The following is a 144,179-nucleotide window of genomic DNA, read 5'->3' as shown; positions in this document are numbered from 1 at the left end:
CTGATACCAATTGATGAATACTAAGAGGGGGGGTGAATTAGTATGCCAAAAACTACTACACTAAAACACTTACACAGTCTAAAGATAAACCAGTAAAGCAGTCTAACAATCAAACTGGTTACCACACATGCAAACCAAAATGCGAATAAAGCATTCACCCACAAAAGCAATACAACCATAACACAGGATATTTGACGTGGAAACCCAACTAGGAAAAACCATGGTGAGATGGAACTTACAAGTCACTATCTGCAGAATAGAAACTAGACCGGTTAAGGTCTTACAACGTTCTTCACCAGAACAGATCCTGTTAGGAATCTCAATCTCTGTTAGGAGATAAGTCCAATTAAAGACTACCTTGTTAGAGGATTTTAGATTCACATGTGTGAACCACCTTGTTAGAGGATTTTACAAAGGCTTTGAGGCCTACCCGGTTAAGGGCTACAGACTTGTCAAAGATGTGAGTAATCAACAAATGTTTGATCTATCTAATAGCACAAACTGCTTGGTTAGATCCAGTATTTCTCACAGCTAATGCATTCCTGCATTACTTCAGTCTTCTCTCTCTCTCACAATTATAGCTTGATCTTCTCAAATAAGATCATTCTCACAACAGCTCAACTTCCACCTCAAACCCTAGCTCAACATTAACCCTTTCAACAACAACTTAAAACCCTAGACATGATGTCCTTTTAAAGGAATCTGATTTCATGTCAGTCCAATAGGATTACATTACAATTTCCTAGGTTCAATGAATCTAGACATACTTAGTAACACGACACAAGAATCACCGTCAATGTGTCGGCACCGTCAAACAATCGGTGGATTGGTAACTCATCACAAAATGTCAGTTGGTAACTCATCACAAAATGTCAGTTGGTAACTCATCACAAAGTATTACTGGTTCATACAAAATACAATTGCCGGTTTGTCACAAATGAAGACTGGTAAGAATGTGTTGTGTCGCTTTGCTCCCTCATACCACTTGTGATCTACGAACCGCTTGGGGTCGACATGCCGCTTCAGACCAGGAAACACACTCTGCAAAATCACTAGTCTAGAGACTAGTATACAACATACTGGTTGCAACAAATACCGGTTGAGCACAAGCTCATACATATAAATGGGATCTCAATACAAGTGTGTGTCCATCAATGACAATCACAACATAATCATCAAAAATGCCAACAGAATAAACATGCAAGTTTCTTAGAAATAGAGAAAAGGAAAAAACCCTGAATGGGAACAAAACTCCTCTCCAAATGAGAAACAAAAAGACAAGCATGAAGAAGCTGCAAACACTATCGTAGAAAGACAATTATGATGCTAAAAAAAGAACCTCTAGAAACATGAATGCAAGAGTATCTATATGGTAAGTATTTGATCTCACCGACAATGCATGGGTAAATGGTCGCGATGTATCTCATAGTATATAGGAATAAATACGTAAGTAATCCATCTCATAGACAATGCATGGGTAAATGGCCTTGCATCTCCTAGTACATAGGAACAATTAGTGAATAAAAATAACACTCCAACATGAAACCAAGGAAGCATTAACAATAACATTAGAAAACCCCTCATAATGTTGGCAAGGAAGAGTAAGACAGGTACACTAAATTTGAATGCTATTCTCCATGATGCTAAAAAAATAGAGATGTGTGCCAAAAATATGGAGCTTCGATCATACGAGGATAAAATAAGTTCAGGAAGTCACTTATTACTTTGGCAACAAGAATTAGTGGGATGGAAAGCTATCTGAAAAAATGGACCTGTGAACTAGATATCATGTTGAATCACCTTTTCGACGATATCTCATTTATGACAAACAAAGTCTTGATGCACAAGATATGCCCCCGAGAGTGCAAACTACAACTTCTGATTTCAACGAGAATTTTTTTTTACAAAATAAAAAAATCAGAAAAATATATCTCCATCTTTGGTTTGGGCTCAGAAGAAGCTTTCCAATGGTATATGTTTTTTTCAAAAAATGACTTCGTATGCTCAAGTTATGAGCAAAAAGCAAACTACTGCTTTTTTGAACTTTGAAGGGCTAAAAATAGAAAATATCAAACTAATTTAGAAGAGCTCCAAATTTAGTGGGTCCGTACCGATGACGTTAGGATGACATCATAATGGTGTTAGGATGATGGCACAATGGCGTCAACTTTGATGCAATGTATTTTTGATCCAAAGGGTTGACTTTCTTTTTTTTTAATTAAAAAAAAAACGTTTCAAAAAACATGCACCCACTTGATTTTTTTATTTTTATTTTTTAATTTAAAAAATTGAACTATCAATTTTATTTTTTTTTACCAGTTAGTTTTTTTTTTTGGAAATTTTTTTGACATGTACAGTACGGCCATATGGATTTTCGTGCCTCGAAAAATGTGCTAATGAAAAGTTTTGCCCTTGATGCTCCCGTCACCAAAAATAAGCAAATTATATATCAAAATTCATGGAATTAGCCTTCTGAATCCAACCATGAGGTCCCTTTGGGCCCCAAAAACCTCAAACTTTGAACCCTTACAAAATGATCTCTGTGTATCAAATTTCAACGAAACGAAGTACAATTCTAACTTTCTTGAGCCTTCTAGCACTGATGGTGAGCTCCAAAATAACCCAAGATAAACAATTTTCCATGTAAATGTAAATAATCTCCAAAAAAATGAACAAGAATATTCAAATCTAGAGCTATGGTACCATGTTAGAATTCATCAAATGTGAATCCCACAAGCCCAGTTATCTTCTACAAGAATACCTGTCACACAATAAGAGAAAATTGAACAACAAAGAGAATTGAAGACAATTAACAATAATTGAATGTATTGCTTTGAAATTGCTTAATTACAAATAAGGATACGACATCTTTATAAAGAAATCTAACTCTAAAGATGGAAACCTTAAATGGTGGAGACTACAAGATAGACTGAGAGTTAATAGAATGCATGAATTACTCATGTATGCACATAAATCATAATAGACTAATTAATGCATGATACTCTCCAAATTCTAAACATAGTTTATTTTTTCCTAATTTGCATTATGCATGGAGATAAATATTAATTAATTATTTATAGTTAATTAACTAGCTAAATAATAAATTATTTAGTGAATTAATGCAATTAAGTGAATAATTGATATATGAATTATTTATTCCAACACCCCCTTTGAATGCACAACTTAGAGAGAGGCAAAGATATAAGAAAAAACATGCAAAGATGAATGCATGATGGGTCCCAGCCTAAATCCTGATGAGGTACCCATGAGCAAACATACAAGTTTTTGAGAAAAAGAGAAAAGGAGAAAACCCTGAATGGGAACAAAACTCCTCTCCAAAAGAAAAATTAAAAGACAAGCATGAAGAAATATGAAGCATGAAAATGCTACAAACACTGTTGTAGAAAGACTGTTATGATGCTAAAAAAAGAACCTCCAGAAAGAGGAATGCACGAGTGTCGATATGGTAAGTATTCCATTTCACCGACAATGCATGGGTAAATAGCTATGATGCATCTCATAGTACATAGGAATAAATGCATAAGTGATCCATCTCACTGACAATGCATGGATAAATGGCCCTGCATCTCCTAGTACATAGGAACATGTTCTGAATACAAAGAACAATCCAATGCATAACCGAGGAAGTATTAGTAATAAAAGTAGAAACCCCCTCATAATGTTGACAATAGAGAGTAAGACATGTACATTGAATTTGAATACTATTTTCCATGATGCTAAAAAAATAGAGACGTGTGCCAAAAAGATGGAGCTCTGATCACATGAGGACAAAATAAGGTTAGGAAGTCACTAATTACTTTGACAACAAGAATTAGTGGACTGGAAAGCTATCTGCATAAATGGAAATGAGATCTAGATAGAGCATTGAATCACCTTTTCTAGGATATCTCGTTTATGACAAATGGAGTCTTGATGCACAAGATATGCCCCTAGGAGTGCAAACTACAACTTTTGATTTCAACTAGCAAAAATTTTTGCAAAATAAAAAATAAAAAAGAAAAATATAGCTCCGTCTCTAGTTCGAGCTTGGAAAGAGCTTTCCAATGGTATATGGTTTTTCAAAAAATGACTTCGTATGCTCAAGTTATGAGCAAAAAACCAACCACTGCTGTTTTGAACTTTGAAGGGCTAAAAATAGATAAAATCAAACTAAATTTAGAAGATCTCCAACTTTAGTGGGTCTGTACTGATGATGTTAGCATGATATCCTGATGACGTCAGTGCTGATGCAATGTATTTTCTTTGCAAAGGGTTGGCTTTCTTTATTTCTAATTAAAAAAAACTTTTTGAAAAACATGCACCCACTTGATTTTTTTATTTTTATTTTTTAAATTAAAAAACCAAGCTATTAATTTTCTTTTTTTCTACTTGTTTATGGTGAAAATGGATAACAATAATAACAAGATTGAAAGGCTAAATGAATTCAACCACCAAACCCTAGCCTAAAAACAACAAAGATCCACCATAACATATGAAGATTACCTAAGACAATGTAAATAAAACAAAATCACAAAGATTATACCATCACATGTCCAATAGGGTTTTGATCTCCATTCTTCTTATCTCCATTGATCTTGCTTGATATATTTACTCTTAGATTTTATGTGCACAAGAGCTCAACAAAGAACGGAATGTGGTTGCAAGTAGGATCGTAATGTCGTCAATTGATCAAGTTGTTAGGGTTAGGTCATTAGGGTATTAGGGTTTGATAATGAAGGAAGCATCTCCTTAAATAGAAGACACTATATGAAATGGAGGGATAAGATTGAGAGGTGTAAAAAGGAGGTTGACTAGGATTAGAGGGTAGGTAGGAGAAATAATAAAATAATAAAAGGGGTAGGTAGTGTAGGAATTAAGAGATGAATGACATGTGTCATGGGTAGAAAAAGATAATGAATTAATTAAATAAATAAAGATTTATTTAATTAATAGAAGAAATGAGATAATTAAATAAATAAGATATTTATTTAATTTAGGAAAGGGATAATTTAAATAAATAAATGTATTTATTTAAATGAGAAATAAGGCTAGAAGAGGATAAATGAATTAATTAAATAAATAAAGATTTATTTAATTAATAGAAGAATTAGGCTTAGATAATTAAATAAATAAAATATTTATTTAATTAAACATGACAATTTTGGGTGTCTACATTTTGCCCCTCTTTGAGACAATGCGGCTTGTCGCGTTGTTTCAAAGAAGATAATATGAACTGATACAGAGTTACCCCAAGATGGGAATGATATGCCCCCTCGACAGATTGGATGAAAATGTCTGGAAAGATCACAGGCAATCTCTCGATAAGAAAGACGGGATAGAATGGACTGACTGGATAAAGTGACAAAGTCACGGGATAAAGAAGACTGACTCAGGAAACGAGGGCAAGGGCAAGGGTAGGCTATAAGATAGACCATGGGGGAAAATACATCCTCATTGTCATCTACACCTTCACGAGATCAAAGTGCAGAGCGAGAAAAGAACAGGAGCAGTCAGTAGCGATGGCTTTCGTGCATAGATTCGACCGTGTTAGCCGATTCCAGAGGCCAGCAGAGGCAGGAGAGCCGGTAAGTACCACCAAACCTCCTTGTACTTTGACGCATTTAATTTTGTCATTAATGCATGCTAGTTAGAGAAATAAATGCACTTAGAAGTAGAGTTGAAAAATGTCAAAAACCATTTAACCGCGTCTGCGTCGGTGCCAAGCGCGTCTGTGTCCACCAGGCGCGTCTGTGTCGGTGCCAGGCATGTCTGTGTCTGGAACCGCATTTGAGTCAAATGCGGACGCGTCTGTGATGCGCAGGGGCATCTGCCATGTCGAGTCGCGTTTATGAGCAGCATAGGTGCGTTTGTGTCATACAGGCGCGTCTGTGTTGTACAGGTGCGCTTGTGCAGTCTTTAGGCGTGTTTATGTCATGTAAGTGCATTTGCGTTCGAAAAGTGTGAATTTACATCTTCAAGGTCAAATCGGCAGTTCTGTGATGAACATACACTGTCAATTGGATAAGCTGCTAAGAGGATACACTCAAACAGGTCCTCTAGAGAAGACTAGGATAGATCAAGGGACTATGTGATGAACAGTGAGTACCAAGAGAGAGTACTTTGTGATGAATAGGGAGTACCCAAAGTATGATCAGCACTTTGTGATGAACAGGGAGTGCAAATGTGAGGAACACTTTGTGATGAACAGGGAGTGCAACACACGTAGTACTTTGTGATGAATAGGGAGTACCACTAGGATAAATAGCAACACTTTGTGATGAACAGTGAGTGTCACTAGAGTAGATAGCCATATGCATTTAGATAGCGAGTAGCATTTTGTGATAAACAGTGAATGCCACCATGACTGACATGATTGATTTGTTTGACTGCAGGAGTATTTGCCTATGCTAGAGTCACAGGAGAGATTCCCATCGACATAGAGGTTGCGACCTGAGCTGTCAGTTGGAGACAGAGCTGCCATCGAGGAGATGGGTCTGAGACATGTATTGTATGTGCCTGAGTTTCGGGCAAACATGGGTTTGCTGACTGCGCTTGCTGAGAGATGGTACTCTGAGACGTGCACTTTCCATTTGCCGATGGGTGAGATGACCGTCACGCTGGAGGATGTTTACAGGATTCTGCGGATACTGATTGATGGAGATTTGATTCCATATGATCGCGATGGAGATAGGGAGGCATTGAGATGGGTGTTTCAGGATCTCAGATTAGAGATGAGGGCAGGACATGTGGCATGGGACACCATGACAGCCACAGGGTTAGCATTGTCGGTCGTGATCGAAGGAGCTATCAGTGGATTTCTATGTCCAGATAAGGCGACACGGGGATTGGCTGTGGGCAAAGGGGGAGCACTGGAGACACTGGTGACATAGCATGCCAGATATGCCTGGGGACCATGTGTGCTAGCCCATTTATATTACGAGCTTCACCAGTTTGTTTATCATGGGTCAGTGGGATTGGGCTGTGGAGTGACATTACTGCAGGTATGGGCCTATGAGCATCTGCCGATTACCCAACCGATACACTTTAGGGGTAGAGGTCACGGACGCAAAGCACTAGAGACACTGGTGACGTAGCACACCAGATATGCCTAGGGACCATGTGTGCTGGCCCATTTATATTATGAGCTTCACCAGTTTGTTTATCATGGGTCAGTGGGATTGGGCTGTGGAGTGACACTGCTGCAGGTATGGGCCTATGAGCATCTGCCGATTACCTGACTGATACACTTCAGGGGTAGGGGTCACAGACGTAGCTTTGTACACTTATATGATATGATCACATCACAGCTACGGATTGGCAGGTTGGAGCATTGGCGGCGGATGATTGATGACATTGATGTGGTCATATGGAGACAATATCTAGGCTGTGAGGACTGGGAGGATGATGCAATGGAGCTGCCCTACACCTTTCGAAGCAGGTACCTAATTAGGCAGACGCCCTATGTGCTAGAGAGGCAGCTGGTGGATAGGGTGTGCAGGCAGTATGGCAGGATCCAGAGGATGCCACGAGGCTCAGGCATGTATGCCCGCACAGTTAGGGATCAGGCGCAGTTTGGGCCCTTACTGTCATATGATCAGGCAGTCACATAGTTGGCAGAGATGGTGCCCCTACCCTGGGATATGTGGTCGAAGATCGAGGATGCTGGGATGGATGCTGAGTATACAGCATATTGGGCAGAGCATCCATTCCCCCGATTGACAGATCCAGGAGAGCTACTGGAGGGAGATGGAGGTGGGGATGATGATGATGATGGTGGAGGTGATGGGGGCAGAGGCCGACGGAGGCAGAGGGGAGTAGTTGAGGAGAGGAGGGTTGCACCTCGGAGGGAGGGTGGATAGGAGAGATAGGCTTAGGTGGTGAGGGGTCGCGGTGGATTGCCCCTACAGGTGCCAGCAGCATAGGGTCCTAGAGCACAGGTACAGAGATAGGGACAAGTGCCAGTACAGGCACAGGAGCAGGGACAGAGATAGGTATAGGCATCGAGGCATGTACAGAGACAGGTACCCATACAGGCACCAGTACAGGTATAGGGGCAGGCACCCACAGAGGGGGAGCCACAAGTAGAGGCAGAGGGGGCTGACCCAGAGGAGGATGAGCTGATTGAGCTCAGGGAGATCTGCCAGGGCCAAGCAGATGAGATATAGGATTTGGAGAGGGAGAGAGATCGGCTCAGGATGAGACTCAGGGATACTGAGCGAGAGAGAGATCAGGTGATTCAGTGCTACACAGAGGCTGAGACAGCGCTGAGGGTAGGGAGACAAGCGGCGGAGGACACAGGGGTAGGCTATGCATATGTTTAGTGGGCAGGAGAGGAGATTGCCTACTGGCGGGACCTCTATTATGGTGCAGTGCCAGCAGATTAGCAAGCGAGGAGCTTCCATAGACCATCACGGATAGCGACAGCTATGGGAGAGAGCCGGAGGAGACAGGCATCAAGTGGTGGGGTTATGGGTCCTCCACCACCACCAGATAGAGGGGACAGGAGGGATGATCTTGGGGCAGGTCCTTCGAGGGCTCAGATTCTATCGAGGCCAGGCGGCTCCAAGGGAGGGAGTTCATCATAGCCTTAGAGGGCTCCCATTGTATCAGTTTTGTACCATTTTTTGTATGATGATGTAGACACCTTCGGGTGATTTTGTAGCCATATGATTTTTTTGACATCATTGTATCATGACACTTTTGATTATATATATGAGATGATTCAGTTTTGTGGCATCTATATGCATGCATACCTATGTGATGAGATGTTCTTATAATGTATGTTTTGATATGGATGCAAATACATGTACATGATGCAATGCAATATTTTTGTTCTTTTATGTTGTATATGTGATGCATGATGCAAATGTGAATGTATGTAATGCAGATGAATATAATAATGTAAATGTAAATTGTGCTAACAGATGTTGTGTGCAGGATGTGATGCAGTTGTGATATCTATATATATGTATGAAATGCTTATATGTGGTAATGCAAGTGCAAACTTCATGAAATGCAAATGTTTTTGGTGTGTCATTATACTCAGTCATGTGATAGTAGGCTACGCGGACTCAAGTAGGACGATGGAAGTCAATCAAGAAAGGGGGATGAAAGATAGAAGATATGAATGTGAAAGAGCTTCTTGTGCGTTATCATCATTGAGCTTTATTATGGCAAGTAGGTTATGACAATCGAGGCATATGTTCGACCCAGAAAGTCATTGTACCCATTTGCATGGAGATAAGACAGTCACAAACAAGGAATGCCCCATTCATACTAGACTCACAGTGTCCTCATATCCTTGGACTAGTCATAGCATTACTAAAAGACAATCCACAAACAACAAATACAAATAGGTGACGATACCCCATCCTCGCCTTTCTAGTCAAAGACATCCTGGAGATAGAATCTCTAGTCAGAGACATCCCGGAAAAGCTAAAAGACATGTCACCAAAAAGATGAAATCAAAAGAAAACCACGACTCGACACCAACATCCACTATAGTCCTCAAGTTTAGTGTCTCTTGTCACTTGTATAAGTCTTATTTGATTGTGGTCACAATGTTTACTTTCACAAAAAGGATAGATAGCATTGAACCATAATGTTGTCTGAGTCTGTTGAAAGATTTGATTTTGTTGAAGCTCATTTTTGTTGTTGTGTCTCATCTGAAACTGACTGAATCCATGAAGCTGATACTTTATTGCGGAGAAGATGAAACTTTATTGCGGATCTGTGATGCAAATGTTGTTTTATTGCAGATTGTGCGCGGATAGATTGAAGGAAGCTGGAAGAAACTGTACTCCTCGAAACATGTGATGTTCTTAGTTCCACACCCATCACTAGACGTAGGATTTGCCTTAGCCACAGATAGGATTTTATTTATTATGGGGGGAAAGTGAGGTTTATGATGAATGGCTAACCAATCTTGGGTAGATCAATAACAAGTCATGATGGGAATGGGTAAGTTTATTATGAATGAATTGGTTGTGAGTGTGTGCAAAGTGAAAGGATGAAAGTGAATCCTGAAGGAGGGAGGAGCAATGTCTCTACGCATGGCGTTGGTGACCCAGTTTTCACCATGGTACTTGCCCAGGGTGCCACCGAAGTGGTTTTCACCGTTGGACGAAATTATTTCTCTTTACTTTTTTCGATTTTTTCAATTTTTTTGTTGTCACAAGGTGCCTGTTTGCCAGGTTTTCACCAAGTAACGATTTTTTTGTTTTTATAATTTTTTTATATTTTTGAATTTTTTTGATTTTTTTGTATTTTTGAATTAGGATATTCCGAAGAGCTATGTGTAGAACCTGCGAAGGTGCATGTTGTTGATAGGATCCTCCAAAGGTTCACCTTCTATAGTTGAGAGCTGATATGCCCCAGATCCATATGCTGTTGTACCGATGTAAGGACCAAGCCAATTTGGTTCGAACTTGCCCTTCTTCTCTCTATCTTGTTGATTTTTAGGATTTTCTCTGAGAACCAAGACACCTACCTCAAATGTGCGAGGCTTGACCTTGTGATTGTAGCTGCGACTCATTCGTTGTTGGTAAGCCTTGAGATGATTAAAAGCAGTTTGTCTCTGTTCATCTAGCAGTTCTAGTTCTTGTAAGCGAGAGACCCTGTAATCTTCATCAGTGATGATGTTTTGCAAAGAGACCCATAAAGAGGGTAACTCGACCTCAATAGGCAAGATGGCTTCAGTGCCATAAACAAGTGAATAGGGTGTAGCTCCTGTAGGTGTGCGGACACTTGTGCGGTAGGCCCAAAGTGCAGGATTGAGTTGGATATGCCAATTACGGCCAGCGTCGTCGACTGTCTTCTTGAGAATTTTAAGGATTGTTTTATTAGATGCCTCAGCTTGGCCATTACCTTGGGGGTAATATGGTGTGGAGAAATGATGGGAAATATGAAAGTGGTCACAGAGTTCACGAACATCCTGATTTTTGAAGGGATGCCCGTTATCAGTAATAATGGAAACAGGAATACCATATCGGCAAATGATATAGTTAAGGATGAAGGTAGCGATCTGTTTTTCAGTGACTTGTGTGAGAGGCATGGCTTCAATCCATTTTTGTGAAATACTCTATGGCTATGATGATGAATTTATGACCATTAGAAGAAGGAGGGTGAATCTTGCCTATGAGATTGAGTCCCCACTGACAAAAGGGCCAAGGAGATGCAAGTGGTTGTAGTTCTTGTGTTGGCGCATGTATGAGGTCTCCATGAATTTGATATTGCTTACATTTCTTGACAAACTGATATGAGTCTTTTTCCATATTGGGCCAGTAATATCCAGTCCTAATGAGTTTCTTGGCCAAGGTAGGACCACTAGCTCGTGGACCACATATCCCTTCATGTACTTCACGTAACGCAATCTGAGCTTCGTCACTTTCTAAAAATCTAAGAAGAGTGCCATCTAGACCTCGCCGGTATAGGATATCAGCTAAAATGACATATCGAGAGGATTGGCGAATGAAGGTGCGATGTTGGTTATTTGATAGATCAGGAGGTAGGGTATTGTCGCGAAGGTATGTGAAGATGGAACCATATAACTAGGATTCAGGACCAACAACGCATATCATTTTTGTAGGAGTGATCTCATATGAAGGAACCAAAAGGTTGTCCACCAAGAACTCATAGCGGGTCTCATTTTGAGGTAGATCAATCAGTGAAGCAATTGTAGCCATGGCATCCGCGACACGATTTTGCTCTCTTGGTATCTGCTCAAAATCTATCTTTGTGAAATGTTGTTTCAAATCATCCACCATTTTCTTGTAAGGCATTAATTTTTCATCTTTTGTTTGGTAATCATTAGTTGCTTGACGGATGACAAGTTGGGAATCCCCAAAAACACGAAGTTCCTGGATCTTCCACTGAACTGCAATTCGTAATCCAGTTGTTAATGCCTCATATTCTGCTATATTGTTAGTGCAAGGAAATGATAAGCGGTATGATTTTGGTATAGAATCTCCTTGAGGAGTTATAAAGAGAATACCAGCTCCTGCCCCATGCTGTGTGTATGAGCCGTCAAAGTATAGTTGCCATTGCTTTGCATGTGATATTGTTAAAATGGATTCGTCTGGAAATTCTGAATTTAGAGGAACATCATCAATCATGGGGGCATCTGCTAATTGATCCGTGATGGCTTGTCCTTTTATTGCTTTTCTGTCCACATACTCGATGTCAAATTCACTAAGGATCATTACCCATTTGGCCAGCCGCCCAGTAAGTGTTGCTTTATTGAAGAGGTATTTCAATGGATCTATCCTTGCAACTAACTTAGTCTTATGAGTAAGCATGTAATGTCGTAATTTTTGTGAAGCAAAGACCACAACGAGATATGCACGCTCGATTGGTGTGTATTTTAGCTCATATCCCACCAATGTGCGACTGATATAGTATACGACTTTTTCCTTGCCCCCAACAATTTGTTGTGCTAGGAGTGCCCCCAATGTTGTTGGAGTAGCTGATATGTATAGTAGAAAAGGTTGATTTGGAACTGGTGGCATCAAAACTGGCGGATTCAAAAGATAATCTTTGAGCATCTGAAAAGCCTATTGACAGTTATCATCCCATTTGAATTTGATATTTTTATGTAGTAGGTGTTGAAAAGGATTACACTTATCTGCAAGTTGTGCTATGAATCTTCATATAGACTGGAGTCTCCCTTGTAAGGATCAAAGTTGACTGATATTCTTGGGTGGCGACATGTCCAAGATAGCCTTGACTTTTGCTGGATCGGCTTCGATTCCTCTTTTGGACACAATGAATCCTAGGAGTTTCCTGGAGGTTACTCCAAAGACACACTTCTTGGGGTTTAATCTTACTTTGTATTTTTCCAACCGATCAAAGACGACTGAAAGTATGTCCAAATGTGTATCTCTGTCTACTGATTTACCCAAGAGATCATCAACATAATCTTCCACGGTTATGTGCATGAGATCATGAAAGATAGTGGTCATTGCTCTTTGATATGTAGCACCTGCATTTTTTAGCCCAAAGGGCATGACATTCCAACAGAAAGTTCCCCAAGGACAAGTGAATGATGTTTTGTGTTGATCTTCGGGTGCGATCCTTATTTGATTATAACTAGAAAATCCATCCATTAATGATAACATTTCATGACCTGCTATGAGATCAACGATCAAGTCGATATTTGGTAATGGGAAGTCATCTTTTGGGCAAGCTTTGTTGATGTCTCTGAAATCTATACATATTCTGATACTGCGATCTGGTTTACTGACAGGTACTAAATTGGAGATCCACTCAGGATAATCAATTGGGCATATGAATTCGACATCCAATAATTTCTCCAGCTCTGCTTTGACTAGTAATGCCACTTGTGGATGCATTTTTCTTAATTTCTATTTCACTGGCTTTGCCCCCAGTTTGACTGTCAAATGATGCATTACCAGATCCGGATCTAGTCCAGGCATATCAGCGTATGACCATGCAAAGTTGATTTGTCGTTCCTTGAAGAAACTTATGAACTATGACCTTTCGGATTCTGTCAATGATTTAGCTAGGAATATATTGTGTGGAACCTCTTCCATACCAATGTTTGTTTTGATAGTCTCCTCTACCAACATGGATGACTTTTCCTCATACGAAGCTAGGAGAATGTCAACCCTTCCATCTTCAGGTGCCTCAGAGAGGTTTTCGCCCTCAGATACATCCTTTCTTTTTACTTTTTTGGAATCAGATAGCGCCACAGTGTGGTTTTCACCATAAGACCCTTGATTTGTTCTTATTTTCACATTTTTGCAACTGGAAGGTCCAACACCCTCACCAAAATATGCCATGTTGTTGAGTTCTATAGTGTATCCTGCTTTGTGGTCCCCAGGGGGAAGATCATCTCGTATGCCAAGATAGTCAATAATAGCTTCATAATTTTGGAAGGTGTCAAATTGTGCTGGTCCTTCATGATCCTAGTCAATGAGTTGGTGGTGAACAAGGGGAAGGCCTTGAATGTTTTCAAAATTTGCGGGGCTAAGAGTGAAGATGTGGTTATATTCGGGTATGTCGAGGTAATTATCAAGGTCATTGATGGCACTCTCCTCATCAATCTCGATCGCAAGCAAATCCAAATTATCATCACTAGTAGCGCATTCTGGGATAGGTGTTCTCATCCTATGTGATTTCGACCTAGAACCTTGAGACAAAGACTGTGTGGCCTCCCTATGGGTTGTTTCTTGACCAACTCTGAACTTTTTATAAAATTCCTCTTCTTCTGTGGGTTCATCTGGCTCTTTGAATATCTCGGTGAGCTCATAGTCACTGGAGGATTTGTCTGAACCCCATTCCCATTCGTTGGAGTCTGTGGAATAGCGATCCTCTTGTTGAACTTTGGCAACTTTGATTTGTGATGCCTTTTCTCTCCTTTTAGTGTGGATCTTGGAAGTCAAAAAACCAAGTCCCTTCGAGAGTTCCCTTTTTACAGTCAATTCAGGTTGTAAGGGCTCCATAACGCCTTCTTTTCGTAACCCAAGAGGGCTTTTTCCATCATACCTGAATTTTTGTAGAATCTTGAAGCCTTTGCCATATTTCTCACAGGGTATATTGATCTGATCTTGTGTGTCATCTTCAATGTTTTTGTAGAGCATTTTGTATAAACCTTCCTCTTCCAATTCACCCCATCTTTGAAAGGTAGTAGGATCCCATTTGAATACTATGATGGATATTTGCTTGTTAGGATGTGGCCTTCCATATTCTTTTGGAGAGCTCATGACTTGTCGTAAATACATGGTCTGATTTAAAGTGTATTCTCCCATGCCTTTGTCCTGAAATTTGCCTTTAAGTTCACCTTGTTTTGATGTTGAAGGTTTCAATGACTCAGGGTCAATGTATGCCGAAGAAGGAACAACTTCACAATTACTGGGAATAATGGTCTCAGTATGTGATCTCAGGTTATTGCAATATATGAACGGATTAGGATCACTGTTAACTGTTACCTCGACTCCGTTGTGAGGAAACTTAATGCATTGGTGATATGTCAATGGGACTGCCCTCATTTCATGAATCCAAGGACATCCTAGCAATATATTATAAGTGAGATCTAGATCTAGGACCTGACAAACCACATCCTTTGTAACTGGCCCAATTCTTAGAGGTAAGGTGACTGTGCCCTTGGATGAGCGTTCTTCATCATCATATGACTTGATGGTGATTTTTTTTTTTTGAATTCACAGCTTTATCGGAATATCCCAATTGTTTAATGGTGCTCAATGTACAAATGTTTACACTAGCTCCTCCATCTATCAGGACTCGCTTTATTCGATGTTTGTGTATGAAGGCTTCAATGTGTAAAGGTGCATTATGTGGCTGACTTAAGGAGGCGTCATCGACTTCTGTGAATGTAAGGGAATGTGGAATGGAAAGGTATCCCACCATGGCTTGAAACTAGTCCACGTTCAGATCAGTAGGAATGGTAGTGTCTCTCAAGATTTTGTCCAGAATAGCTTTATGAGCGGGGGATATGCATAAGAGCTCAAGTATGGAGATGAGCGCGGGTGTCTTCCCTAACTGTTCTACAAGGTCATACTCAGGTTTGGTTGATGAAGAAGTGGTATTTTTAGTGGAGGCACCTGGCAATGTAATTTTACCTCGACGGGTTGTAGCATGACATTCAGAGGTAGGTTTGGAAGAAGATCCAACGCCTCTTAGGACAATCTTGGGTCTCTGAGTAGAATTCTCAGGTTTTTTGTCCTTGATGATAATAGTAGAGACATAATTGTCGATTGAGATGTGATTGATAGTTGAATCATAGTTGTAAGATGCTCTGGTATAGTTGGTTTGATCATTTGTGGCTTTAGCTTTTTCGTTGTCATGTTTTGGGAATGGCTCCTTAAACATCTCATGTTCTTGATTGGATGAGTGTCCCTCAATCTCAATGTCACCTCTATCAATGAGATCTTGTACAATGTTCTTCAGTCGATGACAATTTCCTGTCTCATGACTCTTGCTCTTATGAAATTCACAATACTCATCATCATTCCACCAATTTGGTTTAACCTTTGGTTCATATGGAGGAAAATCTGGAACTGTGATCACTTTGTTTGTCACAAGCTTTTTGAAGACTGATTCAAGTGGTTCTCCCAATGGATTGTACTTCCTTCGTGATCTAGAAGTTGTTTGAGTATTCACTTGATTGTTTGTAGAACTTGATCCCGAAAAGATGAATTTGGGTCGCACTGTATTGGCATCAACAACACCATCATTGACTGTGTTCTTGTTTTTATTCCAAAATCTTGGCTTGTCTTTTCCTTTAAAGTCATCTTTGTTCTCCTTGAATATCTTAATGACTCCTTGTTCAATTAGGACCTTTTCTGTTGCTAAGCCCTTTTCAATGACATCCTTGAAGGTGGAAAAACAAGCTTTCCTTAGATCATAGCCAATGTCCTTGTTAACGTTTTGTGTGAACATTTCTACCATTTGTTTCTGTGGAATTTCACAAGAGCATCTGCTGGCTAGATTTCTCCATCTTTGTAAGAATGATGCAAAAGACTCTCCCTCTTTTTGCTTGGTGTTGCATAAAGTAGTGACTAATATGTCTGTCTTTATATTGTAGGAGAAATGTTGAATAAATGCCTCTGCTAAGTCACCCCATGACTTAATACCAGGTGAGAGTTGGGAGAACCATTCCATAGCTTGATCACCTAAGCTTTGTGGGAATAATCTCATCAAATATGTCTCTTCTGATGCTACCTCAATGCAAGCTGTGAAAAACTATCTTATGTGTGCCTTAGGATCCCCTTTTCCTCTATACTTATCAAATTTAGGCGTCACAAAGTGTGTAGGAAATGGAGGCATTGGAATGCTCTTGTCAAATGGATAAGGACATATGTCTCTCATTGTGTATGTTGGCTTTGGTGCATTTATGTCCTTCATTTTCTTTTGTAAGTCCCTGATTTGTTGCTCCAAATTGCTCTTAGGTGGAGATCGACTTCTTGGACCATACCCCATGTTTGAGGCACCAATTTGAGGAGGAGCTTGTTGCATACATGGATGATATTGATCATACACATGTTCATATGGAGGAGGTCTATAATGATGCTACCTATATGGACCACTTGGTATAGATTCATGTTGAGGAACACCATATTTATTTTGTGCATGTATGCCATACTCTACAGGTATGTCATGTTCCATTGTGTTGCCCCCAAATTTGACATGAGGTTTCCTTGTGTCCAAATTTTGAACATGCCTTTGAACATCCAAGTGTTTTGGTTGATCCATAGCTTGAGCATATCTATCTGCATAAGACCTCCATAATGGTCTGCGAAGGTGAGTATCATATACTTGACCATGTGTATGTGGGACCTCTAGTTTTTTGAAGCAAAGCTGATGGTGATTTAGGTACCATATGTGGTCCTCTATTTCCTCCACTATTAGGTCTCCTTTGATCCATGTTGGAGTGAGTTTGTTACAAAGGTCGATTTTCCATTATTTGAGACATGTCAAAATCATGAGGTATCTTGGCTCCACTTTGTGGCATCATGTGTAAGAAATATTGTTTGTCCCTCCTCATTATTTCCTCAACCAATCGATTGAAATGGGGATTCATAATGGATTCTTCGACATCTGCTGAATGTATTGATAAGTTGTCCAAATTGTCATTGTGTGTAGCATTGTTGTTTATAGTGTCTGCGTTTTCCACATGTGGAATGTTTCTATAGACATCCATGTCAGGCAATGTAGTGTGCTCAGGATTGAAAAAGATATCATTGTCATATTCATAAGAACTCATATTTGCAGACTCTTGAGCCTCTTTAGTTTCTCTCCTAGATTTTTGAAGACTAGGTATTGACCAAGATGTGTAAGACTAGATGAAAATGGAAAAAGTATGGAAGACCAAGAGTTGGATGGAATGTAAATGAGTCTGAAGTGTACTTGCAATGTCCAAAGTGTAAGACCAAGTATGTATGTAGTAGAGTAGGTGTGACTTCCAAAGAGAGGATAGTTTCTCTTGATGAGGTAAGTTGACCTTGACTCTAAGTAAGACCAAATGAGACCCAAAGGTAAGAAACCTTGATGAGGGACCACTTAGCAAAGTGTTGTTGTATGTAGTGTGTTGACAAAGTATGATGAGGACAAGCAAGTGACCTTTTGACCCAAGTTTAGACAAGTATGAATGTAATGTAAGGTGTGAAGCAATGATGGACTATGTGAGACCCAAAGACAGGTTGAATGCTAGATGAAACCTGAAGAAACAACCTAGGAAGCTCAAGAATTCTGAAACTGACTGTGTTTGCTTGCTAGACTGTAAAATTTTTCAATTCTGGACACAGACGCGCCTGTATACTTCACAGACATTGTTCCCTGACACAAACGCAGCTCTGTTTAACACAGACGTTGTTAGACACATAGACGCGATTCTGCCCTTCATAGATGCGTTTAGATGACTCAGACGCGGTTAAAACAGACACAGACGCGTTTCTGTAAACTTTGTGCAATTTTTTCCAATCTGTGAAGTCGTTTTGTTGTGACCAAATCTGACTGTTTTTCATGACAAGAGGACACAATGTTGATGAGGACTTAATGTTTGCAAGTGTTTAGACTCAAAATGACTCCAAGAAAAGTGTGTTGTTTGATGTAAAATTGTTTTGCATACACTTGAAGACACAAAAGACACAATGTTTTGTTGTTTGGTCTTGAATGTTTGAATGTTTAAAAGAAGTCAAGCACAATTCTTATGGCTGGCCAAGACAATAGTTGTTGATCCCACATAGGGTTTTACCCCCGAGGCTATGCTATTCAGAGTGGATACTTAGATGCTTGACCTCACTGGCTCCACCCTCAGCACTCACTTCTCGGGTCAGCCAAGCATCAGTCCCCATGAAAACTCCCCATGGCAAACTTTGTATCTCTACTAAGAACCGTATGTGTGTGGGCCGCTACCAGAGGTCCGACCTCCTGCCCCAACAACTAGAAGGATTTGGGCTTCTAAAACAAAAAGGTGCTAGTAAGGGCATCCGTTCGTGTGGCCATACATGCGACACTTTCAGCTCTGTAAATACAGAAGGCTCCCAGCTGGTAGGGGTTACGCCCTACAAATGATCAAATAAATTTGATCAAACAGGTTTATGGGGAGACATAGTGTCGGTATGAACTAATCAGCACACGTTATTCATAGTTTTCACCATGAATACATTTGATAATAGTGGTTCGGAAGAGGTGGGTTTTCCTCGCTACCACTTGGGTCGTTCTCTTCTCACTAGTAGTCCTAATGACCACACGGGAAGACAGGCCCTCTAAAGATTAAACAAAAAGAGCCTATTGCTCAAGACACAAAAGACAATGATTCAATTTTAGTGCACCAATGGAAGTGTTTGCTAGTCTATGAAAACAAGGCACACAATAAAAATAAAAAACTCTTGCCAAGGACCTGCAACAAAAAGTTGTTAGTAGTTTAGTTTGTTTGAAATAATCACCCCTTCCTACAAACACACAAGTTAGGTAAATTTTAAAACCCAAAAGACTTTGTGAAAATAGGGGCCTTCAACCAAACGATTTAGCTTCCAAGGCAAGCTGCACCAATTGTGTTAGCTAGATCCGAAAATGTTAATCCAAAAATAAACCAGATCTGAAACCCTAAATACAAAATCCGAAAATTGAATCAATGAAAACTTCAAAACTTTGAAACAGGAGATACACAGACGTTGTTACCCTTAACACAGATGTGTCTGGATAACACAGACGCAGTTCTGTGATGCATAGACGCGATTAAAAACCACAGATGCACCTTCCAGCCATAGACGCAGATAGAAATGACACAGACGCGTTTCTGCAACACAGACGCTCTTTTCTGAAACCTACAAAATAAAATTTATCGAGAACACAGATGCGATTCCAGATTTTGCAGACGCGCCAGAAAATCAAAAACGCGATCTGAAAGTGCGCAGACGCGGAAAAACCTAAAATGCTGTCGAAAATGTCCAACCTGCAACTTCAAAAATGCAAAATCTGCAATAAGGAGGTTAAATGCAAAGGGACAAGAGTCCCACCGGGCGTGCCAAAATGTTTATGGTGAAAATGGATAACAATAATAACAAGATTGAAAGGCTAAATGAATTCAACCACCAAACCCTAGCCTAACAACAACAAAGATCCACCATAACATATGAAGATTACCTAAGACAATGTAAATAAAACAAAATCACAAAGATTATACCATCACATGTCCAATAGGGTTTTGATCTCCATTCTTCCTATCTCCATTGATCTTGCTTGATATATTTGCTCTCAGATTTTATGTGCACAAGAGCTCAACAAAGAACGGAATGTGGTTGCAAGTAGGATCGTAATGTCGTCAATTGATCAAGTTGTTAGGGTTAGGTCATTAGGGTATTAGGGTTTGATAATGAAGGAAGCATCTCCTTAAATAGAAGACACTATATGAAATGGAGGGATAAAATTGAGAGGTGTAAAAAGGAGGTCGACTAGGATTAGAGGGTAGGTAGGAGAAATAATAAAATAATAAAAGGGGTAGGTAGTGTAGGAATTAAGAGATGAATGACATGTGTCATGGGTAGAAAAAGATAATGAATTAATTAAATAAATAAAGATTTATTTAATTAATAGAAGAAATGAGATAATTAAATAAATAAGATATTTATTTAATTTAGGAAAGGGATAATTTAAATAAATAAATGTATTTATTTAAATGAGAAATAAGGCTAGAAGAGGATAAATGAATTAATTAAATAAATAAAGATTTATTTAATTAATAGAAGAATTAGGCTTAGATAATTAAATAAATAAAATATTTATTTAATTAAACATGACAATTTTGGGTGTCTACAGTACTAGATTGTTGTTTTTTTTTTTGGGAAAATTTATGACGCATGTGCAATACAGTCGTATAGATTTTTGTGCCTCAAAAAATGTGCCAATGAAAAGTTTTGCCCCCGATGCTCCCGTCACCAAAAATAAGAAAATTATATATCAAAATTCATGGAATAAGCCTTTTGAATCCATCTATGAGGTCCTTTTGGGCCAAAAAACCCTCGATCTTAGAACCCTTGAAAAATAGACTCTGTATATCAAATTTCAATGAAATGAAAGGCAATTCTGACTTTGTCAAGCCTTCTACAACTGATGGTGAGCTCCAAAATAACCCAAGATGAATAATTTGTAGTGTAAATGTAAATAATCCCCCCAAAAATGAACAAGAATATTCAAATATGGAACTCTAATACCATGTTAGAATTCATGAAATGTGAATCCCACAAGCCTAGTTTTCTTCTACAATAATACTTGTCACACAATAAGAGAAAATTGAACAACAAAGAGAATTGAAGACAATTAACAATAATTGAATGTATTGCTTTGAAATTGCTTAATTACAAAGAAGGATACATCTTTATAAAGAAATCTAACTCTAAAGATAGAAACCTTAAATGGTGGAGTCTACAAGATAGACTCAAAGTTAAAATAGAATGCATGAATTAGTCATCTATGCACAAAAAACATAATAGACTAATTAATGCATGATACTCTCTAAATTCTAAACATAACTTGTTTTTTCCTAATTTGTATTATGCATGAAGATAAATATTAATTAATTATTCATAATTAATTAATTAACAAAATAATAAATTATTTAGTGAATTAATGCAATTAAGTGAATAATTAATATATGAATTATTTATTCCAACACCCCCCTTGAATGCAAAACTGGGAGAGAGGCAAAGATATAAGAAAAAACATGCAAAGATGAATGCATGATGGGTCCCAGCTAAAAGCCTCATGAGGTACCCATGAACAAACATGCAACTTTTTCAGGAACAAAGAAAAGGAGAAAACCCTGAATGAGAAAAAAACTCTATTAGGTCCCGGAGACAACTGAGAGGGGGGGTGTGAATCAGTTGTCTAATAAATTCAAACCAAAAACCAACTAACCAACTAACCAACTTAATGTTTAATATCGATAAATTAGTTGAATATGCCGGTAGATAGTGTTAACAGTAAATTGCTATACCGGTAAAGATTAATGCATGAAACATAAACATAAAGTCATCCACAATACATAACACCAATATTTGTACGTGGAAACCCTGCAAGGGAGAAAACTACAGTGGGAAACCTTACCCACAATCAGATTATACTACTGCAGATAGTAAGTGTACATAAATGGGGTCTACACATGCAGAAAGGCCAACAGCCTAGAGCTCACTGATCAATCACAAAATGGGAGTCACAATGACTACTGTTGGATGGTTAAATCCAATAAGAATGTACTGCACAAAATAGCATCTTCATATGCTAGATTCAGTACCGGTGTAATGCTGATATGCTTATACAAAAACCTAACTTCACCTTCAAATGATGTTTTTGTGTATACCTTTTCTTAATCTCACATATACCTTCACTTAATTCTTTTTTGCATTCCACAATTGATCTTACAAATAAGATCTTACATTTATACCATACCCTAAGACCAATTTTAGTAGGTCGGCTCTACAAGATATTACAATAAAATCATTTTACAAATAATATAATATCCGATGCAATAACCGATTAAACATGTCGGCTTAATGCATTTACATCAATAATAAATCATCTCCATAGTGTGCCATGTTGATCTGGAAAAGATAAACTTGTTGGTGTAACCCTAGATAACCTGGACCTATTTGTTGGTAAAAGTAAATATGCAAATATGAATATAACAATGATCAATTCTTCAAAACAAAGTGTCCTCATGATGTATTCGACATTACCAAGTGTCTTCCATATCATTCTAGGTACCAATGAACAATATATCCTGCTGGTGAACCATATACCAGTAACTGTGCAATAGTTACTTGCTTGCCGGTGAATGTTGCTAGATCTCCAAAGTGCTTGTTTTCAGTAGGTGTTGACATCAATGATAAAACCATACCAAAATACCAACAATCTCCCCCTTTGGCATTGATGGCAACACAAGATGGAAAAACCGTCAAAGTGCCAAAACAGAAATGCCAAATACCAAAAACCAACAATCTTAATTTCTCCCCCTGGGAGAAACATGAGTTTATCCAAAGATTTATTTTCAATACCAATCTCTCCTTAAAAGATAATGTGTTTTTCCATAGATATCTCTCCCCCTTTGACATCAAATGCCAAATTCACAAAAATCAAGTTCATACAAAATACCAACTACTCCCCCTAAGAAGTAGCTTCCTCATCAAAGACCGGAATAAAAATTTGTTCTTTTAATTATGTCGGTTGATGACAATCATCAACTATCTAAGTCTCTACTAGTGGTGGTATGACTCCAAGCTGATCTCTGAGATATTCAAAAGTCTCCTTAGGCAAAGGTTTTGTGAAAATGTCTGCAAGCTGTTCTTTAGTATTCACATAAACCAGTTTTATTTCTTTTTCTTCAACTTTTTCCCTTAGAAAATTTAGTTTGATAGAAACATGTTTTGTTTTAGAATGTAATACCGGATTCTTAGATATATCAATTGCTGCACTGTTATCACAATATATAGTAATAGGTTCCTTGCATTTTACCTTTATGTCTTTCAACATTTGCTTAAGCCATAGTACCTGTGTACAGTTAGTTGCTGCTGCAACATATTCTGATTCTACTATTGATAAAGATGTACAACTCTGTTTCTTACTCAACCAAGAAACTAATCTCTTTCCAAGAAATAATGCTCCTCCAGTGGTTCTCTTTCTATCATCCACATCTCCTGCCCAATTTGCATCTGTGTATGCACATAGATCAAAATTTTCATCTCTAGGATACCATAATCTAAGTTTTGTTGTGCCTTGTAAGTACTGGAAAATCCTTTTTACTATTGATTCATGATTTTCCTTAGGATTACTTTGAAATCTAGAAACAATACATACTGCATTCATAATATCAGGCCTAGTTTGTGTCAAATATAGTAAACCTCCTATCATATATTTGTATCTAGTTGGATTAATAGGTGTAGATTCATCCCTTTGAGATAATTTATCATTTGTAGTCATAGGTGTGCTTACCAGTTTAGAGTTCTTCATCCCAAATTTCTTTATCAATTCTTTCAAGTACTTGGATTGACTAAAAAATATACCTTTATCAGTTTGTGAAATCTGTAACCCTAAAAAGAATTTTATCTCTCCAATCATAGACATTTCAAATTCTTGCTGCATTTTAATAGAAAATTCCTTACATAATCCATCTTCTCCTCCAAAAATTATATCATCAACAAATACTTCAATAATCAAGATGTCATCATTAGTTATTTTGTAATATAAATTGCTATCTGCATTTCCTTTAGTAAAACCAATATTTAAAAGATACTTATCCAACCTTGCATACAAAGCTCTTGGGGCTTGTTTTAATCCATACAGAGCTTTTCTTAACTTGCAAACCATATCATTGTCATCTGTCAAGGAAAATCCATCAGGTTGTTTAATATATACTTCCTCTTCAAGATCTCCATTCAAAAATGCATGTTTAATATCCATTTGATAAACTTTGTAGTCCTTGTGAGCTGCAAAAGCCAAGAATAATCTAATTGCCTCAATTCTAGCTACTGGTGCAAAGGTTTCATTGTAATCAACTCCTTCTTTCTGAGAATATCCCTTACACACTAGTCTTTTTTTATTTCTAAAAACCTTACCATCTTCATTAAGTTTGTTTCTAAATACCCATTTGGTTCCAATTACATTTTTATCTTTAGGTCGGGGAACTAATGTCCAAGTATTATTTTTCTCAATTTGTCCTAACTCTTCTTCCATAGCTTTAATCCAAAATTTATCTTCACATGCCTCATTGATAGATGATGGTTCAATTTGAGAAATAAGACATACCTCTTCATTTTCCAATCTTCCTCTTGTCATAACTCCTTTAAATTTGTTTCCAATTATCTGATCTTCAGAATGATTCAATCTTACATACTAGGGTGTCTTAGTTTGTTGTTGTTCTTCAATTACTGTGGAATATTCTAATGATACCAGGGTAACTGGATCTTCATTCTGTACCAGTGGATTCAGTGTAGGTTCATTTGTCACAATTTCTGTTGCCGGTTCAGAGTCTATATACCTTGAAGTTCCTCTGAATTGTTCATCAATCTTTACATTTTTACTCTCAACAATTTTCTGCAATCTCTTATTAAAACATCTATATGCCTTGCTCTTAGATGAATAACCAAGAAATATTCCTTCATCACTTCTAGGATCAAATTTGCCAATATACTCATCTCCTCTAATATAACATTTACTCCCAAAAATTCTGAAATACTTAAGAGTAGGAGTATTACCAAACCATAGTTCATGAGGGGTCTTACCGGTTTCTCCTTTGATGTGAACTTTGTTGAATGTATAGATAGCAGTGCTAACTGCCTCCCTCCAATACACATGTGGTAGATTTGCTTCTGATAACATACTTCTTGCTGCATCCAAGATAGTTCTATTTTTCCTTTCAACAATTCCATTCTGCTATGGTGTCCGAGGTGCTGATAATTGTCTTCTGATTCCATTCACTTCATAGAATGTATTAAAGTCCTTAGATGTGAATTCTCCTCCTTGGTCTGATTTTAAACATTTGATTTTCTTACCGGTTTCATTTTCAACCATTGCTTTGAACAATTTGAACTTTCCAAGTGCTTCTGATTTTTCTCTGAGAAAAGTAACCCAACACATTCTAGAACAATCATCAATAATTAGCATGAAATATCTATCACCTTGTAAGCTTCTAGTTCTAGCTGGACCACATAAATCAGTGTGAATTAAATCAAGAGCATTATTGGATTTTTCTGGAATACTTTTGAAACTAGCTCTAACTTGTTTTCCAAATTGACATTCCTTACAAATTGTGTTATGAGGTTTCACAATTTTAGGTAGATCTCTAACTGCCTTAGAAGTAGTGATTTTTACCATGCAATCAAAGTTTACATGACATAGTCTCTTATGCCATAACCAACTTTCATCTATATGTGCAATCAAGCATGCCTTTTCACTGTTATTCAAATGAAAGATATTGCCTCTAGTCTGATTACCAGTTGCAATTTCTAAACCAATTCTATTCATGATTTTGCATTTTCCATTTTAAAATTGTAACTAAAATCCCTTCTCAACTAATTGACCAACACTTAAAAGATTATACTTTAATCCTTCAACATAGTAGACATTGTTAGTGTTATTTTTACCATCAAGAGATATTGAACCCTTACCTTTGATTGAATAGGCTTTGTCATCTCCAAATCTTACTAAACCTCCATTGTATTCTTGAAAGTTCAAGAATTTACCTTTGTCTCCAGTCATGTGATGTGAGCATCCCGAGTCAATGATCCATTCATCCTTTGCTTCAACTTTAGCTGCTAGGGCTTGTTCTACCGGTTGAGCAGTAGGTGCTGGTTGATCCTCTATTATAGCAACAAAAACCCATCCATTGTCTATTGGATCCTCATCAGAATCATCAGTCACACCTTCATCAGTAATGTAACAAGATTTGTCTTTGTTTTTCTTAAATATGTATCTCTGATATTCAAGATTAGGCTTGTATGTTCTTCTAGCTTCTTCTCTTAGTCTAGCATGTCTATCAGGGCATCTCAAAGCCACATGACCAATATTATTGTAGTTAAAACATTTAAAGGGTGCTTTACCTTCATACTTACTTCCAATTGGACCTTTTGTCATTTTTCTTGGAAATAGTGCTTCAAGTTCTTCAAGCTCTTCATTCTCCTTCCTGGTTTCTTCAAGTTCTCTTGCATAAAAGGCTCTCCAATCTGATTTGTCAAATGATGGAGTAGATGATGTTGATGCTTTAAAGGCCAAATCAGTTTTTATAGTAGCAACAGGACCAAATTCCTCAATTTCAAAGTTTGAAAGTTTTCCAATCAATGTATCCCTAGTTATTGATGTATTAGGCATTGTTCTTAACTCATTTATAGCAGTAACCTTCATTTTATATGTTGGTGGCAATCCTCTTAAGATTTTTGAAACAATTTCATCCTCACTCAAAGTTCCTCCACAACATTTAATACCCAAAACAATTTCATTTACTCTTTCCATAAAAGCAGAAATCCTTTCATCTTCTTCCATTTTCAAATGTTCATACCTGACTCGGAAGCTTTCAAGTTTTGCAATCTTGACTGTGGAATCTCCTTCATTCAGTGTTTCCAAATGATCCCAAATAGCTTTAGCAGTAGACCTATCTGACAATCCCATGATTTATTGATCTGATAATGCACTCAAAAGTGCTTCTCTTGCTTTGCAATCATTCTCTTCATCTTTAGCTAAGGTAGTTGGAGCAATCTGACCAACTACAACAACATTATAACCATTCTTTGTAACTTCCCAGATGTCTTTACCAATGCAATTCAGATGTGTCTCCATCCCGATCTTCCATATCCCATAATTGGTTCCATCAAGTTTAGGACTGTCCTTCCTGAAGTAATTAGTAGACATTGGACTTCCTTAAGTTGTTAAACTTCTGCAAAAGAGGACTAAGCTTTGATACCAATTGTTAGGTCCTAGAGACAACTGAGAGGGGGGGGGGGGGTGAATCAGTTGTCTAATAAATTCAAACCAAAAACCAATTAACCAACTTAATTCTTAATACTGGTAAACCAGTTGAGTATGTCGGTAGATAGTGTTAATAGTAAATTTCTATACCGGTAAATATTAATGCATGAAACATAAACATAAAGTTATCCACAACACATAACACCAATATTTGTACGTGGAAACCCTGTAAGGGGAAAAATCACGGTGAGAAACCTTAGCCACAATTAGATGATACTACTGCAGATAGTAAGTGTACATAAATGGGATCTGCACATATAGAAAGGCCAATAGCCTACAGCTCACTACTCAATCACAAAATGGGAGTCACACTGACTACAGTTGGATGGTTAAATCCAATAAGAATGTACTGCACAAAATAGCATCTTCATATGCTGGATTCAGTACCAGTGTAATGTTGATATTCTTATACAAAAACCTATCTTCACCTTCAAATGATGTCTTTGTGTATACCTCTACTTAATCTCGCATATGCCTTCACTTAATTCTTTTTCGCATTCCATAATTGATCTTATAAATAAGATCTTACATTTATACCATACCCTAAGACCAATTTTAGTAGGTTGGCTCTACAAGATATTACAATAAAATCATTTTACAAATAATATAATATTTGATGCAATAACCAATTAAACACGTTGGCTTAATGCATTTACATCAATAATAAATCATCTCCATAGCGTGCCATGCTGATCTGGAAAAGATAAACCTGTCGGTGTAACCCTAGATAACCTGGACCTATTTGCCGGTAAAAGAAAATATGCAAATATGAATATACCAATGATCAATTCTTCAAAACAAAGTGTCCACATGATGTCTTCGACATTACCAAGTGTCTTCCATATCATTCCAGGTACCGGTGAACAATATATCCTGCTGGTGAACCATATACCAGTAACTGTGCAATAGTTACTTGCTTGTCGGTGAATGTTGCTAGATCTCCAAAGTGCTTGTTTTCAGTAGGTGTTGACATCAATGACAAAACCATGACAAAATACCAACAAACTCATCTCCAAAAGAGAAACAAAAAGACAAGCATGAAGAGATATGAAGCATAAAGAAGTTGCAAACACTGTCATAGAAAGACTATTATGATGCTGAAAAAAGAACCTCCTGAAACATGAATGCAAGAGTGACGATATGGTAAGTATTCCATCTCACCAACAATGTATGGGTAAATGGTCATGTTGCATCTCATAGTACATATGAATAAATATGTAAGTGATCCATCTCACAAACAATGCATGGGTAAATGGCCCTGGGTCAACTAGTACATAGGAACAAGTACTGAATACAAAAAACACTCCAATGCGAAACCAAGGAAGCATTAGCACAACAATAGAAACCCCCTCATAATGCTGACAATGAAGAGTAAGATAGGTACACTAAATTTGAATGCTATTCTCCATGATGCTAAAAAAAATAGAGATGTGTGACAAAATGATGGAGATTTGATCACAGGAGGACAAAATAAGGCCATGAAGTCAATGATTACTTTGGCAAGAAGAGTTAATGAGCTGGAAAGCTATTTGCAAAAATGGACCTGAGATCTAGATAGATCACTGAATCACCTTTTTGATGATATCTCATTTGCGAAAAATGGACTCTCAATGCATAAGATATGCCCCCGGGAGTACAAACTGTAACTTCTAATTTCAACTAGCAAGAAAACTTGCAAAATGAAAAAATGAGAAAATATACCTCCATCTCTGGTTCGGGCTTAGAAAAAGATTTCCAATAGTATATGTTAGTGGGCTAGAAAGCTATCTACAAAAATGGACTCGGGATATGGATAAAGCGCTGAATCACCTTTTCGATGATACCTTGTTTGTGAAAAAATGGAGTCTCGATGCACAAGATATGCCCCCGAGAGTGCAAATTGCAAAATCTGATTTCAACTGGCAAGAAAACTTGCAAACTAAAAAAATGAGAAAATATACCTCCTTCTCTGGTTCGGACTCAAAAAGAGCTTTCCAACAGTATATGGCTTTTCAAAAAATGACTTTGTATGCTCAAGTTATGAGCAAAAAACCATCCACTACTTTTTTGAACTTTGAAGGGCTAAAAATAGAGAAAGTCAAACTAAATTTAGAAGAGCTCCAAATTGAGTGGGTCTATACCAATGACGTCAACACTGATGTCATGATGATGCCAGCATTGATGCAATGTATTTTTGCTGCAAAGGGTTGAATTTCTTTTTTTAAAATTAAAATAAAACTTTTTGAAAAACATGCACCCACTTGATTTTTTTATTTTTATTTTTTAAATTAAAAAACTGAGCTATCAATTTTTATGTTTTTTACCAGTCGGTTGTTTTTTTTTTGGAAAAATTTCTTATGCATGTGTACGTACGGCCATACAGATTTTCATGCCTTGAAAAGTGTGCCAATGAAAAGTTTTGCCCCCTATGTTACCGTCACAAAAAGTAGACAAATTATATATCAAAATTCATGGAATCAACCTTATGAATCTAACTATGAGGTCCTTTTGAGCCCAAAACCCTCAAATCTTGAACCCTTCAAGAATGGACTCTGTATATCAGATTCCAGGAAAATGAAAGACAATCCTGACTTTCTCGAGCCTACTAAAACTGATGGTGAGCTCCAAAATAACCCAAGATGAAAAATTTGTCATGTAAATGTAAATAATCTCCAAAAAAGAGAACAAGGATATTTAGATCTGGAGCTCTGATACCATGTTAGAATTCATGAAATGTGAATCCCACAAGCCCAATTATCTTCTGCAAGAATACCTATCACACAATAAGAGAAAATTGAACAACAAAGAGAATTGAAGACAATTAACAATAATTGAATGTATTTCTTTGAAATTACTTAATTACAAAGAAGGATAAAACATCTTTATAAAGAAATCTAACTCTAAAGATAGAAACCCTAAATGGTGGAGTCTGCAAGATAGACTGAGAGTTAAAATAGAATGCATGCATTAGTCCTGTATGAAGAAAAAACATAATAGACTAATTAATGCATGATACTCTCCAAATTATAAACATAGTTCTCATTTCCCAGTTTGCATTATGCATGGAGATAAATATTAATTAATTATTCGTTATTAATTAATTAACTAAATAATTAATTATTTAGTGAATTAATGTAATTAAGTGAATAATTAATATATGAATTATTTATTCCAACACTCCCCCTAAATGCACAATTGGGAGAGAGGCAAAGATATAGGAAAAAAATATGCAAAGATGAATGTATGATGGGTCCCCGCCTAAAGCTCGATGAGGTACCCATGAACAAACATGCAATTTTCTCAGAAATAGAGAAACAGAGAAAACCCTGAATGGGAACAAAACTCCTCTCCAAAAGAGAAACAAAAAGACAAGCATGAAGAAATATTAAGAATGAAGAAGCTACAAACACTGTCATAGAAAGACTGTTATGATGCTGAAAAAAGAACCTCCAGAAAAAGGAATGCAAGAGTGTTGATATCGTAAGTGGTAGAGTTATCATGTATTAGCTAATAATTATTTATTTAATTATTAGTCTATTATCCTTTATGCTTAAGCTAAACTTAGGCATTTAATAATATTGTAGGTATTTAATAATTATTAAATACACATTATCCTTTTAAGGTTTTTTAAGGGTTGCACACCTTTAGGGTTGCTAATATCCTTTTATAAGGATTGTATTATACTTTTTCATAAATTCCCTCTCTGAATGATATTCTTCTTCTTCAGAGCCATTATTATTTTTTCCTTCCATTATTCTCTTGTGACATGTATTTTTCTTGTAGGTGTTCTTGGGATCTTTAAAGTTATATTTCTCAGCTTCTTCATGGTCTCAGAGCCTACATCTACTACTTCTTATTCTTGATTTTTCAGAAGATTTTTTGGAGGAGGGTTTCAAGCTTTTTCATAGTTTTTTTATTTGGATCTACGATGCTTCTTTGTTTTTGGGCATTTTGAGCTCAAATAGACCTCACCATTGAGCTTAGAACACCCAAAAACCCCCATTTTCATATAAAATTTGTCTAATTTGGACAACTTCAGCTCTGACAAAAAAAAATTACTCTTTTTTGGGGACGAATTTAACAATTTTTTAAAGCACAAAAAGTGGAGGGGCGGGGGGGGGGGGGGGGGGGGGGGTGGTGTATGGCCTGCAACAGGATGTAGACCCTCCCCTCTAGCCCTCATGTCATGGTGCCTCTCGGCCACTGACGATACCTCTTCCACCTCCTGCTGTGGCCCTACCTCCTTCCCGTTGCTACCACCTAGGCCCGAGCCACTCCCATCTCCTAACCACCTCCTGTTGTGGCCCCACTGCCGCTGAGGCCCGAGCCACTCCCATCTCTCTACCGCCTCCATGCTCCTGATTGCCCTGCCACCATCGTTCACCAACTGTCGGCCCACATTCGGCCTTTGTCCGACCCTTTCTTGGCACCAACAATTATTTTCTAGCGCCTAGGATTATATTTTTCCGGCTCTAGAGATGTTTTCCAACAGTCAGCATCATTTTCTAGAAAGGGCAATTTTTTCGGTAGGGTATTTTTTTGACAATCGGATTTTTTTCAATCACTTTTTTCAGGCAACCTCTTTTTTTTCGACAGGTAGGGAATATTCTGCTGACATCAGCATGACATCATGTTGACGTCAGTGGTACAAACAACTTTGCATGACCCCTGAGACCCTCTTTGTGCCCTAAAAGAGGGTTTTTTGTTTGTTTTGGGCATACAATATCGTTTTTGGGCAAACAAGATACCATTAGAAAGTTGGTTTCATCTACTTTCTAGATTTGTGAATTTCATCACTTGATTTTTTTGCTGGTACATTCTATAGCCATTTCAAGTCAGAGGTGTTGTTTTCAGTCCCGAGCACAACTTTTTGTCAGTTTCTTCATTTTTCGCGATTCTTGCGGCGTTGGGATGGTGTTTCAGATCTCTTCACATCCATTCATGCACTTTTTCTATATTTTACTCTAGGTACATTTTATTCAGTTTTTTAAGTTTTCACACTTTGGTGAATTACTTGGACATTTGAGCTCCTAGAAACTTCTTGTTTGGGTGGAATAACTTGTTGTTGATTGTTCTTCATGTATTTCCATCCTTTTATCTTTTTTGAGCATTGTATACATCATTTTGTAAGCATTTCATTTTTTGCAAACACACTGAGATAAAGTGCCACTATGCCTTGCATGTTTGAGATCTTGCACATCTTGTGCCTTATTGTACTTGCACTACATTATAAAGTGTCATGAGGGGGTTTGATGTTTGCCTTGTTTTCTATCTACCTTGTCAAGTGAGTGTTCCTTCTACGACATTAGCCTCATGATGTGTGTCAAATGAGTGTTCCTTTCATGACACTAGCCTTTATATGTGTTTGTCCTTTTCATTGCACTCTCGATGTTCTTGTTCTTTGTCATACAATTTTTCTTGGCATTCAATTTTAGTGTACATGTCGCCTCTCCCTTGTCACTATTGGTTATTGGTTCTAATGCTTCCTTGGTTTGTTGGAGTACACTCTTTCATTCCTATTTTTGGAGGCAACATTTCATCTTCGATTGATCAGCTCTTTAGACTTTGGTGTTTTTTTCCATCTGTATCTTTGAGTTCAGTTGTTTGCCTTTGTTTGCCATCTGATTCGAGTAGTGTTATTTGAGGGCACTCATGCAGATTATAGTCTTCTCTACATTATCATCTTCTATTTCAATGGAGGTTCTTTAGATCAACAGTTATTCTTCGATAGTGTTTGTAGGTTCTTCATGCTTTAGTGATTCTTCCGCTCTTCTTTTGTTCCTATCTTTTCAAACATTCTTGTTTGGAGGCTTCTTCATTCCTTCACTTGCTTTTTTCATCTCTTTTTGGAGTAGAGTTTCTTCCCACATGGTTTTCTCTATTTCTCTGCTTTACAAAGATCTTTTGTACTTGGGTACATCATCAGGCTTTGTTGTTGGGACCCAAATTTGTCTTCCTCGGGTAGTTGCATTTTTTTCTTCATGCATTTAGTTTGTTAGTTACTCCCTGAGTTCATCTTAAGGGGGGGTGTTCATGCACTATCTAATAATTATTTATTTAATTATTAGTCTATTATCCTCTACACTTAAGCTAAACTAAGGCATTTAATGATATTGTAGGTATTTAATAATTATTTTAATTATTAAATACACATTATCCCTTTAGGGTTTCTTTAGGGTTCCACAACTTTATGGTTGCTAATATCCTTTTATAAGGATTGTATTGTACTTTTTCATAAATTCCCTCTTTGAATGATATTCTTCTTATTTGGAGCCATTATTGTTTTTTGCCTCCATTCTTCTCTTGTGACAAGTATTTTGCTTACAGGTGTTCTTGGGATCTTTGAAGTTATATTTCTTAACTTCTTCAGTAAGAATTCCATCTCACCGACAAAGAATGGGTAAATGGTTGTGATGCGTCTCATAGTATATAGGAATAAATACGTAAGTGATCCATCTCACAAACAATGCATGGGTAAATGATCCTGCATCTCCTAGTACATAGGAACAAGTACTGAATACAAAGAACACTCCAATGAAAACCATGGAAGAATTAGCAACAATAGTAGAAACCCCCTCATAATGTTGATAAGGGAGAGTAAGACATGTACATTGAATCTGAATGCTATTCTCCATGATGCTAAAAAAAATAGAGATGTGTGCCAAAAACATGGAACTCCGATCACAGGAGGATAGAATAAGGCCAAGAAGTCACTGATTACTTCAGAAAGAAGAGTTAGTTAGATGGAAAGCTATCTGCAAAAATGGACCTGAGATCTGGATAGAGCGTTGAATCACCTTTCCAATGATATCTTGTTTGCGAAAAATAGAGTCTGGATGCACAAGTGCAAACTGCAAATTTTGATTTCATCTAGCAAAAAAACTTGCAAAATGAAAAAATCAGAAAAATATACATCCATCTCTGCTTCAGGCTTGAAAAGAGCTTTCCAATGGTATATGGTTTTTCAAAAACTGACAATGTATGCTCAAGTTATGTGCAAAGAACAAACCACTATTTTTTTGAACTTTTAAGGGCTAAAAATAGAGACAATCAAACTAAATTTAGAAGAGCTCCAAATTTAGTGGGTCCGTACTGATGACGTCAGCATGATTTTCAGCGCTGATGCAATGTATTTTTTCTGCAAATGGCACACTTTCTACTTTTTTAATTTAAAAAAACTTTTTGAAAAACATGCACCCACTTGATTTTTTAATTTTTCTTTTTTAAATTAAAAAACCGAGCTATCTAATTTTTTTGGAAACATTTCTAAAGCATATGTAGGTATGGCTGTACAGATTTTCATGCGTTGAAAAGTGTGTGAATAATTTTTTTTGCCCTCAATGCTCCCATCACAAAAATAGGCAAATTATATATCAAATATCATGGAATAAGCCTTCTGAATCCAACCATGAGGTCCTTTTGGGCCCAAAAATCCTCAAACTTTGAACCCTTGCAAAATGGACTCTTTATAACGGATTTCAAAAAAATGAAAGATAATTCCAACTTTCACAAGCCTTCTAGAACTAATGGTGAGCTCGAAAATAACCCAAGATGAACAATTTTCCATGTAAATGTAAATAATCTAAAAAAAAAAGACCAAGAATATCAAATTTGGAGCTCTAATACCATCTTCGAATTTGTGAAATGCGAATCCCACAAGCCCAATTATCTTCTGCAAGAATACTTGTCACACAATAAAAGAAAATTAAACAGCAAAGAGAATTGAAGACAACTAACAATAATTGAATGTATTGCTTTGAAATTGCTTAATTACAAAGAAGGATACAACATCCTTATAAAGAAATCTAACTCTAAAGATAGAAACCCTAAATGGCAGAGTCTACAAGATAGACTGAGAGTTAAAATAGAATGCATGAATTAGTCATCTATGCACAAAAATAATAATAAACTAATTACTGCATGATACTCTCCAAATTCTAAACATAGTTTACTTTTCCTAGTTTGCATTTTGCATGGAGATAAATATTAATTAATTATTCATAATTAATTAATTAACTAAATAATAAATTATTTAGTGAATTAATACAATTAAGTGAATAATTAATATATGAATTATTTATTCTGACACCCCCTTGAATGCACAACTGGGAGAGAGACAAATATATATGAAAAAACATACAAAGATGAATGCATGATGGGTCCCAGCCTAAAGATTGATGAGGTACCCATGAACAAACATGCAAGTTTCTCAAAAATAGAGAAAAGGAGAAAACCTTGAATGGGAACAAATATCCTCTCCAAAAGACAAATAAAAAGACAAGCATGAAGAAATATGAAGTATGAAGAAGTTCCAAACACTGTCGTAGAAAGACTGTTATGATGCTGAAAAAATAAACTCCAGGAAAAAGAATGCAAGAGTGTCAGTATGGTAAGTACTCCATCTCATTGACAATGCATGGGTAAATGGTCGTGATGCATCTCATAGTACATAGGAATAAATACGTAAGTGATCAATCTCATAGACAATGCATGGGTAAATGGCCTTGCATCTCCTAGTACATAGGAACAAGTACTGAATACAAAGAACACTCCAACACAAAACCAAGGAAGTGTTAGCAACAATAGTAGAAACCCCTTCATAATGATGACAAGGGAGAGTAAGACAGGTACACTGAATCTGAATGCTATTCTCCATGATGCTAAAAAAAATAGAGAGGTGTGCCAAAAAGATGGAGCTCCAATCATAGGAGGACAAAATAAGGCCAGGAAGTCACTGATTACTTTGGCAAGAAGAGTTAGTGGGATGGAAAGCTATCTGCAAAAATGGACTTGAGATCTAGATAGAGCACTAAATCACTTTTCCAACGATATCTCATTTGCAAAAAACGAAGTCTGGATGCACAAGATATGCCCTGAGAGTGCAAATTGCAACTTCTGATTTCAACTGGCAAAAAAAATTGCAAAATGAAAAAAATCAGAAAACTATACCTCCATCTCTAGTTTGATCTCGGAAAGAGATTTTCAATGGTATATGGTTTTTCAAAAAATGACTCTGTATGCTCAAGTTATGAGCAAAATAACAACCATTGCTTTTTTGAACTTTGAAGGGCTAAAACTAGAGAAAATCAAACTAAATTTAGAAGAGCTCCAAATTTAGTGGGTCCATACCGATGACGTCAGCGCTGATACAATGTATTTTTGTGGCAAAGGGTTGACTTTTTTTTTTTTAATTAAAAAAAACTTTTTGAAAAACACGCACCCACTTGATTTTTTTATTTTTTATTTTTTAAATTAAAAAACCAAGCTATCAATTTTATTTTTTTGACTAGCTAGTTGTTTTTTTTTGGAAAATTTTCTGACGCAGGTGCAGCAACAGCCTTATGGATTTTTGTGCCTCAAAAAGCATGCTAATGAAAATTTTTGCCCCCAATGCTCCTGTAAAAAAAATAGGCAAATTATATATCAAAATTCATGGAATCCGCCTTCTGAATCCAATCGTGATGTCTTTTTGGGCCTAAAAGCCCTTGAACTTTGAACCCTTGGAAAATGGACTCTGAATATCAGATTTCAACGAAACAAAAGGCAATCCTAACTTTCTCAGGCCTTATAGATTTAATGGTGAGCTCCAAAATAATCCAAGATAAATAATTTTTCGTTTAAATGTAAATAATATTCAAAAAAGTGAACAAGAATATTCAGATTTGGAGCTCTGATACCATGTTAGAAGTCGTGAAATGTGAATCCCACAAACCCAGTTATCTTCTGCAATAATACCTGTCACACAATAAGAGAAATTTGAACAAGAAAGAGAATTGAAGACAATTAACAGTAATTGAATGTATTTCTTTGAATTGATTAATTAGAAAGAAGGATACAAAATCCTTATAAAGAAATCTAACTCTAAATATAGAAACCCTAAATGGTGGAGTCTACAAGATAGCCTAAGAGTTAAAATAGAATGCATTAATTAGTCTTGTATGCACAAAAAACATAATAGACTAATTAATGCATGATACTCTCCAAATTCTAAACATAGTTTGCTTTTCCTAGTTTGCATTATGCATGGAGATAAATATTAATTAATTATTCGTAATTAATTATTTAGTGAATTAATGCAATTAAGTGAATAATTAATATATGAATTATTTATTCCAACATTAACTAGAAGTGAAAATGAATTAAATTAATTTATATTTGATTTAAGGTAAATCAAAATATAATGTTAACAAAAAATGAAAGTTCAAACAAAAAATAATCATATACGAGATGCAAAGCTCCCAGTCTTAGATATCAATACATAGTATGGATGTCTTTGTGTTGTCTTGTTGGCCCTATACAGTTAATTTGTAAACTTCAAGAATCTTTGTCTTCAGTAATTAAAACATGTCTAATCTATACACACAAAAATAGAAAAAATATTGGGGCTTGTTTAGGGGCTTTCCTCAATCAAATCCCCATTTGGGTGTTTCCACCTCCATAGATAACTAGTGATAAAGATAAAATTATAAAATTATAAACGATAACTTTTGAAACTTGGTTATATTAGGAGTTCAAAAGAAAATATACAATGATAAAATAAATATATGATGTCAATTATGGTCTATAAGGAAAATCAGCATAAGATTTCATAGCTTTGATAAATGATAAATTGATCTATCAAGATTTAAAGATAAAAAGGATAAACAAAGAGTATTCCCATAACTTGGTCTTCCCTCCCAATATTTTCAATGGATTTTATGATATGAATCAAATTGAGGAAGCTCAAGTTGTAGTATTCTTGAAATGATAAAAGAAATTAAATACTTTCTATGAGAATAGAAAAGATGAGAAGATTTCAATAGAGTTTTTCCTTAGAGAGTGAGAGTTTTTCTTGCTTAAAAGGGTGTAAGATCACCTCACAAAATGAGAAGAGAAAGTTTTGTTTACATAAATGGGTAGGAGAAGGCATTGCCATCTCATTTGGGTATTATGACATGGATCATAAATGACCCTTATGGTGTGCACACTAAAAAATACATGGGCTTTTGATCACACATGCATGTGATCTAGTGGATATCCAATATAGATCTAGATCTCACAAGATACAGTGAGGTCACAAGCGCACCTACTTGTTTGACATCAAATATTTAGTAACTCATTTTTTGGAGATAGATTTCTTATTAGCTACACAATAGAGACATATTATGGTAGCCTTATAGAGCCATGAGAGTATGACCAAGAATAGAAAGATAGATGGATCACATGTAGCAAGATCACCTCTTACTCACAACTACATCATCATCTCATTTTACTACAAAAATATCATCAAATAGTTTTGCATAGTTCAATAGGTGCCTCCAACCATAGCCACATATATTCATTTGTATTAGAGCATGGTCAAGGAATGAGATATCTCTCATCCCACTATCATCAAGGTATCACGTAGTGACATAAAAATTAAGGGAAAGAATGAGCATCCATCATTAGATGTGGATGATGTTGGAGTTACCTAGGGGTTTATTTTCTAATGGTGAGATTTTTTTTCTTAACCCATTTTTCAAGAGGATGCCCCCAAAGGGGATCCTGATATTTAGGTCTTAGAGGAGGAGACCATTAGTGAAGAGGAGGAATAAGATAAGATGAGATAAGGAGAAGGAGAGGTCCCACATATGGTGGAGGCTGGCCCCTTCTAGAAACAACACCTTTAGTTATATTTCTTTGATTGCAACATCCTTGAGGTAGATACAGTGAGGTGAGTCAAGTGGTACAAATAACATAGTGAGACTACTGTCTAAAACTACCACCAACCCTAGCATCACATCCAAAAGAGAACCTACACCTTAAGATCCACATTGGTAGCTTCGATACCCAAGTGACTTTATGCTTAGAATTTTCATATATCTATCATAGAATAAAATATAATGAATTGATGCTATTGTATATGATTTAATTTGTATGTTGTGTTACTTGTGTATGTTGTTTCAATTTTTTAGTGTGGACATTAGATTGGCTCAAATTTATTAATTGAGTCATTGAAAATATAATATCAATTGCATAGCTTGAGGGCCCTATGCAAAACTCTTACAAACCTCAATTAATTTTCAATAAATATGTTCCTCTCTAAAATTTGTAATACAAAGTGTAACAAATTAGAAGAGAGGAAAAAGAGTCCATGAAAAATTAGTGTAATCTAGGAAGATGTAAGTGTGTAATTATGTAAACAATATGAAATGATGTTGATTAAATACCATTTATAGTATTTTATGACAAAAAAATAGAAAAATTGAATGAAAAGAATGAAAAATATTAGACTATTTAGATAATCATCAAGGAATAGATGGTTTCTCATGGTATGAGAAAATTCTAAAATAAAAATAGCCCCAATAGTGCACTATTGGTAGATATGGGAAGTTATGTTGACCCTAATCTAATAGTTAGATACATGATAAGGAATGCAAATACACAATTAGTTGGGCAAAGTGTTATTCCACCAATATATGGATATGAATCCCTAATATTCCACTCCAATTTTGATTTGAAATATATTTTGAAGTGATTGGCAATACATTGGGATTTTTTTTGGCTAAAGATGAAGAATCCTCTAATTTATTTAACATCACATTCACCTAAATTCTACTTAATCTAGATACCTCCAAATTTTACTTAAAACTATTGATCATATTAGGAGTTAAACTTTGAACTATGAGGGATTTTCTTTTCATTGTTATAGGTGTTTTAGCAGTAGCCACATTGCTATAAATTTCTCCAAATGAAAACTAGTTGGATAGGTCACATTATGGAAAGATGATTTCCTTCACTAGTATTGAAATTTTCATCTTCCCAAGATAGTATACCAAAAAAGAAAATTCCAAAGGAATGCCCTAAAAGGATGATGAATCTTGAGATTAGGAATAAAGAAAATTCATGTATTGGATTGTAATACTTACCTATAGAAATCAAAGAGTTACCTCCTCTTGGCGTGGGAAGTGTTAACCCTTCAAAAATAATAGTTTATGAGCCAAACAAGTTTGATACCACAAATAGAGGTTCCAAAAGAGACAAACAATGAATCAAAATCTCTAAAGGAAGGACATGCCATTACATTAGCTACTAATGTTGCATCCATGGATATTGGCATTGCAAATGAAGGTTGGATAATTGTACAAAGGAAAATAAAAGACTTATCTGCCCACAACATGATTCTTTATTCTCACTCCAAATGTAGCACTAACACTTTCATTTTTGTGATATATTTTAATGAGATCTTTTTGGACACTATTGGTTAATGTAATGTATTCCTATTTATGAGTCTGATGCACTTGTTCCTTTTGGTTAATTTTATAGTAATGTATTGACATAAATATTCCCAAACTTGTAGCCTAGTAGTGGCATAAAGCTTGCAAGCACACTTGTTGAACAAGAGCTTGGAGCATGAAGACATGAGCATGAATGCCAATATCTTCAATACAAAGGTTCAAGTCTTCGAATGCATTGGATCCACAAGATCACAATATGTGTGATCACAATGGCCCAATAGAAGTTTGAACCTAGGTGGCTATAACAATGCTATGATTTAACCATCACACTATGACATAAATGATTATTCACATTGTTTGTTTTATTTTTATCTTATTTTGATATTTTTTGTCAACACCCTCATACTACTAGCATATGTATTTGATAATATATATAAATTATGCTGAGAGATATCCTTCTTGAGGTGACTGTTCTATTTTTATGTAAAAAAATTGATTAAAAAATACACTTTAAGAAGAATATCTCTCAGTATATTCTATATATATTAAAATTATTCTATCATTGTTGTCATTATAATTATTCTATCACTATAATTATCCCACTTGACATACCAACTCTCTAAGATATTTTAAATAAGTTTATTTTATTTTTATCTTATTTTCATATTTTTTGTCAACACCCTCATACTAGTAGCATATGTATTTGATAATATATATAAATTATGCTAAGAGATATCCTTCTTAGGTGACTATTATATTTTCATGTTAAAAGTTGATTAAAAAACACACCTCAAGAAGAATATCTCTCAGTATAGTCTATATATATTAAAATGATTTGATTAAAAAATACACCTCAAGAAGGATATCTCTCAGCATATTCTACATATATTAAAATGATTCTATCATTGTTGTCATTATAATTATTCTATCACTATAATTATTCCACTTGACACACTAACTCTCTAAGATATCTTAAATAAGTCTAATTAAACCTATTTAAAATATTTATACTTATTATAAAACTATAGTGTACATATTAAATTGTATCATATTTTATACTATTTTAAATTATCTATTCAAAACATCCATAATCATTTAAACCTAACTAAACTATCTATATCTATTATAAAACTATATTTTACATATTAGATTGTATCATGTTTTATATTATTTTAAACAAATTTACTTAAAACATGTATAAAAGTAGAATTACATGTCATTTTTTAAACATTTATATACTATGGAGACAATTTATTGGTCTGTTATGAAATTTATTTATAAAATATTATTTCTAATCATCCATAATAAATACCGCAATTCATGGCTTCAAAGAATCACGAATGCTCTCTACCATGCTCTAGCACATGAGAGATTAGAAAAACAATGTATATATCCTGTAGTTTGGTTTTTCATGACGTACTTTTCTTATTCGGAACATTTTGTTTGCCTCTTTGCCGATGGTATGGTTGGAAATTGTTGTACGGTTGTTTGCCTACTCCCTATTTTAATGCAATCTTGAACTGCATTGATTTGTGAGAGAAGGATCAAGCAAATTCATCCAAGTAGAGAGATGGATTTCTTGGGTGCGCGTTCATCCTACACTTACAGTAAGAGTAGATGGTGTGCACCCAAGTTACAGATCTCTATTAGGGCATTGAAGTTTAGGGCTATGGCGGTCAAGGAGGAGAGCAACGCCAAATCCACTCAAGCCCAAACTATAAAACTAAAGATTGGTATGCTTGGATTTGGAAGTTTTGGGCAGTTTTTGGCAAACACCATGATCAAACAGGGGCATTCTATCATTGCAACTTCACGCTCTGACTACACCCATATTTGTGAAAACATGGGGATTCAATTCTTCAGGTAACTTGTAACTATCTTATCATAACCCTCTTTTTATGGATTAATAGTTAACGATGATGTTATTAGAATTCATTCATTCATTTTTCTTTGCAATCGTTAGTTTTCAAGTGTACGTAGATTAAAGCTACGTGTAATATTACATGGATCGTCATTAAAACTCATTCATTCATTCTTCTTTGCACCTGCTGTTTTCGTGCAAGTATATTTAGATTAAAGCTAAGTGCATTATTACAGGGATCATGATGACTTTTGTGAGGAGCATCCCGAAGTTATTGTGCTAAGCACATCAATTCTATCTGCGGAAGAAACTATGCGGTCATTGCCGCTACATCGCCTTAAAAGAAACACGTTGTTTGTTGACGTCCTCTCCGTCAAAGAGTTTCCACGGCAGCTCTTACTTCAAGTACATACAATTTTCTCTTCAATTAATCATTCAATGGTGCATTTTGATCTCTGGATAGAAATTGCGCCCAATGTCTTATATTTATGTTTTAGATGGTGGTGTAGGTTTTGCCTCAAGAATGTAGAATTTTGTGCACTCATCCCATGTTTGTGCCTAATGTTTCATATTTATGGTTTCGATGGTGGTGTAGGTTTTGCCTCAAGAATGTGGAATTTTGTGCACTCATCCCATGTTTGGGCCAGAAAGTGGCAAACATGGCTGGGCTAGCCTACCCTTGGTTTATGACAAAGTTCGTCCAGGACTTTCTCCACAAAAATGTGATAACTTCTTAAACATATTTAGAGCGGAGGTGATAAGACTATTCTTAAAAATCAAATAATTCAATAGTGATCCTTCATAATAATAATTAGGACAATAGAGTTTTAAAGACTGATAACATTGTCATATGTTTCATCTACATGTTATTATCAGGGATGTAGAATGGTAGAGATGTCGTGTGCAGAACATGACCGTCATGCTGCTGAAAGCCAATTCATAACTCATACAGTGGGAAGGTAAACATGATGACTTTTAGATGGTTTATTTGAAATAGCACTAGATTCTCTAATAGAATTGATCCATTAATAAAAATTTAAATAAACCACATAAACAAATCAAAACTTAAAAATATGTTATCTAAAAAAATGATATTGATCGCAGGATTTTGTCACAACTGAACTTGGAATCCACCCCTATCAATACAAAGGGCTATGAAACACTCCTCAACTTGGTAAGGAATAACCATGGCATTCAAGTTCCATTAATTTACATTTATTAATATCATGTATTGACGTAATCTTAATGTGTTTGTAGACAAACAACACCGTGAGTGACAGTTTTGATCTTTACTATGGATTATTCATGTACAACATCAACTCTACTGATCAAATTGAGAAGCTAGATTGTGCCTTTGAAGCCATCAAAAAAGAATTGCATGGTCAGTTGCACCACGTTTTGTGGAAGAAAATGCTACAAAAATTACCCGAGCAATTATCGAAACCTAGCTTCGATAGTTTGGCCGCAAAAAGTTATCTGCCTTCAAATTATATGTTTTAGTGTTGATGATCTACTTTTAATAAAAATATTAAATATAAAAAACTAATTAAAATATTAAAACATATATATTTTGGAAAGTTCATTTATAGATCTATAAAAGAGTATTTTTATATTTCAAAAAAAATATTATTTATAAGGCGTAAGTGCACAAAGATGGTGGTCAAAATGGGGGTATAAGTGGAAAAGTTTTTTCAGAAATCAAGTGAACCTGAACTTTGAGGCAAAATTTGAAAGTTATCCACTCAAGATATGAAGATAATCAAAGAACAAATATTGTATTACTCTGAATTTAGTCTCCAAACTATTAAACTTTTTCAAAATTGGATAAGATTAAGGGGGTCAAATCCTTCGCGCACGAAAAATAGACCTTGATTTTTTCTTAAAAACATAACATAGCATCTGACGTGGGGATAAAAAAAGTAATAGTTAGATGTAGTATTTTGACAAATCCATTGGCCGAAAGATATTTAAGAGTGAGCACTAGAAGTTGTGTATTTTTTTGTTGAGTATTTTTTTTTATGATTTTTCCAATCGAGCACATCTTGAAAATTAGGTACTTGTTCGTGCGCAAAGCATAACTTGCACTAAAAAAATTGAAAATACATTTTTTTGTTTTAAATTGTAAAGAATCAAGTGCACTACAATAATATATTAAGTTTTTTAAATTTGGATAAGTAGATCCAAATTTATTAAAAAAATGGTACACGTATATCTGTGAGAACTATGGAGACACTCGTAAAAGAAATTCAATAATAATATGTTATTGTTGTTCAAATTTTAAAAAAATTATATGGTTACAAATCTCAGAAGATGAGTGATAATATGGTGGCAATTTTAGAAATACCCACTTGATGAAATGTAAACCTGATGATGACAAAGTCGAGAAACCAAGTTGATAAAATAAAACAGTCAAAAATGAGGGAAATGGAGGGAAATCAAACTTCCAACCCGTAGATTTGTCATCCAGGCCTATTTTCAAGCCTAAACAGTCAAAAGCGCGTACAGGGTACCTATGGTATAAGAAGTGCATACGAGTTGTCTTTACTATAAACAGTGCATATGCTTTACTTTTGTTTAAAATTTGGGAGTGTGTATAATATGATATTGTATATATAATATATATATATATGTATATAATAATATATAATATATTAAGTATATATATACACACATATGTGTGTATGTCTGTGTACTCTCTCTCTCTCTCTCTCTCTCTCTCTCTCTCTCTCTCTCTCTGGGTATGTGCAGGATCATGGTGTGCCAAAACAAGCCCTTAAGTGGCAATGAAATTTAAAAAAATCAGAGTTATGCAACTTGACATGAAAATTTGAATAAGTTGTGAACATTATTTTGAAAATATGTAAGAAGAGAATATATAGAAAATTGAATGTAGTTTCTAAGCTACTAGTTGTTTTTTGGAAAAAAATAATCCTATTTGATGAAAATTTCAAATTTCAATGCAATGGTACCAAAATTTCAGGAAAAAAAAAAGAAGTACACGTAAGTCTGACCACCCTAATCACAATAAAATCATAATATTTTTTTATAATATTTATAATAAAAGTATTAGACTCATGTCCGAATGTGACACATATTTTTTTTTAATTTTTTATAAAGCAAATAATTATTTGTGAATTTTTTACTACAACTTTTCAGAAATTCAGAAACTCCTACGTCTGACCACCTTAACTTGGTCAAAACCTTATGAAATTTAATTTTTTTTAATTTTTCCCTATAGTAGACAAAGCATAGGATGTGATGCATGTTTCAGATTCAAAAAATGTTATACCGTTTGAAAGTTATGAGTGTTTTTCAATCAGTATATCAATCAGGACTATTGTCAGAATTCAATTAGAAAATAAATAATAATTATTTATTAAATTTGAAATAAGACAATCCTTATATTGTTGGAAAGTTGGGAACGTCCTTTAAAAACCCTTTTCATTTTATCAATTTTGGCTACAAAAAAAAGTCGTCAGCCACCAGTGTAAAGTCTGGAAAATCAAGGAATACTAAAAAACACGTTTTTTCAGTTGACTTTCCAGGCTTGTCACTTCCAAGCCAAATACCAAAGCATTCCCGAGCCGAAATTTGAAATTTGAAAATTTGACTGCAAAAATTGGATATCCGATTATATCGGATATCCGATTTTAATCAATAAATTCTCTAATTAGATTTGTTTATTAATATATTACTATATTAATTTATAAATAAATTAGTATATGATATTAGGGAGAGGGAGAGGGAGAGGGGGGAGGGGGGGAAGAGAGAGAGAGAGAGAGAGAGAGAGAGAGAGAGAGAGAGGGATAGAGAGAGCTTAGGGGGGGAGAGAGAGAGAGAGAGAGAGAGAGAGAGAGAGAGAGAGAGATATGGAGAGAATAGGGGAGAGGGGTAGAGAGAGATTAGGGGAGAGAGAGAGAGGGAGAGAGGGGGGGAGGGGATGGAAGGTATAGAGAGATAAAGAGATTAGCGGAGAGAGAGAGAGAGAGATTAGGTGAGAGGGATAGAGAGAGATTAGTGGAGAGATTAGGGGAGAGACAAACAGATAGACAGAGGGAGAGAGATGGGGAGGGGGAAGGGAGAGATAGAGAGAGAGATAGATGGAGAGATTAGGAAAGAGGGATAGAGAGAGATTAGGGGAGAGAGAGAGAGAGAGAAGGAGGGGGAGAGAGAGATTAGGGGAGAGAGAGAGATTAAGACACCATAGGACCCAAAGTGACCCAATATGATGTCATAACAGGTCGTATGGCATCCTAAGGGGTCATAAGGGTTCATGGGACACCATATGACCCCTAAGGACAACATACGACCCCTTATGACACCATATGGTGTCATTAGGGGTCATATGGTATCCATAGGCATCATATGTTGTCCTAGGACACCATATGACCCCTTAAGACACCAAATTGTGTGTTATGGGTCATATGTTGTCCTAAGGGGTTGTAAGACACCATATGACCCAAAGCGAATCAATATGGTGTTATTAGGGGTCATATGGTGTCCTAAGGGGTCATATGATGTCTTAAAGAGGTCATATGACACAATATGACCCACTAGGACACAATATGACCCATAACGACCAAATATGGTGTCTTAAGGGGTCATATGGTGTCCTAAGGGGTTGTAGGACACCATATGACCCCTTAGGACACCATATGACCCAAAGCGATCCAATATAGTGTCATAATGAGTCGTATGGTGTCCCAAGACACCGTATGACCCCTATGGACACCATAGGGCCCCTTAAGACACCAAAACATGTCATGCCAAAACAAGCCCTTAAGTGGCAATGAAATTTAAGAAAAATAGAGTTATGCAACTTGACATGAAAATTTGAATAAGTTGTGAACATTATTTTTAAAATATGTAAGAAGAGAATATATAGAAATATGAATGTAGTTTCTAAGCTACTAGTTGTTTTTTGGAAAAAAAAAATCCTATTTGATGAAAATTTCAAATTTCAATGCAATGGTATCAAAATTTCAGGAGAAAAAAAAGAAGTACACGTATGTCTGACCACCCTAATCACAATAAAATCATAATATTTTTTTATTATATTTATAGTAAAAGTATTAGACTCATGTCCGAATGTGACACGTATTTTTTTTTAATTTTTTATAAAGCAAATAATTATTTGTGAATTTTTTACTACAACTTTTCAGAAATTCAGAAACTCCTACATCTGACCACCTTAACTTGGTCAAAACCTTATGAAATTTTTTTTTTTTTAATTTTTCCCTATAGTAGACAAAGCATAGGATGTGATGCATGTTTTAGATTCAAAAAATGTTATACCGTTTGAAAGTTATGAGTGTTTTTCAATCAGTATATCAATGAGGACTATTGTTAGAATTCAATTAGAAAATAAATAATAATAATTTATTAAATTCGAAATAAGACAATCCTTATATTGTTGGAAAGCTGGGAACGTCCTTAAAAAACCCTTTTCATTTTATCAATTTTGGCTACAAAAAAAAGTCATCAGCCACCAGTGTAAAGTCTGGAAAAGCAAGGAATACTAAAAAACACGTTTTTTTAGTTGACTTTCCAGGCTTGTCACTTCCAAGCCAAATACCAAAGCATTCCCGAGCCGAAATTTGAAATTTGAAAATTTGACTGCAAAAATTGGATATTAGATTATATCGGATATTCGATTATATCGGATATCCGATTTTAATCAGTAAATTCTCTAATTAGATTTGTTTATTAATATATTACTATATTAATTTATAAATAAATTAGTATATGATATTAGGGAGAGGGACAGGGAGAGGGGGGAGTGGGGGAAGAGAGAGAGAGAGAGAGAGAGAGAGAGAGAGGGAGGGGAGAGGGATAGAGAGAGCTTAGGGGGGGAGAGAGAGAGAGAGAGAGAGAGAGAGAGAGAGAGAGAGAGAGAGAGAGAGAGAGAGAGATGGGGAGGGGGAAGGGAGAGATAGATAGATAGATAGATAGATAGAGAGAGAGAGAGAGAGAGAGAGAGAGAGAGAGAGAGAGAGAGAGAGAATAGGGGAGAGGGGTAGAGAGAGATTAGGGGAGAGAGAGAGAGAGAGGGAGAGAGGGGGGAGGGGACGGAAGGTATAGAGAGATAAAGAGATTAGCAGAGAGAGAGAGAGATTAGGGGAGAGGGATAGGGGGAGATTAGTGGAGAGATTAGGGGAGAGACAAACAGACAGACAGAGGGAGAGAGATGGGGAGGGGGAAGGGAGAGATAGAGAAAGAGATAGATGGAGAGATTAGGGGAGAGGGACAGAGAGAGATTAGGGGAGAGGGATAGAGAGAGAGAAGGAGAGGGAGAGAGAGAGATTATGGGAGAGGGGGAGAGAGAGAGATTAAGACACCATAGGACCCAAAGTGACCCAATATGGTGTCATAATGGGTCGTATGGCATCTTAAGGGGTCATAAGGGTTCATGGGACACCATATGACCCCTAAGGACAACATACGACCCCTTATGACACCATATGGTGTCATTAGGGGTCATATGGTATCCATAGGCATCATATGGTGTCCTAGGACACCATATGACCCCTTAAGACACCAAATTGTGTGTTATGGGTCATATGTTGTCCTAAGGGGTCATAAGACACCATATGACCCAAAACGACTCAATATGGTGTCATTAGGGGTCATATGGTGTCCTAAGGGGTCATATGATGTCTTAAAGAGGTCATATGACACAATATGACCCACTAGGACACAATATGACCCATAACGACCAAATATGGTGTCTTAAGGGGTCATATGGTGTCCTAAGGGGTTGTAGGACACCATATGACCCCTTAGGACACCATATGACCCAAAGCGATCCAATATGGTGTCATAACAAGTCGTATGGTGTCCCAAGACATCATATGACCCCTATGGACACCATAGGACCCCTTAAGACACCAAATCATGTCGTGCCAAAACAAGCCCTTAAGTGGCAATGAAATTTAAGAAAATCAGAGTTATGCAACTTGACATGAAAATTTGAATAAGTTGTGAACATTATTTTGAAAATATGTAAGAAGAGAATATATAGAAAATTGAATGTAGTTTCTAAGCTACTAGTTGTTTTTTGGAAAAAAAAAATCCTATTTGATGAAAATTTCAAATTTCAATGCAATGGTACAAAAATTTCAGAAAAAAAAAAGAAGTACACGTATGTCTGACCACCCTAATCACAATAAAATCATAATATTTTTTTATAATATTTATAATAAAAGTATTAGACTTATGTCCGAATGTGACACATATTTTTTTTTAATTTTTTATAAAGCAAATAATTATTTGTGAATTTTTTACTACAACTTTTCAGAAATTCAGAAACTCCTACGTCTGACCACCTTAACTTGGTCAAAACCTTATGAAATTTAATTTTTTTTAATTTTTCCCTATAGTAGACAAAGCATAGGATGTGATGCATGTTTCAGATTCAGAAAATGTTATACCGTTTGAAAGTTATGAGTGTTTTTCAATCAGTATATCAATCAGGACTATTGTCATAATTCAATTAGAAAATAAATAATAATTATTTATTAAATTTGAAATAAGACAATCCTTATATTTTTGGAAAGTTGGGAACGTCCTTAAAAAACCCTTTTCATTTTATCAATTTTGTGTACCAAAAAAGTCATCAGCCACCAGTGTAAAGTTTGGAAAATCAAGGAACACTAAAAAACACGTTTTTTCAGTTGACTTTCCAGGCTTGTCACTTCCAAGCCAAATACCAAAGCATTCCCGAGCCGAAATTTGAAATTTGAAAATTTGACTGCAAAAATTGGATATCCGATTTCAATCAGTAAATTCTCTAATTAGATTTGTTTATTAATATATTACTATATTAATTTATAAATAAATTAGTATATGATATTAGGGAGAGGGAGAGGGAGAGGGGGGAGTGGGGGAAGAGAGAGAGAGAGAGAGAGAGAGAGAGAGAGAGAGAGAGGGGAGACGGATAGAGAGAGCTTAGGGGGGGAGAGAGAGAGAGAGAGAGAGAGAGAGAGAGAGAGAGAGAGAGAGAGAGAGAGAGAGAGATGGGGACGGGGAAGGGAGAGATGGGTAGGGGGAAGGGAGAGATAGATATATATATAGAGAGAGAGAGAGATGGAGAGAATAGGGGAGAGGGGTAGAGAGAGATTAGGGGAGAGAGAGAGAGGGAGAGAGGGGGGGAGGGGACAGAAGGTACAGAGAGATAAAGAGATTAGCGGAGAGAGAGAGAGAGAGAGAGAGAGAGATTAGGGGAGAGGGATAGAGAGAGATTAGTGGAGAGATTAGGGGAGAGACAAATAGATAGACAAACAGAGGGAGAGAGATGGGGAGGGGGAAGGGAGAGATAGAGAAAGAGATAGATGGAGAGATTAGGGGAGAGGGATAGAGAGAGATTAGGGGAGAGAGAGAGAGAGAAGGAAAGGGAGAGAGAGAGATTATGGGAGAGGGGGAGAGAGAGAGATTAAGACACCATAAGACTCAAAGTGACCCAATATGGTGTCATAACGGGTCGTATGGCATCTTAAGGGGTCATAAGGGTTCATGGGACACCATATGACCCCTAAGGACAACATACGACCCCTTATGACACCATATGGTGTCATTAGGGGTCATATGGTATCCATAGGTGTCATATGGTGTCCTAGGACACCATATGACCCCTTAAGACACCAAATTGTGTGTTATGGGTCATATGTTGTCCTAAGGGGTCATAAGACACCATATGACCCAAAGCAACTCAATATGGTGTCATTAGGAGTCATATGGTGTCCTAAGGGGTCATATGATGTCTTAAAGAGGTCATATGACACAATATGACCCACTAGGACACAATATGACCCCTTAGGACACCATATGACCCCTTAGGACACCATATGACCCAAAGCGATCCAATATGGTGTCATAACGAGTTGTATGGTGTCCCATGACATCGTATGACCCCTATGGACACCATAGGATCCCTTAAGACACCAAATCATGTCATTAGGAGTCATATGGTGTCCTAAGGGGTCATATGGTGTCCCATGAACCCATATGACCTCTTAGGACACCATATGACCCCTAATGACACCATATTGGGTCACTTTGGGTCATATTGTGTCCTACGACCCCTTAGGACACCATATGACCCCTAACAACATGATTTGGTTTCTTAAGGGGTCCTATGGTGTTATTAGGGGTCATATGGTGTCCATAGGTGTCATATGGTGTCCATAGGGGTCATATGGTACACCATATGACCCCTAATGACACCATATTGGGTCGCTCTGGGTCATATTGTGTCCTAAGGGGTCGTAATATTGTTGTTGCTTTGCTTAGATAAACCCTTTACCCTATATTTCACATAATAGGTCTGCCTTAATATTTTGCATATATTATTTACATGACCTTATTCATTGCTTCATTAAAAAATGTCTACAGTGATCTCTTTTATATATAAGAGTCATTTTACAACATGCCAAGTCGGCTTACAAAGTTTTTACAATAATAAACAAAATATAATATAACAAAATCTTGTCGGCCTCTGCGCCGGTATACTTCCTTTCTCTATGTCGGTGTCGGTGTCCTGAGTGCCGATGTAGAGTCTAATCATTGATGTCGGTGCACTAACTTGCTGGTATAATGCCTTGCCGGTGCCATAGGATTGTAAGGTTGCCATCAATGACAAAACCTTCAATCACATACAATGTCTCATTAGAGTGTGCATATGCCAACAATCTCCCCCTTTGGCATTGATGGCAACACTCATGAGAAATTTAAAAAGTGTATCCAAAAATGTGAGTCCAAACAATGTTACCAAAAATGTGTGTCTTCCCCTTGAGCATATGATTCCTGTGATGTTGAATTTTCTCATCCCACTACTCCCCCTTTGGCATCAATGACAAAGGTTTTCAAGATGTCAGTAGAGTTTGTAGTTTCAACCATGTAACTGGGTAGTTACAATTTGAAATAGATCCACCAAAATCAAGTTTATACTCTCCATAAACTTTTTACTATCTCTTATTGTTGTCTCTGTTCTTTTAACTGTACCAGTGAGATACTGCAAATGCTCTGCCGGTGTTTTCTGTCCTTGTATTAGTGCCTCAGATACTTCCTTCTGTAATGATGCTAAATAGTCCAATCTTGGACTCAATTTTAATCTCAGATACTTTGCCATATTCACTATTCTCTCTTTTTCTCTTTCCAATTTAAGTAATTCTTCCTCAAAATTTGTTATCTTCTATTCAAAAACTTATAATGTATCAGGTGAGTTAACAAAATTATCTGCAAGCTTATTGATTTCATCTTGTACCTTTCTCATCTTCTTATCTATATCTACAATTAAAAGGTTTGTCTTACAGGTGTCTTTGTATAGAGTTTTGTACTCTTTTAATAAATTACATAGTTCTGGTAGAAGTGTGTCAAAATCTCTAGTACACTTCTTTATCTGCTCATCAAAGAATCTTTGTTTTTCAATTTCTACTTTGTCCTTCAATGTCTCTTCCTTTATTTTCTCAATGTTCTCTGTGATATATTTACACAAGGTATCAAGTTGTCCTAAAGAATCTTTATTGTCTATATTACAGTTAGGAGCAATTACCTTCAAAATTGGTATGGTGTCATCAATTGCCTTATAAGCTTGTGAGCTGCAATCTGTTATCTTTTTAATTGAATCCAAGAGTACCTCAGACACATTAGTTGATTTGTAGCTTGATGATGAACCAACATTCTGAGTACCGCCAGTGGAAGTAACCAAGCTTGTATTGACCTCTAGTAGGTTTGTTTGTGTTTGCATTTCCTTAAGCAATGGTTTTTCTACTTTTCCAGTAGCCGGTGGCACTGTTTCCTTATGAACCTATTCCTGTTCTTGTTGCTATTCCTGTTCAGGAGCCTTTTGCTCTATTTGTTGCATCGTCTCAGTCTGAGTCTGTGTTTCTACCTTTTTCTCTTTGTCATCTGCTAGTTTCTCCTATGTGTTATCAGTTTGCTCAGCTACCGGAGGCTCACTAGCCATGTCAGTCTTATCACCTGTATCTTTGTCTACCACAATGTTGATCTTTTGAGTATCAACATCCACTGTGTATAAGACTTCAGGATTAGGATTGACATTCTCTACATCCATACTTTCAACTATCGGTTGATCTTTTGTAGCTGTTGTTTTTACCGGTGGAGTAATAAAAGGAAGTGGGGTAAGTTGTCTTTAACCTTGATACTGGGTGGTCCACCAACATTACCTTTACCCTTGTCTCTTTCTTTCTAATATACCTTTATAGGTTTGTGACTCATGTATTTTTCTTGTTTTTCTTTTTCCACTAGGAAAATTTCCCATGCATTTTCTGTCTCCTCAGTCACCTCATTAACTCTTCCAACCATTAAAGCAATGTGTCGGTGTGCAGTAGAAAATACTAACTGGTTGGCTTCAGCAGTTAAGTCATCAATTTCTTTGGGTGAATTCACTGGATATACAACAAGTAGCTTTTCTATCTTTATTTTCTTGTCAAGTTCTACTACTGCTTGTCTTCTTGCTTCCAGTCTTTTAAATAGTTCATCTGGTACCTCATATACTACTTCCATAAAAAATTTCTTATACATATCCATATGCAATATAACATTGTTTTCTATTTGTTCTTTTTCATTAGCTGTCAGAGTGTCATATAGTTTCTCTATATTCTTCAGCTTCCCTTCCTCTGTAATTTCATTCAACAGTATGTCAAGAGGGGCCAAGTCCTTATTTATCCTCTTCTTCTTCTTGGGTGTTAGTTTCTTCTTCTTTGGTGTAGCCTTTCTTGCCAGAGATCTCACTGCTTGTTGTTTTTGTCTTGTCCTCCTAGGTGAGGGTGTGGTTGTCAGTGAGGGATCTCTTTTTCTTAAAACTCTCTTGAAAGTTGCAGGCATGTCATTCTTTGAAGATGTGCCTACTGGTGATAGGTGAGTTTTAGGTTGTGGAGCTGCTAACTCATCCTTTGTTATACCAGTTTGTTCCATTACTTTATCCTTGATCTCCTTTGCTTGCCTAGAACCTTTCCTTACAACTGCCTCAACCTTTTTTACTCTTTTCTTTGATTGTATTTGGCTTTCAATAGTTTCTGCACTATCAAATATTTATTCCTTAGGTTCTTTAGGGGCTTCCAGAAGTGCTTTAGCATATGTTTCAATTATATGATCATCTGTTTCGTAGCCCATCTCTGTTACCCAAACAATCCTAGGGATGACTGCTTCCATCCAGATCTCATCCTTCTTGATTACAAAGCATATTTCATCCTTATATTTGTCAACAATCTTTTGTGATAATCTGATTCTTTTCTTCATTTTGGCCTTTAGTGCTTGAAAGAAATCATGGATATTGTTTTCCTTATCTTCTCCCATATTGTTGAATAGTTCTGTTAGTTGTTTACCTACTGATATATCATATCCAAGTTCTTTGTAGCCTATACCGAGAACCTGTTTGGTTATATGTAGCATCAGACATACTAACAGATTACCAAATTTAAAAGTTCCTTTCTTGTCCTTCTTAATCTTGCCTAAGTTGTCAATTAATTCATCCTTCAACCACTCACATACATCAATCTTTGCATTATCCGTCACCATATCATAAGCACTCTTAATGCATAAACTTGAAACTGAATTAAGCCTATTTGCATGAGTAGCTTTATATCCTAATATCATGCCGATAAATCTCACATTAATATCTATTACATCATTTAGTCTTAAGGACCTTCTGTCGGATGTGGCACCAGTTAACTGAGTAACTAGGTCATTGGAAACCTTCTTGGTTTTGTCTGGCCTTTTACCGGTGGTTGGTAACCCTGTGACAGCTTTCACAGCTTCCTTAGTGATTTTGTGAATTGCATCTAACCAGAAAAATTCACCATGTACCCTGCTTAAGACTATCCTAATCACATCCTTGGGAAATCTAGGAATGCTAAGGATCTCTGTAAATCCTAGGGTTTCAATGATCTTGTGTTCATCTTTTACATTTCCGGATTCATCATATATGACAGTTTTAAACATGGTTTTAATCTCTTCATCTCCTAGTTCCTCAATGTTACAATGAATATAAATTCTGGGGTCTTTAGCATAAATAACTCCCTTAGGAATTTGAGAAAAAGCACCTAAGGTATCATCTTTATTTGCTATCTTGGGAACTAATTGAAATATGGGCCTAGGTCTTTTTATAACTTCAACAACAGTAGGGTTTGCTATATATTCAATTGCAGTCATTCTAATCAGTTCATTGGAGTCATTCTGAGTGTGCATCAGATCTGTCTTCAACATGTCATTTTCATAGCTAAGTCTTGTGTTCTCATTTGCTGCATCACTTAGTCTTCTGGTCAATTCCTCTTCATTCTTCTTCCTATCCTCAATCTTTTTACAAAATCTCATAGTCATATCCTGCATCTCATTCTTTGTTGTCATGTTCTCTTGTTTCAGCTTGCTTATCTGATCATTAAGTGATTCCTTTTCATCATTCTCATTTTGCATCTTTTCACAAAGTTCTCTTCTCTTATTTCTTGCAACAGTAAGATTCTCTTGAAGAGCCTGAATGATATCCAGAGCTACCTTTAAATCATCTTCTAGTTTGATATTTTTCAATTTCTCTGCATCATAGTCTGAAAGAGCTCCTTCAAGTTGCTTCATCAGATTTTCCATCTTTACCGGTGTCAAGATCTTCCTCAACCTGTTAGGCTTCTGAAAATAGAGGACCAAGCTCTGATACCAATTGTTAGGATTCCCACAGATATTGAGAGGGGGGGTGAATTAGTATCTAACCGGTGTACAAAATTTCTTATCTTAAAACATGCAGAATATATTATAACAGTGTACCGGTATGCAAGAATAATGCAATAAATAGAATTAAAAACATCCACATGAAAAGCACACCATGACACAAGGATTTATTGAGGAAACCCGGTGTGGGAAAAACCTCGATGGGATTTGTGACCCACAATATCCACTTATTGGCCAATAAGAGAATATTACTTACAATAGGGGCCTGCACATGTAGGAAGGCCAACTGCCTAGAGCTCACTGCTCAATGGGAAGTCTCACTGACTTACAATGTGGATTGTACAAATCCAATATCTTGTACTACTTTACAATAGCATCTATAATGCTTGATTCAGTACCAGTTGCTGCTCCGCTTCTTACATAAACCCTTTACCCTATATTTCGCATAATAGGTCTGCCTTAATATTTCACATATATTACTTACATGACCTTATTCATTGCTTCATTAAAAAATGTCTACAATGATCTCTTTTATATATAAGAGTCATTTTACAACATGCCAAGTCGGCTTACAAAGTTTTTACAATAATAAACAAAATATAATATAATAAAATCTTGTCGGCCTCTATGCTGGTATACTTCCTTTCTCTGTGTCGGTGCCGATGACCTGAGTGTCAGTGTAGAGTCTGATTGTTGATGTCGGTGCACTAACTTGTTGGTATAATGCCTTGCCAGTGCCATAGGATTGTAAGGTTGCCATCAATGACAAAACCTTCAATCACATACAATGTCTCATTGGAGTGTGCATATGCCAACAACAATTTGGTGTCTTAAGGGGTCCTCTGATGTCCCAAGACACCATATGACCCCTATGGACACCATATGACCCCTAATGACAACATAGGAACCCTTAAGACACCAAATCATGTCGTTAGGGGTCATATGGTGTCCTAAGGGGTTATAGGACACAATATGACCCCTTAGGACACAATATGACCCGAAGCGACCCAATATGGTGTCATTAGGAGTCATATGGTGTCCCAAGGCATCATATGACCCTTTTGGATACCATATGACCCCTAACAACACCATAGGACCCCTTAAGACACCAAATCATGTCATTAGGGGTCATATGGTGTCCTAAGGGGTCATATGGTGTCCCATGAACCCTTATGACCACTTAGGACACCATATGACCCCTAATGACACCATATTGGGTCGCTTTGGGTCATATTGTGGCTTAAGGGGTCATAGTGTGTCTTACGACCCCTTAGGACACAATATGACCCAAAGCGACCCAATATGGTATTATTAGGGGTCATATGGTGTCCCAAGACACTATATGACCCCTATGGACACCATATGACACCTAATGACACCATAGGACCCCTCAAGACACCAAATCCTATTGTTAGGGGTCATATGGTTTCCTAAGGGGTCGTAAGACACAATATGATCCCTTAGGACACAATATGACCCAAAGCGACCTAATATGGTGTCATTAGGGGTCATATGGTGTCCTAAGAGGTCATAAGGGTTCATGGGACACCATATGACCCCTTAGGACACCATATGACCCCTAACGACATGATTTGGTGTCTTAAGGGGTCCTATGGTGTCCATAGGGGTCATATGGTGTCTTGGGACACCATACGACCCGTTATGACACCATATGGTGTCATAAGGGGTCGTATGTTGTCCATAGGGGTCATATGGTGTCCTAAGAGGTCATAAGGGTTCATGGGACACCATATGACCCTCTCCTGTCCTCTCTCTCTCTCCCTCTCCCCTAATCCCTCTCCCCTAATCTCTCTCTCTCTCTCTAAAATATGACTAATAAAATCCGATATCGGATATCGGATTTCTGCCATGTGGTAGTTTAGTAAATAAAACGTGGCAATGAAAAAAATTTTGGGGACCATAATTTTTTGTACTAAAATTGGATATCCGATTTTAGTACCAAAAAAAAGAAAAAATAGCCTTGTGGGCCATTTTGTAGATTCCAACGGCCCACAGTATGCATATTCTATTTTCTATCGAGGATCACGGGTTTTCAGACAAGTAGAGACAAATTTATGCTTTTGGGAGATTCTTAAAGTGAAAAATTACATTGTCAATCACGTAGGAGCATATGTGTGGAGGGAAATGGGGAGTAGTAGTCGTCGGAAGTCTAAATGCAAAAGAAAACTTTCAAATGACCAAATTGAAGTGTATAGAGAAAGAGATAGAGAATGCCATAGGAGGAGAAGACAAGGTATTTTAAATATTGCTAATTTTACTTCAACTGAAGAGGAAATTGAATTTGAAAATGTGCCACAAGTTATTGAAAATGAAAATGTAGATTTTGAAAGTAAAAATATTGACAATTTTGAAAATGTTGAAAGTGATAATGAAAATGCTCAGCATGTGGAAAATTTTGACATAGGAGGTGAAAATGTGGAAAACTTTAGCATTGAAGGTGGAATTGCTCAACCAAGTGAACCATATGTAACACCTAATTACTTTAGAAATGAAGACCCTATCATGGATGAAAGACAAATTCCAAATCCAAGACCTTCAAGAACCCCAAAATGGTTATTCAAAATCGATGAGAACATTATTGCGAATCTTGAAGGCAAGAGGTCAACAAGAACCGTTCGGTTGTGGGCTACACAACTTTTCAACCAAAATTTTAGCAATAAGACATTGACTGAGCAATGCCAACTCTTTGTTCAATTGCTAAAGATGATAAAGATGAGACCATTGCTAAGCAAATTGAAGATTCGCATGAACAAGAAGATGGAGAGAAATTCTATTATTGCAAAAAATCTATTTGACGCTCTCAATTCTATTGGAAAGAATACCAAAGAAATAGATAAGAGAGTCATTTGAAGAGTGATTACAACCTCCTTAGTAAGCCATCAATTGAGGAAGGCTCATCAAATGAGACAAACTTGTGTTTATTTTAACATAAACCATAAAACTTTGGATAGAGCACTTGCACGAAGACAAAGACTTGATGATTCACTTCAACAAGATACATTGGCATTTGGTGGGAGGCTTCCATGTGTTGATAGAAAGTTGATTGACAATGTGAAGGAAGAGATTCAACAATTTTGGCACTCTAATTCTAGAGTGTCACCCAATGTAAAGGACGTTTTGAAATTAAGAATCAGCAACCGACACCGCACACCGCATCCCAAACATTTCTTGGAATCAAGCCAAACAATGTTGTACAATTTTTTTTCTGAATTACATCCAACTTTACAAATATCACAAAGGGCCTTTGAATCTTTGAAACCATTTTATTGTGTTCCTCTTAAGATTCGCAATACCTGTTGTTGCAAGTACCATGTGGAGTTTTCAATGTACCATGAACTTTTATGTCATATTCGTTCTACGGTACATACTAATGAGATGTTGCAAGAGTGTGGTGCAATGCTATTTCCGAGATCATCAAGAGACTTGCAAGATCTATTTTTATGCCCTAGAGATGATGACTACTATTTCTATAGAAATGATTGTTTGAATGAGAAGTGCTCAGAATGCGGTGGGTTGTCAAAGTTTGTTTCATGTTTTCATGAGGGCAGCGAACATGAGCTTGGAAAGAATTATGTTGAGAAAAAAAGATATGAGACAGTGAAATATACTTTGAAGAGTGGAGGTGAAGATTCTAGATGTAAATTAGTCTCAAGAGAAGTGAGTATTGCTGATTTTAATTTGGATTTTAAGGAAAATCTTTTCTACAAGTATGCAAGGCACACCCATAGGTCTCAGTGGTTGGATCAATAGTTCAGGATGTGTAAGAGCTCTTTCCCGATTGGCACTATTGTATCAGTGGTTAATTTTGCAGAGAACTATACATTGCAACCACAAAATGAGGTACAGTCTCAGTACTACAATTTAGTCTAGATTGCTATTTTTGTTCACATTACATATAGACATTGTCCTGATAGTATAGAAGAGGACAGGAAGATAATCAGGGAGTATCATTTTTATATGAGTGATGATAGATCACACTCCTCCAAGTATGTGCAACATTCTTTCAAAAAAAAATTTGAGTTCTTGCATGAGAAAGATATTGCAATTGACCGACATATAACATGGTCAGATAACTGTATGGGTCAATTCAAGAATGCCTGTATGTTTTATTGGTTGAGTAGAATGCATGTAGAGAGGCGTATATCTCATATTTGGTGTTTTCTTCAAGCAGGGCATGGGAAGGGAGAGCATGATGGAGCAGGTGCATGTTTGAAGAGAGCTCTAGTTAAGGAGCAATTGACGATTTCAAGTGCAAATTTCTCTGATGCACATTCTATTGTTGATTGGTGTAGTTCAGCATTGTCACATGGAGGTACTCTTGATTCAGAAGTGAGAAGATTCTTTTGGTTGGTTGAGGAGGGAACAATGGGAGATAGATTGGATTGTCAAACAATTAAAGATTCTTCAAAGATGCATTCATTTCTCAGCTCAGATGCAAGTACATGGACCATTTAGACATGCGAGTTGGCTTTTTTTTGTCAGATTTGTGTTTGGTGTGATTGGGATCAGTGTGAATCAAGTGAGTGGGTTGATACGTGGGTTCCCCACTATCTAACTCCTTTATCTCAAACAATATCCTTGTCAAATGATGACATGGAAAGTTCACTTGAGTATGATCATCTATCAGATCTTGTATAGCCAGGACTTGTTTTTGCAGTTGTTGAACTGCAAGGGAATGAAGAGAGATCACAATATTGGTTGGCACGATGTGTACAGGGAAACTAAAAGCTAACACAAGCAGTGACAGATGATGATAGGTTCACATATCCTACACGTTCAGTTGTTGTTGGAACTTGGTTGCGAACATACATGATTAGAAAGAATGGCATACCTACATTTGAAGACTATGAGAGACACAAAACCATTATAATGTATTCACACCTTATTATAGCTACAAATGTCAAGTTGTTGAAGCATCAAGCAAAACCGAAGACCAAAGAGCTATGGACAGTTACTACTACTGATCATGAAGCAATACTAGATGCTCTTAAACAAAGAGATGACCCTTCAAGCACACTTGAGTAGTAGGTCTTTAATGGTGCCTTTTTTTTTTTATCATGCATTTCATTTCAAACAATGATCATTAAACGTTAACGATCAAGTTTGTTACGTGTATATTAAGGATGTGTTGAAAATGCAGGTCTATTGATGAACGTTTTTTTTTGGCAACACGGTTTTTGCATGCACATAGCGAGTACACGATATAATTGGAAGGGACGTATTTTTGCAACATGACTTATTATCATGCATTTGATGAGCTTTACAATTTAATTATTAGAGAACACTATCTGACAATTTTTGATGATATAATTATCACAAAACCTTTATGCTCATCCATGTCTTTTTTGATGATATACAATAGTATCACATTATGATTTTTGATGATATATAGGTTCATGCTAGATCATTCACCGTTGATAAGACCCTCTCTTGGTGATGGTACATATTGCTTTGTGCATTAATGAGATAAAATTTTGTGCATAAACATTAAGTCAAGTGAATGTATTGCTATTTAGAAACGACCATATCTACCATCGTCTTCAATCATGCAGAGAAATGCAGTGAGAAGGGCTTTAATCAACATGCATCTTTCTTCAAAGTTATGCTTGTATACTTTGCAGAGAAACTGGTAAGTTTCATAATTATACAATCTTGTGCATCTTAAAAATGTTTGAAATGATCTATTTATAATTTGCCAGACTAATTTTTCTTAAGTGTTATAATTTGTTTCTTGTAGCACATTCATTTTGTATAAAAAGGTTACTTATTTTGGTCTTCATTTATATGTAGGTATTGCTATACGTAAGCTTTTCTCTTAGGACATGAGGATGTCTGATGTAGATGAAGTGGGATGTTGTATTTGTATATGGATTTGAATTGATGTAACATTGTTATAATGATATACAATGTCCATGAGCAAATTGGTTTAGTTATATTGATGATAATGTCCATGTATCTGTACATGAGTACATTGGTGTAGTTGTATTGATAATGAACAAAAATCATGTTTGCATATCCCTTCATGGATGTCACATGGAAGTGTAATGGTAATTATGTGTATACAATACATGGAAATATTGATGATCATTATGTGTCTACAGTGTAATGCTTGTTTATATATAATTTTAGCACTTAGGGCGCTCAAGGGACGACGCCGGTAGGGTATGACCCCGAGCATTCGATCGAGTGGGGGGAAAAATAGGAGCATACGTAGGGTAATAATGCCTAACTGGACATGTCAAAGGCGACGGTTCATCATCGCAACAAGCAGGAATGAGAAATCGGCCACGCGACAACATTCGATTGAGTGAGACTAACGATTTTTTCGCCAACAGAAAAATTGCTGCCCTAATAAAACCATAGGGCAACTTGAAAAACCGAGATAGGATTTTGTAGGAACCCCTCTCATGGCCCCATAGGTTCAAATGGATTGTTTGTAGGTGCCATGGATTTCAAGTTAGGGCCCGTCAAAGTTTGACAATTTTGAGCACTTAGGGCACTCAAGGGATGACACCGGTAGGGTGTGACCCCGAGCGTTCGATCGAGTGGGGGGAAAAAATAGGAGCATGCATAGGGTAATAATTCCTAACTGGACATGTCGGAGCTAACGGTTTGTCATCGCAACGAGCAAAACTAGAAATCGGCCACGCGACAACATTTGATTGAGTGAGACTGACGATTTTTTTGCCAACAAAAAAATTGCTGCCCTAATAAAACCATATGGCAACTTGAAAAACCAAGATAGTATTTTTTAGGGACCCCTCTCATGGCCCCATAGGTTCAAACGGATCATTCGTAGGTGCCACAGATTCCGAGTTAGGGCCCGTCAAAGTTTGACAATTTTGAGCAATTAGGGCGCTCAAGGGACGATGTCGGTAGGGTATGACCCCGAATGTTCGATTGAGTGGGGGGGGGGGAATAGGAGCATGCGTAGGGTAATAATGCCTAACTAGACATTTCAGAGCCGACGGTTCATCATCATGAAGAGAAGAATGAGAAATCGGCCACGCGACAACATTCAATTGAGTGAGACTGACGATTTTTTTTGCCAAAAGAAAAATTGCTGCCCTAATAAAAGCATAGGGAAACTTGAAAAACCGAGATAGGATTTTGTAGGGACCCCTCTCATGGCCTCGTAGGTTCAAATGGATCATTCGTAGGTGCCACAGATTCCGAGTTAGGGCCCATCAAATTTTGACAATTTTGAGCACTTAGGGCAATCAAGGGATGACGTCGGTAGGGTATCACCCCGAGCGTTCGATCGAGTTTGGGGGGGGGGGGGTAAATAGGAGCATGCGTAGGGTAATAATGCCTAACTGGACATGTCAGAGTTGACGGTTTGTCATCGTGACAAGCAGAATGAGAAATCGGCCACGCGACAACATTCGATTGAGTGAGACTGACGATTATTTTGCCAACGGAAAAATTGCTGCCCTAATAAATCCGTAGAGAAAATTGAAAAACTGAGATAGGCTTTTATAGGGACCCCTCTCATGGCCCCGTAGGTTCAAACAGATCATTCGCAGGTTCCATTGATTCTGAGTTAGGGCCCATCAAAGTTTGACAATTTTGAGCACTTAGGGTGCTCAAGGGATGATGCCGGTAGGGTATGACCCTGAGCGTTCGATCAAGTGGGGGGGAAAAATAGGAGCATGCATAGGGTAATAATGCCTAAATGGACATGTCAGAGTTGACAGTTCGTCATCGCGACGAGAAGAATGAGAAATTGACCGCGCGACAACATTCAATTGAGGGAGACTGACAATTTTTTTGCCAATCGAAAAATTGCTGCCCTAATAAAACCCTGAGCGTTCGACCAAGGTGGGGGGAAAAATAGGACCATGCATAGGGTAATAATGAATTGTATCAAGTATTGTTCATTAAATGAATTGTATTGTATTGTTCATTAAATGAATTGTATTGTTCACGAGTTGTATTGTTCATTGAATGAATTGTATTGTATTGTTGATTAAATGAATTATATTGTTCATTAAATGAATTGTATTACATTTGTGTGAGCTTGAATTTCATCCTTAGAATATTACTTGTAATAAGTTAGTTTCACAAAATACAATGGAAATGCATACAGGAAATCCAAAATCCACCAATGAAACTGCATGAAATAAATATTAAAATAAAACACTATTTTACCTTCATGGCTTATGTCTCATTGTGTCCTAACTCCATTGTTCCTGGTAGCAGATGGTGTGCTCTCAGACAATGCACCGTTGGCTTCCAAGATGGCATATGAAGAATGGACTGATAACTTGTAGTTAACTGATAGTATGATATGCAAAGGGATGCATAAGATTGTCTTGAAGACTATTTTTGAAGACTAACTTGAAGATTTTCTTGCTCAACTGAAGCTCTTGATTTTATATACTTTGAGAGGATAAGATGATGTGGCCTGGATCAATGTTCATGATCAGATCTGCAAATTTGGATGGTTGTGAGCAAAGGTGAAGGTTGAGAGAAAGGGGGAAGGAGAAAACAAGTGTCACTCATCTCACCTTGACTAGGTTGCTAACTGAGGGAATCTAGGGATGGTTGGAGGAAATTTAGGCATGATAGGACAAGTGGAATCAAGTCCTTCCCAAGATGTAGGGGTGTTGGAGAGAATATAGGAAATGATTATGAAATATGTGTACGTAAATTTTCATTAAGTTTGGAGGTTGAGGATAATTCATGAATTAATATTTAAGAAATATTAATTTCCTTCGCCACATGTTTGATGAGTTGGCAAAGGGAAGATGAAGTGGAGATGGAGGGTGAGTTGGATAAAGGGATTAAATAATTTAAGAATTATTTAATATTTGAGACTATAGGATAGGAGAATAACTATTAATTATTAGATATTTAATTGTTTGGAGGAGATAATTAAATATTAGATATTTAATTAATTAGAGGAATAAGATAGATGAATTAATTAATAAAATATTAATTAATAGAAAGACATGAAATGAATTAAATAGATTAATCTTTTCAAATTAACTATTTAATAGAAGAATAAATTAAATATTAAATAAATATAGAATATTTATTTAATTGCTCATAGCCATTTTTAGGTGTATATAGTATTGTTCATTAAATGAATTATATTGTTCATTATAAAAACAACACTTACGATGAAATGAAATGAATTGTATTGTTCATTAAATAGCCATTATTAACCATTGTTAATTATTGGAATGAAGATTAAAGATTTCCATGATAACACCACGCATAGATGAGCAACAATTTATATGATCGAATATCAACTTCTGTATATATAAAAATGTCAAATGATTACAAATGTATGTCCATACACAAATATGGCATAAACGCCAACTGAAACAAAAAGTATGTCTAAATACGTGAATGTATGTCCATATACAAAATATACATGCCAACTAGACATGTAAGCATCCCAAAACTATCTATAATATCCTAAGCTGCTGATGGATCATCAAAATCAATCCTCTTCGTCGCACTGCTCGGCTTTGAAGGATCCTGCACAAGAAAAACAAACCATGATTAATATTAGTTATATTATATAATTCACATTCGAAAAGTTAACATAAAAATGAACTATAATTGAACTATTCATGTTTACCTCATCTCCACATTTTCTCTTCAGCTTTGCAAGACTCTTGATGTATGTCTTCAGTAGAGGAGGTATGTTTTGAATATTTTCACACACAACCTACATATGTTCAGAAACATGACATTGATACAAGTTAGCATATAATTGTCACTGATAATAACAAATTATATCTACTAATCAAAAAATAAAATAAACACACATCTACTCAAGGCATCTCTTCTTCTTCTTCTTCAGGAATAATGGGTGTAGTCATCAAGGATGTGAAGCCAAGAATTCTTTGTATATATATACACAACAAGTATATGAAACTATCAATCTATGTCTAGACATGTATAATCACTATAAGTTATTTAAACTATTCATTCAATCATATTTGCATTCAATTACCTTTCCCCTATCTCCAACTGTACTACTAGATCCTAAATCACACTACCCCACACTCATGTTGCTTGTGCCCTACAAGAGTAAAATAAGATATGTTAGGCCCAATATGGAAAGCTAATGTACTGAGAGGGGAGGGGTGAATCAGTACTGCAAAACTTTTCTTGAATAATAACTTTACTGTTATGCATAAATAGAATAGTGCAGTAACATACAATAAAGTTAAAGCAAATAGATAACAATCATACATGATTCACTCCATAACACATATATTTTGGTTACGTAGAAACTCTTGGTTAGGGAGAAAAATAGCGGTGGGGATGGCACCCACAACTTCACTACTACAATAATAAAGAGTGCTCGGTTAGAGCTACATTTTAGCTATTTTTGGTAGCTTACCCTGTTAGGAGTAACAAGATCTATTAGATCTACCTTGCTAAAGGATTTTACAAAATTTATTCTGAATGTTGCACCTGGTTAGAGGCTTTACAATTTATAGACTTGATTAGAGTCTTTTACCCTGTTAAAGGTTTCTCTTTCAACTTCACAATATTACAATAAAATCATTACAAATATCTGCAACTTTACATCTGAAATGTTATAGCAAATTCTATGTGCTCAAAATAGATTACCTTGCTTATAGCATACCTTGGTAACCCATATAGCAACTTGGTAAACCCTTCTGTTTACTCTATTCTTCGATTGTTCTCTGAAAACCTTCTCGGTGACCTTTGTGTCTCTGTAACAGTCTTCTTACACACATATATACACCCTTAACTCATGCTGTATAAATAGATCTCTTAAGATGGTGATCTAATTCATTGCTTCGATCTTACAAACAAGATTCCTTGAATGAATAACTATACAAAATATTTCATTGGTTAGATTGATCTCAAAATCATACACAATCTTCTAGTGCAATTTCCAATGTAATAATGGTTAGATGTGCCTTCATCTTGTAACACGTTTTCATATGCATGTCCAAGTTCAATGTATCTGGTAACACATTTCACTCGGTGTATATCAACTCGGTGTGTCATCTTTACTGCTCGGTAGACATAAAAAGATACTCGATAGACGGCTTGGTGTATACTATGTTATGTGTCTGTTTTCCTCTGTAACCGACTAGACTATGCATATCGACTTCTCTATGTATACCGACTGCATGATTCAGTAGTGTTAACCGACTAGAGTATATAATATGACTTTGAATATAAAAACTAATGGCAACTTGATAAGTAGTAACAATCTCCCCTTTTGACATTAGTTGAGATGTTTGACAAAACTAATTTCAAAGTCATAACTCAAAAATCTATATACTTTGCAAAATGACTATACTTGACAGTATATACAATAGTCAATGAAATAGTATAATCAGATATACTCCCCTTATCATTATACTATACATAACTCTGATTTTGCATGCTCAGTTCTGTGCTTGTGTGCTCTGCTTACTATCCTTGGATACTCTGCATATGCTGCTCGGTATACTCCCCATGTATACAATACTTTGAATACTATATCAAAACTGTATCACTCCCCAAATATATATAGTATCACTCCCCCTTTTTGACAAACATCAAAAACTTAATTTCCATCCGGGGGTGGTAACTAATCAAAAATGGATTTATACTTTGTTCGGGCGTCAGTGAGTGCGACAGAGAGTGCATCCTTTACACTTTCCATTAAAGAAATTTGTGCTTGAATATCAGCCAATAGGGATAGTAAGCCATCAAGAGTGCTTCCCTCTTGTGTAGTAGATAGGCGTGTAGCTTGGTTAATCTGTTCTTGAACTGATGAAAGATGAGGAAGGAATAATGTCTGGAGTGTCATTATATCCATCCTGATCTCATGTTCTTCATTTCTTAGTTCCAATTGTTGAACCATGAGCTATTGAAGCTTTGTATAAAAATTTTGAACTAAATTGGGCTCTGTGGTCAACTTATTTGAGAGATCGGTGATCTCTTTCTCAATTGCATCAGTTTTATTCTTGATATATTTAATGAATATAGAAAATGTACAAAGTTTCTGAAATAAATAAAGAATATGCTTGAGTTGCGGGGACAACTTAGCAATGAATTTGACAAGTTTGACTTTCCCAATAGCTAGAGCTTTTTGTACCTCTTCAATCATTTTTGCAGTAAGCTCCTTGTCTTTTAGCTTGCTCAAGTACTTGGATGCATGAACTCTGGATGTTTCTATCTAATTAAGGAGTTCATCCAGTTGAATGTGGATGGCTGCATTGGTTGACACTGTAGTTGTAGGTAGCATATCGGATAGCAGTGTCTTCACCTTCCGAAGTACTTTATTCTTCTTTTGTATGACCATCTATTTTTCTTGTTTGGCCTTTGCTTTGCATAGTTCACCAAAATCAATGAGTGCTTGCCCCTTTAATTTTGATATATCCACATTGGGCAACACTATTGGTTTAGATAAATCAACTTTGAAGATTTTCTTTTTCACCTTCTTCTCTTTACCTTTGGTTGGTTGGACCAAGACAATAGCTTGAGAGGCTTGTTGACCCTCGGTAGGTTGCCCTTAGGCAATTCAGTGCTCAATGTTATTGCCACCTCTTGAGCTTTTGATTCCTCTTCGGTGATGGCAGGAGTGAATTTGACAGGTGAGGAGGAAGAATCTTCTCCGAATTTCTCCGTTAAAACCTTTATCATCTTTGTTTCTTTTCTTGTAGCTTTGGGTACTACAATGCTCATTTTTACTTTTCCCTTCACCTCTTCATAGGTTCCATACCTTAGCTCAGTAGCATGCCTTGGTAATGTAAGATATGCATCACTTTGTTGTTGTGTGATATCAAAATCAATCTCGTAACCTATAGGTGGCAAAGATTGAGTTCTTGGTTCCACAACATTCACATAATAGTAATCAGTATCTACCTCAAAGCATATATCATCCTTATATTTCTCCACTAGCTAGGGTGGAATCCGGTACCTGTTGTGCATTTTCTCCCAAAATTTACTTAAATAATCATCCATTATATCATTGAAATTATCACCTAGCTTCTTGATAAAGTCATTAATTTGATGGGTGATTGGTTGGTGTAGCTCCCAAACTATTTTACTAACTGATGGAAAGAAGTGAACCAAACTTTAGTGTATTTGCCGAGTTGTTTTTCTTTGGCTTCCTTATTGTGTTCAAATTCTCAAACAAGTTCTTCAGTAACACTTCACATAAGTCAATTTTCATTCCCTTTTTCACAATTTTATAAGCTATATCAACTACGACACAGGGTACACTATTTTCCCTTGCAGATTGGAAGAAATAGTAACTGATTACTCTAATGGCAAACTTAAGTTCTGCATCAATGACATTGTTCAATTTCAATCCTCTGTAATCAAATTCTACTCCAGTTAAACTGATTAATTCCTTCTGTGATATCATCTTTTGAGCTCGTGCATGATCATAGATAGGATAACCGGTGATCACATGAATGCTTTCCTTGGTGATTTTGAATGGTTTCTCTTCTAGCCACATGAAATCATCATGAACTCTGCTTAGAACAAACTTGACCCATTGGGGCTTGAACACATGAGGGTAGGTTAGGGCTTTAATCAATCCCTTGATTCTGATGTGTTCATGCTTGCTGTTTAATACACCATCGATACATAACTCATCATAGGTGTCTCTAATCTCAACATGACCGAGTTCTTCAACACGACATTTGGTCAAGAATCTCACATCTTCGATTAACAAGACTCGATCTGGGACGAGTGAAAAGGCGGTTTTGTCATCCAGTTCAGAGTAGACTTTAGGAGTCAAAGTGTATTTCAGTGAGGGCTTCTCTACATTCTTGACAATAATGGGATCATGGATCTTGGGCGCCATTGTAGATTTCAGGTAAAACTTAGCAAACTATCCTTAGGGTTTGACGGTTTACAAATGGCAGACGCTTCACACTCAGCAGATAATAACAATTTGATAACATCGGTAAACTAGCTTAATAGTGTGATGAGATTTGATGTAAATACCTTGAATTCACTTAGAATGAGGTTTGATCGCCTTGGAATCGCTCTGCTCTACTCTTTCAAAAACTTGGTAAGTGTAAATGACCACAAAAATGCTTTTAAGTAGACAAAATACCTTATCGGGCTCCATGCGGGTTAGGTCAAAAATATTAAATGCACTCGGTTCACCTTTTAACCGATTTCTTTTTTGTTTTAACCAAGTAACCAAATTTCCTTCATTTACCAACTTGACAGGCTTCCTGTATTCACCGACTTGACGGGTTTTCTGTAAAGTACTTTTAATAGAATTTCAAACTTACTAATGTAAAGTGACCATATTTATTGCAATTGTAACAATAACCATTGGACTTAGTGATATTCAGTTGCTTACCTTTTCTGATTTGACACATGTTGGTAGTATGACCTTTATTTCCACAGTAGTAGCAAATAGGCTTCTTTCTTTTGATGTTATTCCTGTTTCCAGCTTACTTTGATGATTCTCCTCTCTCGGTAGTATGAATTCCTTTCTCGATTGAGTCTTTTCCTTTGTAACCAAGTCCTGCATCTTTGTTGGGTCTTCTTGTATTCAATTGTTCATCCAACATCTTTGATGCTTCATAACTCTTCTTCAGTGTTTCTTTGGATTTCTTCTCTATTTCAAGTTCATCGGTCAACCTTGATACTTCGAGTTTCAATGCTTGATTTTCATCATTCTTCAGAATTGCTTCATGATGTGCATAACCTAGTTGATCTGTCATATTTTATTGAATCCCAGTCAACCTTATGATTTCATCATTTTTATCAGATACTAAGACTTCAAGTTGTTGTTTCTCTCTTTCTAGATTTCTTATTTTGTCCTCAACTGTCCTTAATGCATCTAGATTTTCAGTCATTTGTGTGCTGAAATGTTCATGTTCTCTTTTCATTGCTTTTAGTTGATCAGCCAATGCTTTGTTCTTTTCTTTCAATACCCCAATCATTTCTTCAGTCTCTTAAGATATACTATTCTTAGATGATGTCTCAATTTGTTCCACTAACTCTTGAGAATTGTACAAGTCATAAAATAATCTTCTTCTTACTTTCAAAGATTTTTGCATTTGCCTTTGCATGTCTGCAATCACTTGACTAGCATGATCCAACTCTTCTTTTAGATACACAATCCTCCGAGATTGTTTGTAGCCTTCCATTGATAGGATCTTTCTCTTTAGGTAGTTAAACCCTTTTCCAAGATTCAAGCTCTGATACCAATTGTTAGGCCCAATATGGAAAGCTAATGTACTGAGAGGGGAGGGGTGAATCAGTACTGCAAAACTTTTCTTTAATAATAACTTTCCTATTATGCATAAACAAAATAGTGCAGTAACATAAAATAAAGTTAAAGCAAATAGATAACAATCATACATAATTCACTCCATAACACATATATTTTGGTTACGCAGAAACTCTTGGTTAGGGAGAAAAACTGTGGTGGGGATGGCACCCACAACTTCACTACTACAACAATAAAGAGTGCTCGGTTAAAGCTACATTTTAGCTATTTCTGATAGCTTAACCTGTTAGGAGTAACAAGATCTGTTAGATCCACCTTGCTAAAGGATTTTACAACATTTATTCTGAATGTTGCACCTAGTTAGAGGCTTTACAATTTATAGACTTGATTAGAGTCTTTTACCCTATTAAAGGTTTCTCTTTCAACTTCACAATATTACAATAAAATCATTACACATATCTGCAACTTTACATCTGAAATGTTATAGCAGATTCTACGTGCTTAGAATAGATTACCTTGCTTATAGCATACCTTGGTAACCCATATAGTAACTCGGTAAACCCTTCTGTTTACTTTGTTCTTCGATTGTTCTTTGAAAACCTTCTCGGTGACCTCTGTGTCTCTGTAACAGTCTTCTTACACACATATATACACCCTTAACTCATGCTGTATAAATAGATCTCTTAATATGGTGATCTAATTCATTGCTTCGATCTTACAAACAAGATTCCTCAAATGAATAACTATACAAAATATTTCATTGGTTAGATTGATCTCAAAATCATACACAATCTTCTGGTGCAATTTCCAATATAATAACGGTTAGATGTGCCTCGATCTTATAACACGTTTTCATATGCATGTCCAGGTTCAATGTATCTGGTAACACATTTCACTCGGTGTGTCATCTTTGTTGCTCGGTAGTCATAAAAAGATACTCGGTAGATGGCTCGGTGTATACTATGTTCTGTGACTACTTTCCTCTATAACTGACTATACTGTACATACCGACTTCTCTGTGTATAAAAATTAGTACTTAATATTATCTAATTTATAAATATTTTATTAAAATATAACATGAACTCTGAAAATATAGATCTTACCACTACATCATCAATGTATGATGACGGTGCCTCCTCGCCTCTAGCATGTGAGGACTCCCTAGGGTATCCTCTAGTCTGTGTAATAATATCTGGTGCATCATGCATCTCATGCACCTCATAATCTGCACTATCCATAGGAGGATCAACGAGCTATCCAACTGGACCCAAGCATACATGCCCACACATGACACAACTATAGGGCACACATACGTGTGGAGCCGAGGATGACGTGTCAACGCCACCGAATGCACCGCTACCATCAAGAGTAGCCTGAGCTACTGATGTAGCCTGAGAAACCAAAAGGCTACTTAAAGAGTGAATAGTTGATATGATCCATGAAGCTGCCTCACAAATGATATCAGGATGTTGCACTGTAGGTGGGGGATCAATAGGAGGAGGGGGAACATATGGGCCCTGGACTACTTTGACTGCCCCAGGTCTATTTTGGGGCATACCTAAACCTACACCCTGGAAAGGTTGGATGTCAAAGTAGTTCACATGTTTGCATAAAACAAACTCAGCAAACAAATTTTTTATTGGAATAGAAGGGGATATCAAGATTGTTGTTGGGTGGTTTGTCGAAAACCATCCACCAACGATCCCAAAAAATTTTCACAATCCCATCATTTGTGCACCATTTAATAGAAAGTTTTGTTTTTTTGGGATCTAAGGGTTGACCAGTGTGGGGATTAACAAACAATGAGGCAATTTCAGCTTTGGATATCTCGAGATCCTTGATATCCTTATATGACAAGCCATTTGCATATTTTTCCCTCATAGAATCTCACCACAAAAGGGTGGCATTGTGCTCCTCAGTCATGGTTTCCATACTCTTTATGATCGACGCGAGAGGATCAAACATTGAGTTTAGACGAGGGATCCTACGATATACTTCTGCAATCCCCCTCAATTCATTCAAATTTTGTGCAATCAAATCCTGAATTGAGGGGGGGTTTGGCAAATGAGGGTTTGGTTGTTGCAGTTGTGGTTGGTCAGTGTTTTCATTGTTATCCCCCATTTTTAACCTAATTTAATGTAAATAATTAAATTTAGTTAACAAATTTAAACAATTAGGTATTTGATTTTAAAAACCTAGTTTTCATGAAAAAAACCATATTTTCAATGAAAAATCAAATAAACATTAACAAAAAATGAATGAAAATGATTGAAAACGATAAAATTCTTACCTTTCAATCTATTTTTTAGTAATTGTTTGCCAAAACACTGGATATCGGGTGCACCGGATATCAGATTTTGATAAAATCGCGTAGCTAATGAATTAAAAATGACTCACGGGCTATCACTATCGAAATATAAAAGTCTCAGAAAATCGAAATCCGATAAAATTGGATATCCGATTTTTATACTTAAATTATTTTAAAATAATATATATAATATAATAATATATTATATAATACGTATTGTATTATATTATATATATTATAATATATAATATAATATAATATTATATATTATATAATACGTATTATATAATATAATATAATATAATATAATATAATATTATATATTATATAATACATATTATATGGTATATAATATTATATTATATTATATATATTATATAATATATATAATATAATATAATACGTATTATATAATATATTATTATATTATAATATAATATAATATAATAATATATTATCTAATATGTATTATATAATATATTATTATATTATAATAGAATATTATATAATATACATTATATATATTATATAATATAATAATATATTATATATTATATAATATGTAATATATAATATATTTTTTAAATTAAAATTACAAATAAAAATCGGATATCCGATTAAATTGGATATCCGATTTGCATAGGTAATTACCAGGCCAAAATGTATTGACACCTAGGCCAAGTAAAAGGTCAACATAGATTTTCGCATTTTTAGGAGAGTGAAGAAGGCTATTTTTTTCACATCGCCACTTTTTGGCCCCCCTTGATCCTGCACTAACCTCTCTCTCTCTCTCTCTCTCTCTCTCTCTCTCTCTCTCTCTCTCTCTCTCTCTCTCTCTCTCTCCCTCTCTCCCCCCCCTCTCTCTTCCTCTCCCTCTCTCTCTCTCTCCCTCCCTCTCCCTCTCTCTCCCTCTCTCCCCTTCTCCCTTCCTCCATACCTCATCTCTCTCTCTCTCTCTCTCTCTCTCCACCTCTCTCTCCCTCTCTCCCCTTCTCCCTTCCTCCATACCCCATCCCTCTCTCTCTTCTTCTCTCCCTCCCCACTCTTTCTCCCCCCCTCTCCCTCTCCCTCTCCCTCTCCCTCTCCCTCCCTCCCTTTTCCTTCACATTTTATTTACTACAAATAGCGCATATGGGGTACTGAGTCTATTAGTTCATTGGTTTTTAAGGCGTAGGAGTGTGTACACGGTAATTATGAGTTCTAAGCATGTACAGGGGGAAAAAAATACCATTGGGCTTGCCAACATTTTAGGGACTAACAACATGTACACAGTTATTAATATATTGTGTACATGGTACTTAGACATATTTTTATTTGCCCAAGAGCCTCAACGACCTCAAAAGAAGTTTTTGAGGTCATTGAAGGCCCCACTGCAACTATGTCCGCACTTCTATCACTGTTTTATACATAGAAGTAAGTTAAATTTTTATTTTTGCATGATTTCAAATGATTGAATTGTTGTTCTTATTAGTTTTGTCAATATTATTATGATTGTTTAATAGTTTTGATTCAAAAAAATAATGATAAGATGCATATTTATGGTTATTTGTTTGTTTATGAACTTTTGTTTACATATATATGTAATATGATTCTATTTCGGACAACCAATATCAATCATGGGAAAGAACAAGCGAGGAACGATGGAACAGCGAGATGCTGAAAAGGAAAGACAAAGGCAATGTATGAAGAAATTGTGTCACATAAGAACAATGGGACAAGAAGGTACATGTTATCTTCAACATCTCAATTCGATTTACCAAACGAACATAATGCACCTAATGCAATTGAAGAAGAGACATTTGATTTACCATATGAACCTAATGCAATTGAAGAAGAGACCACATTGAATAATCAATTAAATGTTGAACATACACCTACTCTATTTGATGAATTGAATGTACACAGTGCACCGATGTTAACACCTCCTAGAATCATTTGTAGGAAAGCAAAGTATCTAATTGACATTGATGAGAATATATTGAAGCCAATGCCCGATGAAATGAATGAACGAACTTGTAGGAGAATGGTTAAAAGAATATGGAAAAACTATTTTGAAAACTTAAATCAAACCGCAAGATGTCAATTAATTGTTCAAATGATTAAAATTTTGAATTTTAGAGATACAATGAAAATTCTAGGCCTAAGATCATCTGAAAGTAACAGTGAAAGAACTATTGTGAGAAATCTATTTGATGCATATCAAGCTATTGGTTCAAAATCATGTACTAAAGATTCTAATGCTACTTGACGTGTCATTAGATCAACCATAATGAGCAAGAAAATTGAAAAAAAGATCGTTTGATAAGCAAAACAAGTAAGTCATTAAACATTAGTAGAACAATATTAGGTAAAGCATTGCGGAGGTGAGAAAAAATAGAGGAACCTAACAATAATTCTCTTTGGGCATTCCCAGGTAGAGTACCACGCAAAGACAAGGTTGTTGTTGATGCACTACGAACATTAATTGAAATTTTTTGCAATGACAACACAAGAGTTTTGCCCAACCAAAGAGCTGTTGTTAGAAGGTGAATTGGGTCTACAAATCATGAGCCACATGCCAAACACTATTTGGATATGACTCAAACAAAATTTTATGAAAGATTCCTTGAAAAGTTTCCTCTAATAAGAATTTCTCAAATATTTTTTGAAATGGAAAAACCTTTTTATATTAAGATTAATCATGTATGCACCAAGTGTTGTTGTAGGATGCATATTGAATTTTCCATGCACTATGATATTTTTCGTCATATTTGTTTTAGTTTGCACACTAACGATGTTTTGCAGGAATGCAATATACAAGCACCTCCTAAGTCGGTAAGAGAATTTATTTCAAGTGTGCTATGTAATAGACATGATGGTTGCATTTATTATAAGATGCCTTGTTTGGAAGGTTCTTGTGCTATATGTGGTGGTTTTCAATATTTACCAAGATTTGTACATTTGGAGAGCACACATGAAATTGGTAGGAAACTAGTTTCTTTTGAAAAATACAATACAGTCACATATGGATTTAAAGATGGAAAATATTTGAAGAGATGTGAGCTAGTGAAAAATGATATATGTGTAGCTAAATTTATGGAAATGTTTCAAGAGAAACTAGTTTATGAGTACATAATGCATACACATAGAGCTTGATGGTTAGATGAGCAATTCAAGTTATGTAAGGACATATTTCCTCTTAGAACCATTGTCTCTATCATTGATTTTTCTGAAAATTATACACTACAACCTCAAAATAAAGTGCAATCTATGTATTATCATTCTACACAAGTTTCTATTTTTGTACACATAACATTCATGCATGCAGATGATAGCACAGAGGAGGATGGAAAGGTTGTAAGAGAGTATCACTTCTACATAAGTGATAATCGTACTCATTCATTGAAGTTTGTACAAGTATGCTTTAAAGTTTTCTATGATAATTTAAAGGAAAGAAACATACAATACAACCGACACTTAATATGGTCAGATAATTGCACCACACAATTCAAGAATGCAAGGATTTTTAATTGGTTGACAAGGATACATATGGAAAGTGGTGTACAACATTTTTGGAATTTCATTGAGGCTGGACATGGTAAGGGATAGTACAATGGTGTAGAAGCATGTGTAAAAAGAGCCCTAGCTAGAGAAGAATTGAAGTACGAAGGTGGTGCTGAGTTGATAGATGCAGAAACAATTGTGTGATGGTGTAACTCTATGATGGGTCTAGGTAATCCAGGTACATCAATGGTTCGTAGATAGTTTTGGTTGATCACTGAATCTAACATTGAAAACTATCTAGATTGTTGTATAGTTGTAGGATCGAGTGACATGCACTCATTTATGAGTTCAAATGCAAGTTCACTACTCATTTATATGAGATAGATGGTATGTTTTTTCTCTTCATGCATGTATTTTTTGTGGGAAGAATGTGAATCATAAGAGTGGGTTGACAAATGGTCTTGTAGACCATTGGTTCCCATTGATACATATCAAAATCCCAAAGCACCACAATTGAGCCAGATGGAGACATCAGTTGATTTTGACCAATTGAAAATGGCTTTGAGTCATCAAAAACCGATATAGGATATTGTAGAGGAGCCTCATATGAACCCACAAGTTCAAACAGATTGATCATGTCTCTTGGATTGGAAGAAATAGTCCATCAAAGTTTGAAATTTTTTTGGACTCAGGGCACTTGAGAGATCGCGTTGATAGGGTATGACTCTCGATGTTCCGACACTTTGGGATGCATGAGAGGAGAATGCCTAGTGTAAACCTACCCACCCAAATGTGCTCGTGACTTCAGTTTGTGCACATGATGAACCAACTCAATTCTATCCTATCTTGCAACTTTGCATTGCATGCAACTAATAGTTTTTTTAGTAGGCGGAAAAATGCTACCAATTGAAAATGGCTCTATTTCATCAAAAATAGAGATAGGCCATTGTAGGGGAGCCTCATGCAACCCCATAGGTTCAAACTTATCAATCATATATGTCCTGGATTGGAAGAAACAGTCTATCAAAGTTTGATAATTTTTTGGACTCAGGGCACTTGAGAGATCGCGTCAGTAGGGTATGACTCTCAACGTTCCGACGCTTTGGGATGCATGAGAGGAGAATTCATAGCATAAACATACCCACCCAGACATGCTCATGATGTTGGTTTGTGCACACGATGAACTAAATCAATTCTAGCCTATATCTTGCAACTTTGACAACTTTGACAACAAGTGAGGAACTTTGACAACTGAGAAAATTTTACATCTTTTACCCAAATGAAGCCAAACTTTGACAACTTTGATAACTTTGACAACAATTGAGTAACTTTTACATCTTTGATCCAAATGACCCCAAACACAAGAACCAAAATTTGACCATTGTGAGCATGAGGGTGCTATCGCACTAGACACATATTATTGTTTATATTCATATTGTCGATTTTTTTTGTTTATATTCATATTGTTGATTACATAGGCAAATATTCATTTAAATTTATAAAATGGCAGCCACCAAATACAACGAATACACAATAATGAACTAAATACAAGGAGTTTTGTACGGTTAATTCAACATTTTAGAAATTTTATCAAATCATATTCCACGATTGCAATGTTTTATATCATAGATTTTTGTCGTTTATATTCATATTGTTGATTACTTAGGCAAATGATCAATTAACTTTATAAAAGGACAACCATGAACTACAATGAATACATAATAATGAACTTAGTACACATTTATTGGATCGAATATCAACATTTATATATGTATCAAAAAAAGGCATGTATGCCAAGTCAATACAAGTATTACAAAAATGTGGCATATGCCATGTCCAAATCAATATACAATAAAAATATAGAATATATCTACATGTATTGGTCATTCTATGACCACAACTAACACTATATGATCCTAAACTTGTGGTGGATCATCAAAATCGAGCCTATTCGATGCAGTATGTGGCTCTGTAGATGGCTACAAAACCATAATTCAAAAGCCAAGTTAGAATTCTTTTGTAGAAAATAGTTCACAATTAACAACATAACTATGCATTTAACTATAATTCCTTTGCCATTGAAATTTAGATTACCTCATCGGCTGATCTCAGAGCTAATGTCTTCGCTCTCCTCTCATTGTCACTCTTAGGAGTTTTCTTGAAGACAAACTTAAAAGGATCCACGTTATGGCCGAACCGTGAAGGGGGCTATTGTAGATTAAATGTACAGTTAATACAATGTACTAACATAAATACAAAAAAAAAACTTAAAAGCTATAATATAGATAACAACGACGTACCGGTTTCTAAGATGCTTCTCCAATGGATTGAGGATGGCTCACCATCAATGGACAAACTGTCACTATTACCTATACAAAAAATGATCAAAGATTAAATACAATTAATATAATGATAAGTACTGTAGGTTAAAAAAATTTAATGTAATATATCAAATAAAAGTGTATCGGATCGTGGGATGCTTCTCCAGTGCACGAAGGAGGGCTCTCCATTGATGAACCAGCTATGGATATTTCATGTATGAAAAAAATATAAGATTATAATTTATCACAAGTTCATATGTACACGTGCATATAATCATGAAATCAAGAAAATAAAGTAGAGATACATACCTCCTCCCTCTCTCGATCCATGGGCGAATCAAGTGCATTCAATAAATCCACATAGCTCAATGGTCGATGTACATGTAAAATAGACAAAAAACACTAATCAATCTATAAATCCCAACTAAGACAATTTCAACATTTTCAAAAAATTGGACAACTAAAATGTGTTCAATTACCTTCTTCCCACGTTTTGGCATCTTTGAGGAATTCTTTTTCTTAGGATGAGGCCTAGATGCGAAGGGGGTGCCCTAAAAAAATAAAATTAACATGAGATATTAGTACAAATAATATATTAAACATAATTTAAAAAATCTAAACTGAAATGACTTGCATATTTCATCAAAACAATACATAAAAAAGGATGTACAAAATATGACACCATATAGCCTTGTAGGCCAAAATCGATCACTGAGAGCATGATGTCATCAATCTAGAACATTTGGTCCCCTGTCAACATCGACAAACCAAAAATTTGACCAAGCATTAAAGATACTTAGTATATCTTGTAATTTTTTTGAATTCAAAGTGTACTATTCTATTTTAACATGTTACAAAATTTATACCTCAGGCATCGAAGTTGCAACTATAGTAACTGTGGGAGGAGTATGGGATACCACTGCTGCATCCTGAAATGCATTATTTGTATCAATTTAAATCGATGTATAGATAAAAATTTATTTATGTAATTACAAATTTAAAGTGACCGATAAACAAAATGCTATGAATTCAAATCAACGCACCTATGTCTACCGCTGATGGCCAAACAACATGTCCATCAACTCCTCTGTCAGTGCCACATCCTCAGTCATGTGGCTCTAACATCTACTCCCGCAAATCATTCACAAATGAGATGTGGATCCATCTACAGCGGTCGTGTCATCTGTCCCTGAGCATATCCCGAAGAAATTGACACACACATGCTGAATGGGCTCTCTGTCACCACTTGGAGCAACTAGTGGCTCATCATCCAATACAAGAGGGTGTGCTAACTGTGTCCCATGCTGGATGATGGCACCAGTCAATGTTATGGCTTCCTGAAGAGTCTGTAGCTCCATCGACTCTTTCAGCTCTACTGGGACAACCTAATGCACCTTGGGCTTGGGTGCTAGGGGCTGACGACTCTCCGGGGTGACTCACCTACGGGCTCCAAGTCTATCTTGGGTAGAGCCGCCACCTCTACCATGAAACTCTCTCATGTCAAAATGGTTTGGTCACACATTGAGGACAAACTCACAGTATACTTTTCTCAAAAAATACAATGGCACCTCATAATTATCACAAGGTGGATCATCAAAGACCATCCACCACTTCTGCCAAAAAAGATGACACCAATGTATGGGAAACCTCTTTGCATTAAGAGGTAACGACAAACCAACTTTAGGATCAACAAAAAGGGCACATATTTGTTGTTTACTAATATTTTTGTTTTTCACTCCCTTGTATGATAACCCACCAGCATAGTATTGATGACACATATCCCTAAAGTTTCCCCATTTTATAATTTGTGTGGAAACGGTTCTGGCACTACTAGCTAATGTTTCTAGGCTAGTGGTGAGGGATTTATGAAGCTCAAGCTCAGACGTCTTTAATTTATTAATCAGTCTATTTATTTTAGACGTGTTTTGCCCTAACTAATTAATCAATTGCTCATGTGTTTCAGGTGTGCAGCCAAAAGGAGGAACTTGAGGTGTATCTTGTGGGTTTTGTTTAGGGTTTTCACGAGGTGTATTTTGTTTTTGTTCTTGTGGATTATCAGAATCTGGTTTTTGAAACAAAAAAATAAAAAAACTAATCAAAATAAGAGAAATTAAATTCCAAACGTAAAACAAATCGAATAAACGAGAAAGAAAGAAAAAAATTAAGAAAAACTAACCTTGATCCATAGCATTTGGTGGAGCAATGTGGTAGCCTATTCGCGGTTTCATGGAGAAAAAGGAGGAAATAACATTGTGGTCACGGGGAAAATAAGACCCGGTCCTTTTTTTGACAGGTATCACATACGTGGGTTTTTAGGGTTTATGAGCACGTACATGTTCACTTTCCTAAAAGAAGTGCATGCATGCTCACTTTCCTAAAGACAGCGTGTACGCGATATTTTTCTTTAGGCTCGGGAACAATGAACGTAAGCGTGTACACAATGATTTCAAATTTTAGAACCGCATACGCTCTACTTGTTTTTTCATTTTTTTTTTGGGTGGTGTCCACTTTTCTGACCACCATCTTTGTGCACATACCCTAAGAGTAGGAATTGTTGAAACGTCAAATTTTTTTATTTTTTGGTAAATAGACCCAAAGTGGTATAAAATATACATTCAGTAGACATTTTCAATTGGAAAAGTTGTGGCCCATATATAAATTAGCTATAATGAATCTATATCGATCATATGTTTGACTAAAATTAATTTTTATTTAGAATTACTTAAATTCATTTGTGTTGATAAGTTGGCTGACACAGGTTTGTTCTTTTACCCTTCTATATATATTAAAAAATTTATATCATTGTTGTCAGTATAATTATCCCACTTGACATACTAACTCTCTAAGATATTTTAAATAAGTCTATTTTATTTTTATCTTGTTTTCATATTTTTTGTCAACACCCTCATACTACTAGCATATGTATTTGATAATATATATAAATTACGTTGAGAGATCCTTCTTGAGGTGTTTGTTCTACTTTTACGTAAAAAAAATGATTAAAAAATACACCTCAAGAAGTATATCTCTCAGTATATTCTATATATATTAAAATTATTCTATCATTGTTGTCATTATAATTATTCTATCACTATAATTATCTCACTTGGCATACTAACTCTCTAAGATATTTTAAATAAGTCTATTTTATTTTTATCTTATTCTCATATTTTTTGTCAACACCCTCATACTACTAGCATATGTATTTGATAATATATATAAATTACTCTTAGAGATCCTTCTTGAGGCGACTGTTCTATTTTTATGTTAAAAAATTGATTAAAAAATTCACCACAAGAAGAATATCTCTGAGTACATTCTATATATATTAAAATTATTCTATCACTGTTGTCATTATAATTATTCTATCACTATAATTATCCCACTTGACATACTAACTCTCTAAGATATTTTAAATAAGTCTAATTAAACCTATTTAAAATATCTATATTTATCATAAAACTATATTGTACATATTAAATTGTATCATATTTTGTACTACTTTAAATAATCTATTCAAAACATGCATAATCATTTAAACCTATCTAAACTATCTATATCTATTATAAAACTATATTTTACATATTAGATTGTATCATGTTTTGCATTATTTTAAACAAATCTACTTAAAACATGTATAAGATTAGAATTACATGTTAAAATCATGTCATTTTTAAAACATTTATATACTATGGAGACAATTTATTGGTCTATTATGAAATTTATATATAAAATATTATTTCTAATCATCCATAATAAAAACCACAATTCATAACTTCAAAGACTCACAAATGCTCTCTACCATGCTCTCGCGCATGAGAGATTAGAAAAACAATGTATATATCCTTTAATTTGGTTTTTCATGACGTACTTTTCTTATTCGGGAGATTTTGTTTGCCTCTTTGCTGATGGTATTGTTGGAAATTGTTGTACGGTTGTTTGCCTACTCCCTATTTTAATGCAATCTTGAACTGCATTGATTTGTGAGAGAAGAACTGCATTGATTTGTGAGAGAAGGATCAAGCAAATTCATCTAAGTACAGAGATGGATTTCTTGGTTGCACGTTCATCCTACACTTATAGTAAGAGTAGGTGGTGTGCACCCAAGTTACAGATCTCTATTAGGGCATTGAAGTTTAGGGCTATGGCAGTGAAGGAGGAGAGCAACGCCAAATCCACTCAAGCCCAAACTAAAAAACTAAAGATTGGTATGCTTGGATTTGGAAGTTTTGGGCAGTTTTCAGCAAACACCATGATCAAATAGGGGCATTCTATCATTGCAACTTCACGCTCTAACTACACCCATATTTATGAAAACATGGGGATTCAATTCTTTAGGTAACTTATAACTCTCTTATCATAACTCTCTTATGAGGAGGGAGAGAGAGATTAGGGGAGAGAGAGAGAGATTATGGGAGAGGGGGAGAGAGAGAGATTAAGACACCATAGGACACAAAGTGACCCAATATGGTGTCATAATAGGTCGTATGGCATCCTTAGGGGTCATAAGGGTTCATGGGACACCATATGACCCCTAAGGACAACATACGACCCCTTATGACACCATATGGTGTCATTAGGGGTCATATGGTATCCATAGGCATCATATGGTGTCCTAGGACACCATACGACCCCTTAAGACACCAAATTGTGTGTTATGGGTCATATGTTGTCCTAAGGGGTCGTAAGACACCATATGACCCAAAGCGAATCAATATGGTGTCATTAGGGGTCATATGGTGTCCTAAGGGGTCATATGATGTCTTAAAGAGGTCATATGACACAATATGACCCACTAGGACACAATATGACCCATAACGACCAAATATGGTGTCTTAAGGGGTCATATGGTGTCCTAAGGGGTTGTAGGACACCATATGACCCCTTAGGACACCATATGACCCAAAGGGATCCAATATGGTGTCATAACGAGTTGTATGGTGTCCCAAGACACCGTATGACCCCTATGGACACCATAGGACCCCTTAAGACACCAAAGCATGTCATTAGGAGTCATATGGTGTCCCATGAACCCTTGTGACCTCTTAGGACACCATATGACCCCTAACGACACCATATTGGGTCACTTTGGGTCATATTGTGTCCTACAACCCCTTAGGACACCATGTGACCCCTAACAACATGATTTGGTTTCTTAAGGGGTCCTATGGTGTTATTAGGGGTCATATGGTGTCTTGGGACACCATATGACCCCTAATGACACCATATTGGGTCGCTTTGGGTCATATTGTGTCCTAAGGGGTTGTAATACACAATATGACCCATTAGGACACAATATGACCCCTTAGGACACAATATGACCCAAAGCGACCCAATATGGTGTCATTAGGTGTCATATTGTGTCCTAAGAGGTCATAAGAGTTCATGGGACACCATATAACCCCTTAGGACACCATATGACCCCTAACAACACAATTGTTAGGATTCCGAGAGATACTGAGAGGGGGGGTGAATCAATATCTAACCGATGTACAAAATTTCTTATCTTAAAACAAGCAAAATATATTATAACAGTGTACCGGTATGCAAGAAATAATGCAATAAGCATAATTAAACACATCCACGTGAAAAGCACACCATGACACAAGGATTTAATGAGGAAACCCAATGTGGGAAAAACCTCGGTGGGATTTGTGACCCACAATATCCACTTATTGGCCAATACGAGAATATTACTTACAATATGGGCCTACACATGCAAGAAGGCCAACTGCCTAGAGCTCACTGCTCAATGGGAAGTCTCACTGACTTACAATGTGGATTGTACAAATCCAATATCTTGTACTGCTTTACAATAGCATCTATAATGTCTGATTCAATACCGGTTGCTGCTCTACTTCTTAGATAAACCCTTTACCCTATATTTCACATAATAGGTCTTCCTTAATATTTCGCATATATTACTTACATGACCTTATTCATTGCTTCATTACAAAATGTCTACAATGATCTCTTTTATATATAAGAGTCATTTTACAACATGCCAAGTCGGCTTACAAAGTTTTTACAATAATAAACAAAATATAATATAACAAAATCCTGTCAGCCTCTGTGCTGGTGTCCTGAGTGCGGATGTAGAGTCTGATCATTGATGCCAGTGCACTAACTTGTTGGTATAATGCCTTGCCGATGCCATAGGATTGTAAGGTTGCCATCAATGACAAAACCTTCAATCATATACAATGTCTCATTAGAGTGTGCATATGCCAACAATCTCCCCCTTTGGCATTGCTGGCAACACTCATGAGAAATTTAAAAAGTGTATCCAAAAATGTGAGTCCAAACAATGTTACCAAAAATGTGTGTCTTCCCCTTGAGCATATGATTCCTGTGATGTTGAATTTTCTCATCCCACTACTCCCCCTTTGGCATCAATGACAAAGGTTGTCAAGATGTCAGTAGAGTTTGTAGTTTCAACCATGTAACTGGGTCGTTACAATTTGAAATAGATCCACCAAAATCAAGTTTATACTCTCCATAAACTTTTTACTATCTCTTATTGTTGTCTCTATTCTTTTAACTGTACCAGTGAGATACTGCAAATGCTCTGCCGGTGTTTTCTGTCCTTGTATTAGTGCCTCAGATACTTCCTTCCGTAATGATGCTAAATAGTCCAATCTTGGACTCAGTTTTAATCTCAGATACTTTGCCTTATTCACTATTCTCTCTTTTTCTCTTTCCAATTTAAGTAATTCTTCCTCAAAATTTGTTATCTTCTATTCAAAAACTTATAATGTATCAGGTGAGTTAACAAAATTATCTGCAAGTTTATTGATTTCATCTTGTACCTTGCTCATCTTCTTATCTATATCTACAATTAAAAGGTTTGTCTTATAGGTGTCTTTGTATAGAGTTTTGTACTCTTTTAATAAATTACACAGTTCCGGTAGAAGTGTGTCAAAATCTCTAGTACACTTCTTTATCTGCTCATCAAAGAATCTTTGTTTTTCAATTTCTACTTTGTCCTTCAATGTCTCTTCCTTTATTTTCTCAATGTTCTCTATGATATATTTACACAAGGTATCAAGTTGTCCTAAAGAATCTTTATTGTCTATATTACAGTTAGGAGCAATTACCTTTAAAATTGGTATGGTGTCATCAATTGCCTTATAAGCTTGTGAGCTGCAATCTGTTATCTTTTTAATTGAATCCAAGAGTACCTCAGACACATTAGTTGATTTGTAGCTTGATGATGAACCAACATTCTGAGTACCGCCAGTGGAAGTAACCAAGCTTGTATTGACCTCTAGTAGGTTTGTTTGTGTTTGCATTTCCTTAAGCAATGGTTTTTCTACTTTTCTAGTAGCCAGTGGCACTGTTTCCTTATGAACCTATTCCTGTTCTTGTTGCTATTCCTGTTCAGGAGCCTTTTGCTCTATTTGTTGCATCATCTCAGTCTGAGTCTGTGTTTCTACCTTTTTCTCTTTGTCATTTGCTAGTTTCTCCTATGTGTTATCAGTTTTCTCAGCTACCGGAGGCTCACTAGCCATGTCAGTCTTATCACCTGTATCTTTGTCTACCACAATGTTGATCTTTTGAGTATCAACATCCACTGTGTATAAGACTTCAGGATTAGGATTGACATCCTCTACATGCATACTTTCAATTGTCGGTTGATCTTTTGTAGCTGTTGTTTTTACCGGTGGAGTAATAAAAGGAAGTGGGGTAAGTTGTCTTTAACCTTGATACTGGGTGGTCCACCAACTTTACCTTTACCCTTGTCTCGTTCTTTCTGATATACCTTTATAGGTTTGTGACTCGTGTATTTTTCTTGTTTTTCTTTTTCCACTAGGAAAATGTCCCATGCATTTTTTGTCTCCTCAGTCACCTCATTAACTCTTCCAACCATTAAAGCAATGTGTCGGTGTGCAGTAGAAAATACTGACTGGTTGGCTTCAGCAGTTAAGTCATCAATTTCTTTGGGTGAATTCACTGGATATACAACAAGTAGCTTTTCTATCTTTATTTTCTTGTCAAGTTCTACTACTGCTTGTCTTCTTGCTTCCAGTCTTTTAAATAGTTCATCTGGTACCTCATATACTACTTCCATAAAAATTTTCTTATACATATCCATATGCAATATAACACTGTTTTCTATTTGTTCTTTTTCATCAGCTGTCAGAGTGTCATATAGTTTCTCTATATTCTTCAGCTTCCCTTCCTCTGTAATTTCATTCAACAGTATGTTAAGAGGGGCCAAGTCCTTATTTATCCTCTTCTTCTTCTTGGGTGTTAGTTTCTTCTTCTTTGGTGTAGCCTTTCTTGCCAGAGATCTCACTGGTTGTTGTTTTTGTCTTGTCCTCCTAGGTGAGGGTGTGGTTGTCGGTGAGGGATCTCTTTTTCTTACAACTCTTTTGAAAGTTGCAGGCATGTCATTCTTTGAAGATGTGCCTACTGGTGATAGGTGAGTTTCAGGTTGTGGAGCTGCTAACTCATCCTCTGTTATACCAGTTTGTTCCATTACTTTATCCTTGATCTCCTTTGCTTGCCTAGAACCTTTCCTTACAACTGCCTCAACCTTTTTTACTCTTTTCTTTGATTGTATTTGGCTTTCAATAGTTTCTGCACTATCAAATATTTATTCCTTAGGTTATTTAGGGGCTTCCAGAAGTGCTTTAGCATATGTTTCAATTATATGATCATCTGTTTCGTAGCCCATCTCTGTTACCCAAACAATCCTAGGGATGACTGCTTCCATCCAGATCTCATCCTTCTTGATTACAAAGCATATTTCATCCTTATATTTGTCAACAATCTTTTGTGATAATCTGATTCTTTTCTTCATTTTGGCCTTTAGTGCTTGAAAGAAATCATGGATATTGTTTTCCTTATCTTCTCCCATATTGTTGAATAGTTTTGTTAGTTGTTTACCTACTGATATATCATATCCAAGTTCTTTGTAGCCTATACCGGGAACCTGTTTGGTTATATGTAGCATCAGACATACTAACAGATTACCAAATTTAAAAGTTCCTTTCTTGTCCTTCTTAATCTTGCCTAAGTTGTCAATTAATTCATCCTTCAATGACTCACATACATCAATCTTTGCATTATCCGTCACCATATCATAAGCACTCTTAATGCATAAACTTGAAACTGAATTAAGCCTATTTGCATGAGTAGCTTTATATCCTAATATCATGCCGATAAATCTCACATTAATATCTATTACATCATTTACTCTTAAGGACCTTCTGTCGGATGTGGCACCAGTTAACTGAGTAACTAGGTCATTGGAAACCTTCTTGGTTTTGTTTGGCCTTTTACCGGTGGTTGGTAACCCTGTGACAGCTTTCACAGCTTCCTTAGTGATTTTGTGAATTGCATCTAACTAGAAAAATTCACCATGTACCCTTCTTAAGACTATCCTAATCACATCCTTGGGAAATTTAGGAATGCTAAGGATCTCTGTAAATCCTAGGGTTTCAATTATCTTGTGTTCATCTTTTACATTGTCGGATTCATCATATATGACAGTTTTAAACATGGTTTTAATCTCTTCATCTCCTAGTTCCTCAATGTTACAATGAATATAAATTCTGGGGTCTTTAGCATAAACAACTCCCTTAGGAATTTGAGAAAAAGCACCTAAGGTATCATCTTTATTTGCTATCTTGGGAACTAATTGAAATATGGGCCTAGGTCTTTTTATAACTTCAACAACAGTAGGGTTTGCTATATATTCAATTGCAGAGGTGGATGCCATTATAAAATACCTTTTACTGCCTTTAGGATGGATGATTGCTTGAAGTGTTCTTGCCTCTTGCTCAAAATGCTTTAGCTCAAAATCTTCGCGCTCTTCATAGGTTTGAAATCTCGGTGAAATGAAATGGATCCAAAACCTCAAATTTATAGTGTCTTTTCACCATCTACCACATTAAATGCATGCCAGTTAAGTATTCACTTAACTTTGTCTGTCGGTAACAAGTAATTTCCAACTTCTCATCTCTAACCAAGGGAATAATAGCACATGTGTCATTAGATTGCCAAACGCTCAAGGAAACTTTCTTCAATTAGATGAAGAACTTCCTACCGGTGGAGCACTACTCTGTCCTACTAGTGAAGCATTGACTGGTTCTACCAGTGGAGGAGTATTCCCATTATTTAGATCAGCTTTTCTAATCCATTGTTTTGAGAATTCTTGCTTAACCTCTTCAACCTTTTCTTTACCTTTCAAGCTAGAACTTTTGTTGTCTACAGGTGATCCTTTACTTCTACAGAATTTTGCAATATGTCCAATCTTGTTACATGCATAACAAGTTACATTATTCTTCTGAATAGCTTTCCCATAACCTATGCCGGTTTGTGTTCTGCATTGATTGGATAAATGTCCAAATCTTCCACAAACATAACATTTCATATTCATTCTGCAATTTTCAGAGTTGTGACCAACTTTGTTGCATTTTGAACATTGACCGGTGGGTGTGTTGATATTCTAATAATTTCTAGATCTACATTCATTTTCTCTATGACCATACTTATTACAGTTAAAGCATTTTCCATTGAATTTATAAGCATTAGGTTGTCTTATCGGTTTGCTGTGATCCTGAGTATTTGCAGTACCAGAGCTTTCACCAACTTCAAAGCCAATTCCAAAAGTGTCACCTTTAGGTTTTTGATTCTTCAACAAGGTCCCAAGTTCCTCTGAGCTTTTCTTGAATTTTTCTTTATGTTGATTTGCAATTCTAGTTCTCTTTCTAAGACCTCTTTCTGTCTCATCAGTTCATTGGAGTCATTCTGAGTGTGCATCAGATCTGTCTTCAACATGTCATTTTCATAGCTAAGTCTTGTGTTCTCATTTGCTACATCACTTAGTCTTCTGGTCAATTCTTCTTCATTCTTCTTCCTATCCTCAATCTCTTTACAAAATCTCATAGTCATATCCTGCATCTCATTCTTTGTTGTCATGTTCTCTTGTTTCAGCTTGCTTATCTGATCATTAAGTGATTCCTTTTCATCATTCTCATTTTGCATCTTTTCACAAAGTTCTCTTCTCTTATTTCTTGCAACAGTAAGATTCTCTTGAAGAGCCTGAATGATATCCAGAGCTGCCCTTAAATAATCTTCTAGTTTGATATTTTTCAATTTCTCTGCATCATAGTCTGAAAGAGCTCCTTCAAGTTGCTTCATCAGATTTTCCATCTTTACCGGTGTCAAGAACTTCCTCAAGCTGTTAGGCTTTTGAAAATAGAGGACCAAGCTCTAATACCAATTGTTAGGATTCCCACAGATACTGAGAGGGAGGGTGAATTAGTATCTAACCAGTGTACAAAATTTCTTATCTTAAAACATGCAGAATATATTATAACAGTGTACCGGTATGCAAGAATAATGCAATAAATAGAATTAAAAACATCCACATGAAAAGCACACCATGACACAAGGATTTAACGAGGAAACCCGGTGTGGGAAAAACCTCAGTGAGATTTGTGACTGACGCCTACACATGCAGGAAGGCCAACTGCCTAGAGCTCACTGCTCAATGGGAAGTCTCACTGACTTACAATGTGGATTGTACAAATCCAATATCTTTTACTGCTTTACAATAGCATCTATAATGTCTGATTCAGTACCGGTTGCTGCTCCATTTCTTACATAAACCCTTTACCCTATATTTCGCATAATAGGTCTGCCTTAATATTTCACATATATTACTTACATGACCTTATCCATTGATTCATTAAAAAATGTCTACAATGATCTCTTTTATATATAAGAGTCATTTTACAACATGCCAAGTTGGCTTACAAAGTTTTTACAATAATAAACAAAATATAATATAATAAAATCTTATTGGCCTCTGTGTCGGTATACTTCCTTTCTTTGTGCTGGTGCTGATATCCTAAGTGTCAGAGTAGAGTCTGATTGTTGATGTCGGTGCACTAACTTGCTGATATAATGCCTTGCCGATGCCATAGGATTGTAAGGTTGCCATCAATGACAAAACCTTCAATCACATACAATGTCTCATTGGAGTGTGCATATGCCAACAATAATTTGGTGTCTTAAGGGGTCCTATGACGTCCAAAGACACTATATGACCCCTATGGACACCATATGACCCCTAATGACACCATAGGACCCCTTAAGACACCAAATCATGTCGTTAGGGGTCATATGGTGTCCTAAGGGGTTATAAGACACAATATGACCCCTTAGGACACAATATGACCCAAAGCGACCCAATATGGTGTCATTAGGAGTCATATGGTGTCCCAAGGCATTTTATGACCCTTTTGGATACCATATGACCCCTAACGATACCATAGGACCCCTTAAGACACCAAATCATGTCATTAGGGATCATATGGTGTCCTAAGGGGTCATATGGTGTCCCATGAACCCTTATGACCTCTTAGGACACCATATGACCCCTAATGACACCATATTGTGTCACTTTGGGTCATATTATGTCTTAAGGGGTCATAGTGTGTCTTATGACCCCTTAGGACACAATATGACCCAAAGCGACACAATATGGTATTATTAGGGGTCATATGGTGTCCCAAGACACTATATGACCCCTATGGACACCATATGACACCTAATGACACCATAGGACCCCTCAAGACACCAAATCCTATTGTTAGGGGTCATATGGTTTCCTAAGGGGTCGTAAGACACAATATGACCCCTTAGGACACAATATGACCCAAAGCGACCCAATATGGTGTCATTAGGGGTCATATGGTGTCTTAAGAGGTCATAAGGGTTCATGGGACACCATATGACCCCTTAGGACACCATATGACCCCTAACGACATGATTTGGTGTCTTAAGGGGTCCTATGGTGTCCATAGGGGTCATATGGTGTCTTGGGACACCATACGACCTGTTATGACACCATATTGGGTCGCTTTGGGTCATATTGTGTCCTGAGGGTTCATATTGTGTCCTACAACCCCTTAGGACTCCATATGAGCCCTTACGACACCATATGACCCCTTACGACACCATATGGTGTCACAAGGGGTCCTATGGTGTTCATAGGGGTCATATGGTGTCCTACAACCCCTTAGGACACCATATGACCCCTTAAGACACCATATTTGGTCGTTATGGGTCATATTGTGTCCTAGTGGGTCATATTGTGTCATATGACCCCTTTATGACATCATATGACCCCTTAGGACACCATATGACCCCTAATGACACCATATTGGGTCGCTTTGGGTCATATGGTGTCTTATGACCCCTTAGGACAACATATGACCCATAACGACACAATTTGGTGTCTTAAGGGGTCATATGGTGTCCTAGGACACCAAATGACCCCTAATGACACCATATGGTGTCATAAGGGGTTGTATGTTGTCCTTAGGGGTCATATGGTGTCCTAAGAGGTCATAAGGGTTCATGGGACACCATATGACCCTCTCCTCTCTCTCTCTCTCTCTCCCTCTCCTCCTCTCTCTCTCTCCCTCTCCCCTAATCTCTCTCTCTCTCTCTAAAATATGACTAATAAAATCCGATATCGGATATCGGATTTCTGCCATGTGGCAGTTTAGTAAATAAAAGGCAGCAATGAAAAAAATTTTGGGGACCACAATTTTTTGTACTAAAATTGGATATCCGATTTTAGTACAAAAAAAAAGAAAAAATAGCCTTGTGGGCCATTTTGTAGATTCCAATGGCCCACAGTCTGCATATTCTATTTTCTATTGAGGATCACGAGTTTTTAGACAAGTAGAGACAAATTTATGCTTTTGCGAGATTCTTAAAGTGAAAAATTACATTGTCAATCACGTAGGAGCATATGTGTGGAGGGAAATGGGGAGTAGTAGTTGTCGGAAGTCTAAACACAAAAGAAAAATTTCAAATGACCAAATTGAAGTGTATAGAGAAAGAGATAGAGAATGTCATAGGAGGAGAAGACAAGGTATGTTAAATATTGCTAATGTTACTTCAACTGAAGAGGAAATTGAATTTGAAAATGTGCCACAAGTTATTGAGAATGAAAATGTAGATTTTGAAAGTAAAAATATTGAAAATTTTGAAAATGTTGAAAGTGATAATGAAAATGCTCAACATGTGGAAAATTTTGACATAGGAGGTGAAAATGTGGAAAACTTTAACATTGAAGGTGGAATTGCTCAACCAAGTGAACCATATGTAACACCTAATTACTTTAGAAATGAAGACCCTATCATGGATGAAAGACAAATTCCAAATCCAAGACCTTCAAGAACCCCAAAATGGTTATTCGAAATCGATGAGAACATTATTGCGAATCTTGAAGGCAAGAGGTCAACAAGAACCATTCGGTTGTGGGCTACACAACTTTTCAACCAAAATTTTAGCAATAAGACATTGACCGAGCAATGCCAACTCTTTGTTCAATTGCTAAAGATGATAAAGATGAGACCATTGCTAAACAAATTGAATATTCATATGAACAAGAAGATGGAGACAAATTCTATTATTGCAAAAAATCTATTTGATGCTCTCAATTCTATTGGAAAGAATACCAAAGAAAGAGATAAGAGAGTCATTTGAAGAGTGATTACAACCTCCTTAGTAAGCCATCAATTGAGGAAGGCTCGTCAAAGGAGACAAACTTGTGTTTATTTTAACATAAACCGTAAAACTTTGGATAGAGCCCTTGCACGAAGACAAAGACTTGACGATTCACTTCAACAAGATACATGGGCATTTGGTGGGAGGCTTCCACGTGTTGATAGAAAGTTGACTGACAATGTGAAGGAAGAGATTCAACAATTTTGGCACTCTAATTCTAGAGTGTCACCCAATGTAAAGGACATTTTGAAATTAAGAATCAGCAACCGACACCGCACACCGCATCCCAAACATTTCTTGGAATCAAGCCAAACAATGTTGTACAATTTTTTTTGTGAATTACATCCAACTTTACAAATATCACAAAGGGCCTTTGTATCTTTGAAACCATTTTATTGTGTTCCTCTTAAGATTCACAATACCTGTTGTTGCAAGTACCATGTGGAGTTTTCAATGTACCATGAACTTTTATGTCATATTCGTTCTACGGTACATACTAATGAGATGTTGCAAGAGTGTGGTGCAATGCTATTTCCGAGATCATCAAGAGACTTGAAAGATCTATTTTTATGCCCTAGAGATGATGACTACTATTTCTATAGAAATGATTGTTTGAATGAGAAGTGCTCAGAATGCGGTGGGTTGTCAAAGTTTGTTTCATGTTTTCATGAGGGCAGCGAACATGAGCTTGGAAAGAATTATGTTGAGAAAAAAAGATATGAGACAGTGAAATATACTTTGAAGAGTGGAGGTGAAGATTCTAGATGTAAATTAGTCTCAAGAGAAGTGAGTATTGCTGATTTTAATTTGGATTTTAAGGAAAATCTTTTCTACAAGTATGCAAGGCACACCCATAGGTCTCAGTGGTTGGATCAATAGTTCAGGATGTGTAAGAGCTCTTTCCCGATTGGCACTATTGTATCAGTGGTTAATTTTGCAGAGAACTATACATTGCAACCACAAAATGAGGTACAGTCTCAGTACTACAATTTAGTCCAGATTGCTATTTTTGTTCACATTACATATAGACATTGTCCTGATAGTATAGAAGAGGACAGGAAGATAATCAGGGAGTATCATTTTTATATGAGTGATGATAGATCACACTCCTCCAAGTATGTGCAACATTCTTTCAAAAAAAATTTTGAGTTCTTGCATGAGAAAGATATTGCAATTGACCGACATATAACATGGTCAGATAACTGTATGGGTCAATTCAAGAATGCCTGTATGTTTTATTGGTTGAGTAGAATGCATGTAGAGAGGCGTATATCTCATATTTGGTGTTTTCTTCAGGCAGGGCATGGGAAGGGAGAGCATGATGGAGCAAGTGCATGTTTGAAGAGAGCTCTAGTTAAGGAGCAATTGACGATTTCAAGTGCAAATTTCTCTGATGCACATTCTATTGTTGATTGGTGTAGTTCAGCATTGTCACATGGAGGTACTCTTGATTCAGAAGTGAGAAGATTCTTTTGGTTGGTTGAGGAGGGAACAATGGGAGATAGATTGGATTGTCAAACAATTAAAGATTCTTCAAAGATGCATTCATTTCTCAGCTCAGATGCAAGTACATGGACCATTTGGACACGAGCGTTGGCTTTTTTTTGTCAGATTTGTGTTTGGTGTGATTGGGATCAGTGTGAATCAAGTGAGTGGGTTGATACGTGGGTTCCTCACTATCTGAATCCTTTATCTCAAACAATATCCTTGTCAAATGATGACATGGAAAGTTCACTTGAGTATGATCATCTATCAGATCTTGTATAGCTAGGACATGTTTTTGCAGTTGTTGAACCGCAAGGGAATGAAGAGAGATCACAATATTGGTTGGCACGATGTGTATAGGGAAAATAAAAGCTAACACAACCAGTGACAGATGATGACAGGTTCACATATCCTACAGGTTCAGTTGTTGTTGGAACTTGGCTGGGAACATATATGATTAGAAAGAATGGCATACCTGCATTTGAAGACTATGAGAGACACAAAACCATTATAATGTATTCACACCTTATTATAGCTACAAATTTCAAGTTGTTGAAGCATCAAGCAAAACCGAGGACCAAAGAGCTATGGATAATTACTACTGTTGATCATGAGGCAATACTAGATACTCTTAAACAAAGAGATGACCCTTCAGGCACACTTGAGTAGTAAGTCTTTAATGGTGCCTTATTTTTTTTATCATGCATTTCGTTTCAAACAATGATCATTAAATGTTAATGATCAAGTTTTTTACATGTATATTAAGGATGTGTTGAAAATGCAGGTCTATTGATGAACGTTTTTTTTTGGCAACATGGTTTTTGCATGCACATAGCGGGTACACGATATAATTGGAAGGGACGTATTTTTGCAACACGACTTATTATCATGCATTTGATGAGCTTTACAATTTAACTATTAGAGAACACTATCTGACAATTTTTGATGATATAATTAACGCAAAACCTTTATGCTCATGCAGGTCTTTTTTGATGATATACAATAGTATCACATTATGATTTTTGATGATATACAGGTTCATGCTAGATCATTCGCCATTGATAAGACCCTCTCTTGGTGATGGTACATATTCCTTTGTGCATTAATGAGATAAAATTTTGTGCATAAACATTAAGTCAAGTGAATGTATTGCTATTTAGAAATGACCATATCTACCATCGTCTTCAACCATGCAGAGAAATGCAGTGAGAAGGGCTTTAATCAACATGCGTCTTTCTTCAAAGTTATGCTTGTATACTTTGCAGAGAAACTGGTAAGTTTCGTAATTATATAATCTTGTGTGTCTTAAAAATGTTTGAAATGATCTATTTATAATTTGCCAGACTAATTTGTATTAAGTGTTATAATTTGTTTCTTGTAGCACATTCATTCCACATAAAAAGGTTACTTATTTTGGTCTTCATTTATATGCAGGCATTGTTGTACGTAAGCTTTTGTCTTAGGACATGAGGATGTCTGATGTAGATGAAGTGGGATGTTGTATTTGTATATGGATGTAAATTGATGTAACATTGTTATGATGATATACAATGTCCATGAGCAAATTGGTTTAGTTATATTGATGATAATGTCCATGTATCTGTACATGAGTACATTGGTGTAGTTGTATTGATAATGAAAAAAATCATGTTTGCATATCCCTTCATGGATGTCACATGCAAGTGTAATGGTAATTATGTGTATACAATACATGGAAATATTGATGATCATTATGTGTCTACAGTGTAATGCTTGTTTATATATAATTTTAGCACTTAGGGCGCTCAAGGGACGATGCCAGTAGGGTATGACCCCGAGCTTTTGATCGAGTGGGGGGAAAAATAGGAGCATACGTAGGGTAATAATGCCTAACTGGACATGTCAAAGCCGATGGTTTGTCATCACATCAAGCAAAATGAGAAATCGGCCATGCGACAACATTCGATTGAGTGAGACTGACGATTTTTTCGCCAACAGAAAAATTGCTTCCCTAATAAAACCATAGGGCAACTTGAAAAACCGAGATAGGCTTTTGTAGGAACCCTTCTCATGGCCCCATAGGTTCAAATGGATCATTTGTAGGTTCCACGGATTCTGAGTTAGGGCCCGTCAAAGTTTGACAATTTTGAGCACTTAGGGCACTCAAGGGACGACACCAGTAGGGTATGACCCTGAGTGTTCGATCGAGTGGGGGGAAAAAATAGGACCATGCATAGGGTAATAATGCCTAACTAGAGATGTTAGAGCTGACAGTTTGTCATCGCGACGAGCAGAAGGAGAAATCGGCCACGCAACAACATTTGATTGAGTGAGACTGACGATTTTTTTGCCAATAGAAAAATTGTTGCCCTAATAAAACCATAGGGAAACTTGAAAAACCAAGATAGTATTTTGTAGGGACCCCTCTCATGGCCCCGTAGGTTCAAACAGATCATTCGTAGGTGCCACGGATTCTGAGTTAGGGCCCGTCAAAGTTTGACAATTTTGAGCACTTAGGGCGCTCAAGGGACGACACCGGTAGGGTATGACCCCGAGCGTTCGATCGAGTGGGGGGAAAAAATAGGACCATGCATAGGGTAATAATGCCTAACTGGAGATGTTAGAGCTGACAGTTTGTCATCGCGACGAGCACAACGAGAAATCGACCACGCAACAACATTTGATTGAGTGAGGCTGACAATTTTTTTGCCAACAGAAAAATTGCTGCCCTAATAAAACCATAGGGAAACTTGAAAAACCAAGATAGTATTTTGTAGGGACCCCTCTCATGGCCCCGTAGGTTCAAATAGATCATTCGTAGGTGCCACGGATTCTGAGTTAGGGCCCATCAAAGTTTGACAATTTTGAGCACTTAGGGCGCTCAAGGGACGACGTCGGTAGGGTATGACCCTAAATGTTCGATCAAGTGGGGGGGGGAAATAGGAGCATGCATAGGGTAATAATGCCTAACTGGACATGTCAGAGCCAACGGTTCATCATCATGATGAGCAGAACGAGAAATCGGCCATGCGACAACATTCGATTGAGTGAGACTGACGATTTTTTTTGCCAAAAGAAAAATTGCTGCCCTAATAAAACCATACGGCAACTTGAAAAATTGAGATAGAATTTTGTAGGGACCCCTCTCATGGCCTCGTAGGTTCAAATGAATCATTCATAGGTGCCACGGATTCTGAGTTAGGGCCCATCAAATTTTGACAATTTTGAGCACTTAGGGCGCTCAAGGGACGATGTCGGTAGGGTATGACCCCGAGTGTTCGATCGAGTAGGGGGGGGGGGAATAGGAGCATGCATAGGGTAATAATGCCTAACTAGACTTATCAGAGCTAACGGTTCATCTTTGCGACAAGCAGAATGAGAAATCGGCCACGCGACAACATTCGATTGAGTGAGACTGACGATTTTTTTGCCAACAGAAAAATTGCTGCCCTAATAAAACCGTAGGGAAAATTGAAAAACCAAGATAGGCTTTTGTTGTGACCCCTCTCATGGCCCCATAGGTTCAAACGGATCATTCGCAGGTGCCACTGATTCTTAGTTAGGGCCCGTCAAAGTTTGACAATTTTGAGCACTTAGGGTGCTCAAGGGACGACGCCGGTAGGGTATGACCCCGAGCATTCGATCAAGTGGGGGGGAAAAATAGGAGCATGCATAGGGTAATAATGCCTAACTAGACATGTCAGAGCTGACGGTTCATCATCACGATGAGAAGAATGAGAAATTGACCACGCAACAACATTCAATTAAGGGTGACTGACAATTTTTTCGCCAATCAAAAAATTGCTGCCCTAATAAAACCTTGAGCGTTCGACCAAGTTGGGGGGCAAAATAGGACCATGCATAGGGTAATAATGAATTGTATCAAGTATTGTTCATTAAATGAATTGTATTGTATTGTTCATTAAATGAATTGTATTGTATTGTTCATTAAATGAATTGTATTGTTCATTGAATGAATTGTATTGTATTGTTGATTAAATGAATTGTATTACATTTGTGTGAGCTTGAATTTCATCCTTAGAATATTACCTGTAATAAGTTAGTTTCACAAAATACAATGGAAATGCATACAGGAAATCCAAAATCCACCAATGAAACTACATGAAATAAATATTAAAATAAAACACTATTTTACCTTCATGGCTTATGTCTCATTGTGTCCTAACTCCACTGTTCCTGGTTGCAGATGGTGTGCTCTCAGACAATGCACTGTTGGCTTCCAAGATGGCATATGGAGAATGGTCTGATAACTTGTAGTTAACTGATAGTATGATATGCAAAGGGATTCATAAGATTGGCTTGAAGACTATTTTTAAAGACTAACTTGAAGATTTTCTTGCTCAACTAAAGCTCTTGATTTTATATACTTTGAGAGGATAAGATGATGTGGCCTGGATCAATGTTCATGATCAGATCTACAAATTTGGATGGTTGTGAGCAAAGGTGAAGGTTGAGAGAAAGGGGGAAGGAGAAGACAAGTGTCACTCATCTCACCTTGACTAGGTTGCTAACTAAGGGAATCTAGGGATGGTTGGAGGAAATTTAGGCATGATAGGACAAGTGGACTCGAGTCCTTCCCAAGATATAGGGGTGTTGGAGAGAATATAGGAAATGATTATGAAATATGTGTACGTAAATTTTCATTAAGTTTGGAGGTTGAGGATAATTCATGAATTAATATTTAAGAAATATTAATTTCCTTCGCCACATGTTTGATGAGTTGGCAAAGGGAAGATGAAGTGGAGATGGAGGGTGAGTTGGATAAAGGGATTAAATAATTTAAGAATTATTTAATATTTGAGACTATAGGATAGGAGAATAACTATTAAATATTAGATATTTAATTGTTTGGAGGAGATAATTAAATATTAGATATTTAATTAACTTGGTTAGAGGAATAATTAAATATTAGATATTTAATTAATTAGAGGAATAAGATAGATGAATTAATTAATAAAATATTAATTAATAGAAAGACATGAAATGAATTAAATAAATTAATCTTTTCAAATTAACTATTTAATAGAAGAATAAATATTAGATAAATATTAAATAAATATAGAATATTTATTTAATTGCTCATAGCCATTTTTAGGTGTATACAGTTTTGTTCATTATAAAAACAACACTTACGATGAAATGAAATGAATTGTATTGTTCATTAAATAGCCATTATTAACCATTGTTAATTATTGGAATGAAGATTAAAGATTTCCATGATAACACCACGCATAGATGAGCAACAATTTATATGATTGAATATCAACTTCTGTATATATAAAAATGTCAAATGATTACAAATGTATGTCCATACACAAATATGGCAAAAACACCAACTGAAACAAATTTTATGTCTAAATACGTGAATGTATGTCCATATACAAAATATACATGCCAACTAGACATGTAAGCATCCCAAAACTATCTATAACATCCAAAGCTGCTGATGGATCATCAAAATTGATCCTCTTCGTCGCACTGCTCGGCTTTGAAGGATCCTGCACAAGAAAAACAAACAACGATTAATATTAGTTATATTATATAATTCACATTCGAAAAGTTAACATAAAAATGAACTATAATTGAACTATTCATGTTTACCTCATCTCCACATTTTCTCTTTAGCTTTGCAAGACTCTTGATGTATGTCTTCGGTAGAGGAGGTATGTTTTGAATATTTTCACACACAACCTACATATGTTCAGAAACATGACATTGATACAAGTTAGCATATAATTGTCACTGATAATAACAAATTATATCTACTAATCAAAAAATAAAATAAACACACATCTACTCAAGGCATCTCTTCTTCTTCTTCTTCAGGTATAATGGGTGTAGTCATCAAGGATGTGAAGCCAAGAATTCTTTGTATATATATACACAACAAGTATATGAAACTATCAATCTATGTCTAGACATGTATAATCACTATAGGTTATTTAAACTATTCATTCAATCATATTTGCATTCAATTACCTTTCCCTTGTCTCCAACTGCACTACCAGATCCTAAATCACACTGCCCCAAACTCATGTTGCTTGTGCCCTACAAGAGTAAAATAAGATATGTTAGGCCAAATATGGAAAGCTAATGTACTGAGAGGGGAGGGGTGAATCTGTACTGCAAAATTTTTCTTGAATAATAACTTTAGTGTTATGCATAAACAGAATAGTGCAGTAACATACAATAAAGTTAAAGCAAATAGATAACAATCATACATGATTCACTCCATAACACATATATTTTGGTTAAGTAGAAACTCTTGGTTAGGGAGAAAAATAGCGGTGGGGATGGCACCCACAACTTCACTACTGCAATAATAAAGAGTGCTCAGTTAGAGCTACATTTTAGCTATTTCTAGTAGCTTACCCTGTTAGGAGTAACAAGATCTGTTAGATCTACCTTGCTAAAGGATTTTACAACATTTATTCTGAATGTTGCACCTGGTTAGAGGCTTTACAATTTATAGACTTGATTAGAGTCTTTTACCCTATTAAAGGTTTCTCTTTCAACTTCACAATATTACAATAAAATCATTACAAATATCTGCAACTTTACATCTGAAATGTTATAGAAAATTCTATGTGCTCAGAATAGATTACCTTGCTTATAGCATACCTTGGTAACCCATATAGCAACTTGGTAAACCCTTCTATTTACTCTATTCTTCGATTGTTCTCTGAAAACCTTCTCGGTGACCTTTGTGTCTCTGTAACAGTCTTCTTACACACATATATACACCCTTAACTCATGCTGTATAAATAGATCTCTTAAGATGGTGATCTAATTCATTGCTTCGATCTTACAAACAAGATTCCTTGAATGAATAACTACAAAATATTTCATTGCTTAGATTGATCTCAAAATCATACACAATATTCTAGTGCAATTTCAAATGTAATAACGGTTAGATGCGCCTTGATCTTGTAACACGTTTTCATATGCATGTCCAGGTTCAATGTATCTGGTAACACGTTTCACTCGGTGTATATCAACTCAGTGTGTCATCTTTACTACTCGGTAGACATAAAAAGATACTTGGTAGATGGCTCGGTGTATACTGCGTTATGTGACTGTTTTCCTCTGTAACCGACTAGACTGTGCATACTGACTTCTCTGTGTATACCGACTGCATGATTCAGTAGTGTTAACTGACTAGAGTATATAATATGACTTTGAATATAAAAACTAATGGCAACTTGATAAGTAGTAACAATCTCCCCTTTTGACATTAGTTGAGATGTTTGACAAAACTACTTTCAAAGTCATAACTCAAAAATCTATATACTTTGCAAAATGACTATACTTGACAGTATATACAATAGTCAATGAAATAGTATAATTAGATATACTCCCCTTATCATTATACTGTACATAACTTTGATTTTGCATGCTCAATTCTGTGCTTGTGTGCTCTACTTACTATCCTTGGATACTCTGCATACGCTGCTCGGTATACTCCCCCTGTATACAATAGTCTGAATACTATATCAAAACTGTATCACTCCCCAAATATATAGAGTATTCCCAAATATATATAGTATCACTCCCCCTTTTTGACAAACATCAAAAACTTAATTTCCATCCAGGGGTGGTAACTGATCAAAAATGGATTTATACTTTGTTTGGGCGTCGGTGAGTGTGACAGAGAGTGCATCCTTTACACTTTCCATTAAAGAAGTTTGTGCTTGAATATCAGCCAATAGGGATATTAAGCCATCAAGAGTGCTTCCCTCTTGTGTAGTAGATAGGTGTGTAGCTCGGTTAATTTGTTCTTGAACTGATGAAAGATGAGGAAGGAATAATGTCTGGAATGTCATTATATCCATCCTGATCTTATGTTCTTCATTTCTTAGTTCTAATTGTTGAGCCATGAGCTATTGAAGCTTTGTATAAAAATTTTGAACTGAATTGGGCTTTGTGGTCAACTTATTTGAGAGATCGGTGATCTCTTTCTCAATTGCATCAGTTTTATTCTTGATATCTTTAATGAATATAGAAAATGTACAAAGTTTCTGAAATAAATAAAGAATATGCTCGAGTTGCGGGGACAACTTAGCAATGAATTTGACAAGTTTGACTTTCCCAATAGCTAGAGATTTTTGTACCTCTTTAATCATTTTTGCAGTAAGCTCCTTGTCTTTTAGCTTGCTCAAGTACTCAAATGCATCAACTCTGGATGTTTCTATTTTATTAAGGAGTTCATCCAGTTGAATGTGGATGGCTACATCGGTTGACACTGTAGCTATAGGTAGTATATCAGATAGCAGTGTCTTCACCTTCTGAAGTACTTTATTCTTCTTTTGTATGGCCATCTATTTTTCTTGTTTGGCCTTTGCTTTGCATAGTTCACCGAAATCAATGAGTGCTTGCCCCTTTAATTTTGATATATCCACATTGGGCAACACTATTGGTTTAGATAAATCAACTTTGAAGATTTTCTTTTTCACCTTCTTCTCTTTACCTTTGGTCAGTTGGACCAAGACAATAGCTTGAGAGGCTTGTTGACCCTCGGTAGGTTGCTCGGTAGAGGCAACACTTTGGTCGGTTCCTGTAGCAGTTGTGGTGTCTTTTGGTGTCTCGGTACTGGGTGTCTTAGCTGCTACATTTTCGGTGCTCGAGGGTGCTTCAGAGGTCTTTTCTTGAGTAGTCTATGCTCCTATTGTAGACTTGTGACCTTCGGTGCCTGGTACTATATCCAGAGGAGCTTCGGTAGAGACAGGTGGATTAATCGGTGGATAAGGCTGGACTTGTTCTAAAATGGATTCACTAGATACAAGTTTTGCATATGTAGTGCCTTCTATCATTTCCTACTCTGGTTCCTCTGTATCCATGACATCTTCATCAATTTGAATAGTGTCAGTCGGGTCTTGCTTGGTAGCATTAGGACCGTGCTCGGTGACATCAGGATCTTTCTCGGTGACATCAATGATTTCAAATGTAGATTGTTCAGCGACATCTTTAGCTTTGAATATTTCCTGCCATTTTGCTTTTGTCTCATTCTCTACGTCAATGTATAGCCCATTCATCAGTTTTAAGGCTCTCTGTTTGACAAGAAATTTTGAATTGTAGGTTGTCAAATGTTCCTTTATTTCTGCTACAAACATATCAGGAAATAGATGGACTAGACTTCTTTCTCTGATTTGTTTCTCTGAGTCCATTGCATATTTCCACCTATTATCAATATGCAAGTAAAGTTCATTTGAAAGTGACTTTACTAGTTCCAATGGAGCTAGCCAAAACTTTAGAAGTGTGCAAATGACAACTTCTTCAATTTGTCTCTTCTCATCATTATTTCTTGTTTCATACTTGACATATCTAAAAGAACCAAATCCACCATATTCTTTCAGATTGGCACAGAAGTTTTCAACACTATGTATATTTACCTTCTTGCTCTTGACAATCTGGAATTTGTTGGCATCCTCAGATTCTGTATCACTAGACTCTTTTGCCAAAATGAGTCTCCGAGTAGATTTCTTGTAGGTCTTGGTTACCTTGGGAGCAGTCACACTCTTTTGTTTCTTACTTGGTGATGCAGTTGATGCTCTTGTATTAGGTCTCTTTGTTGGAGGAGTCGGTAGAGCCTTTGAAGTGTCTAGTTTCTTTCTTTTCAACACTTTGCCCTTAGGCAATTCGGTGCTCAATGTTATTGTTGCCTCTTGAGCTTCTGATTCCTCTTCGGTGATGGCAAGAGTGCCTTTGATAGGTGAGGAGGAAGAATCTTCTCCAAATTTCTCCGTTAAAACCTTTATCATCTTTGTTTCTTTTCTTGTAGCTTTGGGTACTACAATGCTCATTTTTACTTTTCCCTTCACCTCTTCATAGGTTCCATACCTCAACTCAGTAGCATGCCTTGGTAATGTAAGATATGCATCAATTTGCTGTTGTGTGATATCAAAATCAATCTTGTAACCCATAGGTGGTGAAGATTGAGTTCTTGGTTCCACAGCATTCACATAACAGTAATCAGTATATACCTCAAAGCATATATCATCCTTATATTTCTCCACTAGCTAGGGTGGAATTCAGTACCTGTTGTGCATTTTCTCCTGAAATTTACTGAAATAATCATGCATTATATCATTGAAATTATCACCTAGCTTCTTGATAAAGTCATTAATTTGATGGGTGATTGGTCGGTGTAGCTCCCAAACTATTTTACCGACTGATGGAAAGAATTTCTCAAAGTAGAAAAACATGCATACAAGAAGTGAACCAAACTTTAGTGTATTTGCCGAGTTGTTTTTCTTTGGCTTCCTTATTGTGTTCAAATTCTCAAACAAGTTCTTCAGTAACACTTCACATAAGTCAATTTTCATTCCCTTTTTCACAATTTTATAAGCTATATCAACTGCGACACAGGGTACACTATTTTCCCTTGCAGATTGGAAGAAATAGTAACCGATTACTCTAATGACAAACTTAAGTTCTGCATCAGTGACATTGTTCAATTTCAATCCTTTGTAATCAGATTCTACTCTGGTTAAACTGATTAATTCCTTCTGTGATATCATCTTTTGAGCTCGTGCATGATCATAGATAGGATAACCAGTGATCACATGAATTCTTTCCTTGGTGATTTTGAATGGTTTCTCTTCTAGCCACATGAAATCATCATGAACTCTGCTTAGAACAAACTTGACCCATTGAGGCTTGAACACACGAGGGTAGGTTAGGGCTTTAATCAATCCCTTGATTCTGATGTGTTCATGCTTGTTGTTTAATACACCATCGATACATAACTCATCATAGGTGTCTCTAATCTCAACATGATCGATTTCTTCAACACGACATTTGGTGAAGAATCTCACATCTTCGATTAACAAGAATCGATCCGGGATGAGTGAAAAGGCGGTTTTGTCATCCAGTTCATAGGAGACTTTAGGAGTCAAAGTGTATTTCAGTGAGGGCTTCTCTACATTCTTGACAATAATGGGATCTTCGATCTTGGGCGCCATTGTAGATTTCAGGTAAAACTTAGCAAACTATCCTTAGGGTTTGATGGTTTACAAATGACAGATGCTTCACACTCAGCAGATAATAACAATTTGATAAGATCAGTAAGCTAGCTTAATAGTGTGATGAGATTTGATGTAAATACCTTGAATTCGCTTAGAATGAGGTTTGATCGCCTTGGAATCGCTCTGCTCTGCTCTTTCGAAAACTTGGTAAGTGTAAATGACCGCAAAAATGCTTTTAAGTACACAAAATACTTTATCGGGCTCCATGCGGGTTAGGTCAAAAATATTAAATGCACTCGGTTCACCTTTTAACTGATTTCCTTTCTGTTTTAACCAAGTAACCAAATTTCCTTCATTTACCAACTTGATAGGCTTCTTGTATTCACCGACTTGATGGGTTTCCTGTAAAGTACTTTTAATAGAATTTCAAACTTACTAATGCATCTTAACTATGCAGATTTTGAATTTAGTACATAATAGAATAGGAACTATTATGATTTTAACCTTTAGAGAATGCAGTCTCTTCATACCTTTTCTGATTAATTTGGAATAGGTGCACCTAACTCGGTAGGTAAGGTGCTTTCTTCATTTGACACAATTTCCTTCTTTTTCCAAATCATTTTTAATTTTTCGTTTATTTCTTCAGTGTCTCTTCTAGGTTGATCTTTGCAATCTCCAGCTAAATGTCCAACTTTGTGACAATGAAAACATGCCATACCAGGATTTCTCCATGATCTTCGGTTGTTCATTCCAAACCTTATAAAACAGTTGGCACTAATATGTCCATATCTTCCACAACATTCACACCATATCCTTGTGTTGTAATCCCATGGTACTACCGCATATTGTCTATAAGGATCTGTGTGAGTTTTGTAACCTCTAGTGTTTGCTCGGTGTGCAGACCACATGTAGTTCTTTTGCTTAAGCCAGCACTTCTCAGTACTATGTCCATATCTATTGCAGGTTCTACAAAACCCTTTGTATTTTGCCTTTTGATAGTTGTTAACAGACTTTGTCCTACATTGGATAAATGTGTGACCATATTTATTGCAATTGTAACAATAACCATTGGACTTAGTGATATTCAGTTGCTTACCTTTTCTGATTTGGCACATGTTGGTAGTATGACCTTTATTTCCACAGTAGTAGAAAATAGGCTTCTTTCTTCTGATGTTATTCTTGTTTCCAGCTTGCTTTGATGATTCTCCTCTCTCGGTAGTATGAATTCCTTTCTCGATAGAGTCTTTTCCTTTGTAACCGAGTCTTGCATCTTTGTTGGGTCTTCTTGTATTCAATTGTTCATCCAACATCTTTGATGCTTCATAAATCTTCTTCAGTGTTTCTTTGGATTTCTTCTCTATTTCAAGTTCATCGGTCAACCTTGATACTTCGAGTTTCAATGCTTGATTTTCATCATTCTTCAGAATTGCTTCATGATGTGCATAACCTAGTTGAACTATCATATTTTTTTGAATCCCAGTCAGCCTTATGATTTCATCATTTTTATCAAATACTAAGACTTCAAGTTGTTTTTTCTCTCTTTCTAGATTTCTTATTTTGTCCTCAATTGTCCTTAATGCATCTAGATTTTTAGTCATTTGTGTGCTGAAATGTTCATGTTCTCTTTTCATTGCTTTTAGTTGATCAGCCAATGCTTTGTTCTTTTCTTTCAATACCCCAATCATTTCTTCAGTCTCTTTAGATATACTATTCTCAGATGATGTCTCAATTTGTTCCACTAACTCTTGAGAATCGTACAAGTCATCAAATAATCTTCTTCTTACTTTTAGAGATTTTTGCATTTGCCTTTGCATGTCTGCAATCACTTGATTACCATGATCTAGCTCTTCTTGTAGATACACAATCCTCCAAGATTGTTTGTAGCCTTCCATTGCTAGGATCTTTCTCTTTAGGTAGTTAGACCCTTTTCCAAGATTCAAGCTCTGATACCAATTGTTAGGCCCAATATGGAAAGCTAATGTACTGAGAGGGGAGGGTTGAATCAGTACTGCAAAACTTTTCTTTAATAATAACTTTATTGTTATGCATAAGCATAATAGTGCAGTAACATAAAATAAAGTTAAAGCAAATAGATAACAATCATACATGATTCACTCCATAACACATATATTTTGGTTACGTAGAAACTCTTGGTTAGGGAGAAAAACTACGATGGGGATGGCACCCACAACTTCACTACTGCAATAATAAAGAGTGCTCAGTTAGAGCTACATTTTAGCTATTTCTGATAGCTTAACCTATTAGGAGTAACAAGATTTGTTAGATCTACCTTGCTAAAGGATTTTACAACATTTATTCTGAATGCTGCACCTCGTTAGAGGCTTTACAATTTATAGACTTGATTAAAGTCTTTTACCCTGTTAAAGGTTTCTCTTTCAACTTCACAATATTACAATAAAATCATTACAAATATCTACAACTTTACATCTGAAATGTTATAGCAGATTCTATGTGCTCAGAATAGATTACCTTGCTTATAGCATACCTTGGTAACCCATATAGTAACTCGGTAAACCCTTCTGTTTACTCTGCTCTTCGACTGTTCTCTGAAAACCTTCTCGGTGACCTCTGTGTCTCTGTAACAGTCTTCTTACACACATATATATACCCTTAACTCATGCTATATAAATAGATCTCTTAATACGGTGATCTAATTCATTGCTTCGATCTTACAAACAAGATTCCTCAAATGAATAACTATACAAAATATTTCATTGGTTAGATTGATCTCAAAATCATACACAATCTTCTGGTGCAATTTCCAATGTAATAACGGTTAGATGTGCCTCGATCTTGTAACAAGTTTTCATATGCATGTCTAGGTTTAATGTATCTGGTAACACTTTTCACTCGGTGTGTCATCTTTGTTGCTCGGTAGACATAAAAAGATACTCGGTAGATGGCTCGGTGTATACTGTGTTATGTGACTGCTTTCCTCTGTAACTGACTAGACTGTGCATACTGACTTCTTTGTGTATACTGACTGCATGATTTGGTAGTGTTAACCGACTAGAGTATATAGTATGAATTTGAATATAAAAACTAATGGCAACTTGATAAGTAGTAACAAAGATATACATGCAAGTTACTACATAATATAATTAATACCAATATAAATGATGAGCATGTATGTACAATAAAATACAAACGGCTAGGTGCAATAATGTATGTACCGTCAAGCTATCAAGGCCAAATGAAATGGCTGACAAGGTGCCCTCCTAAATCCGTCTCAACTCATCCTCATTCATCAACTGTTAAATAGACCATGTAAATAAAAATTAGTACTTAATATTATCTAATTTATAAATATTTTATTAAAATATAACACGAACTGTGAAAATACAAATCTTACCACTACATCATCAATGTATGATGATGATGCCTCCTCGCCTATAGCATGTGAGGACTCCCCAGGGTATCCTCTAGTCTGTGTAATAATATCTGGTGCATCATGCATCTCATGCACCTCATAATCTGCACTATCAATAGGAGGATCAATGAGCTGTCCAACTGGACCCAAGCATACATGCCCACACATGACACAATTATGGGGCACGCATACGTGTGAAGCCGAGGATGACGTGTCAATGCCACCGAATGCACCGCTACCATCAAGAGTAGGTTGAGCTACTGATGTAGCCTGAGAAACCAAAAGGCTACTCAAAAGAGTGAATAGTTGATATGATCCGTGAAGCCGCCTCACAAATGATATCAGGATTTTGCACTATAGGTGGGGAATCAATAGGAGGAGGGGGGACATATGGGCCCTGGACTACTCTGACTACCCCAGGTCTATTTTGGGGCATACCTAAACCTACACCCTAGAAAGGTTGGATGTCAAAGTAGTTCACATGTTTGCGTAAAACAAACTCAGCATACAATTTTTTTATGAAATAGAAGGGGATATCAAGATTGTTGTTGGGTGGTTTGTCGAAAACCATCCATCAACGATCCCAAATGTTTTTCACAATCCCATCATTTGTGCACCATTTAATAGAAAGTTTTGTTTTTTTGGGATTTATGGGTTGACCAGTGCGAGGATTAACAAACAATGAGGCAATTTCGGCTTTGGATATCTCGAGATCCTTGATATCCTTATATGACAAGCCATTTGCATATTTTTCCCTCATAGAATCTTGCCACAAAAGGGTGGTGTATATGGTGAAAATGGATAACAATAATAACGATATTAAAAGGCTAAATGAATTCAACCACAAAACCCTAGCCTAACAACAACAAAGATCCACCATAACATATGAAGATTACCTAAGACAATGCAAATCAAACGAAATCACAAAGATTATAACATCACATGTCCAATAGGGTTTTGATCTCCATTCTTCCTATCTCCATTAATCTTGCTTGATATATTTGCTCTTAGATTTTATGTGCACAAGAGCTCAACAAAGAACGGAATGTGGTTGCAAGTAGGATCATAGTGTAGTCAATTGCATAAATTGATTCATTAGAATGAATGATTAGGGTTTGATAATGAGGGAAGAATCTCCTTATATAGAGGACACTATATGAAATGGAGGGATAAGATTGAGAGGTGTAAAAGGAGGTCGGCTATGATTAGAGGGTAGGTAAAAGAAATAATAAAATAATGAAAGGGGTAGGTAGTGTAGGAATTAAGAGATGAATGACATGTGTCATGGGTAGAAAAAGGTTAATGAATTAATTAAATAAATAAAGATTTATTTAATTAATAGAAGAAATGAGATCAATTAAATAAATAAGATATTTATTTAATTTAGGAAAATGATAATTTAAATAAATAAATGTATTTATTTAAATGAGAAATAAGGCTAGAAGAGGATAAATGAATTAATTAAATAAATAAAGATTTATTTAATTACTAGAAGAATTAGGCTAAAATAATTAAATAAATAAAATATTTATTTAATTAGACATGACAATTTTAGGTGTCTACATTTTGCCCCTCTTTGAGACAATGCGGCTTGTCGCATTGTTTCAAAGAAGATAAGATGAACTGATACAGAGTTGCCCCATGATGGGAATGATATGCCCCCTCAAGAGATTGGATGAAAATGTCTGGAAAGATTGCAGACAATCTCTCGATAAGAAAGAAAGGCTAGAATGGACTGACCTAATAAAGTGACAGAGTCACGGGATAATGAAGACTGACTCGGGAAATGAGGGCGAGGGCTAGGGTAGTGTATAAGATAGACCACAGGGGAAAATACATCCTCATTGTCGTCTACACATCCACGAGAGCAGATTGCAGAGAGAGAAAAGAGCAGCAGCAGTCAGCAGTGATGGCTTTCATTCACAGATTCGACCGCGTTCGCCGATTTCAGAGGCCAGCAGAGGTAGGAGAGCCGGTAAGTACCACCAAACTTCCTCGTACTTTGACGCATTTATTCTTGTCATTAATGCATGCTAGATAGGGCAATAAATGCACTTAGAATAGGGTCCCAAAAAATGTCAAAAACGTTTAAGCGCGTCTGCGTTGGTGCCAGGTGCGTCTATGCTCGCGAGGCACATCTATGTTTGTGCCAGGCACGTCTGCATTTGAAACTGCGTCTGTGTCAAATGCGACCGCATTTGTGATGGTCAAACGTGTCTGTGCCAAGAAGGCACGTCTATGCAGAGCATAGGCACGTTTGTGCAGTCTTTGAGCACGTTTATGTCAGGTAAGCACGTTTGTGTTTAAAAAGTGTGAATTTGTATCTTCTAGGTCAAATCGGCAGTTCTGTGATGAACATACGCTGTCGATTGGATAAGCTGCTGAGAGGATACACTCAAGAAGGTCCTTTAGGGAAGACTAGAATAGATCAAGGCACTTTGTGATGAACAGTGAGTACCAAGATAGAGTACTTTGTGATGAACAGGGAGTACTGAAAATATGAGCAACACTTTGTGATGAACAGTGAGTGCAAATGTGAGCAACACTTTGTGATGAATAGTGAGTGTTACACACATAGTACTTTGTGATGAATAGGGAGTACTACTAGGATAAGAGCAACAGTTTGTGATGAACAGTGAGTGTCACTAGGATAGAAGGCCATATGCATTTAGATAAAAAGTAGCATTTTGTGATAAACAGGGAATGCCACTATGACTGACATGATTGATTTGCTTGACTGTAGGAGTATTTGCCGATGCTGGAGTCATGGGAGAGATTCCCATCTACTCAGAGATTGCAACCTGAGTTGACATTTGAGGACCGAACTGTGATCGAGGCTATGGGTCTAAGACATGTGTTGTATGTGCCTGAGTTTCGGGCGAACATGGGACTGTTGACTGCACTAGCGAAGAGATGGCACTCTGAGACATGTACTTTCCATTTGCCGATGGGTGAGATGACAGTCACCCTTGAGGATGTATACAGCATTCTGTGGATACCGATCGATGGGGAGTTGGTTCTGTATGATCGAGATGGAGACATGGATGCACTGAGATGAGTGTTCTAGGATCTGGGACTGGAGATGAGGGTGGGACATGTGGCATGGGATACTATGATAGCTACAGGGCTAGCGCTACTAGCAGTGGTAGGAGGAGTGATCAGTGGGTTCCTATGTCTGGATAGAGCGACATGAGGGTTGGCTGTAGGCTTGGGAGGAGCATTGGAGACACTGGTGACACAACACACCAGATATGCCTGGGGACCATGTGTGTTGGCACACCTCTACTATGAGCTGCATCAGTTTGTCTACCACGGATCAGTGGGATTGGGCTACGGGGTGACATTGTTGCAGGTGTGGGCTTATGAGCATCTGCCAGTGACAAAGCCGATACACTTCAGAGGCAGAGGTCATGGATGCAGTTTTATTCATTTGTATGACATGATCACGTCATAGCCATGGATTGGCAGGCTAGAGCACTGGCGGTGGGTGATAGATGATATTGATGTGGTCATATGGAGGCCATATCTAGGATGCGAACAGTGGGAGGATGATACTGTTGAGCTTCCTTACACCTTCCAGAGCAGGTATTTGATTGGGCGAATGCCCTATGTGCTGGAGAGGCTGCTAGTGGACAGGTTTGGCCGGTAGTTTGGCAGGATCCAGAGGATGCCACGGGGCTCAGGCATGTATGCACGGACTGTGAGAGATCAGGTGCAGTTTGGGCCCTTGCTATCATATGATCAGGCGGTTACGCAGCTGGTAGAGATGATGCCCCTACCCTGGGACATGTGGCTAGAGATTGAGGATGCTGGTATGGATGCCGAGTATACAACATACTGGGCGGAGCATCCATTCCCATGCCTGATGGATCCAGGAGAGGCCTTAGATGGAGATGGTGGTGGGGATGATGATGATGGTGGAGGTGATGGGGGCAGAGGCCGACGGAGGAGGAGGGGAGCAGTTGGAGAGAGGAGGGTTGCACCATGGAGGGAGGGTGGAGAGGAGAGGCAAGCTCAGGTGGTCAGGGGTCGCAGTGGATTGCGGCTACAGGTGCCAGCAGCACAAGGTCCCAGATAGGTACAGGTACAGGGACAGGGACAGATACAAGGACAGGTACCAGTACAGGCACCCGTACAGGTACAAGCATAGGGGCAGGCACCCGTACAGGGGGAGCCACAGGTAGAGCCAGAGGGGGCTAATGCAGAGGAGGATGAGCTAATAGAGCTGAGGGAGATCTACCAAGGACAGGTAGATGAGATCCAGGAGTTGGAGAGGGAGAGGGATCAGCTTAGGAGGAGGCTCAGAGATACTGAGCGGGAGCAGGATCAGGCTATTTAGTGTTATACAGAGGCTGAGACAGCACTAAGGGCTGGGAGATAGGCAGCGAAGGATACAGGGGCTGGATACGCCTATGTCTTGCGGGCAAGGGAGGAGATTGCCTACTGGCGGGATCTCTATTATGGTGCAGTGCCAGTAGATCAGCGGGCAAGGAGCTTCCATAGACCATCGCGGACAGCGACAACTACGGGAGGGAGCCGGAGGAGACAGGCATCGAGTGGTGGGGTTATGGGTCCTCCACCACCACCAGATAGAGGAGACAGGAGGGATGATCTTGGGGCGGGTCCTTCAGGGGCTCAGATTCCATCAAGGCCAGGCAGCTCTGAGGGAGGGAGTTCATCATAGCCATAGAGGGCTCCCTATGTATCAGTATTGTACCATTTTTGTATGATGATGTAGACACCTACGGGTGCTTTTGTAGCCATATGATTTTGACATCATTGTATCATGACACTTTATGATTATATATATGAGATGATTCATTTTTGTGGCAGCTATATGCATGTGTACCTATATGATGAGATGTTCTTATGTGATGTTTGTTTTATGTTATGGATGCAAATGTGTATATGATGCAATGCAATATTTTTTTGGTTCTTTTATATGTGTATGCATGATGCAAATGCGAATGTATATAATGTAGATGAATATGATAATGCAAATGATTATTGTGCTAACAGGTGTTGTGTGCAGGATGTGATGCAATTGTGATATCTATATGTATGTATGAAATGCTTATATGTGGTAATGCAGGTGCAACTACATGAAATGCAAATGTTTTTGATGTGTCATTATACTCAGTCATGTGATAGCTGGCTACGTGGACTTGAGAAGGACGATGGAAGTCAATCAAGAAAGGGGGATGGAAGACAGAAGATATGAAAGTGAAAGAGCTTCTTGTGTGTTATCATCATTGATCTTTATTATGGAACATAGGTTATGACAATCAAGGCATATGTTCGACCTAGAAAGTCATTGTACCTGTTTGCATGGAGATAAGATAGTCACAAACAAGGAATGCCCCAGTTCACACTAGACTCACAGTGTCCTCATATCCTTGGACAAGTCATAGCATTACTAAAAGACAATCCACAGACAACAAATACAAATAGGTGACGATACCCCATCCTCGCCTTTCTAGTCAAAGACATCTTGGAGATAAAATCTCTAGTCAGAGACATCTTGGAAAAGCTAAAAGACATGTCACCAAAAGATAGAATCAAAAGAAAACCAAGACTCGACACCAACATCCACTGTAGTCCTCAAGTTTAGTGTCTCTTGTCACTTGTATAAGTCTTATTTGATTGTGGTCACAATGTTTACTTTCACAAAATGGATAGATAGCACTGAACCATAATGTTGTCTGAGTCTGTTGAAAGATTTGATTTATTGAAGCCCATTGTTGCTGCTGTGTCTCATCTGAAACTGACTGAATCCATGAAACTGATACTTTAATGTGGAGAAGATGAAACTTTATTGCGGATCTATGATGCAAATGTTGCTTTATTGCGGATCTGTAGACGGATAGACTGAAGGAACCTAGAAGAAACCGTACTCCTTGAAACATGTGATGTTCTCAGTTCCACACCCATCACTAGACGTAGGATTTTGCCTTAGCCACAGATAGGAGCTGATTTATTATGGATGGAAAGGGAGTGAAAAGGGAGGTTTATTATGAATGGCTAACCAATCTTAGGTAGATCAATAACAATCCATGATGGGAATGGGTAAGTTTATCATGAACGAATAGGTTGTGAGTGTGTGCAAAGTGAAAGGATGAAAGTGAATCCTGAAGGAGGGAGGAGCAATGTCTCTACGCATGGCGCTGGTGACCCAGTTTTCACCATGGTACTTGCCCAAGGCGCCACCGAAGTGGTTTTCACCATTGGACGAAATTATTTCTCTTTACTTTTTTCGATTTTTCATTGTTTTTTTGTTTTTTTTTGTGTCACAAGGCGCCTGTTTGCTAGGGTTTCACCAAGTAACGATTTTTTTGTTTTATAATTTTTTTTGTATTTTTGAATTTTTTTTTGAATTTTTTTGTCTTTTTCGAATTAGGATACTCTGAAGAGCTATGTGTAAAACCTGCGAAGGTGCATGCTGTTGATAGGATCCTCCAAAGGTTCACCTTCTATAGTTGAGAGTTGATATGCCCCAAATCCATATGCTGCTGTAATGATGTAAGGACCAAGCCAATTTGGTTCAAACTTGCCCTTCTTCTCTCTATCTTGCTGATTTTCGGGATTTTCTCTGAGGACCAAATCACCTACCTCAAATGTGCGAGGCTTGACCTTGTGATTGTAGCTGCGACTCATTCGTTGTTGGTAAGCCTTGAGATGATTAAAAGCAGTTTGTCTTCGTTCATCCAGTAGTTCCAGCTCTTGTAAGCAAGAGACCCTGTCTTCATCACTGATGATGTTTTGCAAAGAGACCCGTAAAGAGGGTAGCTCGACCTCAATAGGCAAGATGGCTTCAGCACCGTAGACAATTGAATAGGGTGTAGCTCCTGTAGGTGTGCAGACACTTGTGCGGTAGGCCCAAAGTGTAGGATTAAGCTGGATATGCCAATTACGACCAGCATCATCGACTGTCTTCTTTAGGATTTTAAGGATTGTTTTATTAGATGCCTCAGCTTGGCCATTACCTTGGGGGTAATATGGTGTGGAGAAACAATGGGAAATATGGAAGTGGTCACAGAGTTCACGAACATCTTGATTTTTGAAGGGACACCCGTTATCAGTGATAATGGAAAGAGGAATACCATATCGGCAAATGATATAGTTGAGGATAAATGTACAATCTGTTTTCCAGTGACTTGTGTGAGAGGCACAGCTTCAATCCATTTTGTAAAATACTCTATGGCAGTGATAATGAATTTATGACCATTGGACGAAGGAGGGTGAATCTTGCCTATGAGATCGAGTCCCCACTGACAAAAGGGCCAAGGAGACGCAAGTGGTTGAAGTTCTTGTGCTGGTGCATGTATGAGGTCTCCATGAATTTGGCATTGCTTACATTTCTTGACAAACTGATATGAGTCTTTTTCCATATTGGGCCAGTAATATCCAGTCCTGATGAGTTTCTTGGCCAAGGTAGGACCACTAGCATGCGGACCACATATCCCTTCATGCACTTCACGTAACGCAGTCTGAGCCTCGTCACTTTCTAAACATCTAAGAAGAGTGCCATCTAGACCTCGCTAGTATAGGATATCAGCTAAGATGACATATTGAGAGGATTGGCAAATAAAAGTGCGACGTTGGTTATTTGATATATCAGGAGGTAGAGTATTGTCACGAAGGTACGTGAAAATGGAACCATATAACTGGGACTCAGGACCGATGACACATATCGTCTCAGTAGGCATGATCTCATATGAAGGAACCAAAAGGTTATCCACCAAGAACTCATAGCGGGTCTCGTTTGGAGGTAAATCAATCAGTGAAGCAATTGTAGCCATGGTATCTGCGGCATGATTCTGCTCTCTTGGTATCTGCTCAAAGTCTATCTTTGTGAAGTGTTGTTTCAGGTCATCCACCATTTGTTTATAAGGCATTAATTTTTCATCTTTTGTTTGGTAATCATCAGTTGCTTGACGGATGACAAGTTGGGAGTCCCCAAAAACACAAAGTTCTTGGATCTTCCATTGAACTGCAATTCGTAATCCTGTTGTTAATGCCTCATATTTCGCTATATTGTTAGTGCAAGGAAATGATAAGCGGTATGATTTTGGTATAGAATCCCCTTGAGGAGTTATAAAGAGGATGCCAGCTCCTGCCCCATGCTGTGTATATGAGTCGTCAAAGTACAGTTGCCATGGCTTTGCATGTGACATTGTCAAAATAGATTCATCTGGAAAATCTGAACTTAGAGGAACATCATCTATCATGGGAGCATCTGCTAATTGATCTGTGATGGCTTGTCCTTTTATTGCTTTTCTATCCACATACTCGATGTCGAATTCACTCAGGATCATTACCCATTTCGCTAGTCGCCCAGTAAGTGTTGCTTTATTGAGAAGGTATTTCAATGGGTCTATCCTTGCAACCAACTTGGTCTTATGAGTGAGCATGTAATGTCGTAATTTCTGTGAAGCAAAGACCATGGCGAGACATGCATGCTCAATTGGTGTGTAGTTTATCTCATATCCCACCAATGTGCGACTGATATAGTATACTGCTTTTTCTTTGCCCTCAGCAATTTGTTGTGCTAAGAGTGCCCCCAGTGCTGTTGGAGTAGCTGATATGTATAGTAACAGAGGTTGATTTGGAACTGGTGGCATCAAAATTGGTGGATTTAGAAGATAATCTTTGAGTGTCTGGAAATCCTGTTGACAGTTATCATCCCATTTGAATTTGATGTTTTTATGTAGCAGGTACTGAAAAGGATTACACTTATCTGCAAGTTGTGCTATGAATCTGCGGATGGATTGGAGTCTGCCTTGTAAGGATCAAAGTTGACTGATATTTCTTGGTGGTTGCATCTCCAAGATGGCCTTGACTTTTGTTGGATCAGCTTCAATTCCTCTTTTGGATACAATGAATCCTAGGAGCTTCCTGGAGGTTACTCCAAAGACACATTTCTTGGGGTTTAATCTTACTTTGTATTTTTCCAACCGATCAAAGACAACTGAAAGTATGTCCAAATGTGTATTTCTATCTATTGATTTGCCCAAGAGGTCATCGACATAATCTTCCACGGTTACGGGCATGAGGTCATGAAAGATAGTAGTCATGGTCTTTGATATGTAGCACCTACATTTTTTAGCCCGAAGGGCATGACATTCCAGCAGAAAGTTCCCCAAGGACAAGTGAATGATGTTTTGTGTTGATCCTTGGGCGTGATCCTTATTTGATTATAACCAGAGAATCCATCCATTAATGATAACATTTCATGACCTGCTGTGAGATCAACAATTAAGTCAATATTTGGCAATGGGAAGTCATCCTTTGGATAAGCTTTGTTGATGTCTCTGAAATCTATACATATTTTGATGCTGCGATCTGGTTTACTGACAGGCACTAAGTTGGAGATCCATTCGGGATAATCAATTGGGCGTATGAATCCGACATCCAATAATTTCTCAAGCTCTACTTTGACCAGTAATGCCACTTGTGAATGCATCTTTCTTAATTTTTGTTTCATTGGTTTTGCCCTCGGTTTAACTGTCAAATGGTGCATTACCAAATCTAGATCCAATCTAGGCATATCAGCATATGACCAAGCAAAGTTGATTTGTCGTTCTTTGAAGAAACTTATGAATTTTGACCTTTCGGACTCTGTCAATGATTGAGCTAGGAATATGTTGTGTGGAACCTCTTCTGTACCAATGTTTGTTTTGATAGTTTCCTCTACCAACATGGATGACTTTTCCTCATATGATGCTAGGAGAATGTCGAGCCTTCCATCTTTGGGTGCCTCAGAGAGGTTTTCGCCCTCAGATACATCCTTTCTTTTTAGTTTTTTGGGGTCAGACAGCGCCACAATGTGGTTTTCACCATAAGACCCTTGGTTTGTTCTTATTTTCACATTTTTGCGACTGGAAGGTCCGACACCCTCACCAAAATATGCCACGCTATTGAGTTCTATAGTGTATCCCGCTTTATGGTCCCCAAGAGGAAGATCATCTCGTATGCCAAGATAGTCAATAAAAGCTTCATCATTTTGGAATGTGTCAAACTATGCAGGTCCTTCATGATCCCAATCAATGAGTTGGTGGTGGACAAGGGGAAGGCCGTTAATGTCTTCGAAGTTAGCGAGGCTAAGAGTGAAGATGCAATTATATTTGGGTATGTCAAGGTAATTATCGAGGTCATTGATGGCACTCTCCTCATCAGTCTCGATCACAAACGAATCCAAATTATCATCACTAGTAGCGCAATCTGGGATAGGGGTTCTCATCCTATGTGATTTCAACCTAGAACCTTGAGACAAGGACTGTGTGGAATCCTCATGGGTTGTTTCTTGACCAACTCTGAACTTATTATAAAATTCCTCTTCTTCTGTTGGTTCATCTGGCTCTTTGAATATCTCGGTGAGCTCGTAGTCACTGGAAGACTTGTCGGAACCCCATTCCCATTCATTGGAATCTGTGGAATAGCGATCCTCTTGTTGAATTTTGGCAGCTTTGATTTGTAAGGCTTCTTCTTTCCTTTGGGTGTGGACCTTGGAAGTTAAGAAACCAAGTCCTTTCGAGCATTCCTTTTTGAAAGTCAATTCAGGTTGTAAAGGTTCAATGATGCCTTCCTTTCATAACCCAAGAGGGATTTTTCCATCATACCCAAATTTTTGTAGAATTTTGAAGCCTTTGCCATATTTCTCACATGGTAGACTAATGTGATCTTGTGTGTCATCTTCATTGTCTTTGTAAAGAATTTTGTATAAATCTTCCTCTTCTAGTTCACCCCATCTTTGAAAGGTAGTAGGGTCCATTTGAGTATCATGATGGATACTTCCTTGTTAGGATGTGGTCTTCCATATTCTTTTGGGGAACTCATGACTTGTCGTAAGTACATGGTCTGATTTAAAGTGTATTCCCCCATACCCTTGTCTTGAAACTTGCCCTTAAGCTCACCTTGTTTTGATGTCGAAGGTTTTAATGACTCAGGATCAATATATGCCAAGGAAGGAACAGCTTCACGATTACTGGGAATGATGGTCTCAGTCCTTGATCGTAGGTTATTGCAGTATATGAACGGATTAGGATCACCGTTAACTGTTACTTCGACTCCATTATGAGGAAACTTAATGCATTAGTGATATGTGGATGGGACTGCTCTCATTTCATGAATCCAAGGGTGTCCTAGTAATATGTTATAAGTGAGATCTAAGTCCAAGACTTGGCAAACCACATCCTTTGTAACTGGTCCAACTCTGAGAGGTAAGGTGATTGTGCCCTTGGATGAACGCTCTTCGTCATCATATGCCTTAATGGTGATTTGATTTGTAGAATTCACAGCTTTATCAGAATATCCCAATTGTATAATAGTGTTCAATGTGCAAATGTTTAGACCTGCTCCTCCATCTATCAGGACTCTTTTTATTCGATGTTTGTGTATGAAGGCTTCAACGTGTAGTGGTGCATTATTTGGTTGAGTTATGGAGGCATCATCGGCTTCTGTGAATGTAAGTGAATGTGGAATGGAAAGGTATCCCACCATGGCTTGAAACTGGTCCACATTCAGATCAGTAGGAATGACAATTTCTCTCAAGATTTTGTCAAGAATGGCCTTATGTGCGGGGGATATGCGTAAGAGCTCAAGAATGGAGATTAGCGCGGGTGTCTTCCCTAACTATTCTACAAGGTCATACTCAGGTTTGGTTGATGAAGAAGTAGTGTTTTTAGTTGGAGCCCCTTGCAAAGTGATTTTACCTTGGCGGGTTGTAACATGACATTCAAAGGTAGGTTCGGAAGAAGATCCAACACCTTTTAGGACAATCCTGGGTCTCTGATTATAATTCTCAGACGTTTTGTCCTTGATGATAATGGTAGAGACATAATTGTCCATCGAGATGTGATTGATAGTTGAATCATAGTTGTAGGATGCTCTGGTATAGTTGGTTTGATCTTCTATGGCTTTAGCTTTTCCCTTGTCATGTTTTGGGAATGGTTACTTAAACATCTCATGTTCTTGATTGGATGAGTGTCCTTCAATTTCAATATCACTTCTATCAATAAAATATTGTATGATGTTCTTCAGTCGATGACAATTTCCTATCTTATGACCCTTGCTCTTATGAAATTCACAATACTCATCATCATTCCACCAATTTGACTTGACCTTTGGTTCATATGGAGGAAAATATGGAACTGTGATTACCTTGTTTGCCACTAGTTTCTTAAAAACTGACTCAAGTGGTTCTCCCAATGGGATGTACTTCCTTCATGATCTGGAAGTTGTTTGAGTATTCACTTGGTTGTTTGTAGAGCTTGATCCTGAAAAAATGAATTTGGGTCGCATTGTGTTGGCATCAACAACACCATCATTGACTATATTCTTGTTTTTGTTCCAAAATCTCGGCTTGTCTTTTCCCTTAAAGTCATCTTTGTTTTCCTTGAATATCTTAATGACCCCTTGTTCAATTAGGACCTTCTCTGTTGCTAAGCCTTTTTCAATGACATCCTTGAAGGTGGACAAACAAGCTTTCCTTAAGTAATAACCAATCTCTTTGTTAACATTCTGGGTGAACATTTCTACCATTTGTTTTTGTGGAATTTCACAAGAGCATCTGCTGGCTAGATTCCTCCATCTTTGTAAAAATGATGCAAAAGACTCTCCCTCTTTTTGCTTGGTGTTGCACAAAGTAGTGACTGATATGTCTGTCTCTATGTTGTAGGAGAAATGTTGAATAAATGCCTCTGCTAGGTCACCCCATGACTTAATGCCAGGTGGAAGTTGGGAGAACCATTCCATAGCTTGATCACCTAAGCTTTGTGGGAATAATCTCATCAAATATGTCTCTTCTGCTGCTACCTCAATGTAGGCTGTGAAAAATTGTCTTATGTGTGCCTTAGGATCCCCTTTTCCTCTATACTTATCAAACTTAGGTGTCACAAAGTGTGTAGGAAATGGAGGCATTGGAATGCTCTTGTCAAATGGATAAGGACATATGTCTCTCATTGTGTATGTTGGCTTTGGTGTATTTATGTCCTCCATTTTCTTTTGTAAATCCCTAATTTGCTGCTCCAAATTGCTCTTAGGTGGAGACCGACTTCTTAGACCATACCCCATGCTTGAGGCACCAATTGGAGGAGGAGCATGTTGCATATATGGATGATATTGATCATACACATGTTCATATGGAGGAGGTCTATAGTGATGCTACATATATGGGCCACTTGGTATAGATTCATGTTGAGGAACACCATATCTATTTTGTGCATGTATATCATACTCTACAGGCATGTCATGTTCTAATGTGTTGCCCCCAAATTTGACACGGGGTTTCCTTGTGTCCAAATTTTGAGCATGCCTTTAAATATCCAATTGCTTTGGTGGTTGATCCTTAGCATTGGTATGTGATTGAGCATATCTATCTGCATAAGACTTCCATAATGGTCTACGAAGGTGAGTATCATATGCTTGACCATGTGTATGTGGGACCTCTAGTTTTTGAAACAAAGATGATGGTGATTCAAGCACCATATGTGGTCCTCTATTGCCTCCACTAATAGGCCTTCCTTGATCCATGTTGGAGTGAGTTTGTTGCAAAGGTCTATTTTCCATTATTTGAGACATGTCAAAATCATGAGGTATCTTGGCTCCACTTTGTGCCATCATTTGTAAGAAGTATTGTCTATCCCTCCTCATTATTTCCTCAACCAATTGATTGAAATGGGGATTCATAATGGATTCTTCCACATCTGCTGAATGTATGGAAAAGTTGTCCATATTGTCATTGTGTGTAGCATTGTTGTTTGTAGTGTCCATGTTCTCAACATTTGGAATGTTTCTATAGGCATCCATGTCAGGTAATGTGGTATGATCAGAATTGAAAAAGATATCAATCTCATACTCATAAGAACTCATGTTTGTAGATTTTTGAAGATGGGTTTCAACCATGAACTAGGTATTGACCGAGATATGTTAGACTAGATGAAAATGGAAAAAGTATGGAAGACCAAGAGTTGGATGGAATGTAAATGAATCTGAGGTGTACTTGCAATGTCCAAAGTGTAAGACCAAGTATGTATGTAGTAGAGTAGGTGTGACTTCCAAAGAGAGGATATTTTCTCTTGATGAGGTAAGTTGACCTTGACTCTAAGAAAGACCAAATGAGACCCAAAGGTAAGAAACCTTGATGAGGGACCACTTAGCAAAGTGTTGTTGTATGTAGTGTATTGACAAAGTATGATGAGGACAAGCAAGTGACCTTTTGACTCAAGTTTAGACAATTGTGAATGTAAAGTGAGATGTGAAGCAATGATGGACTTTGTGAGACCCAAAGACAGGTTGACTACTAAATGAAACCCTGGAGAAATGACCTAAGAAGCTCAAGAATTCTGAAACTGATTGTGTTTGTTTGTTGGACTGTAACAGTTTTTCAATTCTGGACACAGACACGCCTGTATACTTCACAGACGCGGTTTCCTGACACAGACGTGACTCTGTTCAACGCAGACACGCTTCTGAGATTTTTTGCAAAGTGTAATGTTTATTCTGGGAACACAGACGTGATTATGCCCTTCACAGACATGGTTATACAACACGGACGCTATTATGTCAGACACAGACACGTTTCTGCAAAATTTGTGCAATTTTTTCCAATTTGTGAAGTTTTTTTGTTGTGACCAAATCTAACTGTTTGACTGTTTTTCGTGACAAGAGGATACAGTGTTGATGAAGACCCAATGTTTGCAACTGTCTAGACTCAAATGACTCCAAAAAAAAGTGTGTTGTTTGATGTAAAAATGTTTTGCATACACTTGAAGACACAAAAGACACAATGTTTTGCTGTTTGGTCTTGAATGTTTTGAATGTTTAAAAATAAGTCAAGCAAAATTCTTGTGGCTGGCCAAGACAATAGTTGTTGATCCCACATGGGGTTTTACCCCTGAGGCTACACTATTCAGAGCAAATACTTAGATGCTTGACCTCACTGGCTCCACCCTCGGCACTCACTTCTCGGGTCAGCCAAGCATTAGTCCCCACGAAAACTCCCCGTGGTGAACTTTGTATCTCTACTAAGAGCCGTATGTGTGTGGACCACTACCAGAGGTCCGACCTCCTGCCCCAACAACTAGAAGGATTTGGGCTTCTAAAACAAAAAGGTGCTAGTAAGGGCATCCGGTCGTGTGGCCATACATGCAGCACTTTCAGCTCTGTAAATACAGAAGGCTCCCAGCCGGTAGGGGTTACTCCCAGCCGGTAGGGGTTACGCCCTAGAACTGATCAAATAAATTTGATCAAACAGGTTTATGGGGAGACATAGTGTCGGTATGAACTAATCAGCACACGTTATTCATAGTTTTCACCATGAATACAGTTGTTTATAGTGGTTCGGAAGAGGTGGGTTTTCCTCGCTACCACTTGGGTCGTTCTCTTCTCACTAGTAGTCCTAATGACCACACGGGAAGATAGGCCCTCTAAAGATTAAACAAAAAGAGCCTATTGCTCAAGACACAAAAGACAATGATTCAATTTTAGTGCACCAATTGAAGTGTTTGCTAGTCTATGAAAACAAGGCACAAAATAAAAATCCAAAAACCCTTGCCAAGGACCTGCAACAAAGACTTGTTAGTAGTTTGGATTGTTTCAAATAATCACCCCTTCTTGCAAACACACAAGTTAGGTAAATTTTAAATCCAAAATACTTTGTGAAAATAGGGGCCTTCAACCAAACGATTTTGCTTTCAAGACAAGCTGCACCAATTTCGTTAGCTAGACCTGAAAATGTTAGCTCAAAATAAACCAGATCTGAAGCCCTAGATGCAAAATCCAAAAACTGAATCAATAAACCCAAAATTTGAAACTTGTGAATACAGACGCGATTACCCTCAACACAGACGCGATTACCCTCAACACAGATGCGACTTCATGAAACAGACGTGGTTCTGTGATGCATAGACGCGGCTACAGAACGCAGACATGACCCTTGGTCACAGACGCGGCTAAAAACACCGCAGACACGACTAAATAACACAAATGCGCTTTCTCAGAACCTGCAAAATAAAATATTGTCAGTAACACAGAGGCAATTCCAGATGTCGTAGATGCACCAGAAAAACAAAAAAGCGATCCGAAAGTGCACAGACACGGGAATATCAAAATGCTGCCAAAAACGTCAAATCTGCAACTTCAAAATACAAAAATCTGCAACAAAGATGTTAAATGCAAAAGGGACAAGGGTCCCATCGGGCGTGCCAAAATGTATATGGTGAAAATGGATAACAATAATAACGATATTGAAAGGCTAAATGAATTCAACCACAAAACCCTAGCCTAACAACAACAAAGATCCACCATAACATATGAAGATTACCTAAGACAATGCAAATCAAACGAAATCACAAAGATTATACCATCACATGTCCAATAGGGTTTTGATCTCCATTCTTCCTATCTCCATTGATCTTGCTTGATATATTTGCTCTCAGATTTTATGTGCACAAGAGCTCAACAAAGAACGGAACGTGGTTGCAAGTAGGATCATAGTGTAGTCAATTGCATAAATTGATTCATTAGAATGAATGATTAGGGTTTGATAATGAGGGAAGCATCTCCTTATATAGAGGACACTATATGAAATGGAGGGATAAGATTGAGAGGTGTAAAAGGAGGTCGGCTATGATTAGAGGGTAGGTAAAAGAAATAATAAAATAATGAAAGGGGTGGGTAGTGTAGGAATTAAGAGATGAATGACATGTGTCATGGGTAGAAAAAGGTTAATGAATTAATTAGATTTATTTAATTAATAGAAGAAATGAGATCAATTAAATAAATAAGATATTTATTTAATTTAGGAAAATGATAATTTAAATAAATAAATGTATTTATTTAAATGAGAAATAAGGCTTGAAGAAGATAAATGAATTAATTAAATAAATAAAGATTTATTTAATTAATAGAAGAATTAGGCTAAAATAATTAAATAAATAAAATATTTATTTAATTAGACATGACAATTTTAGGTGTCTACAGGTGGCATTGTGCTCCTCAGTCATGGTTTCCATACTCTTTATGATCGACGCGAGAGGATCAAACATTGAGTTTAGACGAGGGATCCTATGATATACTTTTGCAATCCCCCTCAATTCATTCAAATTTTGTGCAATCAAATCCTGAATTGAGGGGGGGTTTGGCAAATGAGGGTTTGGTTGTTGCAGTTGTGGTTGGTCAGTGTTTTCATTGTTATCCCCCATTTTTAATCTAATTTAATGTAAATAATTAAATATAGTTAACAAATTTAAACAATTAGGTATTTGATTTTAAAAACCTAGTTTTCATGAAAAAAACCATATTTTCAATGAAAAATCAAATAAACATTAACAAAAAATGAATGAAAATGATTGAAAACGATAAAATTCTTACCTTTCAATCTATTTTTTAGCAATTGTTTGCCAAAACACCAGATATCGGGTGCACCGGATATTAGATTTTGATAAAATCGCATAGCCAATGAATTAAAAATGACTCATGGGCTATCACTATCGAAATATAAAAGTCTCAGAAAATCGAAATCCGATAAAATCAGATATCTGATTTTTATACTTAAATTATTTTAAAATAATATATATAATATATTATATAATACGTATTGTATTATATTATATATATTATAATATATAATATAATATAATATAATATAATATAATATAATATAATATAATATATTATATAATACGTATTATATGGTATATAATATTATATTATATTATATATATTATATAATATATATAATATAATATAATACATATTATATAATATATTATTATATTATAATATAATATAATATAATAATATAATAATATATTATATATTATATAATATGTAATATATAATATATTTTTTAAATTAAAATTACAAATAAAAATCGGATATCCAATTAAATTGGATATCCGATTTGCATAGGTAATTACCAGGCCAAAATGTACTAACACCTAGGCCAAGCAAAAGGTCAACACAAATTTTTGCATTTTTAGGAGAGTGAAGAAGGCTTTTTTTTCACATCGCACTTTTTGGCCCCCCTTGATCCTGCACTAACCTCTCTCTCTCTCTCTCTCTCTCTCTCTCTCTCCACCTCTCTCTCCCTCTCTCCCCTTCTCCCTTCCTCCATAGCCCATCCCTCTCTCTCTTCTTCTCTCCCTCCCCACTCTTTCTCCCCCCCTCTCCCTCTCCCTCCCTCCCTTTTCCTTCACATTTTCTTTACTACAAATAGTGCATACGGGGTACTAAGTCTATTAGTTCATTGGTTTTTAAGGTGTAGGAGTGTGTACACGGTAATTATGAGTTCTAAGCACGTACAGGGTGAAAAAAAATATCGTTGGTCTTGCCAACATTTTAGGGACTAACAACATGTACACAGTTATTAATATATTGCGTACATGGTACTTAGACATATTTTTATTTGCCCAAGAGCCTCAACGACCTCAAAAGAAGTTTTTGAGGTCATTGAAGGCCCCACTGAAACTATGTCCACACTTCTATCACTGTTTTATACATAGAAGTAAGTGAAATTTTTATTTTTGCATGATTTCAAATTATTGAATTGTTGTTTTTATTAGTTTTGTCAATATTATTGTGATTGTTTAATAGTTTTGATTCAAAAAAATAATAATAAGATGCATATTTATGGTTATTTGTTTGTTTATGAACTTTGGTTTACATATATATGTAATATGATTCTATTTAGGACAACCAATATCAATCATGGGAAAGAACAAGCGAGGAACGATGGAACAACGAGAGGCTGAAAAGGAAAGACAAAGGCAATGTATGAAGAAATTGTGTCACATAAGAACAATGGGACAAGAAGGTACATGTTATCTTCAACATCTCAATTCGATTTACCAAACGAACATAATGCACCTAATGCAATTGAAGAAGAGACATTTGATTTACCATATGAACCTAATGCAATTGAAGAAGAGACCACATTGAATAATCAATTAAATGTTGAACATACACCTACTCTATTTGATGAATTGAATGTACATAGTGCACTGATGTTAACACCTCCTAGAATCATTTGTAGGAAAGCAAAGTATCTAATTGACATTGATGAGAATATATTGAAGCCAATGCTCGATGAAGTGAATGAACGAACTTGTAGGAGAATGGTTAAAAGAATATGGAAAAACTATTTTGAAAACTTAAATCAAACCGCAAGATGTCAATTAATTGTTCAAATGATTAAAATTTTGAATTTTAGAGAGACAATGAAAATTCTAGGCCTAAGATCATCTGAAAGTAACAGTGAAAGAACTATTGTGAGAAATCTATTTGATGCATATCAAGCTATTGGTTCAAAATCATGTACTAAAGATTCTAATGCTACTTGACGTGTCATTAGATCAACCATAATGAGCAAGAAAATTAAAAAAAAGATCATTTGATAAGCAAAACAAGTAAGTCATTAAACATTAGTAGAACAATATTAAGTAAAGCATTGTAGAGGTGAGAAAAAATAGAGGAAACTAACAATAATTCTCTTTGGGCATTCTCGGGTAGAGTACCACACAAAGACAAGGTTGTTGTTGATGCACTACGAACATTAATTGAAAATTTTTGGCATGACAACACAAGAGTTTCGCCCAACCAAAGAGATGTTGTTAGAAGGTGAATTGGGTCTACAAATCGTGAGCCACATGCCAAACACTATTTGGATATGACTCAAACAAAATTTTATGAAAGATTCTTTGAAAAGTTTCCTCTAATAAGAATTTCTCAAAGATTTTTTGAAATGGAAAAACCTTTTTATATTAAGATTAATCATGTATGCACCAAGTGTTGTTGTAGGATGCATATTGAATTTTCCATGCACTATGATATTTTTTGTCATATTTATTTTAGTTTGCACACTAATGATGTTTTGCAGGAATGCAATATACAAGCACCTCCTAAGTTGGTAAGAGAATTTATTTCAAGTGTGCTATGTAATAGACATGATGGTTGCATTTATTATAAGATGCCTTGTTTGGAAGGTTCTTGTGCTACATGTGGTGGTTTGCAATATTAACCAAGATTTGTACATTTGGAGAGCACACATGAAATTGGTAGGAAACTAGTTTCTTTTGAAAAATACAATACAGTCACATATGGATTTAAAGATGGAAAACATTTGAAGAGATGTGAGCTAGTGAAAAATGATATATGTGTAGCTGAATTTATGGAAATGTTTCAAGAGAAACTAGTTTATGAGTACATAATGCATACACATAGAGCTTGATGGTTAGATGAGCAATTCAAGTTATGTAAGGACATATTTCCTCTTAGAACCATTGTCTCTATCATTGATTTTTCTGAAAATTATACACTACAACCTCAAAATAAAGTGCAATCTATGTATTATCATTCTACATAAGTTTCTATTTTTGTACACATAACATTCATGCATGCAGATGATAGCACAGAGGAGGATGGAAAGGTTGTAAGAGAGTATCACTTCTACATAGGTGATGATCATACTCATTCATTGAAGTTTGTACAAGGATGCTTTAAAGTTTTCTATGATAATTTAAAGGAAAGAAACATACAATACAACCGACACTTAATATGGTCAGATAATTGCACCACACAATTCAAGAATGCAAGGATTTTTAATTGGTTGACAAGGATACATATGGAAAGCGGTGTACAACATTTTTGGAATTTCATTGAGGCTGGACATGGTAAGGGAGAGTACAATGGTGTAGAAGCATGTGTAAAAAGAGCCCTAGCTAGAGAAGAATTGAAGTACGAAGGTGGTGCTGAGTTCATAGATGCAGAAACAATTGTGTGATGGTGTAACTCCATGATGGGTCTACGTGATCTAGGTACATCAATGGTTCGTAGATAGTTTTGGTTGATCACTGAATCTAACATTGAAAACTATCTAGATTGTTGTACAGTTGTAGGATCGAGTGACATGCACTCATTTATGAGTTCAAATGCAAGTTCACTACTAATTTATACGAGACAGATGGTATGTTTTTTCTCTTCATGCATGTAATTTTTGTGGGAAGAATGTGAATCATAAGAGTGGGTTGACAAATGGTCTTGTAGACCATTGGTTCCCATTGATACATATCAAATTCCCAAAGCACTACAATTGAGCCAGATGGAGACATCAGTTGATTTTGACCAATTGAAAATTGCTTCGAGTCGTCAAAAACTGATATAGGATATTGTAGAGGAGCCTCACATGAACTCACAATTTCAAACAAATTGATCATGTCTCTTGGATTGGAAGAAACAGTCCATCAAAGTTTGAAATTTTTTTGGACTCAAGGCACTTGAGAGATCGCGTCAATAGGGTATGACTCTCGATGTTTCGATGCTTTGGGATGCATGAGAGGAGAATGCCTAGTGTAAACCTACCCACCCAAACGTGCTCGTGACATCAGTTTGTACACACGATGAACCAACTCAATTCTAGCCTATCTTGCAACTTTGCATTGCATGCAACTAACGGTTTTTGCAGTAGGCGGAAAAATGCTACCAATTGAAAATGGCTCCATTTCATCAAAAATAGAGATAGGCCATTGTAGGGGAGCCTCATGCAACCCTACAGGTTCAAACGAATCAATCATATATGTCCTGGATTGGAAGAAACAGTCTGTCAAAGTTTGATAATTTTTTGGACTCAGGGCACTTGAGAGATCGCGTCGGTAGGGTATGACTCTCAACGTTCCGACGCTTTGGGATGCATGAGAGGAGAATTCCTAGCATAAACATACCCACCTAGATGTGCTCGTGATGTTGGTTTGTGCACACGATGAACTGAATCAATTCTAGCCTATATCTTGCAACTTTGACAACTGAGAAAATTTTACATCTTTTATCCAAATGAAGCCAAACTTTGACAACTTTGATAACTTTGACAACAATTGAGCAACTTTGACAACAATTGAGTAACTTTTACATCTTTGATCCAAATGACCCCAAACACAAGAACCAAAATTTGACCATTGCGAGCATGAGGGTGCTATCGCACTAGACACATATTATTGTTTATATTCATATTGTCAAATTTTTTTTGTTTATATTCATATTATTGATTACATAGGCAAATATTCATTTAAATTTATAAAAGGGCAGCCACCAAATACAACGAATACACAATAATGAACTAAATACAAGGAGTTTTGTAGGGTTAATTCAACATTTTAGAAATTTTAACAAATCATATTCCATGATTGCAATGTTTTATATCATAGATTTTTGTCGTTTATATTCATATTGTTGATTACTTAGGCAAATGATGAATTAATTTTATAAAAGGACAACCACGAACTACAACGAATACATAATAGTGAACTTAGTACACATTTATTGGATCAAATATCAACATTTATATATGTATAAAAAAAAGGCATGTATGCCAAGTCAATACAAGTATTACAAAAATGTGGGATATGCCATGTCCAAATCGATATACAATAAAAATATAGAATATATCTACATGTATTGGTCATTCTATGACCACAACTAACACTATATGATCCTAAACTTGTGGTGGATCATCAAAATCGAGCCTATTCGATGCAATATGCGGCTCTGTAGATGGCTGCAAAACCATAATTGAAAAGCCAAGTTAGAATTCTTTTGTAGAAAATAGTTCACAATTAACAACATAACTATGCATTTAACTATAATTCCTTTGCCATTGAAATTTAGATTACCTCATCGGTTGATCTCAGAGCTAATTTCTTCGCTCTCCTCTCATTGCCACTCTTAGGAGTTTTCTTGAAGACAAACTTAAAAGGATCCACGTTATGGCCGAACCGTGAAGGGGGCTATTGTAGATTAAATGTACAGTTAATACAATGTACTAACATAAATACAACAAAAACACTTAAAAGCTATAATATAGATAACAACGACGTACCAGTTTCTAAGATGCTTCTCCAATGGATTGAGGATGGCTCACCATCGATCGACAAATTATCGCTATTACCTATACAAAAAATGATCAAAAATTAAATACAATTAATATAATGATAAGTACTGTAGGTTAAAAAAAATTAATGTAATATATCAAATAAAAGTGTATCGGATCATGGGATGCTTCTCCAGTGCACGAAGGAGGGCTCTCCATTGATGAACCAGCTATGGATATTTCATGTATGAAAAAATTATAAGATTATAATTTATCACAAGTTCACATGTACACGTGCATATAATCATGAAATCAAGAAAATAAAGTAGAGATACATACCTCCTCCCTCTCTCGATCCATGGGCGAATCAGGTGCATTCAATAAATCCAGATAGCTCAATGGTCGATGTACATGTAAAATAGACAAAAAACACTAATCAATCTATAAATCCCAACTAAGACAATTTCAACATTTTCAAATAATTGGACAACTAAAATGTGTTCAATTACCTTCTTCCCACGTTTTGGCGTCTTTGAGGAATTCTTTTTCTTAGGACGAGGCCTAGATGCGAAGGGGGTGCCCTAAAAAAATTAAATTAACATGAGATATTAGTACAAATAATATATTAAACATAATTTTAAAAATCTAAACTGAAATGACTTGCATATTTCATCAACACAATACATAAAAAAGGATGTACAAAATATGATACCGTATAGCCTTGTAGGCCAAAATCGATCACTAAGAGCGTGATGTCATCAATCTGGGACATTTGGTCCCCTGTCAACATCGACAAGCCAAAAATTTGACCAAGCATTAAAGATACTTAGTATATCTTGTAATTTTTTTGAATTCAAAGTGTACTATTCTATTTTAACATGTTACAAAATTTATACCTCAAGCATCGAAGTTGCAACTATTGTAACTGTGGGAGGACTATGGGATACCACTATTGCATCCTAAAATGCATTATTTGTATCAATTTAATTTGATGTATAAATAAAAATTTATTTATGTAATTACAAATTTAAAGTGACCGATAAATAAAATGATATGAATTCAAATCAACACACCTGTGTCTACCGCTGATGGCCAAACAACATGTCCATCAACTCCTCTGTCAGTGCCACATCCTCAGTCATGTGGCTCTGACATCTACTCCCGCAAATCATTCACAAATGAGATGTGGATCCATCTACAGTGGTCGTGTCATCCGTCCCTGAGCATATCTCGAAGAAATTGACACACACGTGCTGAATGGGCTCTCTATCACCACCTGGAGCAACTAGTGGCTCATCATCCAGTACAAGAGGGTGTGCTAACTATGTCCCATGCTAGATGATGGCACCAGCCAATGTTATGGCTTCCTGAAGAGTCTGTAGCTCCATCGACTCTTTCAGCTCTATTGGGACAACCTAATGCACCTTGGGCTTGGGTGCTAGGGGCTGACGACTCTTCGGGGTGACTCGCCTATGGGCTCCAAGTCTATCTTGGGCAAAGCCGCCACCTCTACCATGGAACTCTCTCATGTCAAAATGGTTTGGTCACACATTGAGGAAAAACTCACAATATACTTTTCTCAAAAAATACAATGGCACCTCATAATTATCACAAGGTTGATCATCAAAGACCATCCACCACTTCTGCCAAAAGAGATGACACCAATGTATGGGAAACCTCTTTGCATTAAGAGGTAATGACTAACCAGCTTTAGGATCAACAAAAAGGGCATATATTTGTTGTTTACTAATATTTTTGTTTTTCACTCCCTTGTATGATAACCCACCAGCATAGTATTGACGACACATATCCCTAAAGTTTCCCCATTTTATAATTTGTGTGGAAACAGTTGTGGCACTACTAGCGAATGTTTCTAGGCTAGTGGTGAGGGATTTATGAAGCTCAAGCTCAGATGTCTTTAATTTATTAATCAGTCCATTTTTTTTAGACGTGTTTTGCCCTAACTAATTAATCAATTGCTCATGTGTTTCAGGTGTACAACCAAAAGGAGGAACTTGAGGTGTATCTTGTGGGTTTTGTTCAGGTTTTTTCAGGAGGTGTATTTTGTTTTTGTTGTTGTGGATTATCAGAATCTAGTTTTTGAAACAAAAAAATAAAAAAACCTAATCAAAATAAGCGAAATTAAATTCCAAACGTAAAACAAATCGAATAAACGAGAAAGAAAGAAAAAAATTAAGAAAAACTAACCTTGATCCATAGCATTTGGTGGAGCAATGTGGCAGCCTATTCGCGGTTTCATGGAGAAAAAGGAGGAAATAACGTTGTGGTCATGGGGAAAATAAGACCCAGTCCTTTTTTTGACAGGTATCACATACGTCGGTTTTTAGGGCTTATGAGCGTGTACATGCTCACTTTCCTAAAAGAAGTGCATGCATGCTCACTTTCCTAAAGACAGCGTGTACGCGATATTTTTCTTTAGGCTCAGGAACAACGAACCTAAGCGCATACACAATGATTTCAAATTTTAGAACCACGTACGGTCTACTTGTTTCTTCATGTTTTTTTTGGGTGGTGTCCACTTTTCTGACCACCATCTTTGTGCACATACCCTAAGAGTAGGAATTGTTGAAACGTCGAATTTTTTTATTTTTTGGTAAATAGACCCAAAGTGGTATAAAATATACATTCAGTAGACATTTTCGATTGGAAAAGTTGTGGCCCATATATAAATTAGCTATAATGAATCTATATAGATCATATGTTTGACTAAAATTAATTTTTATTTAGAATTATTTAAATTCATTTGTGTTGATAAGTTAGCTGACACAGGTTTGTGCTTTTACCCTTCTATATATATTAAAAAATTTATATCATTGTTGTCAGTATAATTATCCCACTTGACATACTAACTCTCTAAGATATTTTAAATAAGTCTATTTTATTTTTATCTTATTTTCATATTTTTTGTCAACACCCTCATACTACTAGCATATGTATTTGATAATATATATAAATTACATTGAGAGATCCTTCTTGAGGTGTTTGTTCTACTTTTACATTAAAAAAATGATTAAAAAATACACCTCAAGAAGTATATCTCTCAGTATATTCTATATATATTAAAATTATTCTATCATTGTTATCATTATAATTATTCTATCACTATAATTATCTCACTTGGCATACTAACTCTCTAAGATATTTTAAATAAGTCTATTTTATTTTTATCTTATTCTCATAGTTTTAGTCAACACCCTCATACTACTAGCATATGTATTTGATAATATATATAAATTATGCTTAGAGATCCTTCTTGGGGCGACTGTTCTATTTTTACGTTAAAAAATTGATTAAAAAATACACCACAAGAAGAATATCTTTGAGTATATTCTATATATATTAAAATTATTCTATCACTATTGTCATTATAATTATTCTATCACTATAATTATCCCACTTGACATACTAACTCTCTAAGATATTTTAAATAAGTCTAATTAAACCTATTTAAAATATCTATACTTATCATAAAACTATATTGTACATATTAAATTGTATCATATTTTGTACTATTTTAAATAATCTATTCAAAACATGCATAATCATTTAAACCTATCTAAACTATCTATATCTATTATAAAACTATATTTTACATATTAGATTGTATCATGTTTTGCATTATTTTAAACAAATCTACTTAAAACATGTATAAGATTAGAATTACATGTTAAAATCATGTCATTTTTAAAACATTTATATACTATAGAGACAATTTATTGTTCTGTTATGAAATTTATTTATAAAATATTATTTCTAATCATCCATAATAAAAACCGCAATTCTTATCTTCAAAGAATCACGAATGCTCTCTACCATGCTCTCGCACATGAGAGATTAGAAAAACAATGTATATATCCTTTAGTTTGGTTTTTCATGACGTACTTCTCTTATTCGGAAGATTTTGTTTGGCCTTTCATTATTGAAAAAAATGATTTATATATTCATCCATATATTTCATATTCAGAGAGATTTTGTTTGCCTCTTCGCCGATGGTATTATTGAAATTGTTGTCCGGTTGTCATTTGACAAAAAAAAAAAAACATGCATGTGAAAAAATCAGTCAAGAAATGTTATAAAAATGCCCATTTGTTCTCAACATGATTAACGTGGGTACAGGCAACGCCCTATTTAATGCAATCTTGAACTGCATTGATTTGTGAGAGAAGGATCAAGCAAATCCATCTAAGTAGAGAGATGGATTTCTTGGGTGCGCGTTCATCCTACACTTACAGTAAGAGTAGGTGGTGTGCACCCAAGTTACAGATCTCTATTAGGGCATTGAAGTTTAGGGCTATGGCGGTCAAGGAGGAGAGCAATGCCAAATCCACTCGAGTCCAAACTAAAAAACTAAAGATTGGTATGCTTGGATTTGGAAATTTTGGGCAGTTTTTGGCAAACACCATGATCAAACAGGGGCATTCTATCATTGCAACTTCACGCTCTGACTACACCCACATTTGTGAAAACATGGGGATTCAATTCTTCAGGTAACTTATAACTATCTTATCATAACCCTCTTTTTATGGATTAATAGTTAACGGTGATGTTATTAGAATGAATTCATTTATTCTTCTTTGCAATCGTTAGTTTTCAAGTGCACGTAGATTAAAGCTACGTGTAATATTAAATGGATCGTCATTAAAACTCATTCATTCATTCTTCTTTGCACCTGCTGTTTTCGTGCAAGTACATTTAGATTAAAGCTAAGTGCATTATTACAGAGATCGTGACGACTTTTGTGAGGAGCATCCCGAAGTTATTGTGCTAGGCACATCAATTCTATCTGCGGAAGAAACTATGCGGTCATTGCCGCTACATCGCCTTAAAAGAAACACGTTGTTTGTTGACGTCCTCTCCGTCAAAGAGTTTCCACGACAGCTCTTACTTCAAGTACATACAATTTTCTCTTTAATTAATCATTCAATGGTGCATTTTGATCTTATATTTATGTTTCCTCGAGAATGTAGAATTTTGTGCACTCATCCCATGTTTGTGCCCAATGTTTCATATTTATGTAAATTCGATGATGGTGTAGGTTTTGCCTCAAGAATGTGGAATTTTGTGCACTCATCCCATGTTTGGGCCAGAAAGTGGCAAACATGGTTGGGCTGGCCTGCCCTTGGTTTATGACAAAGTTCGTCCAGGACTTTCTCCACAAAAATGTGATGACTTCTTGAACATATTTGGAGCAGAGGTGATAAGACTATTCTTAAATATCAAAGAATTCAATAGTGATCCTTCATAATAATAATAATTAGGACAGTAGAGTTTTAAAGACTGATAACATTATCATATGTTTCATCTACATGTTATTATCAGGGATGTAGAATGGTAGAGATGTCATGCGCAGAACATGACCGTCACGCTGCTGAAAGCCAATTCATAACTCATACAGTGGGAAGGTAATCATGATGATTTTTAGGTGGTTTATCTGAAATAACACTAGATTTTATAATAGAATTGATTCATTAATAAAATTTTGAATAAACCACATAAACAAATCAAAACTTAAAAATAAATGATCTATTCATCGCAGGATTTTGTCACAACTGAACTTGGAACCCACCCCTATCAATACAAAGGGCTATGAAACACTCCTCAACCTGGTAAGGAATAACCATGGCATCCAGGTTCCATTAATTTACATTTATTAATATCATGTATTGACGTAATCCTGATGTGTTTGTAGACAAAAAACACCGTGAGCGACAGTTTTGATCTTTACTATGGATTATTTATGTACAACGTCAACTCTACTGATCAAATTGAGAAGCTAGATCGTGCCTTTGAAGCCGTCAAAAAAGAATTGCATGGTCGGTTGCACCAGGCTTTGTGGAAGCAAATGCTACAAAAATTACCCGAGCAATTATCGAAACCTAGCTTAGATAGTTTGGCCACAAAAGGTTATTTGCCTCCAAATTTGAAAGAGTCATCAGCTTCCTTCATTTCAAGGAAAGCACTTACAAATCCAAACAAAGAGATTTCTTCACCTGCTCAGCTTGCTGGATCCACCGCACGTCCATGTTAAGTACTTTTATAATTTTGCAGTCATCATGCACCTGCTACAACCATGTGCATTGGATCTTGAGCCAAGAACAAGAATAATATATTTAGTGCCCCTGATGTACTAGACAATAATATTATTTATTTGTTTTCCTTTAAAAATTGAAATGTGTTCTAATGATTTTGGCATGAGATATTCTTATGAATTAATTGTTCTTTTAAATATTATTGTAACATGGGGAAGAAACATGTGCTAAATTATCATATAATGAGTAATAGAGGGCAGTGGAAAAGTTAGAATTTCATATATTATAATCATTTTCACACTCTTGGGGATGCAACTAGGTCAATTTAATATTTTATCTTCCATTTTAAAGATCTTTAGAATTTTGTTATTAACATAAAATATCTTATCGACATAATTATATAAGTAATTATCGAGGCAATAATAAGTAAAACTTTTGCTACCGATGTTAAAAGTTAGTTGCACATCTCATTCAATTTCTGATATGGATTAAACCATTAATTTGATTCATAGAGTTCAATCTTTAATGGTTTTGAGATATAAAGGACTTCTTAATCAGTGCCAAAGTTTCTTAGCTTTTAATTCAATTTCTATTATTAAATTAACATACATGGAATAGTGAAACTAATATTTTCCATTTAGTTTTGTGTCCATTTTAAGGAGAATGTCTTATTGTAATAACACATTTAGAAGTGATATATTCTTGCATTAAGATTGACTCATTACTTAGCCTTTATCCACCTCCATTTCATTCTAATTTGTATTAATTCCATTATGTTCACTACCTATCCATTCATATCTTATCCTTAGTTGCATGTATTTCCATACATTCACCTCACTTTCAGCTTACCATCATATGCCTTTAGTTCACTTTTTTAGCAATATTGGATTGACCTAGTTGCATCCCAAAGAGTGTGAGAATGATTTCCAAAATTAAATTTTAACCTTCCTAACTTCCATTCTAGTAATTATGGGGTGGCTTAGCACATGTTTATACAAAATGTTACAATACTAGGGTATTTATGGACATTGAATGTACAAATAATTCATAAGAATATCATATTCTATAATCATTTAAATTTTTAAGGATGATAAAATACATCTACATCATCCTCATATTGTATACATACACTATCCTCAATATAACTCATCATCATTACTTTAGCCAAGGGAGGAGAACATGTCTACTTATTGAATCAACAAGCTCCTGAATGATGTCTCTCGACATCATCTTAATAGATTCAAATATCACGAAGGAAAAGGTAAGCAAATCTTCAAGTGCAAATTCAGTTAGATTAATAACATGGAAGAAGTCATGTTCATCATACTCAAGATCAATTGCACAAAACTTGATATAATTCACATCTTTTTCTATCATAGACCAAATTATTCAACATTCATTAGAATGAGGTAGTTATTTTTTGAATACTAGAAAATATTAAATAACATCATCATTAGAGTTATGTACACCTAATCCACCCATTTAGTCATCACCCATTTCAATTCTCAAGCCCCAACTTTATTATGCAGATAAATCATTAACATAATGTAAGGGAATATAATCCCTTGTACATTTAGACCTTAAATAATTACACAAATACAAGAAACAAAATTGTTGGTATTGTGTTGTCATTGATGTCAACCGGTATAGCATGTTACTAGTATAGATTGTCACCAATAAGTATGGGATGTCAACCGGTATGTTACAAATTGGAACTAACCGCTGAGTAAGTTTGGAGACTGGTATGGAATGTTAACCGGTGAGTAGGCACTGGAGACACTTGGCATTATGGAAATGTCAACTTGTGAGTGATGTGTTGGCAGTGTATTGTTGCCAACCGATAAGCATGTGACTGGAAAGCAAGAAGGGTTGAACTAATGAAGAATGTGCACGCAACCGGTATACAAATTTGATGTCATTCAGCAGGACTCCCATTGGATAAAGATGTTGTCATGGGATGAAGAGAAGACTGAGCAATGTAATGACAACTAGTTCCCACCAGTTATTGGCCAGCAAGTGACAAGGATCCACTCCTACCGATAAGTGGTGGGTATATGCACCAAGTTGTGGTACCAAAAGGGGGTCTTAAGATGCCACTTTTTTTTTTTGAAATCAGTAAAGTCTGAACTTCAATGACAAATTGAACCTAATTACACTCCAAATTTTAAGATGCAACTAGAACAAGAGTCGGAGTGCTTCGAGTCTACTTTCTAAACTACCAATTTGTTTTGAAAATGGTGCAGATTAAGGGCTTCAAAAAGGGGGGCCACAAAAAGTGGTCCTTATTTTATGCAAAATAAATAAAATAGCGTCTGTTGTGGCCCCCCTAAAATGTTAACTTTTTTTTTTAATTTTTAAAATCGCTTCAATGAGAAATTAGTTAACACCTTGTAGTTTATGCCAGATTTTTCAGCTAATTTTTTAATCAGTATATAATTTTTTACTAATTTCTGAAGTGGACACATCTTGAAAAACAAAAATTTGAGCATGCTCCCCCCTAAAATCATTGAAAACTAACCAAAAATCAAATTTTTTTTTTTAAAATTGTGTAGAATGGAGTCTAGTTTCTAAAAATGTAAGTTTTTTCAAAATTTGATGAACGTGTAAAAATCTATACCCAAAATAGTGCATGTTGGTTTTTGACAAAAAACGGACACACTGACAAAAGAAATTATAGATGAAAGACTTAACGAAATCAAAATTTGAAATAAATTACATTGTAAGATAACTAATAGGGAGCTCAAGTTTACCACAGTTTTTTTTAACTTCATTGAAATACGTGCAAACTTGACGGAGAGCATGACCAAAAATATGTCAAAATTTTCAATGTTCTGATAAAAAAACGTCTCTAGCCTGAAATGGTCGTCCAAACCTTTGGGTTGGATTCCCAAGGAAAATCCAACCCATAGGTTTGGTGTTTCCCAAAGCAGGTCATTTGGCGTGCTCCAAATATGGTGCTCGCCCTATTTGGTGGCCACCAAATGTGATGAATGGGTTTTCCCATTTGGTGTGCGCCAAATGTGGTCCATATTCCACATTTGGCGAGCGCCAAATAAGGAGAGAGCCAAATGTGTACATAGAAACCCCCATCTCACCTCTCCCTTCTTTATCTCCCTTCCCTCGTAGTTCCATCTCTCTATGAACTAGATCTCATATTCTCTCTCTCCCCTTACCTCTTCTCGGGCTCTTCATTCTTATAGATACATTTTCTTCTTTGTCCCTCGCCTCTCTAGCTTTCACAATTCCCTTATTCCCCTATCCCTTAAGTTATCTCCCTCTCCATCCTTACACCCATCTAATTCCCTCTCTCACCTCTTTCCCTTAGTTTATTCCTCACTCCCTCCTCTCTCTAGGTCCTAAGGGGTCATAGGACACCATATGACCCCTTAAGACACAATATGACCCCTAACGACACCTAAGAGGTCATATGGTGTCCTAAGGGGTCATAGGACACCATATGATCTCTTAGGTTACCATAGGACCAATAACGATACCATATGTTGTCCTAAGTGGTCATAGGACACCATATGACCCCTTAGGACACCATACAACCCATAATGACACCATATGGTGTCTTAATGGGTCATAGGACACCATATGACCTCTTAGGTGTCGTTAGGGGTCATATTGTGTCCTAAGGGGTCATATGGTGTCCTATGACCCCTTAGGACACCATATGACCCCATAGTACACCATATGGTGTCAGTATGGTTCGTATGGTGTCTTATGACCCCTTAGCACACCATATGACCCCCTAGTACACCATATGGTGTCAGTATGGTCCTATGGTGTCCTAAGTGGTCATTACATGTCATTAGGTGTCTTATAATCCCATAGGACACCATATAACCCCTTAGGACACCATATGACCCATAATGACAACATAAGGTGTCCTAATGGGTCATATTGTGTCTTAAGGGGTCATAAGATGCCATATGACCCGTTAAGACACAATATGATCCCTAACAACACCTAACAGGTCATACGGTGTCCTAAGGGTTCATAGGACACCATATGACCCCTTAGGACACCATACAACCCATAACGACACCAAATTGTGTTTTAAGGCATTATATGGTGTCCTAAGGGGTCATAGGACACCATATGACCCCTTAGGACACCATGTGACGCCTTGGAACACCATATAGTATCGTTATGGTTCATATGGTGTCCTAAGGGGTCATATGGTGTCCTAACGGGTCATATAGTGTTCTATGACCCCTTAGGACACCATATAACCCCTTACGTGTTGTTAGGGTTCACATTGTATCCCAAGGGATCATATGGTGTCCTATGACCCCTAAGGACACTATATGACCGCTTAGGACACCATATGGTGTCATTATGGGCCGTGTGGTGTCCTAAGCAGTCATTAGGTGTCTTATGATCCCTTAGGACACCATATGACCCCTTAAGACACCATATGACCCATAATGACAATATAAGGTGTCCTAAGGGGTCATATTGTGTCTTAAGGGTTCATAACACACCATATGACCCATTAAGACACAATATGATTCCTAACAACACCTAAGGGGAAATATGGTGTCCTAAGGGGTCATAGGACACCATATGACCCCTTAGAACACCATATGAACCATAACGACACCATATTGTGTCCTAAGGGGTCATATGGTATCCTATAACCCCTTAGGACACCATACAACCCATAACGACACCATATTGTGTCCTAAGGGGTCATATGGTGTCCTAAAGGGTCATATGGTGTCCTAAGGGGTCATAGGACACCAGATGACCCCTTAGGACACCATGTGACCCCTTAGAACACCATATAATGTTGTTATGGATCATATGGTATCCTAAAGGGTCATATGGTGTCCTAATGGATCATATAGTGTCCTATGACCCCTTAGGACACCATATAACCCCTTACATGTCGTTAGGCTTCACATTGTGTCCTAAGGGGTCATATGGTGTCTTATGACCCCTTAGGACACCATATTGTGTCATTATGGGTCGTATGGTGTCCTAAGCGGTCATTAGGTATCTTACGATCCCTTAGGACATCATATGACCCCTTAAGACACCATATGACCCATAATGACAACATAAGGTGTCCTAAGGGGTCATATTGTGTCTTAAGGGGTCATAACACACCATATGACCCGTTAAGACACAATATGATCTCTAACGACACCTAAGGGGTCATATGGTGTTGTAAGGGGTCATAGGACACCATATGACCCCTTAGGTCACCATATGACCCATAACACCATATTGTGTCCTAAGGGATTATATTGTGTCTTAAGGGGTCATAAAACACCATATGACCCATTAAGACACAATATGATCCCTAACAAAACCTAAGGGGTCATATGGTGTCCTAAGGGTTCATAGG

The 144,179-nt window shown here is 36.6% G+C and overlaps 1 protein-coding gene across 1 annotated transcript; it reads left to right on the top strand.

Annotated features, from left to right (window-relative positions):
• Positions 1 to 42,339: 42,339 nt before the first annotated feature.
• On the top strand, positions 42,340 to 138,819 carry LOC131049499 (arogenate dehydrogenase 1, chloroplastic). Its single transcript, XM_059208809.1, has 13 exons — positions 42,340 to 42,533; positions 42,768 to 42,936; positions 43,127 to 43,285; positions 43,408 to 43,490; positions 43,636 to 43,705; positions 43,789 to 44,024; positions 137,081 to 137,278; positions 137,513 to 137,681; positions 137,827 to 137,985; positions 138,111 to 138,193; positions 138,328 to 138,397; positions 138,481 to 138,653; positions 138,744 to 138,819. The coding sequence occupies exons 1-13, from the start codon at positions 42,340 to 42,342 to the stop codon at positions 138,817 to 138,819; spliced, it is 1,839 nt and encodes a 612-aa protein (XP_059064792.1).
• The last annotated feature ends 5,360 nt before the right edge of the window (positions 138,820 to 144,179 follow it).

Source organism: Cryptomeria japonica, chromosome 7 (genome assembly GCF_030272615.1).
Source record: "Cryptomeria japonica chromosome 7, Sugi_1.0, whole genome shotgun sequence".
In the NCBI taxonomy this organism is placed as follows: Eukaryota; Viridiplantae; Streptophyta; class Pinopsida; order Cupressales; family Cupressaceae; genus Cryptomeria; species Cryptomeria japonica.
The sequence above is the reverse complement of the archived record's forward strand: the minus strand, read 5'-3'. Positions and strand labels throughout refer to the sequence as shown.

Bases quoted from the DNA above. Each gene is read 5' to 3' on its own strand.
- LOC131049499 (XM_059208809.1), top strand. From the start codon at position 42,340: ATGGCGGTCAAGGAGGAGAGCAACGCCAAATCCACTCAAGCCCAAACT. The intron at 42,937-43,126 runs GTACATACAATT...ATGGTGGTGTAG, and splicing joins CACGGCAGCTCTTACTTCAA to GTTTTGCCTCAAGAATGTGG. The intron at 138,194-138,327 runs GTAATCATGATG...TATTCATCGCAG, and splicing joins ATAACTCATACAGTGGGAAG to GATTTTGTCACAACTGAACT.